This window comes from Cherax quadricarinatus, chromosome 20 (assembly GCF_038502225.1).
Source record: "Cherax quadricarinatus isolate ZL_2023a chromosome 20, ASM3850222v1, whole genome shotgun sequence".
Lineage (NCBI taxonomy): Eukaryota > Metazoa > Arthropoda > Malacostraca > Decapoda > Parastacidae > Cherax > Cherax quadricarinatus.
In genome coordinates this window covers 14,831,009-14,970,071 of record NC_091311.1, presented here as the reverse complement: position 1 = coordinate 14,970,071, position 139,063 = coordinate 14,831,009, and the positions used below count along the sequence as shown (strand labels likewise).

The 139,063-nt window shown below is 42.2% G+C and overlaps 1 protein-coding gene, 1 non-coding gene and 1 pseudogene across 2 annotated transcripts; 1 reads left to right on the top strand and 2 right to left on the bottom strand.

Moving 5' to 3' along the window:
* Nucleotides 1–16,587: 16,587 nt before the first annotated feature.
* On the bottom strand, nt 16,588–16,706 carry LOC128704304 (5S ribosomal RNA). The gene has a single exon (XR_008409435.2). It is a non-coding gene; the product is annotated as a 5S ribosomal RNA (ribosomal RNA).
* A 23,312-nt stretch (nt 16,707–40,018) lies between these two features.
* On the top strand, nt 40,019–137,365 carry LOC128703621 (cytochrome P450 3A21; the record flags this gene model as incomplete). The annotated part of the gene is given in 5 exon segments (XM_070086891.1): nt 40,019–40,212; nt 72,705–72,885; nt 78,633–79,380; nt 132,010–132,228; nt 137,305–137,365. Coding segments are annotated over 5 exon segments (1,217 nt in total), but the record flags the coding sequence as incomplete, so codon positions are not given.
* On the bottom strand, nt 123,082–124,306 carry LOC128703628 (uncharacterized; annotated as a pseudogene).
* Nucleotides 137,366–139,063: the final 1,698 nt, after the last annotated feature.

The following is a 139,063-nucleotide window of genomic DNA, read 5'->3' as shown; positions in this document are numbered from 1 at the left end:
TACTCAAGGTGAATACTAGGTCCAGTTTTGCTGGTTCATCCTCTCCTCTCTCTCTTGTAGTGTCCCTTACGTGTTGGTGCATGAAGTTTTCCAGTACCACCTCCATCCTCTTAGCCCTCCATGTGTCTTGGCCCCCATGTGGCTCCAAGCTCTCCCAATCGATCTCCTTGTGGTTAAAGTCGTCCATGATCAGGAGCTTTGCCCTGCATGCATGAGCTCTTCTGGCCACTGCAGCGAGTGTGTCAACCATCGCACTATTGCTCTAGTTATACTCTTGCCTTGGCCTCCTGCTGTTCTTTGGTGGGTTATACATCACTGCAATTACCACCTTGGGACCTCCAGAGTGAAGTGTTCCCGCTATGTAATCACTTGCTTCTCTGCTGTCTCATCTCTCCTGCTCATCAAAATTCCATTGGTTTTTGATCAACAGTGCCACACCTCCCCTCCCCTTACCTTTGTCTTTCCTCAGGATCTGGTATCCCATTGGAAATATGGGATCTGTTATCATACCTGTTAGCTTGGTTTCTGTGAGAGCTATGATATCCGGTGATGCCTCTTTGACTCTTTCATGCCACTCCTCCCACTTATTTGTTATTCCATCAGCGTTTGTGTACCATACCTTCAGTTTCCTTTCCAACACTGTGGTTTGGGGGGCCTGTGAGGGTGGGAGACCTGGTAGCATACTGTGGGATTCTATAGCTGGGTGTTTGGTGGAAGCTGTGAGTGTGGATTGTAGTTTGTGTTGGGATGGTGTTCTGAGGATTGTTCTGTGTGCTTGCACTTGCTGCTCTGTTCTGCTCTGATTGACCTCTGCTGGTTCCATCCTTGTCTCCTTCCATAGCTCCTTTCGCTCTTTTGTCTTCTTCCTCAGCTGCTGTCATTCTGTTTGTGTTCTGTCTCTGTCTAGGAACACCCTCATGTACTTTTCCGAGTATTTCAACCGCGGTTTCTCTTGGAGGATCCTGTTCCGTACTGTTTCTGTCCTGAGAATCAGCTTGATCGGTCGTTTTCTCCCCTTGGAGTACCCCCCTATTCTCTGAAAATTTACAATCTCGTCCATGTCACCTATTTCCTTGATGATGTTCTCAATCTCCTTTCTTTCTGCCTGCCATCTTTCAGTGTGTGTCCTTTCCTCTCTCTCCTGAAACCCGTGGATAAACACTGATTTAGCCCTTTCCTCCTCCTATTGCCTCTCCCTCTGTGACTCTGGTTCCTGTCTGTACATGGTCATTTTCTCCCTTGTTTTTTCCAGTGGCTCTTGGTAGCATTGTTGTGCCCCTGCATTTGACCTAACCCCCTCTCTGCCTGAACCCAGCTGCTCTCCTCGTTCACTCCTTGGCCCTTATTGGCAGGTTGATATGGCCTTAGCATAATTCATATCTCCCTCCTTCCTGTTCGGCCTCTCAGCTTCATATGCTCTGTTTTCTCTGGTCAATGCCCATGTAACTTGCTTCAGCCTGTTTACCTCATCTTCTAGGATCCTTATCCTGGTTATTGGAGTTTCGGCTTGTGCCTCCCAATTCTTCTTCTCCTTCTCCAACCTCTCTTTTAATTTCACAGAAAGCTGTGTCTCCATTTTTTCAGAAAGCTCTCCTAATTTTCTCTCCCACTCTTGTTCTATCCTTTTCCACTGCTCCTCCATCCACTCCTCCCTATCAGAACAATTCTCATCTGATCCCTGCCTGGTTCCTGCGAGTCCCCACCATAATTTTTTTTTTAAGAGAAAAGAGTGAGAGAGAGAGAAAGAGAGAGAAGGGAAAGGTAGGAGAGAGGGAGAGAGTGAGAAGGGAAAAGGGAGGAGAGAGGGGGAGAGAGAGAGAGAGAGAGAGAGAGAGAGAGAGAGAGAGAGAGAGAGAGAGAGAGAGAGAGAGAGAGAGAGAGAGAGAGAGAGAGAGAGAGGAGAGAGGGGAGAGAAAGGGGGAGAGACAGGGGAGAAGGAGGGAGAGAGGGGGAGATGGAAGAGAGAGGGGAGAGAGAGGATAGGGGGAGATAGAGGGGAGAGAGATGGGAAACAGGAGAGGGGAGAGATAGTGAGAGGGGGAGAGATGTTAGAGGGGGTGAGACATTAGAGGGGGGAGGTGTTAGAGGGAAGATATGTTATGGGGGAGAGATGGGAGAACGGAGAGTTGGGAGAGGGAAGCGAGAGATATAGGCAAAGGGAGAGATAGGTAGTGAGAGAGATAGGTAATGAGAGATATAGGAAGAGATAGGTAGAGAGAGGTATAGGTAGATAGGTATAGGTAGATAGGTATAGGTAGATAGGTATAGGTAGAGAGAGGTATAGGTAGAGAGAGGTATAGATAGAGGTAGTGAGAGAGATAGGTAGAGAGGGAGAGAGATAGGTAGAGGTAGAGAGAGAAACAGGTACTGAGAGATAGGTAGAGAGAGATGGGTAAAGAGAGGTAGAGAGATAGGTATTGAGAGAGAAAGAGAGAAAGAGAGGGAGGGATTTCAGGTCAGTTAACAGGAAGGTATGAAATCCTGTGTGTGTGTGTACTCACCTATTTGTACTCACCTATTTGTGGTTGCATCGAGTGTGGCCCCGCCTGTGCTACTAGTGTCCATGAGCTTTATCAAACCTCGTGTGTATGGTTCCTGCCTCCACTACGTGTATTCCACTGTGACTGCCTCCTCTCTGACTTCTAAGTATCCTCACCTTGTCTATTCTGTCGTTATCATGTCTCCCCTGACCCTCCTGTCCTCCAGTGTCGTCAGGCCGATTTCCCTTAATCTTTCTTCATAGGACATTCCCCTTAGCTCTGGAACTAACCGTGTGTGCGTGTGTGTGTGCGTGTGTATGTGTGCCTCCACTTCTAAGTATTCATACTGCTAATAAATATCAGTAGTAATACCAGTATTTCTAAAACTACCAATAGTGATTCTAGCACTTATCACATCTACTTATAAAACACAGAAAGTAACTAGGTTGTAAAATTTAGCTTGTCTCAGCTTCTAGGAGTGTCTGACGTCACCCTCGCTAGGCTGCTCCTCGCAAGTCAACACTATCTTCACCTTATCTATGCTATTTCTGCTCTAATTCTGGTAATAGCTTGCAGGAGTGAGTGACCAGTATCTAACAGTGATGCAAGACCAGGATTCAGAACCCCACAACAACCCCAACAGGTGAGTGATACTTGCTCTGGCAGTGGTGCGATGACAAGTTGCCAGATGCTGATGACGTAGTCGTCGTACATAGGCCTTCTATCACTATTTTGAAAATTCTTCACCCGTGATGTTTATAACCATATATGCTCATACATCCCACATCCCTCAAGTGATTTCACTTATGATAGAATACACTTCACTTATAATAGAATACACTTCACATTCGGTGTTACACTTTATATGTATAATGTGACACAACTGTTGTGACGTCACTGCTTCAGCAGGCCTACTGCCACCTTCCCTTGTTATATATTTTATTTTTCCTTTCTACTTTTGCTTATTAACTTTTTCACTCTCACTGTATGGTGCCCCACATTTCACTTGTTATCCAATCTCTCGAAATTCTTGAACACCCGCTTCCACACTCACTTGAATCTTTGTGTATTTGAATCTGTGTAGCAACAGAAGCTTACTAGCATTTAACGGTTTGACACTTTGAAATATTAAAGATTTCCGGCTTCCTCTCGACTTTTTTTTAACTAATAACTCGGGTTATCACTCGTAGTATTGTTCACTGACATTGTCACTACTACTGATTACTGCTAGCAGATTCTGCTCACCTATTTGTACTCACCTATTTGTGGTTGCAGGTTTCGAGTCATAGCTCCTGGCCCTGCCTCTTCACTGATTGCTACTAGGTCCTCTCTCTCCCTGCTCCATGAGCTTTATCATACCTCGCCTTAAAACTATGTATGGTTCCCGCCTCCACTACTTCACTTTCTAGGCTATTCCACGGCTTGACTACTCTATGACTGAAGAAATGCTTCCTAACATCCATTTGATTCATCTGAGTCTTCAACTTCCAATTGTGACCTCTTGTGTCTGTGTCCCATCTCTGGAACATCCCATCTTTGTCCACCTCGTCTATTCCGCGCAGTATTTTATATGTCGTTATCATGTCTCCCCTGACCCTCCTGGCCTCCAGTGTCGTCAGGCCGATTTCCCTCAACCTTTGCACTTTCTCTAATTTCTTGACGTGCTTGACTAGGTGTGGATTCCAAACTGGTGCTGCACACTCCAGTATGGGCCTGACGTAAATGGTATACAGAGTCTTGAACGAATCCTTACTGAGGTATCGGAACGCTATCCATAGGTTTGCCAGGTGCCCGTATGCTGCAGCAGTTATCTGATTGATCTGCGCCTCAGGAGATATGCTCGGTGTTATACTCACCCCCAGATCTTTTTCCTTGAGAGATGGTTTGCAGACTTTGGCCATCTAAACTATATTGTGTCTGCGGTCTTCTTTGCCCTTCCCCAATCTTCATGACTTTGCATTTGGCAGGGTTAAACTCAAGGAGCCAATTGCTGGACCAGGCTTGTAGCCTGTCCAGGTCTCTTTGTAGTCCTGCCTGATCCTCATCCGATTTGATTCTTCTCATTAACTTCACATCATCCGCAAACAAGGACACTTCTGAGTCTATCCCTTCCGTTATGTCATTCACATATACCAAGAACAGCACAGGTCCTAGGACTGACCCCTGTGGAACCCCGCTTGTCACAGGCGCCCACTCTGACACCTCGTCACGTACCATGACTCGTTGTTGCCTCCCTGTCAGGCATTCTCTGATCCATTGCAGTGCCTTTCCTGTTATGTGTGCCTGATCCTCTAGCTTTTGCAGTAACCTCTTGTGAGGAACTGTGTCGAAGGCCTTCTTACAGTCCAAAAAAAATGCAGTCAATCCACCCCTCTCTCTCTTGTCTTACTTCTGTCACCTTGTCATAAAACTCTAGTAGGTTTGTGACACAGGATTTTCCCTCCCTGAAACCATGCTGGTTGTCAATTATACACTTGTTTCTTTCCAGGTGCTCCACCACTCTTCTGATGATCTTCTCCATGACCTTGCATACTATACACGTTAGTGATACAGGTCTGTAGTTTAGTGCCTCATGTCTGTCTCCCTTTTTAAAAATTGGGACTACATTTGCCATCTTCCATACCTAGGGGAGTTGCCCAGTTTCAAATGATGTGTTGAAGATCTTTGTTAATGGTACACATAATATCTCTGCTCCCTCTTTAAGGACCCACGGAGAGATGTTGTCTGGTCCCACCGCCTTTGAGGTGTCAAGTTCACATAGCAGCTTCTTCACCTCCTCCTTGGTTATATGTACCTCATCCAGCACTTGCTGGTGCACCCCCCTGCTCTGATTTCCTGGAGTCCTACTGGTTTCCACTATAAATACTTCTTTAAATCTCGTGTTGAGCTCCTCACATACCTCCCGGTCGTTTCTTGTGAATTCCCCATCACCCTTCTTCAGTTTGATTACCTGGTCCTTGACTGTTGTTTTCCTCCTGATGTGGCTGTACAACAGCTTCGGGTCAGTCTTGACTTTCGAAGCTATGTCATTTTCGTATTGCTGCTAAGCCTCCCTTCTTATCTGTGCATATTCGTTTCTTCTTCGGCTAATCTGTTTAGTTTCCTGAGTTCTCTGTCTTCTGTACCTTTTCCATTCTCTAGTACACCTAGTTTTTGCCTCCCTACACCTTTGGGTGAACCAAGGACTCGTTCTGTTCTTCCCATTATTTCTGTTTCCCTTGGGAACAAATCTCTCCTCTGCCTCCTTGCATTTTGTTGCGACATAGTCCATCATTTCTTGTACTGGTTTTCCTGTCAGTTCCCTCTCCCACTGAATGTCTTGAAAGAAGTTCCTCAAGTCTGAGTAGTTCCCCCTTTTGTAGTTTGGTTTTTCCCACCCTATTCCTGCTGCTCTCTCCACTTGGAGCTCAACTATGTAGTCGAAGCACAGAAACACATGATCACTAGCTCCCAGGGGCCTTTCATACATGATATCCTTGATGTCAGAACTACTCAATGTGAATACAAGGTCCAGTCTTGCTGGTTCATCCTCTCCTCTCTCTCTGGTAGTGTCTCTAACATGTTGATGCATGAGGTTTTCCAGTACCACATCCATCATCTTGGCTCTCCATGTTTCAGGACTCCCATGGGGCTCCAGGTTTTCCCAGTCAATCTCCTTGTGATTGAAATCACCCATAACTAGTAACTTTGCTACTCCCGTGTGCGCTCTCCTGGCCACCTCGGCTAGTGTGTCGACCATTGCTCTGTTGCTCTCATCGTATTCTTCTCTTGGCCTCCTGCAGTTCTGTGGTGGGTTGTACATTACTGCAATTATCACTTTATGCCCCTCAGACTGGATTGCTCCTACTAAGTTGTCACTTTCGCCCGTGCCGTCCATTCCTTCTATTTTCTCAAACCCCCACTGGTTTTTAATGAGCAGTGCAACTCCTCCTCCCCCTCTCCTCCCTCTGTCTTTCCTGAGGATTTGATATCTGGATGGAAAGATTGAATCTGTTATTATTCTGGTGAGTTTTGTTTCTGTGAGTGCTATTATGTCTGGGGATGTCTCCTTGATTCTTTCGTGCCACTCCTCATACTTATTTGTTATTTCATCTGCATTTGTATACCACACTTTCAACTTCTTTTCTAAGATTGTGGTCTGGGAGGTGTATTTTGGTTGGGGAAGTGGGTGACCTGATAAGGAACTATGGGTGGTTGCTGTGGGGGTGGAGTTTGTAATGCAGTGGGTGGGGGCATTGGATGTGGCATGGGTGTTTTGGTTTAGAGTGTTTGGTTGCACTAGGGTTGACCTGATTGGGAGGCTTCTATAGGAAGTTGTGAGGGAGGCTGTATTTGATCTTCCTGTGTCTGGGATCTCCTGTCTGTCTTCTCCATCCCCTCTCTTTCCTCCTTTCGCCTTTGTACCATCTCTCTCAGTTTCTGCCTTTCTGCTTGTGTTCTGTCGCGGTCAAGATACATCTTCCTGTATGCCGGCATGTCCCGTAATCGTGCTTTCTCCTGCAGGATCCTGTTCCAAGTCCATTCTGCCTTGAAGGTCACTTTCACTGGCAGGGTTCTTTTTTTTTACAAACCCCCCTATTCTCCGAAAATTTTCCAGCTGGGTCGTGTCGTCTTCTCCTGTTGCTTTCATGATGCTTTTAATTGCTTTTTTTTCCCTTGTTTTCTTGCTTCATATGTTTCCCCTTCAACTTCGTGGAGCCCATACACAAAGACTGACCTCACCCTTTCATTCTCCCACTGCATATCCCTGTGTATCCCCTCATTCAATTTGATTTCCTCCATTTCAGCTTTCCTTTCTTCAGTTTCACTAGCTAATGTACTTGGGATCAGTGGCCTGTCATTTTCCCTTCTCGGCTTTCCCTAGGCTCTGCTGTGGTCTGTCAGGGCCTCCACATATAGCTTAGCTCTTTCATTTACTACAGTCTCCACTGATTGAGCTTCTACATGCAGTTTTCCTCCTTTCCCTACAGTCCCCTTATTTGTGACTGAGGTAGCAGTCTCTGTTGTCAATCCCAAAATGTTCTTTATTTCTTTAGGCTGTTTCAGATTTATCAGTTCCTCTTCTAAACTCTGTATCCTGGCCTCTGCTGCTTTGACTTGCACCTCCCACTTCCTGCTTTCCATGTCTATCATCTCTTCCATTCTCATGCTAAGTTCTTCTAGTTTCTTTTCCCATTCATGTTCCCTTTTTGTGAGCTCTGCTACCCAATCTTCCTTTGCAGCTTCCTCCTCCTGTCCCTTGGTTTTTCTTGTTGCTCTCTGGCAACCCATTTTTGTTTTATCCTGATTGCCTCAGAGTGGGAAACCTATGTAATTCTGTATGTTAGGTTAGTATTGTGTATATCAGAGTGTGGGGGGGGGAGGTAGAGGAGGAACTGTGGCTATGTGGGAGAGTAGTAGGGAGGGGGGGTGGGAAGGAGGGAGAAGCAAGTGAGTGAGTGGGAGAGGGAGAGGGGGAAGGAGGGAGAGGTGGGGAGAGGGAGGGAGAAAGATGGAGGGGAGGGATCAGGTGGAGGAGTGAGATGTCGGTGGGGGAGGGGGGAGTGTATGTGTGAGTCTGGCAATGTTGATTGCATTGGGGTTGAGTTCCTTCTGTGGGTGGTACTGGAGGAGGTTGCATTTGTTGTTCTACATGGGTCTGGTTTCTCCTGCTCCCCTCCTTCCTTGCCTCCCATTCTGCCTTGTGATGTTGCACCCTCTCTTTCAGTATCATCTTTTCTTCTTGTGTTCTGTTTCGGTCGAAGTACACGCTCTGGTACTCCGGTTTCTCCCTTAGGCCCGCTTCCTCTGCAGGATCCGGTTTAGGGCTTACTCTACCTTGAAAATCACTTTGACTGGATGCTTTTTTTCTCTGGCAAACCACTCAATTCTCTGAAAATTTGTCAGCTGGGTCATGTCGTCCTCTCTTATTGCTTTCATGATGCTTTCAATCCTTTTTTTTCTCCTGTTTTCTTGCTTCGTAAGTTTTCCCTTGTACTTCTTGGAGCCCATAGACAAAAACTGCCCTCTCCCTTTCAGTATGTGTGTGTTTGTGTGTGTGTGTGTATGTGTGTGTGTGGGTGTATGTGTGTATGTGTGTGTGTACTCACCTAATTGTGGTTGCAGGGGTCGAATCACTGCTTCTGGCCCCGCCTTTCACTGGACGCTACTGGGTTCCTCTCCCTGCACCATGAGCATTATCGGTATGCTGAGGTCAGTGGTCACCTGCGGTCATACCTGTCCTAAGCTGTGGGAGTTAGCGTGGGGTGTTACCAAGTACCATGGCTTGTTGTAGTGTTTTAGAATCTCAGGTTAAAATATAGAAGAAGGAGGTTCTACTTCTTCAGGAGGAAAATAGGAGGCTGAAACTTCGCCTAGATGAGTTTGGGAGTGAGTCTGAGAAGGATTTAGCTGGTAAGGAGGAAATGGTCACTAGCAGTGATAGTGGCAGCCACTTTAAGTGTCAAGTGGTTCACAGTTCAGGAGGAGGGTTAACAAAGGAGATGTGAAGGTAGGAAATCGATTCTCTGTTCTCCAGGACTAGTGTACTTCAGTGGTTAGTGAGGTGTGAGATGTGCCTTGTATTATATTCACCCCAAGATCTTTATCCTTGAGTGAGGTTTGTAGTCTCTGGCTCCCTAGACTGTACTCCATCTGCGGTCTTCTTTGTCCTTCCCCAATCTTCACGACTTTGCACTTGATGGGGTTGAACTCCAGGAGTCAATTGCTGGACCAGGCCTGCAGCCTGTCCAGATCTGCAAACAGGGAGACTTCAGAGTCTATTCCTTCCGATATGTCGTTCACAAGTACCAGAAACAGCACTGGTCTTAGGACTGACTGCTGTGGAACCCCACTTGTCACAGGAACCCACTCTGACACCTCGCCACGTACCATGACTCGCTGCTGTCTTCCTGTTAAGTATTCCCTGATCCATTGTAGTGCCTTCCTTGTTATCCCTGCCTGGTCCTCCAGATTTTGCACTTATCCCTTGTGTGGAACTTGTCAAATGCCTTCTTACAGTCCAAGAAAATGCAATCTACCCACCCCTCTCTCTCTTGTCTTACTGCTGTCACCCTGTCATAGAGCTCTAGTAGTTTTATGACACAGGATTTCCTATCCCTGAAACCGTGTTGGCTGTTGTTGAGCTCATTCCAGGTAGGTGTTCCACCACTTTTCTCCTGATAATCTTCTCCATGACTCTGCATACTGTACATGTCAGTGACACTGGTCTGTAGTTTAGTGCTTCATGTCTGTCTCCATTTTTAAAAATTCTGACTACATTTGCTAACTTCCATTCCTCAGGTAATCTCCCTGTTTCGATAGATGTGTTGAATATTGTTGTTAAGGGTGCACATAACGCCTCTACTTCCTCTCTCAGGACCCATGGAGAGATGTTATCCAGCCCCATCGCGTTTGAGGTATTTAGCTCACTCAGCAGCCTCTTCACTTCTTCCTTGGTTGTATGTATTGTGTCCAACACTTGGTGGTGTACCCCACCTCTCCATATTTCTGGAGGCCCTTCTGGGTCCTCTGTGAACACTTCTTTGAATCTCATGTTGAGTTCCTGACATAACTCTGTCATTTCTTGTCTCTCCTCCTTCCTTCCTTCCTTAGTCTGATTACCTGGTCCTTGACTGTTGTTTTCCTCCTGATGTGGCTGTATAACAGCTTCGGGTCAGACTTTGCTTTCATTGCTATGTCGTTTTCATATTGTCGTTGGGCCTCCCTTCTTACCTGTGCATATTCATTTCTGGCTCTATAACTGCACTCCTTGTTCTCCTGAGTCCTTTGCCTTCTATACTTCTTCAATTCCTTAGCACACTTAGTTTTTGCCTCCTTGCACCTTTGCATGAACCACGGGCTCATCCTGGCTTTTTCATTATTCCTATTACCCTTGGGTACAAACCTTTCCTCAGCTTCCTTGCATATTGTTGTTACATATTCCTTCATCTTGTTTACTGACTTCCCTGCCAGTTCTTTGTCCCACTGAACCCTATTCAGGAAGTTCCTCATTCCCACGTAGTCCCCTTTCTTGTAGTTTGGATTCATTCACCTGGCCCTTCCTACTTCTTCCTCCACTTGTAACTCTACTGTGTATTCGAAGCTTAAAACCACATGATCACTGGCCCCAAGGGGTCTTTCATATGTGATGGCCTCAATATTTGCACTATTCAAGGTGAATACTAAGTCGAGTCTCGCTGGTTCATCCTCTTCTCTCTCTCTGATAGTGTCCCTTACGTGTTGGTACATGAAGTTTTCAAGTACCACCTCCATCATCTTATCCCTTCACGTTTCTTGGCCCCCATGCGGCTCCAAGTTCTCCCACTCGATTTCTTTGTGGATGAAGTCACCCATGATCAGTAGCTTTGCACTGCTCGCTTGAGCCCTTCTGGCCACTGCAGCCAGCATGTCAACCATTGCTCTATTACTCTCATCATACTCCTGTTGTTTTGTGGTGGGTTATACATCACTGCAATTACCGCCTTGGCACCTCCAAACTGAAGCGTTCCTACTATGTAATCTCTTGCTTCTCCTTTGTCCCCTCTCTCCAATTCATCAAAATTCCATCGGCTTTTGATCATCAGTGACACTCCTCCACCCCCCCTGTTCCCTCTGTCTTTCCTCAGGATCTAATATCCCATTGGAAAGATGGCATCTGTTATCATACCTGTAAGCTTGGTTTCTGTGAGAGCTATGGTGTCTGGTGATGCCTCTTTGACTCTTTCGTGCCACTCCTCCCATTTATTTGTTATTCCATCAGCGTTTGTGTACCATACCATCAGTTTCCTCATCAACACTGTTTTTTGGTTGGGTCTGTGAGGGTGGGGGACCTGGCAGTGTGCTGTGGGATTCTACAGCTGAGTGTTGGGTGGGAGCTGTGCGTGTGGATTGTAGTTTGTGTTAGGATAGCGTGTTTGATTGTGGGGTTCTGGGGATGGTTCTGTGTGTGCTTGCTCTTGTTGCTGTGTGTGTATTTGTGTGTGTGTGTGTGTGTGTGTGTGTGTGTGTGTGTGTATTTGTGTGTGTGTGTTTGTGTGTGTACTCACCTATTTGTGGTTGCAGGGGTCGAGTCCTAGCTCCTGGCTCCAACTCTTCACTGGTTGCTACTGGGTCCTCTCTCTTCCTGCTCCATGAGCTTTATCAAACCTTGTCTTAAAACTATGTATGGTTTCCGCCTCCACTACGTCACTTTCTAGGCTATTCCACTGCCTGACAGCTCTATGACTGAAGAAATACTTCCTAACATCCCTTTGACTCTTCAACTTCCAATTGTGACCTCTTGCTTCTGTGTCCCCTCCCTGGGACATCCTGTCTTTGTCCACCTTGTCTATTATGTGCAGCATTTTATATGCCGTTATCATGTCTCCCTTGACCCTCCTGTCATCCAGTGTCGTCAGCCCGATTTCCCTTAACCTTTCTTCATAGGATATTCCCCTTAACTCTGGAACTAACCTTGTCGCAAACCTTTGCACTTTCTCTAATTTCTTGACGTGTTTGACCAGGTGTGGGTTCCAAACTGGTGCTGCATACTCCAGTATGAGCCTGACGTACACAGTGTATAAAGTCTTGAACGATTCCTTACAGAGGTACCAGAATGCTATTCTCAGGTTTGCCAAGCGCCCATATGCCACAGCAGTTATCTGGTTAATGTGTGCTTCTGGCAATGTACTCGGAATTATACTCACTCCTAGGTCTTTCTCCTTGAGTGAGGTTTGCAGCCTTTGGCCTCCTAGCCTATACTTTGTCTGCGGTCTTGTTTGCCCTCCTCCGATCTTCATGACTTTGCATTTGGCGGGGTTAAATTCTAGGAGCCATTTTCTGGACCACACATCCAGCCTGTCCAGGTCTCTTTGTAGACCTGTCTGGTCCGCATCTGATTTAATTCTCTTCATTAACTTCACATCATATGTAAACAGGGACACTTTCATTCCATCATGTCGTTCACATATACCAAGAATAGCACTGGTCCCAGGACTGACCCCTGTGGGACTCCTCTCGTCACTGGAGCCCACTGTGATACCTCATCATGGACCATGACTCGCTGTTGCCTCCCTGTTAGGTATTCTCTGATCCATTGCAGTGCCCTTCTTGTTATACATGCCTGTTCCTCTAGCTTCTGTACTAATGTCTTGTGAGGAACTGTGTCGAAGGCCTTCTTGCAGTCCAAGAAAATGCAATCAACCCACCCCTCCCTCGCATTTCTTACTTAAATTACCATGTCATAAAACTCTAGTAGGTTTGTGACACAGGATTTGCCTTCCATGAATCCGTGCTGGCTGTCGTTTATAATCTTGTTCTGCTGCAGGTGCTCCACCACTCTCCTCTTGATAATCTCCAAGACCTTGCATACTATATACGTCAGTGTATAGTATGCTCAATCTCTAAGGACCCATGGAGAGATGTTGTCTGGTCCCCACCACCTTTGAGGCATCAAGGTCTCTTAGGAGCTTCTCCACATCCTCCTCAGTTGTGTGCAGTTCATCCAACACTTGTTTGTGTATCCTTTTTGATGTACCCCACTGTTTTGTCTTCCCAGTGTCCCTTCATCCTCCACTGTGAATACTTCCTGGAATCTTATGTGGAGCTCCTCACATACTTCCTGGTCATTTCTTGTGATCTCCCCACCTTCTTTCCTCAGCCTGTTTACCTGGTCCTTGACTGTTGTGTTCCTCCTGATGTGGCTGTAGAGTAGTTTCGGGTCAGACTTGACTTTCGATGCTATGTCATTTTCATACTGCGACTGCATCTCCTTCCTTATCTGTGCATACTCGTTTCTGGCTCATCGACTAATCTCTTTATTTTCCTGAGTCCTTTCCTTCTGTACTTTTTCCATTCTCTAGAGTACTTAGTTTTTGCCTCCCTACACCTTCAGGTAAACCAAGGGCTCGTTCTGTCCTTCCCATTATTTTTGTTACCCTTGGGAACAAACCTTTCCTCTGCCTCCTTGCATTTTGTTGTTACAAAGTCCATCAATTCATTTACTGATTTTCCTACCAACTCCTGTTCCCACTGAACCTCTTGCAAGAAGGTCCTCATTCCTGTGTAGTCCCCCTTTTTATAGTTTAGCTTTTTCCTTTCTACTCTTGTTACCCTCTCATCTTCTAGCTCCACGATGTATTCAAAGCTCATAACCAAGTGGTCACTAGCTCCAAGTGGCCTTTCATATGTGATGTGCCCAATGTCTGAGCTACTCAGAGTGAACACAAGGTCCAGTCTTGCTGGTTTATCCTCCCCTATCTCTCTGGTAGTGTCCCTAACATGTTGGTGCATGAGATTTGCCAGCACCACATCCATCATCTTGGCTCTCTATGTTTTGGGACCCCCATGTGGCTCCAGGTTTTCCTAATCAATCTCCCTGTGATTGAAGTCGCCCATGACCATTAACTTTGCTCTACTCGAGTGAGCCCTTCTTGCCTCCTCAGCTAGTGTGTCCACCATTGTTCTGTTGCACTCATTATATTCATCTCTTGGCCTCCTGCAGTTCTGTGGTGGGTTATACATCACTGCAATGACTACCTTGTGTTTCCCTGACTGAACTGTACCTACTATGTAATCTCTTTGTCCACTCTTGTCCATTCCTTCCATTTCTTGATAACCCCACCGGTTTTTAATTAGTAGTGCAACCCCTCCTCCCCCTCTGCTCCTCCTATCCTTCCTCAGGATCTGATATCCGGGTGGGAAGATTGCATTTGTTATTATCCCACTGAGTTTTGTTTCTGTAACCGCTTTGATGTCTGGGGACATCTTGATTCTTTCATGCCACTGCTCACATTCATTCATTATTCCGTTCATTATTCATGTACCAAACCTTCAATTTCTTTTCAATAACTGTGGTTTGGGGAGAGAGGTGGGCTAGGGGGAGCAGGTGCCCTGGCAGGGACCTATAGGTGGTTGCTGTGGGGATGGGGTCTGTGGTGTTGGGAGTGGGGGCAGCGGGTTTATGGGGGTTTCAGTGGGGGTGAGGGATGTGGTGAGGGGGATTGGGGAGAGGGTCTATGGAGGTTACAGGGAGGGAGGTGGGGGTTGTGGTGGGGGGGATGGGGATAGAGGGTACAGTGTGTGGGTTGCTGTGGGTTACTGTGAGGGTGGGGTTTGTGGTGAGGGGGATTGGGGAGAGGGTACATTGTGTGGGTTACTGTGGGATTCAGTGGGGGTGGGGCTTGAGCTGAGGGGGTTGTGTGGGTTACTGTGGGGGTGGGATTTGTGCAGATTGGGATGTGTGGGTTACTGTGGGTTACTGTGAGGGTGGGGTTTGCACTGAGGGAGGATGGAGGCAGAGGGTACAGTGAGTGGGTTTTGGGTTAGGTCGTTTGATTGCTTCAGGATTGCCATGGTTGTGTTCCTTCTGTGAGTGGTACTGGAGGGGGTTGTGTTTGTTCTTCCACCTGGGCCTGATTTCTCCTGCTCTCCACCTTCCATGTCTTCCATTCCTCCTTGCGATGCTGCACCCTCTCTTTCAGCATCATCCTTTCTTCTTGTGTTCTGTCTCGGTCAAAGTACACCCTCTGGAGCTCCTGATTGTCCCTTAGGCACACTTTCTCCTGCAGGATCCGGTTTTGAGCTGACTCTGCCTTGAAAATCACTTTGACTAGATGCTTTTTTCCTCTCACAAACCACCCAATTCCCCGAAAATTTGTCAGCTGGGTCATGTCGTCCTCTCCTACTGCTTTCATGATCCTTTCAATCGTTTTTTCTCCTCCTGTTTCCTTGCCTCGTAAGTTTCCCCATCTACTTCTCAGAGCCCATAGACAAAAACGGCCCTCTCCCTTTCGTCCTCCCACTGTGCTTCCCTGAGCATCCCCTGATATGAATTAGTTCCTGCCATTGACGCGTTGTTTTTTACTGTCTCTTCCCTGTCCGGTGCCCCTGTGCTTATCTGTTCCTGGGCATGGCAGTTATCTGTTAGAGCCTCTGTGTATAGTCTAGCTCCTTCATTGTCTTTAGTCCCCTCATTAGTTCCTGCTGTTCTCTCTGCCTTTTCCCAGGCCCCCCATGGGTCCAATAGTCATCATTTACAGTATATCTCCTTTGTTCCCTACTGTCCCCTCATCAGTGACTGATGTAGTAGTTCTTGGTATCATGGCTCTACTGTCCTTTGGTTCTTTAGGCTGTTTGAGACTCTTTAGTTCTTCTACTAAGCTCTGTATCATAGCTTCAGCTGCTGTGATTTGTAATTCCCATTTCCTGCTATCCTCAGCTATTTTCTCTTCCATTTTCTTGCTGAGCTCTTCCAGCCTCCTCCCCCACTCCTCCTCTCTCCATGTGAGCTCTGCCTCTCAGTCCTTTCTCCCAGGTCCACCACTCACTTCATCCACCATTCCTCTGGTTCTCCATCCGGGCTTTTGGTGTCCCATGTTTCTTTTCCACAAAAGGAAGAGCTTATGCCAAGAGTGCTATGGAGGGGAGGTGTTTGTTGTGGGGAGGGAGGGGGGTGTTTGTTGTTGGGAGAAGCAAGGAGGAGGCAGGGAGGGGAAAAGGATAGTGAACTGGAGGGGGGACACCAGCAGAGGGAAGAGAGATGGGGGAAGACTAAGGGGGACAGGGGGAAGAGCAATAGGGGGGAGTAGAAGGAGTAGGGGGGATTAGAAGAAAGATGAAGAGGGAGAGAAGGTGGGATAAAGAGAGATAGAGAGTGTGATTGAGTGTGAGTTAAAGAGAGAGAGAGAGAAAGGGAGTGTTAGAGTGTGTGGAGCATGTGAGATGGGTAGGCTCAGCCTATAGTGTGCTTGCAGGCCTAGGAGGCGAGGACAGTTGAGGGGGAAGATGGAGGAGGTATAGGAGGAGGAGCAGGAGGAGGAAGGGATAGTGGAATAGTAGAGAGGGAGAGAGAGAAAGGGGAGGTAGGGTGGTATAAGGAGAGTGTAAACTGTGGGTGTTGGAGTGGGTATGTGAGATGTATCCATTATTGTAGGAGGTGTGTGTGTGTGTGTGTGTGCGTTACTGTCCTGCCGCACCGAGCCAAGCGAGGGGAGAGGGAGGAGGAGAGTAAGTAAGTAAGTTTATTCAGGTATACACAAATACAGTTACATAGAATTATCATACATAGCAGCACATGTGTAGAGAACCTAGGATAACCCAAAAAAGTCAGACAGAGTGACTTATTTCCATAGGGTCCTTTTAAGATTTATGCCAACAGCATTTGGTGTTCCCAGGCGGTCACCCATCCAAGTACTAACCAAACCCAACGTTGCTTAACTTCGCTGATCGGATGAGAAGCGGTGCGTTCAACGTGGTATCGCCGTTGATGAGAGGGAGGGATAATCTCGCTGCCAGGCTTTCGGGCCTATCCTAGACTCTCCACATGCATGCTGCCATGTATTGAGAGAGCCTGTACCTAGAGTACCGTGCCTATGCCTTTGCACCTACTCATGTATACCTGGATCTATACTTACTTATTGAGTAAACACCTGTGCACCTTCTCTTGTACACCTGGATCTATACTTACTTACTGAGTAAACACCTGTGCACCTACTCGTGTACACCTGGATCTATACTTACTTGCTGAATAAATCCGTGTACCTGCACATGTATACCTGGAGTTATACTTACTGAATAAACAATGTTAGTGTTAGTTGTCCAACCTTACTGCCTGCGCGCGCATTACAGCACCTCTGGTCCCCACCTTTATTCCCCTTCCTCACTTCTACTCCTCTGTTTAGTGATTAGTGCCCTAAGTATGATAATCAGCTCTCCAGAGCAGGGTTTATGACCCTCAACTATCAGTGATATGAGTACCAATACCGCCTTGCAACCACAAAAAAGGCTATACGTTACGTCTGGCAGGCCTGCACTGCTCCGCTCATGTGCTGTACGATGCTTCCCGTTCTGGCTCCTCTTCTATTTCTTCTTAACTGTATTCACTAAACACTGTGTGTGTGTGTGTGTGTGTGTGTGTGTGTGTGTGTGTGTGTGTGTGTGTGTACTCGCCTATTTGTGGCTGTAGGGGTCGAGTCATAGCTCTTGGCCCTGCCTCTTAACTGATTGCCTTAAGGCCCTTTCTTTCCCTGCTCCATGAGCTTCATCATACCTCATCTTAAAACTATGTATGGTTCCTGCCTCCACTACGTTATATAAGCTACGGTATATAAGCTACTTCTCCGCACATATGCTGTATTCTATTCTAGATTGATGGACTGACCACATCGACTCAAGGTTGAGGGACTGATTACCTTATTCTCCTCCTGTTCTTCACGTTTCTCCTTTGTATTGACTGATGAAGCTATTGTGTGGCGAAACGTTTCCTCAATAAAAATACCCAAGAGTTGCACATGTGTCTAATTTATCAACTTACTAGACTATTTCACTTCATGACAACTCTATAACTAAAGAAATACTTCCTAACATCTCTATGATTCATCTGAACCTTCAACTTCCAATTGTGACTCCTTATTTCTGTGTCCCATCTCTGGAACATCCTGTCTCTGTCCACCTTGTCAATTCCTCGCAGTATTTTGTATGTTTTTATCACTTCTCCCCTAACCCTCGTGTACTCCAGTGTCGTCAGGCTGATTTCCCTTAACCTTTCTTCGTAGGGCATTTCCCTTAGCTCTGGAACCAGTCTTGTTGCATACCTTTACATTTTCTCTAATTTCTTGACGTACTTGACCAAGTGTGGGTTCCAAACTGGTGCTGAAGAGTCTAGTGTGGGCCTGACGTACACGATGTACAGAGTCTTGAACAATTCCTTACTGAAGTATTGGAACGCTATTCTCAGATTTGCCAGACACCCATATGCTGCAGAGGTCATTTGGTTCATGTGCGCCTCAGGAGATAGGTCGTTATTATACTCACCCAAAGATCCTTTTCCTTGAGTGAGGTTTGCAGTCTTCGGCTAGCTAGCCTATACTCTGTTTGCGGCCTTCTTTGCCCTTCCCCGAACTTGATGACTTTGCATTTGGTGGGGTTGAACTTCAGGAGCCAGTTACTGGACTAGGCCTGCAGCCTGTGCAGATCCCATTTTAGTCCTGCCTGATCCACCTCTGACTGAATTCTCTTCATTAACTTCAAATCGTCTGCAAACAAGGACACTTCTGTGTCTATCCCCTCCGTCATGTCATTCACATAAACTAGAACCAGCACCGATCCTAGGACTGACTCCTCTGGAACCCCGTCTCGTCACAGGCGCTCTGACACCTCCTCGCATACCACGATTCACTGATGCCTTCCCGTCATGTATTATCTGATGCATTGAAGTGCCATCCCTGTTATATCTGCCTAGTCCTCCAGCTTTTTCACTAATCTCTTACGTCTAACTGTGTCAAAAGCTTTCTTACATTCAAAGAAAGCGCAGTCAACCCACCCCTCTGTTTTTCTTAGTGCTGTCACCATGTTATAGAACTTCAGTAGGTCTCTGACACAGGATTTCCCGTCCCTGAATTCGTGCTGGTTGTCGTTGATAAGCTCATTCCTTTCTAGGTGCTCCACCACTCTTCTCCTGATAATCTTCTCCATCATTCTGCATATTATACAAATTATTGACACTGGTGTGTCTAGAAGTTTAAGGCTATGTGTCTGTCTCCTATTTTTAGAAATTGTGACTACATTTGCTGTCTTCCTTCCCTCACGATGCCGTCGTGTTTTGAAAGATGTGTTGAAAATTTTTTGTTAGTGTGTGTGTGTATTCACCTAATTGTGGTTGCAGGGGTCGAGTCACAGCTATATTTGGATCCTGCCTCCATTATATCACTTCCTAGACTTTTCCACTTCCTGACCACTCAGTGACTGAAGAAATACTTCCTATTATCGCTGTGATTCATCTGAGTCTTCAGTTTCCAATTGTGACCCCTTGTTGCTGTGTCCCATCTCTGGAACATCCTGTCTCTGTCCACCTTGTCAATTCCTCTCAGTATTTTATGTCGTCATATCTCTCCTCTCTCTCCTGTCCTCCAGTGTCGTCAGGTCGATTTCCTTTAACCTCTCCTCGTAGGACATACCTCTTAGCTCCAGGTCTAGTCTTGTTGCAAACCTTTGCACTTAATCTAATTTCCTTACATGGAAATATAAACACATAAGCAGTATAAGGTGATCCTTTATTGACAACGCTTCGCCCACACAGTGGGCTTTATCAAGTCACAAACAAATCTGTTTGTGACTTGATAAAGCCCACAGTGTCAGTATTTTATACCATTTATTTCCAATTTCCTTACATGTTTTACTAGGTGTGAGCTCTAAACTGGTGCTGCGTATATAAGATATATATAATATGTAATATATAATATATATAATATATAAAATATAATATATATAATATGTAATATATAATATATAATATATAATATAGGCCTGACATACACGATGTGCATGGTCCTGAACGATTCCTTATTGAGATGTGGGAATGCTATTCTTATGTTTGCTAGGCGCCCTTATGCTGCAGCAGTTATATGGTCGAAGTGTGCCTCATCAGATGTGCCCGGTGTTATACTCACCCCAAGATCCTTTGTCTTGAGTGAGGCTTGTAGTCTCTGGATCCCTAGAATGTACTCCATCTGTGGTCTTCTTTGCCCTTCCCCAATCTTCATGACTTTGCACTTGGTGGTGTTGAACTCCAGATCCCTTTGTAGTTCCACCTGGACCTCTTCCGATTGAATCCTTCTTATCAACTTCACATCATTTAAAAACAGAGACAATTCTGAGTCTATTCCTTCCGTCATGTTGTTCACATATACCAGAAACGGCACCGTTCCTAGGACTGACCATTGTGGAACCCTGCTCATCACAGGCGTCCACTATGACACCTCGTCAATTACCATGACTCACTGATGTCTTCCCCAGGTATTCCCTGATCCATTGCAGTGCCTTCCCTGTTACACCTGGAGTTTACCTGGAGAGGGTTTCGGGAGTCAACACCCCCGCGGCCCCGTCTGAGACCAGGCCTCATGGTGGATCAGGGTCTGATGAACCAGGCTATTACTGCTGGCCGCACGCAAGCTGACGTACGAACCACAGCCCGGTTGGTCAGGTACTGACTTTAGGTGCCTGTCCAGTGCTTTCTTGAAGACAACCAGGGGTCTATTTGTAATCCCACTTATGTATGCTGGAAGGCAACTGAACAGTCTTGGGCCCCGGACACTTATTGTGTTGTCTCTCAGTGCACTCGTGGCGCCCCTACTTTTCATTGGGGGAATGTTGCATCTCCTGCCGAGTCTTTTGCTTTCATATGGAGTGATTTTCGTGTGCAGGTTTGGTACCAATCCCTCCAGGACCTTCCAAGTGTATATTATCATGTATCTCTCTCGCCTGCGTTCAAGGGAATACAGATCAAGGACCTTCAACCGTTCCCAGTAGTTTAGGTGCCTTATCGCACCTATGTGTGCCGTGAAAGTTCTTTGTACACTCTCCAGGTCTGCAGTGTCGCCAGCCTTGAAGGGGGCCGTTAGTGTATAGCAGTATTCCAGCCTAGAGAGCACAAGCGATTTGAAGAGAATCATCATGGGCTTGGCGTCCCTAGTTTTGAAGGTTCTCAATATCCATCCTATTATTTTCTTAGCGGATGAGGTAGATACATTGTTGTGGTTTTGAACGTGAGATCCTCTGACATTATCACTCCGAGGTCCTTCACATTACTTTTCCGCTCCATTGTATGGCTAGAATTTATGGTATACCCTGACACATTTTTAATTTCTTCAAGTTTTCCATGTCTGAGTAGCTGAAATTTCTCCTCGTTGAACTTCATGTTGTTTGAGTGGCCCATTCGAAGATTTGGTTGATGTCCGCTTGGAGTCTCGCAGTGTCTTCGATAAAGGTCACTGCCACGGTGATCCGTGTGTCATCAGCAAAGGAAGACACGGAGCTATGGTTTACATCTCTGTCTATGTCAGAAATGAGGATGAGGAATAGAATGGGAACGAGTACTGTTCCTTGTGGAACAGAGCTTTTCACCATTGGTGCCTGGGACTTTACTCTGTTTACTACTACTCTTTGTGTTCTATTTGTCAGGAAGTTGTAGATACATCTACCAACTTTTCCCGCATTTTGTGTGCTATTACACCATGGTCACACTTGTTGAAAGCTTTTGCAAAGTCTGTGTATACTAAATCTGTATTTTGTTTATCCTCTACAGCATCCAGGACCTTGTCATAGTGGTCCAGTAGCTGGGACAGGCATGAGCGACCTGCTCTAAGCCCGTGTTGCCCTGGGTTGTGTAACTGATGGGTATCTAGGTGGTTGGCTATCTTGTTTCTTAGAACCTTCTCTAAAATTTTTATGATATGGGATGTTAGTGCTATCGGTCTGTACTTCTTTGCAATTGCTTTACTGCCACCTTTGTGGAATGGGTCTATGTCTCTTGTTTTTAGTGTGTGTGGGATGACCCCTGTGTCCATGCTCCCTCTCCATAAAATGCTGAAGGCACGTGATAGGGGCTTCTTACCATTCTTGATGAACACGGAGTTCCACGAGTCTGAACCTGGGGCAGAGTGCTGGGGCATGTCATTAACTGCCTCTTCAAAGTGTTGTGGAGTTAGAATAATATCCGAGATTTTTGGGATGACCAAATTTTGGGTTTCGTTCATAAAGAATTCATTTGGATTGTCTGCCCTTAGAGTGGACAGTGGATCGCTAAACACTGAGTCATATTGGGACTTCAGTGTCTCACTCATTTCTTGGCTATCATCTGTGTATGTCCCATCCCACCTAAGCAGGGGCCCAATACTGGATGTTGTTTTTCCCTTAGATTTAGCATAAGATAAGGAGTATTTAGGTTTTTTCCAATTTCCTTTATGGCTTTTAGTTCTTCCTGTGATTCTTGTCTTCTATAAGATTCCTTCAGCATAAGTTCGATATTTGCAATTTCATTGACTAGTGCCTCCCTTCATATTTCAGATATATTGACCACACTAAGCAGCTCTGTGACTCGTCGCCTTCGTCTGTGTAGGGAACATCTCTCTCTTTCTAGTTTACATCTTCTCTTTCTTTTTCTTAATGGAATGTGTCTTGAGCAGATCTAAAGAACCACAAAATTCATTTTTTCAAGGCAAATGTTCGGATCCATGTTGTTTGGGATATCTTCCCAGCTTGTTTCATTTAGGATATAGTTTACTTGATCCCATTGTATGTTTTTGTTATTGAAATTGAATTTCGTGAATAGACCTTCATGACTGCTCACATTTTGCTGGTCTGGAGCTCTGTGCATACATGTCTGTACCTCTATTATGTTGTGATCTGAGTGAATTATCTTTGATACAGTTATATTACATATCAGATCGTCATTGTTAGTGAAGACGAGGTCCATCATATTTTCTAGTCTTGTAGGCTCTACTATTTGCTGGTTTAAGGTGAATTTGTTGCAGAGATTTAATTAGTTCGTGTGTGTGTGAATTTTCATCTGAGTTGCCTCCCGGGGTGATCTCTGCTAAAACATTGTTTGCTATACTCCTCCATTTTAGGTGTCTCAAGCTGAAATCTCTTTGTTGTAAGATGTTTGGGGCAGGAGTTGGGAGATTTCCCAAACAGTGGTCAATTTTCTCAAGCTGCTTCTGGAATTATTGGGAAGTTGCATCTGGAGGCTTGTATACTACCAAAATGACAAGGTTTTGGTTTTCGATCTTTACCACCGAAACTTCAACTACATCATTTGAGGTGTTTAGTAGTTCTGAGCAAATGAGCGACTCTGACATACAGGCCAACCCCCCCTTGTTGCCTGTTTAGTCTGTTGCAACGGAATAGGTTATAACCTGGGATCCATATTTCGTTGTCATAATGATCATTTATGTGGGTCTCTGTGAATGCTGCAAACATTGCATTTGACTCAGTGAGCAGTCCATTGATGTAAGGAATTTTGTTGTTTTTTGACGGCTTTAGACCCTGTATATTTGCAAAGACAAATGTCGTATTGGTGGAATTTAGGGGGGTTTTATTTGCTGGCTCTAATATCTGTTGTTCTGGGGTAGAGGCCAATGTCCGTGCCTCTGCTCCAGAAGTGTTTTCAGTTGGTGTAGGATTATTGTCATTTCTTGCCAGTCTTTTTTTCTTCCTGGCCCTAAAAAAACCTCTGTCCCTGGAGAGGTTGTTGCTCCTCTCTTTTGTTTCCCATAGTCTGGCTGGTCTGTATCTTCTAGTCCCCTGTAGATGATGTGCCTGGCAGTATGCATTGTATCATTTTCTTTCATGGATTGATGAGTGACACATTTCTGGGTGAAATAAGTTGCAAGTAGGGAAGCTGCACTCTCATGTTGACATGTGGGTGTGGCATTTTTTTGGGGATGGTCAAAGGTTCATGTTTTACCTGTTTTACCAGATATACCGTTCTTGCAGATTCCCAAGGCACAGTATTTACATAGATTGTACTTCTGTTTGCTAGGATTTATTGTAGCTGTGTTCACTGCTGGTGCATTTATTTTTCCTGTTTCCTCAATATCTTTTACCCCTGTATGGGCATCAGGGCTTCCATCTCCAGCAGTATCTCTGTTTTGAACCTCTGTGGACTGAATAACGTTGTCTTCAGTGTCCTCCAGGACAACACTATTACCCTCACGAGCGCTATCTTCTAAGATATCACTAGGACCCTCTGGAGTTCTTTCCTTCAGGACAACACTAGCACTCTCAGCACTGTCCTCCAGGACAACACTAGCACCCCCAGCACTGTCCAAGACAACCCTGTCCCTACCACTCATCTTTTTTTCCCAGCTGTCATACCATGCTGACATGTCTTTCAAGAAGGATGTTTTATTGGTGTTCTTGTCATTTCCTCATATAGGTGTATCTCGTTAGGGCAGATCCAGAAACATCTCTCTGAGTTTATATTGAGTGTGGTCATTGGTTTAAAATCCCTACATATACTATGGGACCACTGACCACAAAGATGGCAAGCAATCCAGGCCTGTCTTCGTCCCTTACCCTTTCTGCAGACTACACAGATCTTCATGGTGGTGGTCATTTTACAATACCTGCCTGGTTCTCCAGCTTATGCACGAATCTCTTGTGTGCATCTGTGTCAAAAGCCTTCTTACAGTCCAAGAAAACGCAATCTACCCACCCCTTTCTCTCTCGTCTTACTGCTGTTACCCTGTCATAGAACTTCAGTAGGTTTGTGACACAGGATTTCCTGTCCCTGAAACCGTGCTGGTTGTTGTTGATAAGCTCATTCCTCTCTATGTGCTCCACCACTCTTCTCCTGATAACCTTCTCTATGACTTTGCATACTATACGTGTCAGTGACACTGGTCTGTAATTTAGTGCTTCGTGTCTGTCTCTGTTTTTTTTTTTAAAAATTGGGACAACATTTAATGTCTTCTGTACTTCAGGTAGTCGCTCTGCTTTGACAGACGTGTTGAACATTGGTAGGTAAGACGCATAGGCAACATGTAGGCAACTTTATTCCGAAACGTTTCGCCTACACAGTAGGCTTCTTCAGTCGAGTACAGAAAGTAGGCAGGAGCAGTAGAGATGTGAAGACGATGTAATCAGTCCATCACCCTTGAAGTCGTAGATTTGAGGTTGTCAGTCCCTCAGCCTGGAGAAGTTCTGTTCCAAAGTCTGGAACTAACTGAAGATCAAGCGACAGTGTTGAGGCTTAAATACTGTCGGAAGGAGAAGTGCAGAGTAGTCGTAGTGAGAATGTAGCCATTGAGAGGTCACGTCCTTCTCAGATCAAACAATTCTCACTTGAAAAAGTTGTCAAAGGTGTTTTCTCTTCTGTACCAAGATGCCATTGTTTTGCAGTGTCTGACAGAGTGAATATCAAAATGGTATACAATACCGACAGGTTGGTAGGTAAGACACATAGGCAACATTTAGGTAACTTTATTCCGAAACGTCTCGCCTACACAGTAGGCTTCTTCAGTCGAGTACAGAAAGTAGGCAGGAGCAGTAGACATGTGAAGACGATGCCTACTCCTGCCTACTTTCTGTACTCGACTGAAGAAGCCTACTGTGTAGGCGAAACGTTTCGGAATGAAGTTGCCTAAATGTTGCCTATGTGTCTTACCTACCAACCTGTCGGTATTGTATACCATTTTGATATTCTCTGTGTTGAACATTAATTTTAGTGGCACACATAGCACCTCTGCTCCATCTCTCAGGACCCATGAAGAGATGTTATCCAGCCCCATTGCGTTTGAGGTATCTAGCTCGCTTAGCAACCTCTTCACATCCACATCGGTTGTATGTATTGTGTCCAACGCTTGATGGTATACCCCACCTTTCCATGTTTCCTGAGTCCATTCTGTCTCCTCTATGAATACTTCTTTGAATCTCATGTTGAGCTCTTCACATACTTCTCCGTCTTTTCTTGTGAGCTCTCCTCCTTCCTTCCTCAGCCTGATTACCTGGTCCTTGACTGTTGCTTTTTTTCCTGATGTGGCTTCACATTAGCTTTGGGTCAGATTTGGCTATCCCTGCTATGTCATTTTCGTACTGTCGTTGGGCCTCCCTTCTCATTTTTTTTTCTAATTATTAACACATCGACCGCTTCCTGCCAAAGCAGGATGGCCTGAAAAAGTAAAACTTTCATCATTCACTCCATCATTGTCTTGCCAGAGGCGTGTTTACACTACAGTTATATAACTGCAACAACCTGAATTTCAGCACCCATATCCAGCATATAACCAAAAAAAAGTATCCAAAACGGTTGGGATCCTCTCCAAGATACGATACTACGTGCCGCAAAATTCCCTTCTCACACTATACCACTCACTTATTTATCCATACCTCACCTATGCTATTTGTGCTTGGGGATCAACTGCAGCAACTCACCTAAAGCCAATAATAACCCAACAAAAAGCTGCAGTAAGAATAATCACTAAATCCCATCCCTGGCAACACACCCCCCCACTCTTCATAGACCTAAACTTACTCCCAGTTCAGTACATCCACACTTACTACTGTGCAATCTACATCTACAGGGCCTTAAACTCTAATATCAACCTTGACCTAAAACGCTTTCTTGATAGTTGTGACAGAACCCACAGGCATAACACCAGACACAAACATCTCTACGACATTCCCCGTGTCCGACTAAACCTTTACAAAAATTCAATGTATGTCAAAGGCCCTAAAATCTGGAATACCCTACCTGAGAACTCTAGAACTGCAGACACATTCATCACCTTCAAAACTACCATTAGAAAACATCTTATCTCCCTGATACACCCCGTCAACTAACTACACGAATACCACCTGGTGGTTCACACTTACACTCACTCACTCATTTGACCATAAACAGAAATATTAATCTCAATCTTAAAATAATGAATCCTGTGATACTCCAATACTGAAACTATGTACTGTGCCAAAACAAAAGCATTCACATTGCTAAACTCACAAACTAGTATTTAGTCACTTAGCCATAATACCAACTTACCTCATAATTTGTAATATTTTACAATTAAGAATAAAACTAAGTCTGCCCGAAATGCCTAGCCATGCTAAGCGTTCTAGTGGTACACTCTGTAATCACAATTTTACTACATGTAAACCACACAATAACCAAATTTCTGTAAACTCAGCATTGTAATCCTTATAGAGAATAAACTTTGAATTGAATTGAATTGAATTGAATTAACACCCCTCCTTCAAGACTCAAGTCCGGCCTGCCAGTTTCACTGGATCCCTTCATAAATGTTATCATGCTCACACTACAACAGCATGTCAAGTCCTATAAACTATTTGTCTCCATTCACTCCTATCAAATATACTCATGCATGCTTGCTGGAAGTCCAAGCCCCTCGCATACAAAACCTCCTTTACCCTCTCCAACTTTTCCTAGGCTGACCCTTACCACGCCTTCCTTCCAATACAGATTTATAAACTCTCAAAGTTATTCTATGTTGTCCCTTCATTTCTTCATGCCTCGGTAGTCACTTCTCTTGTGTGTGTGTGTGTGTGTGTGTGTGTGTGTGTGTGTGTGTGTGTGTGTGTGTGTGTGTGTGTGTGTGTGTGTGTGTGTGTGTGTGTGTGTGTGTGTGTGTGTGTGTACTCACCTATTTGTACTCACTCACCTATTTGTGGTTGCAGGGGTCGAGTCTTAGCTCCTGGTTCCGCCTCTTCACCGGTTGCTACTGGGCCCTCTCTCTCCCCGCTCCATGAGCTTTATCAAACCTCGTCTTAAAACTGTGTATGGTTCCTGCCTCCACTACGTCATTTTCTAGGCTATTCCACTGCCTTACAACTCTATGACTGAAGAAATACTTCCTAATATCTCTCTGACTCATTTGTGTCTTCAACTTCCAATTGTGGCCTCTTGTTTCTGTGTCCCCTCCCTGGAACATCCTGTCTTTGTCAACCTTGTCTATTTCATGCAGTATTTTATATGTCGTTATCATGTCTCCCCTGACCCTCCTGTCCTCCAGTGTCGTCAGGCCGATTTCCCTTAATCTTTCTTCATAGGACATTCCCCTTAGCTCTGGAACTAACCTTGTGGCAAACCTTTGTACTTTCTCTAGTTTCTTGACGTGCTTTATCAAGTGCGGGTTCCAAACAGGTGCTGCATACTCCAGTATGGGCCTGACATACACGGTGTACAGTGTCTTGAACGATTCCTTACTAAGGTATCGGAATGCTGTTCTCAGGTTTGCCAGGCGCCCATATGCTGCAGCAGTTATCTGATTGATGTGTGCTTCCGGAGACATGCTCGGTGTTATACTCATCCCAAGATCTTTCTCCTTGAGTGAGGTTTGCAGTCTTTGGCCACCTAGCCTATACTCTGTCTGTGGTCTTCTGTGCCCTTCCCCTATCTTCATGACTTTGCATTTGGCAGGATTAAATTCGAGAAGCCATTTGCTGGACCAGGTGTCCAGTCTGTCCAGGTCTCTTTGAAGTCCTGCCTGGTCCTCATCAGATTTAATTCTCCTCATTAACTTCACATCATCTGCAAACAGGGACACTTCTGAGTCTAACCCTTCCATCATGTCGTTCACATATACCAAAAATAGCACTGGTCCTAGGACCGACCCCTGTGGGACCCCGCTCGTCACAGGTGCCCACTGTGATACATCATTACGTACCATGACTCGTTGTTGCCTCCCTGTCAGGTATTCTCTGATCCATTGCAGTGCCCTTCCTGTTATATGCGCCTGATGCTCTAGCTTCTGCACTAATCTCTTGTGAGGAACTGTGTCAAAGGCCTTCTTGCAGTCCAAGAAGATGCAATCAACCCACCCCTCTCTCTCGTGTCTTACTTCTGCTATTTTATCATAAAACTCCAGAAGGTTTGTGACACAGAATTTGCCTTCTGTGAATCCGTGCTGGTTCGCATTTATACTCTCCTCCTGATAATCTTCTCCATAATTTTGCATACTATACACGTCAATGACACAGGTCTATAGTTTAGTGCCTCTTTTCTGTCTCCTTTTTTAAAAATGGGAACTACATTTGCCGTCTTCCATACCTCAGGTAGTTGCCCAGTTTCCAGGGACGTGTTGAAGATTGTGGTAAGTGGCATGCACAACATATCTGCTCCCTCTCTAAGGACCCACGGGGAGATGTTGTCCGGTCCCATTGCCTTTGAGGTATCGATGTCCCTTAGCAGTTTCTTCACCTTCTCCTCATCTGTATGTATGTCGTCCAACACTTGTTTGTGTATTCCTTGCTGGTGTCCCCATCTGGTCTGTCCCCCCAGAGTCCTTCCTGTCTCTACTGTAAATACTTCCTTAAATCTCGTGTTGAGCTCCTCACATACCTCTTGATCGTTTCTTGTGAGTTCTCCACCTTCTTTCCTCAGCCTTATCACCTGGTCCTTGACTGTTGTCTTCCTCCTAATGTGGCTATACAGCAGTTTCGGGTCAGATTTGACTTTCGATGCTATGTCGTTTTCATACTGTCGCTGGGCCTCCCTCCTTATCTGTGCATACTCGTTTCTGGCTCTTCTACTAATCTCCTTGTTTTCCTGGGTCCTATGCCTCCTGTACCTTTTCCATTCTCTGTTGCACTTAGTTTTTGCCTCCCTACACCTTCGGGTAAACCAAGGACTCGTTTTGGTCTTCCTATTATTTCTGTTTCCCTTGGGAACAAAACTTTCCTCTGCCTCCTTGCACTTTGTTGCCACATATTCCATCATCTCGTTTACTGATTTTCCTACCATTTCTCTGTCCCACTGAACCTCCTGCAGGAAGTTTCTCATACCTGTGTAGTCCCCCCTTTTATAGTTTGGCCTGTCCCCTTCAGTTCCTGTTACCTTCTCCACTTGTAACTCTACTATATAATCAAAACTCAGAACCACGTGATCACTAGCTCCAAGGGGCCTCTCGTAAGTGATGTCTTCAATGTCTGAACTGCTCAGGGTGAACACAAGATCCAGTCTTGCTGGCTCATCCTCCCCTCTCTCTCTGGTTGTGTCCCTGACATGTTGATGCATGAGGTTTTCAAGTACCACATCCATCATCTTGGCTCTCCATGTTTCGGGACCCCCATGTGGCTCCAGGTTTTCCCAGTCGATCTCCCTGTGGTTGAAATCGCCCATTACCAGTAACTTTGCTCTGCTCGAGTGAGCTCTTCTTGCCACCTCAGCCAGTGTGTCCACCATCACCCTGTTGTTTTCTTCGTACTCCTCTCTTGGCCTCCTGCAGTTCTGTGGTGGGTTATACATCACTCCAATGACTACTTTATGTTCTCCGGACTGAACTGTACCTACAATGTAGTCTCTTTCTCCAATCATGTCCATGCCTTCCATTTCCTCAAATCCCCATCAGTGTTTTATGAGCAGTGCAACCCCTCCTCCCCCTCTACTCCTTCTATCTTTCCTCAGGATCTGATATCCCGTTGGAAAGATTGTGTCTGTTATTGCCTCAGCGAGTTTTGTTTCTGTGACTGCTATGATGTCTGGGGATTTTTCACTGATTCTTTCGTACCACTCCTCATGTTTATTCATTATTCCATCCGCGTTTGTGTACCAAACTTTCAGTTTCTTTTCTATCATTGTGGTCATGCAAGAATATTGGGGTTGGGGGAGCGAGAGCCTTGGTGGGGGCCTATATGGGGCTGTGGTGTTGGTGGGGTTTGTGATGATGGGGTGGGGTCAGAATGCCCATAAGGGACAGCTGTTGGGGTGAGGTTTTTGATATAGGGGTTGGTGGCAGAGGGAACAGTGGGTGGGTTGTAGTATAGGTTGCTCAGTTGCGTTGGGAATGTCGTGGTTGGAGTCTTTTGGTGGGAGATTCTGTGGGGTGTGTTTGCCCTTCCTCCTGTGTCTGGGTCCTACTCATTTTCCTCATTGCCTCTCGTTCCTCCTTGCGTCTCTGTACCCTCTCTTTCAGTGTAGTCCTTTCTTCTTGTGTTCTGTCGCGGTCGAGGTATACTCTCTGGTACCCCTGTTTGTCCCTCAGTCTTGCTTTCTCTTGCAGAATTCTGGTTCGAACTGATTCTTCCTTGAAAGTTACTCTGACAGGCCATATCCTTCCACTCGCAAACCACCCAATTTTCTGAAAATTTGTCACCTGGGTCATATCGCCCTCACCTGTTGTTTTCATGATGCCTTCAATCATTTTTTTCTCCTCCTGTTTTATTTCTTCAAAGTTGTCCCCCTTGGCTTCTTGGAGCCCATACACAAAAACTGACCTCGCCCTTTCCTCCTCCCACTGAGTCTCCATCTGCTTCCTCTGAGGCATTTTATTTCCTTCCATTGACATGTTCTTGCCTTCAGTCCCTGTCATATCTGAAACTTCTATTCTCAGTGAACTGTCTTTCATGACCAGCTGTCCCTTGCTACTGCAGTTGGCTGTTAGAATCTCTGCATATAGCATACCTTCATTGTCTTCGGACCTGTCATTTGATCTTAGTGTGCTCCTCGTCTTTTCCCTGGCCCCACGTGGGTCTGATAGGGCCTTCGTGTACGTCATGTCTCCGTTGTTGCTTACCGTCCCCTTGTCTGAGCCTGACATTGAATTTCTTGATGTCACATCTGAATTGTCATTTGTCTCTCTAATCTGTTTCAGGCTTTGCAGTTTCTCTTCTAAGCACTGTATCCTAGCTTCTGCTGCTAAGACCTGTACTTCCCACTTCCTGCACTCTTCAGCTATCAGCTCCTCCATTTTCTTACCAAGCTCTACTATCTTCCTTCCCCACTCTTCCTCCCTTTTTTGGAGCTCTAACTCCCAGTCTTTCCTCCCTGGTTCGTCTACCAGATCTCTGATTTTCCATCCTCTAGGGCCACCCATTTTTTTTTTTTTTTTTTTTTTTTTTTTTTTTTTTTTACCACAGACTGAAGGCTAGAGGAGGGAGTGGGTGTGAGGGGGAGAGAGAATGGGTAGATAGAGGGAGAGAGAGGAGAGAGAAAGGGTAGAAAGAGGGAGAAAGAGAGGGAGAGGGAGAGGGAGAGAGAGAGAGAGGGGGAGAAAGGAGGGTGAGGGAAAAGGCTATGAGAGAGAGAAATGGAGAGATGGAGAGAGAAGCCTATAGAGAGAGAGGAGGGTGAGATAGGGTTATGGGAGTGAGGGAGAGAGAGAGAGAGAGAGAGAGAGAGAGAGAGAGAGAGAGAGAGAGAGAGAGAGAGAGAGAGAGAGAGAGAGAGAGAGAGAAAGAGTAGGGGGAAGGGGAGGGAAAAAGGCTATGAGAGAGAGAAACGCGAGGGAGGGGGAGAGGGAAATATAGGAGGGAGTAGGGAGTGAAGGCAAGAGCGGGGGAGGGGAAAGGTCTGTGGGGGAGGGAAAGGTGTGTGGGGGGGTGAGGGGATGCGGACAAATTCCAAGGATCAGCTGTGTGTACCCATCTAGTTGTGGTTTCAGGGGTCGAGACTCAGCTCCTGTCCCCGAGTGTATATGTGTGCGCGCGTGTGTGTGTGAGCACGTCAGTTGTTTATATGTCCCAGAAATACAATTCACCTCTGTGTATCCGTAATACTAATAAGATACCATTAACACTGAGAGTAATTCTAATAATTATAATACTAGCGTGTGTTAACAAGTCATTCTTTCACCCAGTTATGTACTACCTTTTACTACATGTGTGTGTGTGTGTGTGTGTGTGTGTGTGTGTGTGTGTGTGTGTGTGTGTGTGTACTCACCTATTTGTGGTTGCAGGGGTCGAGTCCTAGCTCCTGGCCCCGCCTCTTCACTGGTTGCGACTAGGCCCTCTCTCTCCCCGCTCCATGAGCTTTATCAAACCTCGTCTTAAAACTGTGTATGGTTCCTGCCTCCACTACGTCATTTTCTAGGCTATTCCACTGCCTTACAACTCTATGACTGAAGAAATACTTCCTACTATCTCTCTGACTCATTTGTGTCTTCAACTTCCAATTGTGGCCTCTTGTTTCTGTATCGCCTCCCTGGAACATCCTGTCTTTGTCCACCTTGTCTATTCCACGCAGTATTTTATATGTCGTTATCATGTCTCCCCTGACCCTCCTGTCCTCCAGTGTGGTCAGGCCGATTTCCCTTAATCTTTCTTCATAGGACATTCCCCTTAGCTCTGGAACTAACCTTGTGGCAAACCTTTGTACTTTCTCTAGTTTCTTGACGTGTTTTATCAAGTGCGGGATCCAAACAGGTGCTGCATACTCCAGTATGGGCCTGACATACACGGTGTACAGTGTCTTGAATGATTCCTTACTAAGGTATCGGAATGCTGTTCTCAGGTTTGCCAGGCGCCCATATGCTGCAGCAGTTATCTGATTGATGTGTGCTTCCGGAGACATGCTCGGTGTTATACTCACCCCAAGATCTTTCTCCTTGAGTGAGGTTTGCAGTCTTTGGCCACCTAGCCTATACTCTGTCTGTGGTCTTCTGTGCCCTTCCCCTATCTTCATGACTTTGCATTTGGCAGGATTAAATTCGAGAAGCCATTTGCTGGACCAGGTGTCCAGTCTGTCCAGGTCTCTTTGAAGTCCTGCCTGGTCCTCATCAGATTTAATTCTCCTCATTAACTTCACATCATCTGCAAACAGGGACACTTCTGAGTCTAACCCTTCCGTCATGTCGTTCACATATACCAAAAATAGCACTGGTCCTAGGACCGAACCCTGTGGGACCCCGCTCGTCACAGGTGCCCACTGTGATACATCATTACGTACCATGACTCGTTGTTGCCTCCCTGTCAGGTATTCTCTGATCCATTGCAGTGCCCTTCCTGTTATATGCGCCTGATGCTCTAGCTTCTGCACTAATCTCTTGTGAGGAAATGTGTCAAAGGCCTTCTTGCAGTCCAAGAAGATGCAATCAACCCACCCCTCTCTCTCTTGTCTTACTTCTGTTATTTTATCATAAAACTCCAGAAGGTTTGTGACACAGGATTTGCCGTGCTGGTTGGCATTTATACTCCTGTTCCGTTCCAGGTGCTCCACCACTCTCCTCCTGATAATCTTCTCCATAATTTTGCATACTATACACGTCAATGACACAGGTCTATAGTTTAGTGCCTATTTTCTGTCTTCTTTTTTGAAAATGGGAACTACATTTGCCGTCTTCCATACCTCAAGTAGTTGCCCAGTTTCCAGGGATGTGTTGAAGATTGTGGTAAGTGGCATGCACAACATATCTGCTCCCTCTCTAAGGACCCACGGAGAGATGTTGTCCGGTCCCATTGCCTTTGAGGTATCGATGTCCCTTAGCAGTTTCTTCACCTCCTCCTCATCTGTATGTATGGCATCCAACACTTGTTGGTGTATTCCTTGCTGGTGTCCCCATCTGGTCTGTCCCCCCAGAGTCCTTCCTGTCTCTACTGTAAATACTTCCTTAAATCTCGTGTTGAGCTCCTCACATACCTCTTGATCGTTTCTTGTGAGTTCTCCACCTTCTTTCCTCAGCCTTATCACCTGGTCCTTGACTGTTGTCTTCCTCCTAATGTGGCTATACAGCAGTTTCGGGTCAGATTTGACTTTCGATGCTATGTCGTTTTCATACTGTCGCTGGGCCTCCCTCCTTATCTGTACATACTCGTTTCTGGCTCTTCTACTAATCTCCTTGTTTTCCTGGGTCCTATTCCTCCTGTACCTTTTCCATTCTCTGTTGCACTTAGTTTTTGCCTCCCTACACCTTCGGGTAAACCAAGGACTCGTTTTGGTCTTCCTATTATTTCTGTTTCCCTTGGGAACAAAACTTTCCTCTGCCTCCTCGCACTTTGTTGCCACATATTCCATCATCTCGTTTACTGATTTTCCTACCATTTCTCTGTCCCACTGAACCTCCTGCAGGAAGTTTCTCATACCTGTGTAGTCCCCCCTTTTATAGTTTGGCCTGTCCCCTTCAGTTCCTGTTACCTTCTCCACTTGTAACTCTACTATATAGTCAAAACTCAGAACCACATGATCGCTAGCTCCAAGGGGCCTCTCGTAAGTGATGTCCTCAATGTCTGAACTGCTCAGGGTGAACACAAGATCCAGTCTTGCTGGCTCATCCTCTCCTCTCTCTCTCTGGTTGTGTCCCTGACATGTTGATGCATGAGGTTTTCAAGTACCACATCCATCATCTTGGGTCTCCATGTTTCGGGACCCCCATGTGGCTCCAGGTTTTCCCAGTCGATCTCCCTGTGGTTGAAATCGCCCATTACCAGTAACTTTGCTCTGCTCGAGTGAGCTCTTCTTCCCACCTCAACCAGTGTGTCCACCATCACCCTGTTGTTTTCTTCGTACTCCTCTCTTGGCCTTCTGCAGTTCTGTGGTGGGTTATACATCACTCCAATGACTACTTTATGTTCTCTGAACTGAATTGTACCTACAATGTAGTCTCTTTCTCCAATCATGTCCATGCCTTCCATTTCCTCAAATCCCCATTGGTGTTTTATGAGCAGTGCAACCCCTCCTCCCCCTCTACTCCTTCTATCTTTCCTCAGGATCTGATATCCTGTTGGGAAGATTGTGTCTGTTATTGTCTCAGCGAGTTTTGTTTCTGTGACTGCTATGATGTCTGGGGATTTTTCAGTGATTCTTTCATTCCACTCCTCATGTTTATTCGTTATTCCATCCGCGTTTGTGTACCAAACCTTTAGTTTCTTTTCTATCATTGTGGTCATGCAAGAATATTGGGGTTGGGGGAGCGAGAGCCTTGGTGGGGGCCTATATGGGGCTGTGGTGTAGGTGGGGTTTGTGTTGATGGGGGTGGGGTCAGAATGCCCATAAGGGACAGCTGTTGGGGTGAGGTTTGTGATATGGGGGTTGGTGGCAGAGGGAACAGTGAGTGGGTTGTAGTATAGGTTGCTCAGTTGCGTTGGGAATGTCGCGGGTGGAGTCTTTTGGTGGGAGATTCTGTGGGGTGTGTTTGCCCTTCCTCCTGTGTCTGGGTCCTGCTCATTTTCATTGCTTCTCGTTCCTCCTTGCGTCTCTGTACCCTCTCTTTCAGTGTAGTCCTTTCTTCTTGTGTTCTGTCGCGGTCGAGGTATACTCTCTGGTACCCCTCTTTGTCCCTCAGTCTTGCTTTCTCTTGCAGAATCCTGGTTCGAACTGATTCTTCCTTGAAAGTTACTCTGACAGGCCGTATCCTTCCACTTGCAAACCACCCAATTCTCTGAAAATTTGTCACCTGGGTCATATTGCCCTCCCCTATTGTTTTCATGATGCCTTCAATCATTTTTTTCTCCTCCTGTTTTATTTCTTCAAAGTTGGCCCCCTTGGCTTCTTGGAGCCCGTACACAAAAACTGACCTCGCCCTTTCCTCCTCCCACTGATTCTCCATCTGCTTCCCCTGAGGCATTTTATTTCCTTCCATTGACATGTTCTTGCCTTCAGTCCCTGTCATATCTGAAACTTCTATTCTCAGTGAACTGTCTTTCCTGACCAGCTGTCCCTTGCTACTGCAGTTGGCTGTTAGAATCTCTGCATATAGCAAACCTTCATTGTCTTCGGACCTGTCGTTTGATCTTAGTGTGCTCATCGTCTTTTCCCTGGCCCCACGTGGGTCTGATAGGGCCTTCGTGTACGGCATGTCTCCGTTGTTGCTTACCATCCCCTTGTCTGCGCCTGGCATTGAATTTCCTGATGTCACATCTGAATTGTCATTTGTCTCTCTAATCTGTTTCAGGCTTTGCAGTTTCTCTTCTAAGCACTGTATCCTAGCTTCTGCTGCTAAGACCTGTACTTCCCACTTCTTGCACTCTTCAGCTATCCGCTCCTCCATTTTCTTACCAAGCTCTACTACCTTCCTTCCCCACTCTTCCTCCCTTTTTTGGAGCTCTAACTCCCAGTCTTTCCTCCCTGGTTCGTCTACCAGATCTCTGGTTTTCCGTCCTCTAAGGCCACCCATTTTTTTTTTTTTTTTTATTACCACAGACAGAAGGCTAGAGAAGGGAGAGGGTGTGGGGGGGGGAGAGAAAGGGTAGAAAGAGGGAGAGAGAGGAGAGAGAAAGGGTAGAAAGAGGGAGAGAGACGAGAGAGAAAGGGTAGAAAGAGGGAGAGAGAGGAGAGAGTATCGGGGTGAGGGATAAGACCAAGGGGGAGAGAGAGAAATGTGAGGGGGGAGAGAAAGGGTAGAGACAGTGAGAAAGAGAGGGAGAGGGAGAGGGAGAGAAAGAGAGAGAGAGGGAGAAAGGAGGGCGAGGGAAAAGGCTATGGGAGAGAGAAATGGAGAGATGGAGAGAGAAGCCTATAGAGAGAGAGGAGGGTGAGAGATTGGGTTATGGGAGTGAGGGAGAGAGAGAGAGAGGGAGAGAGAGAGGGAGAGAGAGAGGGAGAGAGAGGGAGAGAGAGAGGGGGAGAGAGAGGGAGAGAGACAGGGAGAGAGAGAGGGAGAGAGAGAGGGAGAAAGAGAGAGAGAGGAGGGAGAAAGAGGGAGAGAGGAGGGAGAGAGGAGGGAGAGAGAGAGAGAGAAGAGAGAGAGAAGGGAGATAGAGAGGAGGGACAGAGAGGGAGAGAGGGAGAGAGAGGAGGGACAGAGAGAGGAGAGAGAGGGAGAGAGAGGGAGAGAGAGGGAGAGAGGAGAGAGAGAGAGAGAGAGAGAGGGAGAGAGAGAGAGGGAGAGAGAGGAGAGAGAGAGGGGAGAGAGAGAGAGAGAGAGAGAGAGAGAGAGGAGCTTTATCAAGTGCGGGTTCCAAACAGGTGCTGCATACTCCAGTATGGGCCTGACATACACGGTGTACAGTGTCTTGAACGATTCCTTATTAAGGTATCGGAATGCTGTTCTCAGGTTTGCCAGGCGCACATATGCTGCAGCAGTTACCTGGTTGATGTGTGCTTCCGGAGACATGCTCGGTGTTATACTCACTCCAAGATCTTTCTCCTTGAGCGAGGTTTGCAGTCTTTGGCCACCTAGCCTATACTTTGTCTGCGGTCTTCTGTGCCCTTCCCCTATCTTCATGACTTTGCATTTGGCTGGGTTAAATTCGAGAAGCTAGTTGCTGGACCAGGTGTCCAGTCTGTCCAGGTCTCTTTGAAGTCTTGCCCGGTCCTCATCTGATTTAATTCTCCTCATTAACTTCACATCGTCTGCGAACAGGGACACTTCTGAGTCTAACCCTTCCATCATGTCGTTCACATATACCAAAAATAGCGCTGGTGCTAGGACCGACCCCTATGGGACCCCGCTCGTCACAGGTGCCCACTGTGAAACATCATTACGTACCATGGCTCGTTGTTGCCTCCCTGTCAGGTATTCTCTGATCCATTGCAGTGCCCTTCCTGTTATATGAGCCTGATCCTCTAGCTTCTGCACCAATCTCTTGTGAGGAACTGTGTCAAAGGTCTTCTTGCAGTCCAAGAAGATGCAATCAACCCACCCCTCTCTCTCGTGTCTTACTTCTGTTACTTTATCATAAAACTCCAGAAGGTTTGTGACACAGGATTTTCCTTCCATGAATCCATGCTGGTTGGCGTTTATACTCTTGTTCCGTTGCAGGTGCTCCACCACTCTCCTTCTGATAATCTTCTCCATAACTTTGCATACTATACACGTCAGTGACACAGGCCTATAGTTTAGTGCCTCTTTTCTGTCTCCTTTTTTAAAAATGGGAACTACATTTGCCGTCTTCCATACCTCAGGTAGTTGCCCAGTTTTCAGGGACATGTTGAAGATTGTGGTAAGTGGCACACACAACATATCCACTCCCTCTATAAGGACCCACGGGGAGATGTTGTCCGGTCCCATTGCCTTTGAGGCATCGATGTCCCTTAGCAGTTTCTTCACCTCCTCCTCATCTGTAAGTATGTCATCCAACAATTGTTGATATATTCTTTGTTGGTATCCCCATCTGGTCTGTCTCCCGAGAGGCCTTCCTGTCTCCACTGTTAATACTTCCTTAAATCTCGTGTTGAGCTCCTCACATACCTCTTGATCGTTTCTTGTGAGTTCTCCACCTTCTTTCCTCAGCCTTATCACCTGGTCCTTGACTGTTGTCTTCCTCCTAATGTGGCTATACAGCAGTTTCGGGTCAGACTTGACTTTCGATGCTATGCCGTTTTCGTACTGTCGCTGGACCTCCCTCCTTATCTGTGCATACTCGTTTCTTGCTCTTCTACTAATCTCCTTATTTTCCTGGGTCCTTTGCCTCCTGTACCTTTTCCATTCTCTGGTGCACTTAGTTTTTGCCTCCCTACACCTTCGAGTAAACCAAGGACTCGCTTTGGTCTTCCTATTATTTCTGTTTCCCTTGGGAACAAACCTTTCCTCTGCCTCCTTTCACTTTGTTGCTACATATTCCATCATCTCGTTTACTGATTTTCCTACCAGGTCTCTGTCCCACTGAACCTGCAGGAAGTTCCCCGCTTTTGTAGTTTGGCTTTACCCATTCAATTCCTGTTACTTTTTCCGCTTGTAACTCTACTATATAATCAAAACTCAGAACCACGTGATCGCTAGCTCCAAGGGACCTCTCGTAAGTGATGTCCTCAATGTCTGAAGTGCTCAGGGTGAACACAAGATCCAGTCTTGCTGGCTCATCCTCCCCTCTCTCTCTGGCAGTGTCCCTGGCATGTTGATGCATGAGGTTTTCAAGCACCACATCCATCATCTTGGCTCTCCTTGTTTCAGGACCCCCATGTGGCTCGAGGTTTTCCCAGTTGATCTCCCTGTGGTTGAAATCGCCAATTACCAGTAACTTTGCTCTGCTCGAGTGAGCTCTTCTTGCCACCTCAGCTAGTGTGTCCACCATCGCCCTGTTGTTTTCTTTGTACTCCTCTCTTGGCCTCCTGCAGTTCTGTGGTGGGTTATACATCACTCCAGTAACTACTTTATGTTCTCCAGACTGAATTGTACATACTATGTAGTCTCTTTCTCCAATCACGTCCATACTTTCCATTTCCTCAAATCCCCATCGGTTTTTTATGAGCAGTGCAACTCCTCCTCTCCCTCTACTCCTTCTATCTTTTCTCAGGATCTGATATCCCGGTGGGAAGATTGCGTCTATTATTGTCTCAGCGAGTTTTGTTTCTGTGACTACTATGAAGTCTGGGGATTTCTCACTGATTTTTTCGTGCCACTCCTCATGTTTATTCGTTATTCCGTCCGCGTTTGTGTACCAAACTTTCAGCTTCTTTTCTATCACTGTGGTCCTGCAAGAATATTGGGTTTGGGGGAGCGGGAGCCTTAGTAGGGGCCTATAGGGGGCTGTGGTGTAGGTGGGGTTTGTGATGATGGGGGTGGGGTCAGAATGCCCATAAGGGACAGCTGTTGGGGTGAGGTTTGTGATATGGGTGTTGCTGGAAGAGGGAACAGTGAGTGGGTTGTGGTTTGGGTTGCTCAGTTGCGTTGGGATTGTCGCGGTTGGAGTGTGTGTGTGTGTGTGTGCGTGTGTGTACTCACCTAGTGTGTGTGTGTGTGTGTGTGTGTGTGTGTGTGTGTGTGTGTGGGGCAACACGCGCGAGTGTAAGATACTAAATATAAGGATCTGCTTCAGTAACTGGTGAGCACTTGACGACAGAGGAGCCATTTTAGCTGAGTACATATTCAGTCGCAGCAATGTTCATGTAAGTTAAACTGAACTTATTTATAAACATTGAGTGTATGAATGACTAAGGTCAAATAGGAATGGTTTACTGCTATTATTCAATGGGTAAGAATCACTGTAGAGATTATGAGAATAATTGTTTCGTAGGTGAGAATCGATGTGCAGATGATGAGAAGCATTTTATTGTGGGTAAGAATCAAGGAAGCTCACTGTTTCAGAAGTAGTGGTTCCCGGTGTATATGATGCTTATTCGTTGTATCTCACTAGAGAGCTCAGAGTTCGCTCCCTAACAGGGGATAGTATACCTGGAGAATACCTGGAGAGAGTTCCGGGGGTCAACTCCCCCGCGGTCCGGTCTGTGACCAGGCCTCATGGTGGATCAGGGCCTGATCGAACAGGCTGCTACTGCTGGCCGCACGCAGTCCAATGTATGAACCACAGCCCAGCTGGTCAGTTACTAACTTTAGGTGCCTGTCCCAGTGCTTGCTTGAAGACAGCCAGAAGTCCATTGGTAATCCCCCTTATGTATGTTGGGAGGCAGTTGAATAGTCTTGTGCCCCTGACACTTATTATGTTGTCTCTTATCGTGCTAGTAGCGCCCCTGCTTTTCATTAGGGGGATGTTGCATTGTCTGCTAAGTCTTTCGCTTTTGTAGGGAGTAATTTTTCTGTGCAAGTTTGGTACTAATCTCTCTAGGATTTTCCAAGTGTATATAATCACGTATCTCTCCCACCTGTCTTCTAGGGAGTACAGGTTGAGGAACTTCAAGCGTTCCCAGTAGTTGAGTTGGTTTATCGCAGTTATGCGCGCCATGAAGGTTCTCTGTACATTTTCTAGGTCAGCAATTTCACCTGCCTTGTAAGGTGCTGTTAGTGTGCAGCAATATTCCAGCCTAGATAGAACAAACGACCTGAAGAGTGCCATCATAGGTTTGGTATCCCTGGTTTTGAAGGTTCTCATTATCTATCCTGTCATTTTTCTAGCAGATCTCACCTTGAAGGTGAGATCCTCCGACATGATCATTCCCAGGTCATTGGCATTAGTTTCTCGCTTTATTGTGTGGTTGGAATTTGTTATATACTCCGATAAAGTTTTAATTTCCTCACGTTTTCCATATCGGAGTAATTGAAATTTCTCATCATTGAACTTCATACTGTTTTCTGCAGCCCATTTAAAAATTTGGCTGATGTCCACCTGGAGTCTTGCAATGTCTTCAATGGAGGACACTGTCATCCAAATTCGGGTGTCATCTGCAAAGGAAGAGACGGCGCCGTGGCTTATATCTCTGTCTATGTCAGATATGAGGATGAGGAACAAGATGGGACCGAGTATTGTGCCTTGTGGAACAGAGCTTTTCACCGTAGTCTCCTCTGACTATACTCTGTTGACTCCTACTCTTTGTGTTCTATTTGTTAGGAAATTATAGCTCCATCTACCAACTTTTCCTGTTATTCCTTTATCACGCATTTTGTGCGCTATTACACCATGGTCTCACTTGTCAAAGGCTTTTGCAAAGACTGTGTATATTACATCTGCATTCTGTTTGTCTTCTAGAGCATCCAGGACCTTGTCATAGTGGTCCAGTAGTTGGGACAGACAGGAGAGACCTGCTCTAGATGCATGCTGCCCTGGGTTGTGGAAGTGATGGGTATCTAAATGGGTGGTGATCTTGCTTCTTAGAACCCTTTCAAAAATTTTTATGATATGGGACGTTAACACTTTCGGTCTGTAGTTCTTTGCTATTGCTTTACTGCCCCCTTTGTGGAGTGGAGCTATGTCTGTTGTTTTTAGTAACTGTGGAATGACCCCAGTGTTCATGCTCCCTCTCCATAGGATGTTAAAAGCACGTGATAGGGGCTTCTTGCAGTTCTGGATGAACACGGAGTTCCATGAGTCTGGGCCTGGGGCAGAGTGCACGAACATGTCATTTATCGCCTTTTCGAAGTCATTTACCATCAGGATAATATCAGATAGGTGTGTATCTTCCAGATTCTGTGTCTCTCTCATAAAAAATCATTAAGGTCTTCGACTCTCAGTCTGGTTAACGGCTTGCTAAAAACTGAGTCATGTTGGGACTTGAGTAGCTCACTCATTTCCTTGCTGTCATCTGTGTAGAACCCATCCCGTTTGAGTAGGGGCTCAATACTGGATGTTGTTCTCGACTTTGATTTGGCATAAGAAAAGACATACTTTGGGTTTCTTTCAATTCCATTTATGGCTCTTAGTTCTTCCTGCATTTCTTGACTCCTGTAAGATTCCTTTAGCTTTAGTTCGTTGTTTGCTATTTCTCTGACCGGTGTCTCCCTACGTATTGCAGATACATTGGCCTCTTATAGCCGCTCTGTTATACTTAGCCTTCGCCTGTATAAGGAACGCCTTTCCATTTCAAGTTTACATCTCCTTTTCCTTAAGGGAATATGCCTTGAGCGTACCTCAAGTGCCACAGAGTTAATTTGTTCTATACATAAGGTAGGATCCGTGTTACTTAGTCTGTCTTCCCAGTTTATATCATTTAGGGCTTAGTTTACTTGGTCCCACCTAATGTTTTTGTTATTGAAGTTGAATTTGGTGAAGGTTCCTTCGTAATTGATCATATTTTGTCGGTGTGGGGCTCCCCGCATACATGTCTGAACCTCTATCATGTTGTGATCTAAGTATATTGTTTTTGATATGATGACATTTCATATCAGATCAACATCGTTAGTAAAGATGGGGTCCAGCATATTCTCCAATCTTGTAGGCTCTATTTTTTGCTGGTTTAAGGTGAATTTGGCGTAGAGATTTGAAGGCTCGTGTGTGTGCGAGTTTTCATCTGAGCTGCCTCCTGGTGTTATCTCTGCTACAACATTATTTGCTAACCATACCCCCGGCCGGGATTGAACCCGCGGTCATATAGTCTCAAAACTCCAGCCCGTGACTCTATGACCGCGGGTTCAATCCCGGCCGGGGGTATGGCTTGTTTGCAATCGTGTCATTACGATTTCTTGAGTCATTATTTGCTATATTCCTCCATTTTAGGTGCCTTAGGTTGAAATCCCCCACGAGCAAGATGTTGGGGACAGGAGCTAAAAGATTTTCAAGACAGTGGTCAATTTTCAAAAGCTGTTCCTGGAATTATTGGGACGTTGCTTATATACAACCATAATGACCAGGTTTTGGTTCTCGATCTTTACTGCTAAAATTTCAATGACATCATTTGAGGTATTTAGCACTTCTGAACATATAAGTGACTCTGTGATATACAGGTCAACCCCCCATTTTTGCCTATTCACTCCGTCACATCTATATAGGTTGTAATCCGGGATCCATATTTCTTTGTCCAAGTGATCCTTTATGTGGGTCTCTGAAAACCGCGAACATTGCATTTGCATTTGAAAGGTATTTTGTTGTTCGATGCTGGCTTTAGACTCTGTATATTTGCAAAGATGAATGTCGTCGGATTATTTACCTAGAGTTTACCTGGAAAGAGTTCCGGGGGTCAACGCCCCCGCGGCCCGGTCTGTGACCAGGCCTCCTGGTGGATCAGAGCCTGATCAACCAGGCGTATTGGTGGTATGGAGGGGAGGGGTCTTTTTTTCCTGGCACTAATATCTGTTGTTTTGGAGTGGAGGCCATCGACTGTGATTCCACTCCAGAAATGATTGGAATTGGTGTACGATTTCTGTCATTTCCTGCCAGCTTTTTCTCCTTCCTGACGCTAAAAAACCTCTCTCTCTCTCTCTCGCTCTCTCTCTCTCTCTGGAGTGGCTGTGGCTACCCAGGTTGTCCCATGGTCTGGATGTTCTGTATCTTCTTGTACCCTTTAGATGGTGTGCCTGAGAATATAAGTTAAAGCACTGTCTTTACTGAACTGAAGAGTGACACATTTCAGGGTGGAAAGGTTCACAGGAAGGAAGGTTGTATTCTACTGTTGTCAAATGGGCACGGCATTTTCTGGGGTGGTCAAAATTGCACGTCCCATCTGTTTTTCCAGATATTCCATGACCTTGATTTTTTTGAGACTGTATTCCCTACTTGTGCGTGTTTTCCTGTCTCATTTCCATCTTCAGCACTAGTGCTAACAATGTTGCCTTCATCGACAGGGACTAAAGTACGTTGGTGTATTTATATTACTTTTTGTAAATGCAAAAAATCGATATTTTTATTTTTATTGTGTTTGGAATTAACTTTATTGTGGGTGTTTGCATTTGATTTTTTTGAACATTTCCTTGAAATATAATTCCATAATAAATTTTCATATACAAAATATGGTGATCTATAAATTGATTTAATTTTAATTTGGCGACTTATTATTATGCCCGATTTCCTAAATTGGTAACACTGTCTTAAAAAGTGAACTTGTACTGAACCTACAATAAACCAGGTTGTCTGTTGTTCAAGTATGGGCCAGCGATCTTGATTACAAGGTATCAGACTTTCTCGAAGGTGGAATGTCTAGCCCTGTGTATTAACATTTTGAACCTAAAGAACCTGGAAATGATCGTAGTCAACACATGGATGAATGTTTCTACTGTCCCTTGAAAGTTGCTACTTCAGTACGTGTATATGTGTCAGAACGAGACTTTCAGTACAAGACATTCTGCTATATTTAAAAAAATTTACAACTGTAGCTACACTTCTAGGAAACATTTATCTGAGCTGCCATGAAGTGAATAAATTTATATTTTGTTCCTCCAAACTGTTCTGGAACTTCACTAGTCCAAGTCTTGGCATTAAATACTGGTAATTGGTACCTATTTTTTTGTATTTGTTTACAAGCCAAAAGATACAATTTCCAACAGTTCAAACACCAGCTGCTGAAACTTCATAGTGTCTTAAAAATCTTCTCGTCCCATCCCATAATATCCTATTGTTTAGTAACGTCAGTTTAAGACATTTAAAACGTAGGAATGCAACAAATATTGTACCGTAATAGCAGGTGAAATCCCGCAGCCAACATCAAACCAAAATTCTCACTAAAACGAACAATGAAGACTGTAATGAATTCACACTTTTGCAGCAAATAACAAAAACGAACATAATAAAAATTACCTATGAAATATTTTCACGAATGAAGAGAATCTGGTGCAAAACATAATAGCAAAAATTAAGTTTTTCCTTAGGCTCTTAAAGGAGATGGATCCTTTACTAAGATAACAAAGAAAAAAGTCATTGTACGAACCATACCCCCGGCCGGGATTGAACCCGCGGTCATAGAGTCTCAAAACTCCAGCCCGTCGGGTATGGTTTGTTTGCAATCGTGTCATTACGATTTCTTGAGTCATTGTACGATACTGTGATCAATGAAGAATTAATAGCGCAAAATTTTGACAATCGAAATGAGGTTTTCATCTATGAGATTCAATTCTCTGTACTAATTTCTGAAGTAACAGTAATTTTACTCGATTTCAACGAAGTCATCTAATGCTGTGTGAACCTTGTGGGTTTAGCGCTTAGTTTTGATTCTATTAATAATAATAATAATAATAATAATAATGAAAGAAGTCATTTATAGCATCCCCATGAACTCACCTCCCGGCCCTGATTCAGGGAAATTTAATCCACCGAGAATTTAAGAAAAACAGTCACCTGCATCAAAAATTATATAAATGATTCCGGACTCCGGAGTCATCCACAGACTTTAAAAACAATAGCTATAACCCAACTTTACAATGGTTGTATTAAAACCATTCCAAAAACTATTAACTAATATCACTGATGTTCAATATTTTCAAAGTTTTGTAAAGAATTTTACAGAGCAAGATTGTTAAACTTATTGGATCACAAAAACTGCACAACCCAGGACCACGTAGGTTGCCTCTCACAATTACCAGACCATTATAACACTCATGGATATACAGCAAGACTGACAACATGCAAATGTAATAGACTCAAATTTTGTAAATGCCTTGGTTAAGTGGGACCATAATGTAGTAGCGCACAAAATGTGTGCAAAAGAAACAACTGGAAAAGTGAGGAGACGAATAATTATCTTTCTAAAAACACAACTCAAAGAGTAATTGTGAACAGAGTGAACATTTTAATGGCTTCATTACATTTCATACATTAATTACATCAACATTTCAATCGTGAAAAAAATACACCACATGAGCGTAATCTTGAAGTAAGAAACAAGTTCGTATATTCAAGTGTGTTTACCTTCTGGATGGTCATTCTGGGGGTCGAACTAATGTGATTTTTTTTTTTTTGGGGGGGGGTTAACTCAATACAAGGAAGCGCTGTGTCAGGAATCAAATACACTTTTTCAAAAAATTATTTAAAGAGCATCTAATCTTTTTAAGCAAGACCATTAATGATCACAAATCACTTAGTTTCGATATATTATGAAATTACCCGGTAAACTGCAATCAAGTCTCTGTCCCAGACTTCCGATTGGCTGATTTCATGGGACTGAAAAATTACCTGGGTGGGCTAAATTGAGATGATCTGACTATGGGTCAGGTAGCTGGTGTTGGTTGCCAGTATGACGTTTTTCAGAGCATAGTTCTAGCTGCTCAGACAATTTTTATTCCTGGTAGGAAATTAGATCTAACAAAAATGATCCCAAATGGATGAACAATAGATTAAAACATCTCATTGGTCAAAAGAGAGGCATTTTTAGGCGTATCAAAAGACGCGATGGGCAGTTAAGAAATCAATATATTCAATTAAAAAGAGAAATAAAAAATGAATAAGAAAAGCAAAAAGGGATTATGAGGCTAAGGTCGCAAGGGATTTGAAGACTAACCCAAAAGGGTTCTTTCAGGTATACAGAAGTAAGATTAGGGACAAGATAGGCCCACTCAAGAGTAACTCAGGTCAGATCAATGACAGTGATAGGGATATGTGTGAAATTTTCAATTCTTACTTCCTCTCAGTTTTTACTCAGGAAGATACTAGCGAAATTCCAGAAATAAAAAATTATGTAGAACAGGACGATAATAAACTATGCACGATTGCAGTAACTAGTGACACGGTCCTCAGACAAACAGAGAAATTAAAACCTAACAAATCCCCAGGTCCTGATGAATTGTTTGCAAGGGTGTTACAGGAATGTAAAGAGGAACTTTGCAAACCTTTGGCTAATCTTTTCAACATATCACTACAAACTGGCATAGTGCCTGATAAGTGGAAAATGGCAAATGTAATACCTATTTACAAGGCAGGTGACAGGTGCTTAGCTTCGAACTATAGACCAATAAGCCTTACCTCCATAGTGGGAAAATTTATGGAATCAATAATTGCCGAGGCAGTTCGTAGCCATCTTGATAGGCATAAATTGATAAATGAATCTCAACATGATTTTACTAAGGGGCATTCCTGTATTACGAACTTACTTACTTTTTTCACCAAGGTGATTGAGGAGGTAGATCACGGTAATGAATATGATATTGTGTATATGGGCTTCAGTAAGGCTTTCGATAGAGTTCCACATCAGAGACTTTTGAGGAAACTTAAGGCACACGGAATAGAAGGAGAAATTTTTTCCTGGGTAGAGGCGTGGTTGACAAATAGGCAGCAAAGAGTTTGCATAAATGGGGAGAAATCAGAATGGGGGCATATCACAAGTGGTGTTCCACAGGGGTCAGTGTTGGGCCCCTTGTTGTTCACAATTTACATAAACGATATAGATGAGGAAATAAATAGCGACATAAGCAAATTTGCTGATGACACCAAAATAGGCCGTCCAATGCATTCTATTGAGGACATTAGTGCATTCCAGGATGATTTGAATAGACTGATGCAGTGGTAGGAGAAGTGGCAGATGCAGTTTAATATAGGCAAATGCAAAGTTCTAAATGTTTGACAGGACAATAACCATACCACTTATAAACTAAATAGTCTAGATCTTTAAACTACGGATTGAGAAAAGGATTCAGGAGTTCTGGTTAACAATAATCTGAAACCAAGACAACAGTGCTTAAGTGCTTGCAATAGAGCTAACAGAATCCTTGGCCTCATATCAAGAAGTATAAACAATAGAAGTCCTCAGGTTGTTCTTCAACTCTATATATCCTTGGTTAGGCCTCATTTAGATTCTGCTGCACAGTTCTGGTCATCATATTACAGAATGGATATAATTGCACTGGAAAACGTACAGAGGAGGATGACAAAGATGATCCCATGTATCAGAAATCTTCCCTATGAGGATAGACTGAGGGCCCTGAATCTGCACTCTCTAGAAAGGCATATAATTAGGGGGGTATGATTGAGGTGTATAAATGGAAAACAGAAATAAATGAAGGGGATGTAAATAGCGTGCTGAAAATATCCAGCCAAGACAGGACTCACAGCAATGGTTTCAAGTTGGAAAAGTTCAGATTCAGGAAGGACATAGGAGAGCACTGGTTTGGTAATAGTGTTGTGGATGAGTGGAACAATCTCCCGAGTACCGTCATAGAAGCTAAGACGTTGTGTAGTTTTAAAAATAGGTTGGATAAATACATGAGTGGGTATGGGTGGGTGTGAGTTGGACCTGACTAACTTGGGCTACCAGGTCTGGTACCGTACTCCTTCCTTAAGTGGAAGTGACCTGATTAGGTGGTCATTGTTCTAGACCGGGGGGTGGCACGGACTTCCTTCGCATGGGTCAGTAGGCCTGTTGCAGTGTTCCTACTTAGTTATGTTCTTATTTACGATCTTAGACCATTTCCTCACCTCCCTTCCCCTACCACCTCTAACACATTCTCCACATCTCCCTTACCCTCTCATCCCAATGTCCATCACGTCTGTTCATCTCCCCTACCCTCTATCACCTCCCTCTCCTCTGCTGCCCTCTCTCACCTGCCTCTCCACCCCTACCCTCTCTCACCTCCCCCTAAACCACCAGGACCTTCATAACTCCATGTCCTGCAATAAAAAGTCTACCTAATACCAACACTCACCTCCCCCTCGACCTCCATCGCCCCTACCTTCCATCACCTCCCCTTCAACCTCCAGTACCATCCATACTCCAACAAATTAGATCAAGATCAAACTTAAGTCTTTTTCTTTTAATATTTTTAGGACAACCCGTCTCCAACACCTCGAATCAAGATTCCAATCACCCCCTCTCCTACCTCATCATACTCTCCTTACTGCAAGCTCCAACAAGCTGAATGCTCACGCTATTGTGTAATGCAGCACTACCCATTGAGATAACAGGAATATATAGAGAGATACCAGTCCATGGCATTTTTTCAATTCATACTAGTTTGCACCTTATTTCATTTGATCTCAAGGTGCATATTACTACCTATGCTCTTCAATCTCGCCTTCTCACACTCCCAAACATTCTTCTGTTTTCTATAAAATTACCAAGATGAATTCATCTTTTTGTTTAATATATTATAAGGACAAGTACATGTGTTTTTCCTACTCATGAATACACAAGCTTTATAAAACATACCAAACCTGTGAACTGTAGGAAGTTTGGCCTATTCGGTAACGTCAGTTTATTAGGCAACATATATATGTATGTATACATATATACAGTGGAACCCCCGAGTTTCGGCCGCAATCTGTTCCAGGAGCTAGGCCTCAACTCGAAACGGCTGAAAGGCGAAGCAACATTTCCCATAAGAAATAATGTAAATACAATTAATCCGTTCCATCCCCCAAAAATATTCACAAAAAGTACATTTTTTTAAAGAATATCTATAATTTTACATACACACAACACAGATAAATACATATATATTATACAACAGATAAATTAAAATTTAAATGAAAATTTAAAATAACATTTACTTACCTTTATTGAAGAGACTTGCTGGCATCTGGAAAATAGGGAAGAGGAGAGAGGGAGGACTTATTTTTTGGAAGGGGAATCCCCTTTCATAAAGACTTTAGGTGATAAGTCTTTATCTGGGGTTACTTCTCTTCTTTGCCTTTTAATGTCACTAGGACCAGCTTAAGAGTCACTGGACTCCTTTCGAACAAAATAACTGTCAAGAGTTTCTGGCATCCCTTTAAGATTTCCCTGAAGTGGAACAAAGTTTTGTCACTGAACATGTTGCAGATATGACTTGTTTCAGCTATCTCTTTCTTCACTGCTATGGTGGTCCTGCTATGACTGCCTAGCTGGCTGGCTGGCTGGCTGGCTGGCTGGATGACTGGCTGGCTGGCTGGCTGGCTGGCTGGCTGCCTGCCTGCCTGCCTGCCTGCCTGCCTGCCTGCCTGCCTGCCTGCCTGCCTGCCTGCCTGCCTGCCTGCCTGCCTGCCTGCCTACCTGCCTACCTGCCTGCCTGCCTGGCTGGATGACTGCCTAGCTGGCTAGCTGGCTGGCTAGCTGGCTGGCTGGCTGGCTGGCTGGCTGGATGACTGCCTAGCTGGCTGGCTGGCTGGCTGGCTGGCTGGCTGGCTGGCTGGCTGGCTGGCTGCCTGCCTGCCTGCCTACCTGCTGGCTGGCTGGTTGGCTGGATGGCTGGATGGCTGGCTGGGTTTATTGATGACTGGCTGGCTGGATGGATGGATGGATGGCTGCCTGGCTGGCTGGGTGGCTGTCTGGAAGGATGAGCATGCAGGGTAATATTCACTTTAGGCTAAACAATGCTAGACTGGCTCACAACGCCTGCACATGGAGGGACGCAAGCGTGGGCAGGCAGACAGGTATGGTATGCTGTCTAAAACCCAGGGCAATGGCCGAAACATAGGACAAAATTTGGCCAAAAAAAGTGGTCGAAAACTGAAGTGGCCGATTCTTAGAGCGGCTATGTATATATATATATATATATATATATATATATATATATATATATATATATATATACACAAACACTGATCTCTGGCTGAAGAATACTCGAACCTACGAACCTTAGGACAAGGTATGCAGGGCTTTACTAATTTACCCACACTGGACAATACCTTGGCGTGTAGCTTGCGCTACACGTTTGATCTAAGGCAGCCAGCTTTCAGGGAGAAGGCTTACAGCTTTTCATCTCATCCCCTGCATGCATCAGCCTTACTAGAGATTTGAACAATGCAAGGAATTCGCGAGAGCAGGCGAAATATACACAAACACTGATCTCTGGCTGAAGGAGACTCGAACCTACGAACCTTAGGACAAGGTACGCAGTGCTTTACCAATCTACCCACACTGGACAATACCTTGGCGTGTAGCTTGCGCTACACGTTTGATCCAAGGCAGCCAGCTTTCAGGGAGAAGGCTTACAGCTTTTCATCTCACCCCCTGCATGCATCAGCCTTACTAGAGATTTGAACAATGCAAGGAATTCGCGAGAGCAGGCGAAATATACGCAAACACTGATCTCTCGCGAATTCCTTGCATTGTTCAAATCTCTAGTAAGGCTGATGCATGCAGGGGATGAGATGAAAAGCTGTAAGCCTTCTCCCGTTCAATCACTTTATTAAGGTGTTTGAATTTACGTCTGAGTTGCTCAGGTTCGAAATAAGTAGGATCCTCTATGATTTCTTTATCATTCATGGGAGGAACAGGTTCGAGCCTTCTGCCATGGAGTAAACGAGATGGACTTTTAACTTCTAAATTGTCCAGATCATCGGTAACATAAGTTAGAGGTCTGTTGTTGACTCTATTTTCTATTTCAGTCACAACTGTACGGAATTCTTCTAAGTCTGACGATGAAGAGTCTTCCTTAAACAACGTTTTACAATGCCGATCATTCTTTCATTAAATCCGCCGTACCATGGAGATTTAGGAGGAATGTATCTCCAACGACAACTGCGTTGATTCAGCATCTGTTGTACTTCTGGTTGATCAAAGATCTTGCTTATATAAGCAGCACCAGCAACAAAGTTCGTTGCATTATCTGAAATCATCAGTCTGGGACACGCCCTTCTGGCTGCAAACCTTCTGAATAATTTGATAAAAGTTTCAGCAGACATGTCAGTGGCTACTTCTAGATGTACTGCTCTAGTTGTAGCACAAGTGAACAAACAGATGTACACCTTGATGGGAACTTTGTCAACTGTTTTGGTTAAAATTATTGGTCCAGTGTAATCTACACCTGTCACCTCAAATGGAGTGATATGACGAACTCTTTCAGAGGGATATGGAGGTGGACCTGGATACTGACATACTCGCATATCGTAGTGACGACAAGTAATACAGTCCTTTATTTGTTTTTTCACACTTTGTCTACCTTGAGGTATCCAGTAGGATTGTCGTATATGACAAAGTGTGTCAGCTACCCCACCATGTAACACGTTACCGTGGGCGTTTTGAGCAATCAGTTTTGTTAACCAATGATTCTTGGGGATCAATATTGGATGTATGGCTTCATTAGGTAGTGAAGAATTATGAATTCTTCCTCGACATCTTATAATATTTTCTGAGTCGAGATAAAGTCCTAAAGAATTAATCATGACAGATTTCTTTGGGGATTTATCTTGTGTTTCCAGAAATTTGTATTCTGTAGAGAAAACATCTTTCTGTATTAGTTTCACCCAGTATTTAATGGGTTCAAGACATTCATAATCATGTTTTACGGCTTTAATGAATTTAAAGACAAGAGCTGTAACTCTTAAGAGTTTACCCAAAGATGAGTATTTAGATCCATCAGTGACTATTTCTGTTGTGTCTGCAGTATTTACACAACTTATTTCTGCTGTATTCAAGCAAACTGTTTCTTCTGGCATAAATAATAAATAATAAAGTATTCACATTGCTAAACTCACAACTAGTATTCAGTCACTTAGCCATAATACCAACTTGCCTCATAATTTTGTAATATTTTAAGCTTAAGATTTAATATAAGTCTGCCCGAAATGCCTAGCCATGCTAGGTGTTCTAGTGGTACACTCTGTAATTATTATTTTACTACATGTAAACCACACAATAACCAAATTCTGTAAACTCAGCATTGTAATCCTTATAGAGAATAAACTTTGAATTGAATTGAATTGAATTGAATTGAATTGAATTGAATTGAATGTGAGCTTTTTGCTGAGGCCAGTTATTTTTATTAGAGAGCCAGTTCCGTCCGTGGAGCCATAATTTATTATCCACAAATTTCTTGAGTGGGACCCCACGTGACAACATGTCAGCTGGATTCTCTTGGGTAAAGACGTGGAGAAAGAGATAATCTCCCTGCATCTCTTTTATTTCTGCTACTCTGTTCTGTACATAGACCAAATTACTCTTATTATTTCTTAACCACTGGAGAACTGCTTCGTTATCACTCCAGATCACGTTTTTTTTTTCAATAGTGAGATGATCAAGTACTTTGTTGAGATAGACAGCTAATTTTGTACGTACATAGAGTGCTGTCAGTTCCAATTGTGGTACTGTTCTGACCTTCAAGGGTGCTACCCTGGCCTTTGAAGTAATTAGTGTACTTCCTTTAGCATTACTCGTGTAAGCTACAGCGCCATAACCTCTGGTTGACGCATCACAGAACACATGTAATGTGTACTTGTTTCCCTCTTGACCTATTTGTCTGGGAAATTTAATTTGATGAAGTTGTTTAAACTCCTTGGATATTTCATCCCATGCTTGACTCATTTCTAGAGGCAAGTTCTCATCCCATCCAATTTTGAGTTTCCATGCATCTTGCATAAGCAAGATTGGTAATTGGTGAGACGAGTCCTAGAGGATCAAAACATTGTGATACCTCTGACAGTAAATTACGTTTAGTGAGTGTACTGCTTGATTTATTGTTTAACCTTTTGAGACTCAAAGTATCTTCCTGTGTATTCCAATTAAGTCCCAGCATATTGTTGCAATCAGGAATTTCAGTTTCAGGGAAATCTTTTGATAAGTTCCCTTAATTGCTTTGTATTAGTATTCCACATCCTTAGAGGCATATTTGCTTTTTTCGTCTCCTTCTTAGCTTCTCTGTATAAGGATTTCAAATCCCCCTCTTTATTCACAGTACCTTGAAGATTGTCCACATAGAAACTTTTCTTTAAGACTTCTTTGAAGGGACTTTCAGATTTCTTCAAATGTGTATTTAGAGTAGCTTCTAGTAAGAATGGAGAGGATGTTGCACCAAATAATACTGATTTGAAACGCTAAGTTTTCACAGGACTTTGAGGATCATGTGGATTTTCAGGCCACAAGAATCGAGTATAATCTCTATCTATTTCTTGTAGTCCTACTCTTAAGAAAGCTTTGAAAATATCAGACGTGTAGGCATATGGGTTTGTGCGAAATTTCATAAGCACGTCTCCAAGCTTCTCAGTTAGTGAGGGTCCGGTCATCAGACAGTCATTAAGACTTGCTACATCTTTATTTGCACGTGCGCTGCAATTATATACTACACGTAGTGGAGTGGTTTCAGAATCTTTTCTGACTCCATGGTGCGGGAGATAATGAGCTTCTGTCTTCAACTTATCTTCGACTATTTCCTCAATGAATTTATTGTCCAACTGTTCTTGTATGATATTATCATAGACAGTCAGTAGCTCTGGATTCTTCCTGAGCTCATGTATTTGTGCTTTCATTTGTCCGAAAGCCATGCGATAACTGCTAGGCAGATGTGGTGGATTTAATTTCCATGGTAATCTAACCCAATACTGTCCATCTTTATATTTGACAATGTCCAAATATTGATTATAAGTCTGAGACTCTTGTGGGCTTGGTTTATTTACATCAATACCTATCGCATCTAAATCCCACAACTTATCAACTGGTTCATTCATTTCTTCCAGTAATGATAATTTTTGCTGTGGTACATGATCAGCGGTTATTTTTTTATTTATTATCACACTGGCCGATTCCCACCAAGGCAGGGTGGCCCGAAAAAGAAAAACTTTCACCATCATTCACTCCATCACTGTCTTGCCAGAAGAGTGCTTTACACTACAGTTTTTAAACTGCAACATTAACACCCCTCCTTCAGAGTGCAGGCACTGTACTTCCCATCTCCAGGACTCAAGTCCGGCCTGAACCCCTTCATAAATGTTACTTTGCTCACACTCCAACAGCACGTCAAATATTAAAAAACATTTGTCTCCATTCACTCCTATCAAACACGCTCATGTATGCCTGCTGGAAGTCCAAGCCCCTCGCACACAAAACATCCTTTACCCCCTCCCTCCAACCCTTCCTAGGCCGACCCTTACCCCGCCTTCCTTCCACTACAGACTGATACACTCTTGAAGTCATTCTGTTTCGCTCCATTCTCTCTACATGTCCGAACCACCTCAACAACCCTTCCTCAGCCCTCTGGACAACAGTTTTGGTAATCCCGCACCTCCTCCTAACTTCCAAACTACGAATTCTCTGCATTATATTCACACCACACATTGCCCTCAGACATGACATCTCCATTGCCTCCAGCCTTCTCCTCGCTGCAACATTCATCACCCATGCTTCACACCCATATAAGAGCGTTGGTAAAACTATACTCTCATACATTCCCATCTTTGCCTCCAAGGACAAAGTTCTTTGTCTCCACAGACTCCTAAGTGCACCACTCGCCCTTTTCCCCTCATCAATTCTATGATTCACCTCATCTTTCATAGACCCATCCGCTGTCACGTCCACTCCCAAATATCGAAATACATTCACCTCCTCCATACTCTCTCCCTCCAATCTGATATCCAATCTTTCATCACCTAATCTTTTTGTTATTCTCATAACCTTACTCTTTCCTCTATTCACTTTCAATTTTCTTCTTTTGCATACCCTACCAAATTCTTCCACCAATCTCTGCAACTTCTCTTCAGAATCTCCCAAGAGCACGGTGTCATCAGCAAAGAGCAACTGTGACAACTCCCACTTTATGTGTGATTTTTTATCTTTTAACTCCACGCCTCTTGCCACGCATTTACTTTTCTTACAACCCCATCTATAAATATATTAAACAACCATGGTGACATCACACATCCTTGTCTAAGGCCTACTTTTACTGGGAAATAATTTCCCTCTTTCCTACATACTCTAACTTGAGCCTCACTATCCTCGTTAAAACTCTTCACTGCTTTCAGTAACCTACCTCCTACAACATACACCTGCAACATCTGCCACATTGCCCCCCTGTCCACCCTCTCATACGCCTTTTCCTAATCCATAAATGCCACAAAGACCTCTTTAGCCTTATCTAAATACTGTTCACTTATATGTTTCACTATAAACACCTGGTCCACACACCCCCTACCTTTCCTAAAGCCTCCTTGTTCATCTGCTATCCTATTCTCCGTCTTACTCTTAATTCTTTCAATTATAACTCTACCATACACTTTACCAGGTATACTCAACAGACTTATCCCCCTATAATTTTTTGCACTCTCTTTTATCCCCTCTGCCTTTATACAAAGGAACTATGCATGCTCTCTGCCAATCCCTAGGTACCTTACCCTCTTCCATACATTTATTAAATAATTGCACCAACCACTCCAAAACTATATCCCCACCTGCTTATAACATTTCTATCTTTATCCCATCAATCCCGGCTGCCTTACCCCCTTTCATTTTACCTACTGCCTCACGAACTTCCCTCACACTCACAACTGGCTCTTCCTCACTCCTACAAGATGTTGTTCCTCCTTTCCCTATACACAAAATCACAGCTTCCCTATCTTCATCAACATTTAAAAATTCCTCAAAATATTCCCTCCATCTTCCCAATACCTCTAACTCTCCATTTAATAACTCTCCTCTCCTATTTTTAACTGACAAATCCATTTGTTCTCTAGGCTTTCTTAACTTGTTAATCTCACTCCAAAACTTTTTCTTATTTTCAACAAAATTTGTTGATTACATCTCACACACTCTCTCATTTGCTCTCATTTTACATTGCTTCATCACTTTCTTAACCTCTCTCTTTTTCTCCATATACTCTTCCCTCCTTGCATCACTTCTACTTCGTAAAAGCTTTTCATATGCTAACTTTTTCTCCCTTACTACTCTCTTTACATCATCATTCCACCAATCGCTCCTTTTCCCTGCCGCACCCACTTTCCTGTAACCACAAACCAGCGGTTATTCTCGTAACAAGTACATTTTCCACTGAATCAATATCAGTTTCTTTCCCACTTTGAGAGGGAATGGGACCACATATCATGTGGCCTCCTGCTGTTTTCAGCAAGTGAACATCATGTTTACTTGCTATATTTTGCACAAAACAGTGGTAATAATCACTTCCAATGATTAAATCAATTGGACTGATAGTGTCCGTCTGTATGTCAGGACAGGCTAACTTGACCTTAGCTGCTTTCAGTGCTGCAACTGTTTCTTTTAATCCCTGGATCTGCGCAGTCTTAGGCAAATCATCTACTACCACAGCTTATACTCTCTTTTTCCTGTTTCCTAGACCAACAGTGATTCTGGCTAGGTCATATGTCTGTTTACCAGAATTTTGGAAAAACCACCTATATCTAACTGTACTTTGGCATAGGGTTGTTTATTCAGTTTCTGCAGCACTGTTCTTCTTATGAAGGACCTTTGTGAGCCTTGATCAAATAGTGTTAGCACATTGGTTTTGTGTAATTTATTAGATAACTCAACTCGAGCTATCAGGAGAGCAGTTGCTTTAAATTTATCTCTCACATTTAATGTTATTGCTTGTTGACTTCCTGATTCTGTGGAATTCTTCTGCTGTTCAGCAAAAGTATTTGGGCATAATGCTGTATGATGCATACCCTTGCATTTAAAGCACTTCTTCAGTGAGGATTTTCCTCCCTTGTGTTCACCTAAACACTTGATGCACCTTTTCAGCTGATGAACACGTTGTTTACGTGCCTCCACTGATGTGTATTGAATACAATGCTGTGCCCAATGTGTTCCATCACAAAGTACACATTTTGGAGTACGTTTATGTGTGACAGTCTGTTTACTGTCTGTTGTATTCACAGCTTGATAAATGCCTATATGGGATTTCCCATTCTGTGGTTTAGTGGGAGTAGATATACTTTTGATATACTGAGTTGAAGGTATATTATCCACGAGATTTGTGGATTTTTCATCTTGTCTCGTTGCTTGCATGCATGAAACTATTGTTTGTAAACCATTGCTAATTTCTTCACAAGTGAAATAGCGTTTATTGAACATAATATTTAATCGTTCAATAGTTTGTGGTGACAACTTATCCTGTACAATACCACTGATAAACCAATTACACTGTCTTAGGTCATATTAGGCACCCAGAGATCTGAGATTATTGTCTAATGTGATTCTAAATGCCTGTAAGTCTGAAAAGCAAAGTAATTGTCTGCCAAGAGTCGTAAGGCTATTTGATAATTGCCTCTAATCACCGGAAATGACTTAATCAGTTCATAGGGTTCTCCCTTCACAAGACATTTAAGATAATTGAACATAGCACTCTCATCTATGTCAGTTCGTGAATTTACTATGGATTGAAAACCACTAATGAATTCTTCATAATTATGACCTTGGAAAATAGGTAATGACAAGGTAGGTAAACTTGGAAATGGGACACTTATTGTTGTTACAGGTGTAACAGGTGTTTGACCACTAGTTACAGTAGGTCTCTGTGACAGAGTTTTGCAGCAGATTGCCTGTACTCCTGCCCACCTTAATTGTTCATTTCTAAAAGTATCAAAAACATTTTTAATTTCATCCTCAGATGGATCTGATTCAAGAAATTCCTTTTCATAATCTGTATAGTCTGAATTAATTATTTTCAGACGTTGTGTAAGTAATTCAAATTTTACCTCAAGATCATCAAAATCAATGTTTGTATCTTGAGTTAATCCTATACAGACTGAAATTAGATTTTCTAACTGTGTAATCTTAGTCTGTAAAGATTGAAACTGAATTTTCAAACAAGCCATTTTAATGGTATACTGAAAATTCTAGCACCACACTTAGAGTGTTTAAAAAACACTGTACTGCTATAAACAGCTGAGTTTTTGTTATGATTAAGTCAGCAATAATCGAGTCAGACACTACTGACCTACTAAGCTTAACCTCAGGGTCAATGACCATGAAGGGTACAGAGTACATATGGCTGGTGTTTATGGCTTAAGTTTGCTGTGTCAGCCTGACAACGCTGATTAATCGTAAATAACGATGTTATACACTTTATTCACTATACACTATAAATGTCACTGTATAACTGTAAATCACATGTGTATATTTCTTACACATATATAAATGTCACTGTTAATATATATGAAAGCTTAAATTTTATATATATAGTTTCCTCTAATATAACAGTTATATCTATAAGAAATTTGAACACAATCTCGTCTCTTAATTTCTGTCTATAAGCATCATAAACACTATGTGTATATACACCCAGACAAACTGAACATCAGTTGGGTTGCTGCTGTAGTCAGCGTTTCTCGAGCTTGGGAGCAGTGGATGACGGGTGCCAGCTTCTGTTTTCTTTGGGTGAACGCTGGGTGAGGGCCCGTTTTTTTTTGGCTGCCCATTCTCTGTAATTGAGTTTGGATTGACTCATTTATACTGATTGTATTGTAAAACACTAGTTTTACAGCTTTTTTCGAAGGACCTTGGCTCGTAGGTTATTTGTACACTGTAGTACAACATATTTGGATCACAGTGTGGCCTTTATCCGGTTCGAGCACGACCAAAATGTTGAGAAATGGATTACCAGCTAAGTTTATAGTTTAAATATAGAGAACACTTAGCTTAGAAAGACAGCTCATCGCCTGCACAGCTGCCCCTGCAGACGAGGTCTTGAGAAGCTGTCGAAGATCATTTCTCAACAGGCTGAAATTAATTATATTTTGTAAGATTATAAATTACCCCTAGGGGGTGTTATGTCAGCATATTTCATTCACTGATGGCTGACTTATGTACTTGTGTGGACTCAAAAGTCCGCACTTCACTGCCGACTATAGGTTGATTACAAACTCCTTGCGACTCAAGAACTGCACAGTCCCCCATACTACAAGAAATAAGTAACCCACCTTGCTCTTGTAGCGTGAGCTATGGTGTTCTTCACACCTTCGACAGGTATCGGTGACTTGATAGAAGCTGAAGTGTCCTTGGATGTCCACATCTTCCATAGTCTAGGAGTATGCACACTGGTACACTATGTTCCACAAGATTTGTCTTTATTGTTCACAATCTTATCACTAAAGAAGCTGATCACACTTCTCTGTAAGTGTTCATTGTGTTTTGTGCGACACTTTGTTCACACTAACGCACAGATCAGTGTTCTTTGTTGGTTATCCTGGTGTCATTGTGACTCTCAGTAGAGTCAAAAGTAATCTGAAGATGCCACAGCTTCATACAACGTCGCTACCCCTAGCACATAAAGGAAAAGCTGACCTAGCACCTTTGCCACTTCCTCCATGAAGCAAAGCAGAATGCTTGATTCTTGCTGTCTTAAGCATAGACAGCAATGTACACTTTCTTTACCATGGTAATGAAGTGGGAACAGGATTTTCCTAAATTGTCCTGCTAAGGTAAGAGATGGACTGTCTTTTATTAAAATACACGTTGAAACACTGGAGTCTTGCACGGAGCCTTGGTCGCTTGACCACGTCGCATACTGGTACTGCATCTGGGATCAATTACTTGCTGTAGCAGTAAACAAGATGCTTGCCCCTTCTGAGAGGGCTGGGCCCTTCAGTGCTGAAAGGGGCTGAAGGGGATTGATACCCCCCTCCTGGAGAAAATTTCTCCACATCACACACCCAGCAGAGCTAGGTGTTGTACCGTGATCCGAGTACATATGATGGTGAGGGTGCCTCAGAGCTAATTTCATTCTACTCCATGTTTGGTGTACTAGCCTCCACAAGCAGTATATGTATATAGTATTGTAACCATGAACGAGTGGTAGTTAATCAATAACAACACTGCGACTAGTCGGGAGATCCATTAAGCCTAGTGGATCAAAGCATTTGGAAACTTCAGCCAGCAAGATTCTTAATCCATTTATTAGACACAACACAATTATTAGATTACAACAATAACAAATGCTCCCTATTAGAATACTTATACTTCCCTATTAGAAGACTTATTGGCCCCACCCAGTCACCATGTACACAAGAAGGTGCCAGTTCTAGACCATTTTGTGAAAGCCTCTCAGTAGCTACTCTAGGCCCTATTGTAGAGATTTTTCTGTTTAAGCATGTTAACTATGGCTGCATAGATACGTTTTCTCTCATTACCCAAACTGATTTTACATACACAATGTGCTACAACTGGGCCCTTTTATCTGACAGAAAACCAAATAATTTAAGATTTGTAGGATCCCCGTTTTGCATTTTCATACCAATAAGGCAGCTAAGTGTTATGAAGTGAGTTGAGATCCCTGATCCAATAATACAGTTACATTTTTTGATTTATGCCTTAATCCCGAATTTTTACATTCACCACAGGTTAGGCTACTTCAGTTTTGCCATCATTATTAATATTATCTGCAATTTTTACATTAATAACTGTTGATTCAGTGTTAACATTATTATTCTCATGATAGTTATTATCATCATAATTATTATCATTATACAAACCCTTATACATTACTACATGATGCATTCCATTGTGGCATTTGATAATTGTTCAGTTTGGCATAACAATCCTTTATATTAAGACTGCCTAAACATCTGTCAAGTTCTTTTAATCTTTCTATGGAAAATTACATTTACCTGGATGAATCTCATTACATACATACAAGTAAATGGTAACAAAGATAATTATTATTTATCAAAGCTACAGAGACAAGTAGGAATTTTTAGGACACCTAGGTCACAAAAATGTCCCCCTTCGATATCTACCATCTATCTCTCCACAAGCTGCTCTAGACCTATATTAATTGCAAATGAAATGTACATACACACCAGGAATTCTGGTAAAATTATTACAATTTTTGTAGACTGTATATTAAATTTAATAAATGATTACATATACACATTTATATAACAGAAGGAGAATTTATAATCATAACACTCACCAATTTGTCATACTCAAAAACCCCCGTCTACATTTATGATGATAATACTGGCCAGAACTATAAACATAAATATATAGACATGACTTAGCTGGGGGTAATATCCTGTTTTCATCTAATTACGGAGTCCTGTCCAGTCGCCTGATTCTCTCGTTATGCAGGACTGCATTTCCAACAATTCTGGCTCCTATTTGAGAGGTGTAAGCCCAATATAATCTCTAGAGTGACAAAAGTTCTTCTTATTTTCATTAACGTTTTCTTGGCTCATTCAAAAAACATGGCGACTCTCCCTGATCATCCGCGCAGGTGCCGAGCTTTCCATTTTTTATAATATAGTTTTTATTAAATACAATATAGTCCATCAATTTACATATAAAATACTGTATTTCCGGAAAATACATACAGTATTTTCCACACTGTGGCCGGGCGGAGTTCATTGCTAAACGACTCAAATTGCTCATTTGGCAATGGTGGAGGACCTGGGTACATACAGGATCTGGCTTCCACACGGCAACATATTATACAAGATTTAATCACCCTTTTTACACTTTGCCATCCTTGTGGAATCCAGAAAGTTTCCCTAATACAATTTAAGGTATCTTGTACCCCACCATGCATTACATTTTTATGGGCATTTAAAACAATTAAATTTGTTAGATGATGAGTTTTGGGCAGTAAGATAGGGTGTTTAGCATAATCACCCAATTCAGCATTTTGTAACCTACCTCTGCACCTAATTACATTGTTCTCTAAATACAGCCCCAATTTCTCTATTATGGAACCTTTCACAATTTTACTTTCCATCATCAATTTAATCTCATTTCCATAGATTTCTTCTTGTACCCTCTTTATCCAATATTCAAGAGGATGTGAAAACTTATATGAGATATTCATCTTGTTTAGAAATTTAAACACCATCTTAGTAACATTGATTAGTTTGGGTAAAGAAGAATACCTATTTATATCAATGGCTAAGGAAGGACACACTATTGGAGTGGTGGTCACAGTAATTTCAACAGAAGCAATATACGCCTTTTGTATAGGCCAATTAGCTTTATTTACCAACCAGCTCGGTCCTTTAAACCATGATACAGCATTTACAAATTTAGCATGAGGTAAACCTCGAGACAAGAAATCTGCTGGATTCTCCTCACCAGGTATATGATTAAATGTTAACATATGCTGACCCAAACTATTATACTTGTCTTGCATCTGATTAATTTCAACAATTTTACTGTTTCCATTACGAATCCATTGTAAGGATACCTCATTATCAGGCCAAATTACAGTGTCGCTAATATTTATCTCATGCAACTTATTTCTTATATAATTAGCTAATTTGACACCTACATAAATGGCTGTTAATTCCAACTGAGGTAAGGTATGTGATTTAATTGGATACACTTTAGCCTTAGACATAACAAGAGAAATAACACTATTACATTGAAGGTAAGCAACTGCTCCATATGCCAATTTTAAAGCATCACAAAAAATGTGGAGTATATTTTTCCCATCTGGATTGGCCACCTGGCGTGGGAACTCCAACATTGGAATTTTTTCATAATCACCAATTAATTCATCGCGCCTGTTAATGAATTCCTCAGGTAGAATTTCATCCCAAGCACATTTAAGTTTCCATGCTTCCTGTATTAATAATTTCCCTCTTATAGTAAGGGGTGACACTAAACCTAGTGGATCAAAACATTTGGAAACTTCAACAAGCAAGACTCTCTTAGTTAATTTATTGGGCATACTGTAATTATTAGGTTTTAACATTAACAAATCTCTCTCAGTATCCCAAGTTAATCCCAATACATTACTACATTTTGGCACTTCATCTTCAGGGTAATCTTTACTTATTTTGTTCTTTAATTTGGACGAATTACTATTCCATTCCCTCAGAGGCATATTTGCACTTTGCATTATTTTATTAGCCTCTCCATAAGTCATTAACAGTCCCTCTTCAGTTGACGTCACACCTAGGAAATTGTCCACATAAAATTGTTTGCTCATTACTTTACTCAATGGACTTCCTATACATTTAAGGTGTGCATTTATCGTCGCTTGAAGTAGGAACGGACTGGATGTAGCACCAAATAATACGTTCCTAAAGCAAAAGGTTTTCAGAGGGCTAAGTGGGTCACTAGGATTCTCAGGCCATAAGAAGCGGATACAATCCCGGTCAGCCTCTTGTAAACCCACTCTTAGGAAAGCTTTACTTATGTCAGTCATAAAGGCATAATTCTTCATCCTAAAATTTAATAAGATATCTCCTAATTTTTACGTCAACGACGGACCTGTCATCAAACAGTCATTTAAACTAGGTACATTTTTGTTACTCCTGGCACTACAATTAAACACAATCCTCAGAGGAGTGGTCTTAGAATCATTCTTCACTCCGTGATGTGGCAAATAGTGACCATAAATTTTTGCTTGCTCAAGAGGTACCTCTTCTATAAATTTATTAATTAATTGTTCAGTAATTATATCATTATAGGCAGTCAACAATTCTGGTGTCTTAGTTCGTGGAGCTGAGCCTTTAATTGTCCATATGCCATTCTGTGATTAGTGGGCAATTCTGGATGGTTCAGTCTCCACGGAAGTCGTACCCAGTATTGTCCAGATTCAAATTTTACATCTCTCACGTATTGTTCCTGAGTAAAAGAATCGTCTGGACTTTCTTCATTTACATTTATTCCAATGCTGTCTAATTCTCACAATTTATGCACTGGCTCAACACCATCCTCTATGGAAGAATTATACTGGGGTACGATTTCATGAGTAAGACACACAGTTACGGTATTTGTAGTTTCCTCTAGTCATGCATTACTATTACGAGGAATCCTACCATACATTACATGGCCTCCTGCAGTCTTTAAAAGGATGGCACCACATTTCTTTACCATACCCTTTACAAAGGAGGCATAATAGTCACTACCTATCAAAATATTTATTGGGCCTACAGAATCATCACTTACCCCAGAAGGTGCTAAATTTACATTATGTGAAAGTCTTTCTGTAGCTTTACTAAGCCCTATTGTAGATATTTTCTCTGGAAGTCTATCTACAATTACTGCATTAACACGTTTTTTCTCATTGCCCAACCTGACAGTTACATAAACAGTGTCATACAATTGAGCCCTTTTATCTGAGAGAAAACCAGATAATTTTAGAGTTGTAGGATCTCCCATCTGTACTTTCATACCATCAAGACATTTACATTTTATGAAAGTACGCTTGGATCCCTGGTCTAATAATGCAGTTACATTTTTTTATTTATGCCTTTTATCATCAATTTTTACCTGTAACATAGGTAAGGCTACTTAAGCAAAACCATCATTATTAACATTAGCAGCAATTTTTACATTAGCCACTGCTGTGTCTGGATTGTCAACATTCTCATTATTATCAACACTATCATATAGACCCTTACACATGACTATATGGTGTCTTCCTTTGTGACATCGATAACAGTTGTTTAATTTGGCATGACAATCCTTTACATTGTGATTACCTAGACATCTGATACATCTGCCAAGTTCCTCCAATCTTTCAACTTTATCATTCCATGAATTGTATGCATTGCAATTCTTAGAAAAATGAGTACCCTTGCAGAAGAGACAATCTCTCTTTTCTTTGACTGGTTTCTTATTAACTGGGCTACTCTTAGGAGGGTACTTATTCTTCTTACCTTGTGGAGAATCATTATTTCTGATTCCTGCTACTTGATATGCACCTATGCAACTCTTTTTAGGAAATGAATTTTGATTATTAACACTGGGATTATTTTTCCCTTTGTGAAACTTGACAGATACCTCAGAGTTATTATGTGTTGCATCTTTAAAATGAGTTGGTTGGCTGGTCTGAAACTGAAGAATTAATTCTTGTAGACCTAGTCTTATTTCCTCCAGACCAAAATAACCTTTGTGATACTTGTTTGAGATCCATTCAAGTGTTTTAAAGCTTAATTTATTCTGTACCATGGCACTCAATAACCAGTCTGATTCCTTCAGATTATATTTATTACTTAAAGTTTTGAGAGTGCTCTCCAGTTTAACTCTAAACTGCTGTAAACCTTTGTAAGTGTGATCTGAAGTTTTTAAATTACAATGCTATTCACTAGATCCAACCTATTTTGTTCTATATTACCATAAGTGACCTCCAACAAGTCAACTGCTTCTTTGTAAGAATCATCTACATTGGGAAAGGCTTGTATGAGTATGTGAGCATCTCCTCTAATCTGTCCTTTCATAAGAACATAAGAACATAAGAACATAAGAAAGGAGGAACACTGCAGCAGGCCTGTTGGCCCATACTAGGCAGGTCCTTTACAATTCATCCCACTAACAAACATTTGACCAACCCAATTTTCAATGCCACCCAAGAAACAAGCTCCGATGTGCAAGTCCCTCTCAAATCCAACCCCTCCCACTCATGTACTTATCCAACCTAAATTTGAAACTACCCAAAGTCCTGGTAAAATAATTTAGTTACACAGGCTAGGTCATTCCTATCATGCACAGCTGCTTTAAAAATTGACCAAAACTCCTCCCAATTTTCTCCAGGGCTAAATACTGGTAAACATAATTCTGGGAGTTTTGGCACAGACATCTTATTTGTTGGACCAGATTGATTAACTGCCTGGTTTACACATTATAATTTATTCAAGGACTGGCTTTTACAAGAAAGAATCTTTTCCTCTAATTCATAATACTGATTAATCATAAGATCTATTTCAGTCTCATCTACACAGTTTACTAACAAATCTCCTTCATATTTGTTATAATATAATTTGTATGAATCATATCTATTCCCCAAAGCATCTAAATACAATTTTAAATCATCAGTATTCACAGTTTCTTGATTCATTAATTCCAAACATTTATTATATGCCTTTGTTATATGACCTTTTCTAGCCTGTAGTGATGCCTTTTTTGCTCTATATTCCATATGTTTGTCTTCTACATTAATTTCCTCATTTTCACCCATGATGCAATGTATTAAATTCAACTTTATTAATAACACTGATTATGTACTAATTTATGCACTTCAAAAAGGTAAATATTACAACTTACCTTTGAATAAATCCTAGCTACACTTGAGCTTAGCAATTACATGTAAGAAAATTATAATATAAATTTTAAATACACATTAATAATGTTAGCTACACTTGAGCTTAGTAATTACACATGTAAGAAAATTATAATATTAATTTTAAATACACATTAATAATGTTAGCTACACTTGAGCTTATCCTTGCCAGACTTGGCTTAGCAAAATTAATGTTGTACAAATACACTAATATAAATCTTTGCCAGACTTGGCTGAGCAAAATTAATATTATAATAATTATAATCCACTACACATTAAGTAAATTTGTGGACCTAACATCCACCTCCTTCTGTCATTTCATATATAATTATTAAGTAATTAATTCACTAATTAATGACTTCACTAATTACCTCTGGTTCGAACAAGGACCAAAGGGCTACTAAATTTGTGGAAAATTACATTTACCTGGATGAATCTCATTACATACATACAAGTAAATGGTAACAAAGATAATTATTATTTATCAAAGTTACAGAGACAAGTAGGAATTTTTAGGACACCTAGGTCGCAAAAATGTCCCCCTTCGATACCTACCATCTATCTCTCCACAAGTTGCTCTAGACCTATATTAATTGCAAATGAAATGTACATACACACCAGGAATTCTGGTAAAATTATTATAATTTTTGTGGACTGTATATTAAAATTAATAAATGATTACATATACACATTTATATAACAGAAGGAGAATTTATAATCATAACACTCACCAATTTGTCTGGAGATTACTGTGTATCATACTCAAAAAACCCCCTGTCTACATTTATGATAATATTGGCCAGAACTATGAACATAAATATATAGACATGACTTAGCTGGGGGTAATATCCTGTTTTCATCTAATTGCGGAGTCCTGTCCAGTCGCCTGATTCTCTCGTTATGCAGGACTGCAATTCCAACAATTTCGGCTCCTATTTGAGAGATTTAAGCCCAATATAACCTCTAGAGCGACGAAAATTCTTCTTATTTGGCTCATTCAAAAAAACATGGCGACTCCCCCTGCTCGTCCGCGCAGGCGCCGAGCTTCCCATTTTTTATAATATAATTTTTATTAAATACAATATAGGCCATCAATTTACATATAAAATACTGTATTTCCGGAAAATACATACAGTATTTTCCACACTTACCATCTTAACAGCCCATGACTCATTAGTATTACAATTCTTGCAGAAAAGACAATCCCTCTTTCGCCCATTATTAACTAGGCTACTCGCATTGAGGTACTTATTCCTCTTAATTTGATGTAGAGAACCTTTATTTTTGGATCCTGCCACCCGATGTGTGCCTATGCAACCGTTTTCATGGGATGAATTGTAAGGATTATTAACATTAGGATATTTTTTCCATTTGTGAGACCTGACAGATACATCATAGTCATCATGTGTTACATTCTTAGGATTATTTTGTTGGCTTTGTCTCTAGTTGAACAATTTATTCTTGTAGACCTAATCTTATTTCCTTCAGTGTAAAATAACCTTGTGGTATTTATTATATAAACACTCTATAGTCATGCAGTTTAATTTATTCTGTAACACAGCACTTAATGTACAGTCTGATTCATCCAAATCAAACCTATTATTCAAGGACTTAAGCGTGCTTTCTAATTTGACCCTAAATTGTTGCAAATTATGATAATTATGTTCCCTAGTTCTTAAATTAATCGCTAAGTCATTCCTCACATGTACAGCAGCCTTAAATACTGACCAGAATTCCTCCCAGTTTTCTCCTGGATTAAATGTTAGCAGACTTAACTATGAGAGTTTAGGAAAAGATCTGGTATTTACATTACTAGATTGCTCAACCACAGTATTTACACATTTTAATTTATTTAATGCTTCACTTTTACTTGACAGTATTTTCTCTTCCAGTTCATAATATTAATAAATAATTCCCTCTCTTTATCATCTGCACAGTTCACCAGCAGATCACCTTCATATTCTGTGTAATACAATTTATATGACATATACCTAATTTGTAACGATTCAAAATATAATTCTAAATAAACCTTATTCACAGTTTCTTCTGCCACCAACTTATTATAAGCTCTGTTTACATGGCCTTTTTTTTGCAATTAATCAGGCCTTTATTGCCTTAATTCCCATGGACCTTCCATTCACATTAATTACATTACTCTCATCCATGGCTCCTTTATGTATTAGACTCAATTAATGAACACTTTATATACAAATTATAAAATGAGACACCGGTATAATTATTATATATGCACCAAATATCCTAGCCAAATATTTCCTGGCTTAGCAAAATAGTTATAGTAATTATTATTATTATTATTATTATTATTATTATTATTATTATTATTATTATTATTATTATTATTATTATTATTATTATTATCAGAATGAAGACAATTATCATTACTATCCCTAAATGAGCTTAGCAAATTAGCAATAATAGCAATTACAGCTCTAGCCTCACTGGGCTCGGCAATTAATTAATAAAATTACACAAATCCATTAATATTGCAAATGTATAAGAAATACAATTCCAGCCCCACTGGCCATGTAAATTCAATTAATTGTGTCAACTATAATCCACCACACAAACACCATTAAATAATTAAGTAATGTCAATTATATGTGATCCCAGCAATGCATTACTTTCAATCAAATCATTAAATTATTTTTTTCCTGATTACATATACGAGTTAGTTAGCACCAAAAGGGTTTTTGTGAATTATTATTATTATTCTTACGTGAGCATATTACCTGCAGGAGGTTTACAAGGAATTATCTGAATTATTACCTGCAAGTAATCTGGGTGAGGTAAGGGGGACTAGTCACAGCAGGTCGCCAAACTGTTACTCCCATGAAGCCCTCTCCCTCCCACCCTCCCAAAAAGCTAGACCTGACATTAAATTAATAATTACAATATTAAAACCAGCTACTCTGGTAAATTAAAATTGTGGATTGTATATGATTAGGCTTGCTGGGTACACAAATGAAATTCATATTATAACTTACTTGGTGTTGCAGCATATATCCTGATCTTCACTTCCCTAAGCTTAGCCTTAGCCCCTTTGGACTTCCCCTCAGAAACCACGTGCAACCGGGAGCCTTAATTCCTGCAATATTCAATCGTAATTAGTGTCCTGCCTGCACCTCAGAAATTCCTATATCCAAGAGGGTATGTATCCCCTAGTATAACTATGCAGACTCAGACACTAGCTTCCAGACTGCTCTGAGATACTGGTACTTACTGGGCATGCTCTGCCTGTTGCACATCGGGCCCACCGAACAACTCACTCACAATCTCCCCAGATACTGGCCAGAAATCTACGAGATAAAGGAGGTCTTGTCTTACTGTATGAGCCTGACGGAGGTCATCTACGGTACATCGAGGTGCCTCTACCAGATTTCCCCAGGTCTCAGATGTGAAGACACGTGGGGGCGCCGTCTGCTGATCACGGCATGTCTTGTCCAGTTGGTGTCTGTCTTAAGAAGAACGAGCTGGTCCCTCTTCCAGACCCTCGTCTCTTCGTTCAAACTAGGGCTGCCAGTTCTCCCTAGCTAACTTATCCTAGTGTTTGCCTACATTATCGGCCTATTACTACCTATGTTAAGGTCTTAGGTCTACATTATTATTATCTACAGTTGCCTTAGTAAACCTAATATTAATATACTAACAGTAAAACTACCTACTCCTTCCCTGAAGAGTAAATCTATAAATTAAATACATGGCTACCAACAATCCATCACCAACAAGAGAGAATGCTTTCATGTTTGGGTGGGGTATAAGGGCCATCCAGCTCAGCCGTCCCTTACGACCATGCTGGATCTGTCCTGTGGAACTTTAGGGACCAAATAAATTTCCACATTAGTTGAATTTTTCACGACATCCAGTGCCCACAAATTACAAATGGCATCTCCTTTCTGGCGTCACTACTGGCTATTCTACATCCTTCCTTACTCGAAATTTCTCGAAAGGGTCAAATCAGCATCACATTTTAATATGCAATTATTTTACTATTCATTTAGGAAATTTTGTACAAAATTTTCACACTTTATATATATATACTGTCAGTGGTTGTTGGGTCTCATAGTATGGTCTGGGATTAACTTTAAACTGTTATAAAGTATAATTAGATACATATTTATTTTTTTAATATTGTGTACAAAATTTTTGGAAAGTAAATATTTTATAAGTTTCTTTTTTTATTTTAAATTATATTTATATTTATTTAATGTGCTAAGAATACCCCTGTTTTTTGTCAAAAGTTAGAAAGTTAGTAATTTACTGTATAGTGCTATGATATTTTTTGTAGGTTAGGATGTAGGGATGTGTAGCAAATGACATTTACCTCAGTGCATGTACAGTCATGATTGAGAGTGGACGTGTCACAAGTCACTGTAGATAACCATCATTGTCACAGCCTGGGAATGAGATGTAAGGACAGGCTGGAGCCCTGGAGGATTATAAAAGGGCCAGCAAACAACTGGAAAGAGGTTGGAGCATTCCTGAAGTGTAAAGTTGTGAAATAAGTATATTATCATGATTTTAAGTATCTTGATTCTTGACTTGGGTGGCCATTAATAGTAATATTGGATACAGTGTTTGCATGTGTAATTATTAGATAGGATGTTTTTATGTACAGAATAGTTTGGTATTTATATTTAGGGATGTCTGTTTTTTGGATTATGTAATGGAGGTAACAGTTTTTGTGGTAACTTACAGTGTGTGTCTGTTAACTGCGGCAAACTATAAAATTTACTGAGATTATAACCGAGCAACTGTGAATGTGGTTTTTAATTTCCCCCAAATTAATCATAATAGTATTTATGCTGACAGTCATACATTAAATTTTACTATTTATTTATTAATATTTTATATGGTCCTCAGTGTTATTAAAACATAATCTATTCCTCATTCTTCCCGCCCCCTCACCTTTTATCAGCCAAGTCATGACATTTGTGCCAGTCATGGACAAATTGGTGCTGGCATGACAGACACTAAACTTCGCCAGTTACATGAGATGTCATTGCTTGTTAAAACCATTACTGATCGAGACTATGATACTGGAAGTAACATAAAAAAAAAGAAAATGGGTATACTAATAAGAATATTAGACATTAATCTAGCGACACTGCTTTTTCCTTTCAGTGTACATTCTTTGAATATTTTTTTTGATACACATGAAAGTTGCTTGTAGTCAACAACATGCGTAAACCAGGTATAATACAAGTGTCACGATGGAAAATCTATATTACCGCTTCAAAATCTATTTTACTACCATCTAGGTAATGTAGTTGATGCCATAATCGCTGATATTCCCCTTATAGTATCGTGGCTCTATACATATATAGTATGTCTTTATTTTCATATTTTAAATTCTAAATTTAATGCCCCAGTGCTTTATGTCTTTATAAACAATATTGGTTTTTGCATGAACAAAGTAAGAAAGCCACAGGAGGAAAATAAGTGTATTTTCTGTGGTGTTTTGGGACGTACCAGATAAATATGCTCATTCGATTAAAAACACTTGCATGAGGGCGCTCTTCTAAGAGCTTACCCGAGGTACATAAGTAATTCCCTTGCACGGCCTTGAACGGGATTAACTTGACTGATTACAAAGGAATCGAAAATATCTACTAATGAGTATATTTGATTTCAGGGCGAGTGTGGAGGTGTGGTTGCTTGTAGCAGGACTGGTGCTGGCGGCTTATGTATACTCTCGCTGGCGCCACAGCTACTGGTCGTCCCGTGGTATTCCCACCCCACCTTTTCTACCATTCCTGGGACACATGCATAAGAAGTTAGCATTCTTTCAGTCTCGATGGGAATATTTCGACGAGGTTAGTTCTCGCCATTCTATGGTTGTCATCAAAAGCTTCTGCAAATGATTTTAAGGGAAGTATGAAACTATATTTTTTTTTTGTAAATGAAATATGTCTTAATCACCATTATTATTATTATTATTATTATTATTATTATTATTATTATTATTATTATTATTATTATTATTATTATCATAATCAAAACCAAGCGCTAAACCCACTAGCGTCATACGGTGCTGCAGACAAGGGGTTGTTGCTAGATCAGAGAGTAGCGAAGGTGGAGAGGATAACAGAGGAAGAGATAGAAAGGGTTGAGAGGAGTGTTAAATGAAGTATTATCGAAGTTTGTGTAATAAATCGGTTGCTGTCAGAAAAGACAAAGAGGGAGTCTGAGTCAAAGGTGGGGCTGTCAGCAAGGAGGGAAGATAAAGTATGAATTCAAGAGTGGTGATGATGTCGGAGGTAAATTCTGTGTGCTCGACGATTAGACAAGACAGTCCAATGGAATATGGCAAAATATAATTGGAGCCTGACAATTTTCACAGGGTGGAACAGGGTACCTCTCTATGAGATACCCATGAGTAAGACGGGTTTGCCCGATGTGAAGACGGGAGAGCGTAGTCTCCCAACTTCGGCATCGATGAAAAGAAGGCCAGAAACCTAAATTTGGCTTGATAGAACATATTTGTTATGAGTTTTATCATACCAACATTGTTGCCAGTGGTTACGTAGGTGGTTAGAGAATACAGCAAAATGGTATGAGAATGAAATACCTCTATATGAAACTGGGGGGTTATGTACCATTGACCTTAGCAGAGTCCGTCTACTCACTGCCTTGAGCATCAACATGACCAGGGATCCAGCAGAAAATGACTTCTTTGTTTTTGCTAGAAATGCTGCACAACCAAAGTTGCATACGAAGAACTATGGGATGAGGTAAATCAAATTTTTTAATAGCTTGCAAAGCACCAAAGGTGTCTGAGACTACCACAAACGTTGAGGTAGGCACAGGTGCAATATGGATAACTGCAATGAGAACTACGTACAGTTCAGCTGTAAAAATGCAAGCCAAGTCTAATAAATGACCTTGCACAATGCTTTCTGGGAACATTGCTGTAAACCCGATACTGTCAGAAGATTTAGAACCATCAGTGTACACTGCAATGGCATGATAAATAATGAGACTGGAAGTGGTTGAGGAAAACGGAGCGAGAACCAATTATAGATATTTGAGGTTTCGTGTACGGCAGTGGGGAAAAATAGATATGAACCATTGAAACCTCTGAGGGGGGAGGGGAAGAGAAAAGTTAGATGCTAGATGAACATATAAAGGTGGCGTTACTATCCTGTATGTAGATGGATCGTGAAAGTTATCACAGCGGAGACAGTGGACATCACGGCGATCGTTCAAGGATGGAACATTTGCCTCTGCAAAGGCTCACGACAGGTGAGGAGCGAGAAGCACCTAAACATAGGAGCGAGAAGCACCTAAACATAAAAACAATCCCTGATGATGGATGTGATTAAGTTTAGAAAGAGTTGCGGGAGAGGCAGCGAAATATATTTGGTCGTCATAGCCTAGTTCCGATAAAATTAGGGCTGAATGCAGTCAAAGGAGAGTTCGACGATCCGTTTCCCCCCCTACGAAAAATAAACGAAGGTTTTAAGGAGGTTCAGGGGGCTATGGCAAGTTTCTTTCAGGGAGGTAATGTGAGGTTTCCAGGACAGATGGCGATCAAACAGAAGGCCGAGAAATCTGACCATATCACATTCAGGGATACAGGAGCCATACAGGTGCAGTGGAGTATCAGGGACAATAGAACATCTGGCAAAAGTAATTTGGTGCTTTTTAGCACCAGAAAAAATAAACCCATGAGTAGTGGCCCAATGGGAAACACGGTTGACAGCATTCTAGAGTGAGGCTGCTACTAGACAGAAGTCAGCACCTGTACAAGCTATAACAAAGTCATCAACGTAAAGTGATGACCAAATACTAGATTGGAGAACAGAGGCCAGATTATTTATAGCTAGCAGTAAAGAGTAGTTCTAAATACACATGCCTGAGGGACACCTTCAGCTTGGACAAAGTCCGGGGAAAGCAAATTAGTAACCCTAACATACAAATGTCTCTCAGATAAGAAGTTTTTAAGGAAAAGTGGCAGATTGCCTCGGAGGCCTAAGGAATGAGCTAGGACCAGGATGTTGTATCTCCAAGTTGTGTCATATCTCTTTTCAAGATCAAAAGAGATTATGATAACTGAGTAGTTACTAGCAAAGGCATTACGAACATAGGTATCTAAGCGGAGTAAGGGGTCAATAGTTGAGCAGCCATTATGAAAACCAAATTGACTAGTGGAGAGACTATGTGTCTCACCAAACGTCTATAAACTAGACGTTCCATCAGTTCAAATTGCCAACATAGGCATCGAGGAGGGCGATAATACGAATGGAAAGTAAGGAGGGTAGGAAAATGATCGCTTTCATGTAAATCTGGGAGCACAGACCAGGTAGAGTTGAGTGCAGTTGATGAGGAGCAAACTGAGAGAGAGAGAGAGAGAGAGAGAGAGAGAGAGAGAGAGAGAGAGAGAGAGAGAGAGAGAGAGAGAGAGAGAGAGAGATTTAGTGCGAAGGTCAAAATGGGGAAGAGAAGTGAGAAAAGCCTTTGACTGATCGACACGAGAGTCACAATGAGACCCCCAGTGAAAATGATGAGCATAAAAATCACCTAATAACAAAAGAGGTGGTGTAAGGAAGAAACCAGAAATGCAACTTCTAGAATAGCTAATGCTAGAGAAGGAGAAAGTTACAAAGAGCAGACTGTATACTATTTGTTCAAGAAGATGCAGGCTGCAGTGTAATGCAGCGAAGTATGAACAAAGATCTGATGGTGTGGTATACCAGTGCATATGAGACGTGTACTTTAAAAGTTCCATCGGAAAAATGATCCGATGAGTGCAATTAAATATAGCCCAAGGCAGGATGGCTAGCAACGGAATATAATTTAGGTTCTTGTAAACAGACACAAACAGAGAAAAACTGGGAGAGCAACACTCGAAGTTCACCCCGATTACCCCTGAGGCATCGAATATTCCATTTTAAATAAGTCATGATTTGCGAAGAGAAGTATACTGGTAACATGAAGCAGCAGGTGTCTCCGGACTAGGAGGGCTAGCAAAGTCTACATCTGGAGGTAGTGGAAGACGAGTCAGCAGCTAAGGATTAAACGCTGCAAAAAAAGAAGTTTAGAAAAGTGAGGAGGAGAAGGAGTGATGGGAGGTGGATCGGTGTCCATCATTAGTTTTGTCTCTTCAGTATATTCGGAGATAGCCTCAAGCGTTTCAGAGGACAAGGAAGTTGCAGATAGTATGGCATAGAGATAGAAGGGGGGGGGTGAGTAAAGATCGGACAGATGATGGAAGTTACCAAAGAAGGGGGGGGGATGAGAGGTTAGAATTAACTTTGGAAGAAACTTGGGAGGGGACAGGAGAGGAGGGAACTGTACGAGGGGGTGGATGAACCTCCACACCTGTAACAGAGACTGGAAAGGTACAGAGACCAGAAAGGAAAAATGTTTGCTAAGGATAAGTGAAGGAGGGGTTAAATGAGATTTGAACTTTGGAGATGTTTTAGGCTTTAGAGAAGCAGAGAGGCGAAGGGAAGGTGTAGTTGTGGGAAGTCTTGTAGATACAGAATCATGTGAGCGAGATGAAGACAGTATGAGGCGATGGAGTCCAGGGCAAGGTAACTGTGAAAGTTGTGACCAAAAAGGAGATTGTGGAAATAGGTACCACCGAGGAAGCCTTGTAGTAACTCTAGAATAAGAAAGTTTTGGAATTCTCCCTTGGACGCAGAGATTAGAGACTGCCATGGCGTAAGTAAAACCTTCTTTCTCTTTGAGAAGCAGATTTATCGTTCTGTTAAGTAAAAGTGGCAATGACGAGAATAAGCCGGGTGAGACTCATTACAATTAAGGCCAGAAGGAGGTAGGCTGCAGGATATACTGGTGTGGTCGGCAGACCCACAGACTGAGCATTCTACCATGGACCTTCAGTATTTCGCTTGGTGGCCGAAGCCAAAGTGCCAGCAATTTCCACACTGTTGTAGTGTAGGGATCAACTCTCGGACTTGCAAACGGTGTCCTGCACAATGAACTGAAGATGGAAGTTCTCGGCAGCCAAAAGCTAAGCTAGTTATATTGCAGGGGTAAAGTCTCCGCTCGTGAGCAGGTAGTACGTAAGTGTCCACTTTGAGAATTGGGAAGTCTTGGAGCTCAAGCTTCTTCAGAATGTTGGCATCACATGTTCGGAAATCACATTGAACAATTGTATGAGACAGAACTATAGTACCACTGAAAAACTGAGAGAAGTGTGTTTTCGAATTGTGACAGGAATATCATCTATGGAGGAAAGAAGGGAAAGATTGTGAGCCTAGCAAGCATTTCGTACCATGACGATGCGTGCACCACTCGAAGAGCATGAAATGAAATATTTTGACCAACATTGTGCAGGAGTGCCTTGCTGATACTATGATCGGGAAGATAGTCAGTGGGAGATGTCGGTTGCAGAGTGAAAAACGTAGTCCATTGTGTACTTTGAAATGTAATGTGTAAAGGGAATAAGTGTCGTGCTGATCTCTTCTGGAAAGAGTGAGAAGTAATCGAAGCAGTGTCATCTGATAATGATCGTTTAGGTGTTGGACAGGAGGTGGTCCACCATATGATGGGCGGGCAATCTGAAAATCGTTGCACCATAGAGGGAGAAGCCGGAAGCATAGCCAATGACTTGCGGAGGTCAGATGTATCAAAGGAGTCAGGCGGAACCTCAGTACCAGGAGCAGGCAACGAAATGTTACCCACAAAAGGTACTGGGGTGTTAGAAAGGTCTGAAGAATGGTCCGATAACGAGGTAGGGTAGTGAAAGGGCGCCGCAGCAGACAGGGGTCCTGGAGGTGTAGTTTCATAAATCTGGGATTCCATGCTTAGGTTACTTTTTTTTTTTTTGTTTTTTTCCCCAAAAAAAGGAAAAAGAAAAAAATGGGGGAACATGGAGGTGTAGCTCCTAGGAGGAATGAAAGAGTTGTAGATCCCCTTTGCACTCAAGAGGATCTCAATGCGGCCAGTAGTGCAGATGCTGGTAAACCGGCAATATAGGAAAGCAACCTCACATCCACCGAATCACCTCAGTAGACAAAAGAGAAGGCGGTCGTAAACCCACCACTAGGCATACCTCCTTGGTGTAGGCATACCTCCTTCGGCCACCACCCCCTGGAATCCGACTGGCAGCCTCCAGATACACACCCATCACCGAAAAGACATCGTAAGCTGCCCCTCGGGAGACCCGAGAGGGATCGGGTCATCTCTAGATGATCCAGATTTTATGACAAACTACACCACCACCAAGGACCTCAACGGAATGGGATGGACAACGATACTCTTTCCCCAACTTAGGAACGGGAGTACCCCAAAGGCCAAAAACAGGAAAGGGAGAGGGGAGGGATGAGGAAAGGAGGAGGGAAGGGGAGGATGGGGCTGGGAAGGGAGGAGTGGGGGTATTTAGGTTTAGTCGGAGGAAGAAGACTGAAAGGTTCGATTCCTCATACCAGTAGCTTCTTCGTGCCTTGTTTAAGAACCTCCCTTGAAGAGGTATTTACCACCAAATACCAAATATATAATAATTTTAATACATGAAAAGTATAAAATTTATCTGAATAAAGTCAGAGTATTGGGATTAATTTGTTCACATTGTAATTACTGACTATACTTACAGGTATATCACAAGTACGGTGGAGCATCGCTATGTGGCCTCTATGATCTGTTTCTTCCTGTCCTAATGATTGGTGATCCAGTCCTTCTCAAAGGCATTCTTGTTAAAGACTTCGATCACTTTGTTGACCGACAGATATTTCGGGCAGAAGAAGGAAGCATTACTAATAAAATGCTAATCAGAAAGTCCGGAGATGAGTGGAAGGCACTTCGAGCCATCATGACTCCGACATTCACCTCTGGCAAGATACGTGGGATGTTCCCTCTCGTCTGTAACAAGGCTGACACTCTTGTCTCTTTTACTCTCAAAGAAGCCGCTCAGAAACCTTATATTGATATGAAGGATATCTTTGGACGGTTTACTATGGACACTATTGCTTCCTGTGCTTTTGGTATTGAATGTAATTCTTTTAAAAATGAAGAACCAGAGTTTGCCAAAAGGGCAGCAGCTTTTTTTGGGTCATCACTTACAAGGGTTATCAAATTTACTCTTTTTTCCATGTACCCAAGGATTTGTAATGCTCTGGGCGTGAAAATAGACACACCTTCTATAAAATTCTTCACAAGAGTAGTGAAGGGGATTATAGCAGCACGGAAGGCTGGTCAAAAAAGGGAAGATTACCTGGACATTCTCCTGGATACACAAAGTGGTCATAATTCTCCAACTACTGCCCATGAAAACCACACGAGCATCACTCACGACTCTTCAGTCACCGAAATAGACAAAAAAATCGCCCCTCTATCTAAGCAAGGTCAGTCTTAATATATTAGCCGTTATTTTATAATCCTAACAATACCACAGTATTAAAATATTATATAATAGAAACATCGTTGAGGCAGGCTTTGGCTGTTTCATCATTAAACTAATCATAGGAATAAGACACATATGCACTATCAAAACATTTCTAGAAGAGTATCAACACTAGTGTTCTTTTCAATCCTAATGAAGAGACATCTAAAACTATAACATGTATAATTAAGAAAGATCCAGTGTTACCCAGAGAAAAAAGGTAGAGTGGTGATATCACGGATTGAACCAAGATGCCTTCCATTGAGCAACTTTACCAACAGCTTAAGGAAGAATTGAGGATGGTGAAGATGAAGATTCGGCGACTGACCGAGGAAAACAAGAAGATTCGTAGTAGTCCTCCTGTTTTGAGTCCTCAGGTCAAGAAGGGAAACTGGTCAGTGGCTGGACAGCAGGGAACGAAGTTGACGATCAAGAAGACGAATGGAAAGGTAGAAACGATGAAGAAGAAAGAGACTGCTGTGGAAACTGTTGTGGAAACATCTAATACATTCTCAGTGCTACCCGACGAACGTGAGTCGACTACTGGGAATGTCACGACGAACGACACCAAGGAAGGTAAGAATATTGTTGTTGTTGGGGATAGCCAAGTTAGGTATATGGATAGGGCGCTCTGCTTGAAGGACAGGAGTAGGAGACAGAGGGTTTGCTTTCCTGGGGCTGGGATGGAGGATATTGTTAGCCATCTGGATGACATCATGAGAGGTAATGGGAGCAATCCTATTATCTGTCTCAGTGCTGGAGGCAACGATGTTGGCAGACGTAAGATTGAAGACCTGATTAGCAGGTATAGGTCAGCAATAGAAATAATTAGGAGGAAGGGTGGGAACCCTGTCATATGTGGTATTTTGCCAAGGAGAGGAGTTGGAATGAATGGTTGTCCAGGGCAATTGGTGTCAATTGCTGGTTGGACAAATACTGTAAGGAAAATGCGGTAACATTCATTGACAACTGGGACCTCTTCTATGGCAGAAATGACATGTATGCCAGGGATGGGGTTCACTTATCTAGGTCTGGGGTGGGGGCACTGGCAACTGCAGTGGAGGGAGCTGTTAGGACTTTAAACTAGGAATAGTTAGTGGTATGGGTTTTGGCAGGAAAACAGTGAAGTCCCAGTGTAGTAATATTATGAGTTCTAGGGGAACTAGTAATAAGCAGAACGAGGTAGATATTGAAAAGCCAGTGACACTGGGTGATAAGGACAGTAATAGGTTTAGTAGAAAAACAGAAATGAGCAGGAAGGGTAAAGAGAAAGGAGAGTCTTTCAGTGTTTATTATGCTAACAGCCGTAGTGCTAGGAATAAGATGGACGATAGTTAGGTAAGACACATATGCAACAGTTAGGTATCTTTATTTCGAAACGTTTCGCCTGCACAGTAGGCTTCTTCAGTCGAGTACAGAAAAGTTGATAGAAGCAGAAGAGACTTGAAGACGATGTAATCAGTCCATCACCCTTAAAGTTTTGAGGTGGTCAGTCCCTCAGTCTGGAGAAGAGCATTGTTCCATAGTCTGAAACAATATGGAGTTGAAGTGACAAGATGGAGCCTTATATAGCGCCAGGAGGTGAGACGTAGGTCACTAGTAGAACGCAGATGTTGGGAGGTCAGGTCCCTCTCAAATCCAGCCGTTCTCACTAGTAGAGGTTGTCGAAGTTGACTTCAGGTCTGTACCAAGATACCCTTGTGTTGCAATGTCTGACAGATTGAACATTAAAATGGTATAAAATACCGACAGGTTGTTAGGTAAGACACATATGCAACAGTTGGGTATCTTTATTTCGAAACTATGGAACAATGCTCTTCAGACTGAGGAGTCAAACAGGAGTCAAGGTCAAGAACCTCCTGCACCCCTACCTCAACGAAGAAACAGAAACAAGAGGAACAGGAGACGTCAGCAGGGTACATCTGGTCAATGCGATCAGCAGGCGGCACTAAACGAGCCTCCACCGGCCATAGCACGACGATGCAGGCACTCCTTACCTGGCACAGGCACTTTGCAGGCTCAACTGGCACCTCACCAGCAGATCCCGGCTACCCAACCTGGTATACAGCAACAGACCACGGTGCATACAATAAAGAAATCCAACCCTCAGCAGTCCCTACAGACCACAACAGCCCAGATAATATCCACTGTTTTGAATCCAACCCCAAAGCAGTCCCTCACCAGGGAGGATCTCGTAGCACTCATAAAGGTGTTCACGGATTTTATTTGCAACACAATCAACTCCACGGAACAACAGAGCGTATTCCGTCAGATGGTCAGTACGCTCCTGAGAGTGTGCTTACTGACCGAGGAGGAGACAGTGGATGCCATGAATTTGCAGGTTCTCAGAGTGGGCAGGACTCAGTCTCCAGCTCAGGAAATAACAGCGATGGAATAACCTCGGTACCAAATCACACCCTCAAGGTCCTACAATGGAACATTCAGGGCCTAAGGAGCAAACAGCACCTCTTGCTGGAGGCAGTAATTCGGGATCGGGTTGACATCGTCTTGCTGCAAGAAACTCTGACTGTCCCGACTATGTGCCCAAGACTACCCGGTTTTGCTGGGTATTTTCGGCACATGAACCCGGGCGTTCACTGCAGAGGCACAGCTGTATTTGTATCCAATACAATACCTCACGAGGTTATAGCCAACCCTGTGGACTGTGGGGAGGATGTCGAGGTACAGGCCATCCTTGTGCACATACCTGGGGCGCCCATTACCATCTATAACATCTACAAGAACCCAAGACACACCCTCGACATTGCAGAGCTCCTCGCACTAGCACGCACTGAGTGTATTATTGTGGGTGGAGATTTCAACGCACATCACCCAGTGCTGCACTCTCGCTCAGCAACCAATGCTGCTGGCAGACACATAGCAATGCTCCTACACGATATTCCAGAGGTAAAGTTGCTAAACAATGGAGATCCCACACACCTGTTGGGTGGCTGCCTCGACCTTACCTTCGGGTCAAGACAACTCGCAGCAGGAGCCACATGGGAAACTCATCCTCACCTTGTCAGTGACCACTTTGCAGTGATCACCGCCTTCAACATCAACAGGCCTCCCACAGTTGTGCTGCCTCCTAGATGGGACGTAAAGAGGACCAACTGGAAGGTGTTCCAGGATTATCTTCATGACTGGTGGTCCACATACTCTCTATCTGAAGACTGTGATACGGCTGAACAGGAGCTAATCACTGTTCTCACCCAGGCAGCAGAGTGCGCAATTCCAAAGAAGTACGCAGGACGCACTCACAAAAGAGACTGGTGGTTCTACAACGACGAGGTGTGGGAGCAGAACCACCGCATCAACTCTTTTAGGAAGCTATACAGGAGTAACCCTACGGCAGAGAACAGGAATACTCTGAGAGCCATTGTGCAGCATGCCCGCAGAGTCTCTCTCAGAGTAAAAACTGAGAAATGGCTGGAGTGGTGCTCAACATTCGGGCATCACACCACCTTATCTGAGATATGGGGCAAGCTCAACATAGCAACTGGCAAGAGCAAGCCGAGGCCACCAGCACACCCGAACCCATCCCAGGAAGCTGAGAAACTAGTGGAGCTTTTAACTTCCAGGGGAGCCTCCACTCAGCTCCCACAGGACATCCGGAATATACAGATGGATCTTCTGCCACAGCGCCAGCTAACGATACAAGCTGCATGTGAGTTGGAAGATGTGACTGATGAAGACCTCACGGACATGGAACTCCGACGTGCCATTAAGAACACAGGTGACACTGCCCCGAGCATCGATGGTGTTACGTACTCCATGATTGCACGGGCTGGGCAGAGTGGATGGAAGGCCATGCTAGACGTCATTAACAAGTCGTGGAGGGCCAGGACACTCCCAGCAGCTTGGAAGAAAGCTACCATCGTACCAATTCCAAAGCCCAAGGACCCAGGCAGTATGAGACCAATATCGCTGACCAGCTGCTTAGCCAAGACTGCTGAGAGGATGGTGTTAAACTGCCTCCTATGGAAACTTGGACCCTCTCATCATCACATATTTGGCTTCACCAAAGGAGTGGGTACAGCAGAGTGCATAACCACTCTACTAAGCCAGATTGCTGATAGTAACAAAAAACCTAGTATCGTCGTCTACCTCGACCTTGAAAAGGCATTTGAACTAGCCAGCCCCACAGCAATTCTGGCAATACTAGCTCGGAAGGGAATCAAAGGACGCCTCCTGGCTTGGATAGAGTCCTACCTTATGGGCAGGCAGGCCTATGTCAGCTTTCAGGGACACTACTCCTCCTTTAAAATCCTGGAAAACGGTACGCCACAAGGAGGTGTGCTCAGTCCTACCCTGTTTAACATCCTTATGCAGGAACTTGTGAGCCTTCCCTTTCATAGTGGTACACAGCTCCTCAGCTATGCTGATGATCTTGCACTCATAGTGAATGGGAAAGGCAATTTAGAGCGACAGGCTCAGAGAGCTTTGGACCTAATTACACAGTCTTGCAAGGAACTAGGCCTCAAGATCTCGGCCGAGAAATCTCTTGCAATGATGTTCAAGGGACCAGATCCTGTGAATAGATTACGTATTCAGGATATAGCACTTGAGTGGACAGGCTCCTACCTGTACTTGGGAATCTACATTGATAAAAAGCTGACCTTTCAGAAACAGGCCGAGTATGTCAGGTCACGTGCTCTACCCAGACTCAACGCCATGAGAGCCATGACGAGGCACCGTGCAGGGGCAAGCAAAGATGTACTTCGCTTGTACTATATACAAGCTATACGCTCGCTCATTGACTACGGTGCACCGGTGTTAGCTCATCTCTTCCCGCAGAGCAGGCAAAGGGTGGAGGTCATACAAAATCAGGCGATAAGAACTATGCTTGGGGCCCCCATCTGGACCAACACAGTATGTCTCAGATCTGAGGCCCGGCTTCCTTCCTTGGCTGACAGAGTAAGATACATAAACGCCTGCAAAGTGGCCACGATTCTGCACCGGCAGCAAGGAACCCCACAAAGGAGACGGACATTGGCAACCATGACACAAGATCCCATACTCTTCACGGACTACTGGATTCGTTCGTTTTTTGCTGCTGGGCGGAAGCTGCTGCCTATACAACTTCTCCTTGAGAAGAGTTGCGACCTTCCTGTTGCTGGGTACCATCCACCACCTCTCTGGCGTCCAGATCCAGCCGATGTTTGCATCATGAAGCTACCCATCTCTAAGCGTCTGTGCAGTCAGAACACCCTCACCAATCATGCTGAGACAAGCATGGCACTGGCAGAGGGAGGCACATGTGCAGTGTATTTCACAGATGGTTCTGTCGACCCTGACGGGAAGAGAGCAGCAGCTGGACTGTACCACAATGGTCACACACAAGGCTGGCGACTCCCTGACCACTGCACGATTCTTCAAGCTGAGCTGGTGGCGATTCAGCAGGCATTGTCACATGCCCTACGACATCGACTCCGACCTGTCATACATGTTGATTCCACCTCTGCAATCAATGCCCTCTCCCATCCTCAACCACAGGACAATGTTCACCTAATCACATCGATCCTGAGCATAATGACAGCCTTAGAAGTTCAGGGTAACAGATCGACATTGAACTGGATCCCCAGCCATGCTGGCATCCGGGGAAATGAGGCGGCAGATGATGCAGCCAAGGCAGCAACAGACTATCTACATGTTGGGATTACTGTCCCAATCAGCCTACGACAGACGAAACTGGTGGCTGCCAGAGCCATGAAACTTATGGGGGAGGTCTTAGGTGATACCCCATCTCAACAGTGGTACCAAGCAGCGACTCAGGGAGAACCCCCTCCATATGATAGAAGCTGGTCCAGAGCGCAGTGTACCGCCATCCATCGGCTTCGTTTGGGCTTTCCCACAGCCAAGATGATGGTAGACAAGGCTGAGGAGATGTGCCAGTACTGTCAGCACGTTGTTCAGCGGCCCCTAACACACTATCTTCTGGAGTGCAAAGTTACTGAGACACTCCGCAGGCAACTAGGAGTGATATTCCCTCCCGAAGAGGACTCAGAGATGACTGCGGCCACACTAGTGTACCATGGAGTCAACGGACCAGACAAGCTGTTACCTGTGATAACGACATATCCTCCTCCTCGCTATTGTCCATAGTTAGGAGTACATACGGTGTTGTCGCTTATGAGATGCACCAGTTGAACTGACCAGGAGAGTGCTTGAGCAGCATATGTCGCATCATTGTAGAAACCTTTCTCCCTCGGGAGCCAGAGACGGGTCATCGCAAGATTGAGACCCGTGCCAGGACTACGGTCTTGGCGAACATTATACATACATACATACATACATACATACTTCAACTCCATATTGTTTCAGACTATGGAACAATGCTCTTCTCCAGACTGAGGGACTGACCACCTCAAAACTTTAAGGGTGATGGACTGATTACATTGTCTTCAAGTCTCTTCTGCTTCTATCAACTTTTCTGTACTCGACTGAAGAAGCCTACTGTGTAGGCGAAACGTTTCGAAATAAAGATACCTAACTGTTGCATATGTGTCTTACCGAACAACCTGTCGGTATTTTATACCATTTTAATGTTCAAGATGGACGAGTTGAGATTAGTTGCTAGTGCAGGTAACATTGATGTATTTGCCTTAACTGAGACGTGGTTTAATTCAAAAAGTCGGGACATGCCTGCGGAATGTCACATTCAGGATTTCAAATTGTTCCAAGTAGATAGAAGTATCGGGAAGAGGGGTGGGGTGGCATTGTATGTCCGAGATCGCTTGAACTGTTGCATAAAAACGGGTATTAAGTCTGAAGTAACACATACAGAGTCTATTTGGATAGAATTTTCAGAGGGGCATGAAAAACTGATTTTAGGTGTGATATACCGTCCCCCAAACTTAGATAGGGACCAAGGGAGACTACTATGGGAGGAAATTGTTAAAGCCACAAGGCACGATAATGTAGTAATTCTAGGAGACTTTAACTTCAGTCATATTGATTGGAATTTCTTGACTGGAAATTTAGAATCATACGACTTCTTAGAGGTAGTTCAGGATTGTTTTTCGAAGCAGTTTGTGACAGAACCTACAAGGGGAAATAACCTGCTTGACTTAGTTCTGGCAAACAATGAATCCCTTGTTAATAATTTAGAAATTTCAGAGGAACTGGGTGCTAGCGACCACAAATCAATTACATTTAGCATTGAATGGAAGTACGATAGTAGCGATAACTCAGTAACAGTCCCAGATTTTCGCTTAGCAGATTACGATGGGCTTAGAGAACACTTATCATCTGTTGACTGGGGTAACGAAGAGAGGTATCAATATGAGAGTTTTCTAAACACTATACATGCTGCTCAAAGAACGTTTATTCCGTATAAAGAAATTAGATCAAATAGAAATGACCCAAAATGGATGAATAATAGGCTCAAATATCTACTAGGGCATAAGAAAGGAATTTATAGGCGTATCCAAAGAGGTGAGGGTCATCTTATGAATCAGTATATTGACATTAAGAGGGACGTTAAAAAAGGGATAAGAAAAGCTAAAAGGGGCTATGAAATTAAAGTTGCTAGGGATTCTAAAACTAACCCAAAAAGTTTTTTCCAGGTCTATAGAACAAAAGTTGGAAACATAAACACATATGCAGTTTAATGTGATCCTTTATTGACAACGTTTCACCCACACAGTGGGCTTCTTCAAGTCACACACAGATCTGTGTGTGACTTGAAAAAGCCCACTGTGTGGGTGAAACGTTGTCAATAAAGGATCACATTAAACTGCATATGTGTTTATGTTTCCATTGTGTCGGTATTTTATACCATTTATTTTCAGAACAAAAGTTAGAGATAGGATAGGTCCCCTTAAAAATAGCCATGGGCATCTTACTGGGAAAGAGAATGAAATGTGCTCGATTTTAAATAATTATTTTCTCTCGGTTTTTACACAGGAAGACACTAACAATATTCCAGTAATTAATTTTTATAGTGGGCCAGAAGAAGATAAATTATGTAACATCACAGTCACTAGTGAAATGGTTGTGAAGCAGATAGACAGACTGAAGCAAAATAAGTCGCCGGGAAGATGGCTAATGTAATTCCTATTTTTAAAACAGGGGACAAGTCGTTACCGTCAAATTACCGCCCAATAAGCCTGACCTCAATTGTAGGCAAATTACTAGAGTCAATTATAGCTGAGATTATAAGAAGCCATCTCGATAAGCATAGCTTGATTAATGATACTCAGCATGGATTCACAAGAGGCCGGTCTTGTCTAACTAATTTATTAACTTTCTTCAGTAAAGCTTTTGAGGCTGTTGACCGCGATAAAGAATTTGATATTATTTACTTAGATTTTAGTAAGGCTTTTGATAGAGTTCCGCACCATAGACTGTTAAAGAAAGTGGCAGCTCATGGCATTGGGGGAAAAGTGCTCTCGTGGATCGAGTCATGGCTCACAGACAGGAAGCAGAGAGTGTCCATAAATGGGGTTAAATCCGAGTGGGGATCTGTAACAAGTGGCGTTCCACAGGGATCAGTCTTGGGGCCGTTGTTGTTTATAATATACATCAATGATCTTGATGAGGGAATTACTAGTGATATGAGCAAATTCGACGATGACACAAAGATAGGTAGGATAATTGATTCAAACGTAGATGTTATGGAACTTCAGGAGGATTTAAACAAACTCTATTCTTGGTCAGAAAAGTGGCAGATGCAGTTCAATGTAGATAAATGCAAGGTTCTGAAGCTCGGGAGTGTCCATAACCCTAGCACTTATAAGTTAAATGATGTAGAACTTAGCCATACAGATTGCGAAAAGGACTTGGGGGTTATGGTGAGCAGCAACCTTGTTAGGTAAGACACATATGCAACAGTTAGGTATCTTTATTTTGAAACGTTTCGCCTACACAGTAGGCTTCTTAAGTCGAGTACAGAAAAATTGATAGAAGCAGAAGAGATTTGAAGACGATGTAATCAGTCCATCACCCTTAAAATTTTGAGGTGGCCAGTCCCTCAGTCTGGAGAAGAGCATTGTTCCATAGTCTGAAACAGACTATGATGTTGAGTGTCTGACAAGTTGTGTAAGAATGGTATATAATACCGATAAGATAAAAATTAAGGCACATGTGCAACATCTGGGTATCTAATAAAGATACCCAGATGTTGCACATGTGTCTTAATTTTTATCTTGTCGGTATTATATACCATTCTTGCACAACTTGTCAGACACTGCAACATCATGGAATCTTGATTCTGAGGACATGTACATAACCTTCACGACTACGACAACTACTACTACAACTAACCCATCTCTTTGGGAAGGACCTACTTCCACTGGGGAATCCCGCCTACCAGTGAATATGCCCTCGTCTGCTACACCTGACGTTACTATATAAGCGCCAGGCTCCTTTCTTCTGCTTCAGAATCTCCACGATTATGGTGCTCTTCGCATCTACTCCTAGGTTGAGGGACTGATTACCTCATCTTCTGTATATAGTCCTACTGTTTTCAAGCTATGTCCTAGAATTTGTATTGATAAAGCCACTGGATGGCGAAACGTCTACAATAAAGATACCCAGATGTTGCACATGTGTCTTAATTTCATCTTGTCGGTATTATATACCATTCTTGCACATGATTTAAAGAGTCGGGATATGATTGCTGAGTGTAATATTCAAGGGTTTAAGCTCTTCCATATGGATAGATGTGATGGAAAGGGGGGAGGAGTTGCATTATATGTTCGAGAAAATATTAACTGTTGCATAAAAAAAGGTATAAAAATAGATGGAACACTAACAGAATCTCTTTGGGTAGAGTTTGTAGAGGTCAAGAAAAACTGATTCTATGTGTAATATACCGACCTCCAGGCTTGAATCACGATAGAGGGAGACTTCTTTGGGACGAAATTGTTAGGGCTTCTAGACACAATAACTTAGTGATAGTAGGGGATTTTAACTTTAGTCAAATTGACTGGAATTCTTTGACCGGTAATCTAGAATCCAGTGACTTTATGGAAACAGTTCAGGACTGTTTTCTGAAGCAGTGTGTAAAAACGGACAAAAAATAATCATTAAATAATGAACACATTTCCAGTTCGTTATCTGTCAGCTGTCCATTCCCAATTTTCAGAGGTCCTACTTTTTCCTTCACCTTCGTCCTATACACTTGAAAGAACCCCTTTGGATTAGTCTTTGATTTATTAGCAACTCTAATTTCATAGTCACGTTTAGTCTTTCTAATCCCCATTTTTACTTCTCTTTTAAACTGGACGTATTGGTCAGTAAGGTTAACTTCTCCTCTTCTGATGCGCCTATAAATTCCCCTTTTCTCCCCTAATAGATGCTTTAGCCTCCTGTTAATCCATTTGGGATCGTTATTATTAGACCTAATTTCTCTCTGGGGAATGTATATACTTTGAGCTCGGTGTACATTATTAAGAAAAAAAATCATAAATGCAAATCCCTTCATAATCATAAGTATGATCATCGTCAATAAAATCATTAGCTAGATAACCCCAATCGAGATTTGACAGGTGTTCCCTAAGTCCATTGTAATCGGCAGAACGAAACTCTGGAATTTTTACCGTATTATCATTATTCTTGTATTCCCAGTTAATGCTGAAAGCGATGGATTTGTGAACACTTGCGCCAAGCTCTTCAGTGTTCTCCAGATTATTTACGAGTGTTTCTTTATTTGAAACACTCGTAAATAATTTAGAAATGTGCATTTAGAAGCTACTCTAAATGCACATTTGAAGAAATCTGAAAATACCTTCAAAGAAATCTTAAAGAAAAATTTCTATGAGGACAATCTTCAAGGTACTGTGAATAAAGAGGAGGATTTGAAATCCTTATACAGAGAAGCTAACAAGGAGATGAAAGTAGCAAATATGCCTCTAAGGATGTGGAATACTAATTCAAAGCAATTAAGGGAAATTATCAAATAAGATTTCCCTGAAACTGAAATTTCTGATTGCAACAATATGCTGGGACTTAATTGGAACATAGAGGAAGATACTTTGAACACAGCAGAAACAAGTAGTGTAAATACTGCAGACACAACAGAAATAGTTATTGATGGATCTAAATACTCATCTTTGGGTAAACTCTTAAGAGTTACAGCTCTTGCCTTTAAATTCAATAAAGGAATAAAACCTAATTATGAATATTTTGAACCCATTAAATACTGGGTGAAATTAATACAGAAAGATGTTTTCTCCGCAGAATATAAATTTCTGGAAACACAAAATAAATCCTCAAAGAAACCTGTTATGATTAAGTCTTTAAGACTTTATCTCGGCTCAGAAAAGATTATAAGACGTCGAGGAAGAATTCATAATTCTTCACTACCTAAAGAAGCCATACATCCAATATTGATCCCCAAGAATCATTTGCTAACAAAACTGATTGTTCAAAACGCCCACAGTAACGTGTTACATGGTGGGGTAACTGACACACTTTGTCATATACGACAATCCTACTGGATACCTCAAGGTAGACAAAGTGTGAAAAAACAAATAAGGGACTGTATTACTTGTCATCACTACGATATGCGAGTATGTCAGTATCCAGGTCCACCTCCATATCCCTCTGAAAGACTTTGTCATATCATTCCATTGGAGGTGACAGGTGTAGATTACACTGGACCAATAATTTTAACCAAAACAGTTGACAAAGTTCCCATCAAGGTGTACATCTGTTTGTTCACTTGTGCTACAACTAGAGCAGTACAAAGTAGCCACTGACATGTCTTCTGAAACCTTTATCAAATTATTCAGAAGGTTTGCAGCCAGAAGGGCATGTCCCAGACTAATGATTTCAGACAATGCAACGAACTTTGTTGCTAGTGCTGCTTATATAAGCAAGATCTTTGATCAACCAGAAGTAGGACAGATGTTGAATCAACGCAGTTGTCGTTGGAGATACATTCCTCCTAAATCTCCCTGGCACGGCGGATTTTATGAAAGAATGATCGGCATTGTGAAATGTTGTTTAGAGAAGACTCTTCATCGTCAGAGAATCGACTTAGAAGAATTCCGTACAGTTATAACGGAAATAGAAAATGGAGTCAACAACGAACCTCTAACTTATGTTACCGATGATCTGGACAATTTAGAAGTGTTAAGTCCATATCATTTACTCTATGGCAGAAGGCTCGAACCTGTTCCTCCCATGAATGATAAAGAAATCATAGAGGATCCTACTTATTTCGAACCTGAGCAACTCAGACGTAAATTCAAAAATCTCATAAAGACGTAAATTCAAACACCTTAATAATCTGATTGAAAGTTGGGAGAAAATTTGGCGAGAAGACTATCTCACCTCATTAAGAGAACACTTCTATGGAGATGGTGTTCCTGAAAATCATAAGCCCTTAAGACCTGATGACATAGTGATTATTGACAATGATGGTCCAAGGTCTCACTGGCCACTTGGAAAAAAAAATTGTGACCATGTATCCTGATGCAAATGGAATCATCAGTCGATGTTTTAAGCAAAGGTGTAGTGAATAAGCGGACAATAAATAAACTAGTGCTGTTAGAAGTACAGTGTTGAAAATAAAATCAGTGACTCTCCAGAAACCACACAGACTAAAGCTGTTCAGAAAAGACAAGCAGCAGTGGTGGCGAGTGAGAAAATCAAATTAATGTTAAGTGATGAATAGTTCACCTGCAGCGATCCTCCGCCGCCCCACAGTGTGAAGAAATTTTCTCTAGGAGGGGGTATCAGCCCCCTTCAGTCCCTTTCAGCCCCTTTCAACCCTGAAGATTTCAGCCCTCTCAGAAGGGGCAAATATCTTGCTACTGCTACAGCAAGTAATTGATCCCAGATGTAATACGAGTATGTGACGTGGTCAAGCGACCGCCGCTCCTTGCAAGAGTCCAGTGTTGCAAAGTGTAGTTGTGAGAGACAGTCCATCTCTTACTTTAGCAGGACAATTAAGGAAAATCCTGCTCCCATTTTATTACCATAGTAAAGACAGTGTACATTGTTGTCTATGCTTAAGACAGCAAGAATCAAGCATTCTGCTTTGCTTCATCGAGGAAGTTTGGCAAGGAAGCAAAAAGTACTAAGTCAGCTTTACCTTTATGTTCGAGGGGCATTGGAGCGGCGTAGGACGCTGTGAGGTCAGATTACTTTTGACTCTACTGAGAGAGACATTGACATGCCGGGATAACCAACAAAGAACACTGTTCTGTGCGTTTTTTGCATAAAAGAATCTCAATAAACACTTGCAGATAAGTGTGATCAGCTTCTTTAGTGATATTATGGTGTGAACAATTATTGATGAACAGTGTAACAACGAGTGTTGCGATCCAACAGAGTGTAGTGTGACATTCTTCAAAGAACACTATTCTTCAGTCAAGACATCGGATATCCGGGCATAACTATGGGTCAGATACATATACCCAGGTAAGTGTACTAACTCGTGATGTACTACTATTGACTGCGCAGTTGAGTATAAAGTTGTGAGTTAGTCACTTATCATAAATCCCGGTGATAAGTGGACCTTTGAGTCCACACAAGTAAGTGTTGTCAGCAATCAGTGTCTGATATATGCTGACATAATACCCCCTAAGGGTAATTTATTATTAATGTATTTACTTTTCAGCCCGTTGTGAAGTGGATATGACAGCTTCTCAAGACCTCGCCTGCAGGGGCGGCTGTGCAGGTGATAAGCTGTCTTACCAAGCTAAGTTCCCCTATATTTAATCTTTAACCTTAGCTGGTAAACCATTTCTCAACAACTCAACCTAACAGGTGGTCCCAGAAGAAAACTTAAATGCATAATTTTAAAGCTATGTTCTAGTTTCCAGGAGCTTCAACAATCAAATACAAACAATACATAGACCATACTATGGATGGGAATAGAACCCGCGGTCAAAGAGTCATGAAACTCCAGACCGACTCTCTGACTGCGGGTTCTATCCCCACCCGTGGTATGGTGTGTTTGTAATCATGCCATTACGATTTCGTGAGTCAGAGAGTATATAAATGGATCATGGTGATGTACCAGAAGTAAGATCCTAAACCTTGCAGTAGGCTGATTGAACCATGCTTTAAGTAGAAGTTGTGGAAAAACTAGTGTCTTTTTTCTGTTTGGACGAAGATAAAAGAAGGTAACTAGTAATATGAGACTCGAGAGAAGGAAGGCGCATTCAACCACTTCCCTCGTAACAAAGAAACTCTGTTAACAGTGTAACTATGTAGCTGCACCTCCAACTCAAACTTTGATTATAAGGCTAAGTAGTTGTAAGCTGTTAGTAAGATAGAGCCTAGTCTAACATTGTAGTTTAGACAGCTAAGTTAGGCTAGGAATATAGGTACAAATAGCTTTAAGTACAGACATAACTGTATCTATAAGACTATTACTTAGCAATATAGATGCCAGCAGGTAGAGGACTCACGGGCACCGGCTAGTCACCATAATATCTCCTGAGGGGCAGTAGCATATAGCAGCGTGGAAATAATGGCGCGTAATAATTCCAACATTAATTACAGGACCCTAAGTCCTAGCGTAGATCAAATGGCGCATTGATTCCAATCAGACACAGTAGCAATCCTTCATCCACTCCTTCCCCTTAATTAAGTCAAAGGAGTTTCCAAATTGTAAGTCACAATGTGGAGTTCAGTTCAGCAGCCCACAGCTTAGCTCAGCCGTTTTTACACAAGAGTACTCCAAGTAAATCAGCATTATCTGTACAGTGTGAAAAATGCCCAGTTATCAGAAATACTCGGGTCTTACTGGTCTTATCTGAGCGATGACTGTGGGTTTCATTATAGTGTGAAGGTCGTGTTATGATATTCACCCAGATACACCGGTCTACACTTCTAGTAAATGTACTGAATAATTTCTACAGCCCTGTCATAAAAAGGTTGCGTCCACTGTTAAACTAGGTATGGGATGGCAGGTACTTAGCTAGGATTTTAACTGACCAAGTGATTAATTAATCTGTATCAGTCGGATAAAAGCATTATAATTATTAATAAAACATTTAGTTCTTCAGAACCTAGCAATCTTTATTACAGTAACAAGTAAGTATTGGTCCAATACTAGTAAACAGAACGTCTATGTGCAATAAAGAAAACATATTCTACACACTTGACTTGTTAGTATTAGAACACATGAGGTAGTTTGGGCGCCAGCCATGAAGGCAGTCATTTGAGGCCAAGGTAAGTAAGTAAGTTAGTAAGTTTATTCAGGTATACACAAATACAGTTACATAGAATTATCATACATAGCAGCATATGTGTAGAGAACCTAGGATAACCCAAAAAAGTCAGGGATGTTAGCGCTATCTAGCTGTGACGGCAAGAGCAGGGATGTTAGCGCTATCTAGCTATGTAGCTCCATCTGACCAGCTGTGCACCTTGGTTAAGTTCGTAAACATACCCTGCGTTCAACACGCTTGCTCTGGGCTTTGTTCATGCGCTGGTTATGACAAACATATGTTGTAAACAGCTTACGACTCATATGTTGTTACAGGTGTATGTTGTGTTTAGTGTTAAAGTGCCTGGGTTAAGTTAGAAGTACAGTCGAGTGTTAAGCTGGCATTTGCCTGCCTGTCTGCCTGTCTGTCGTAGCCCCCATCCGTTCAACTTCACTGACCGATACTTACATGAAAGTCATCTTATAAAAGTTGTCAGCAACACCTAGATGTGGAAACATCGTATTTCAAAGTGGTAAGTCGGTCCTGACTTAATAAGCAGTGAAACGGTTTCCTTGGAGAACTCTAGAGGAATACTCTCTAGGAAGCAAAGTCAGGTTACTAGGTCGATTAATGCCCGTGATGTTTTTTTTTTCCAAGATAATCCACTGGGTTATTTAAAATTAGAGGCTACTATAGAATTTCTTAATATCAAACAACGACCTTACACAGTAACTCATGAACATTTGAAAAGACTGTTGAAAGAGCTAGAGGATGATACACAGTTTCAGGAAGTCCCAGATCGATTTGGTGAAAAACCAGATCTTGTACTTGTACTCAAGATTTGTTGAATTTTTATGTTTTTAGCGGGAGATCAAGGACTCTGGGCAGGCCAGTAGTTAACGTTCCGCTGAGATCATTAGTCAGTAACCTACCGCCTCCGTTGTTGTTGTGCCTAACCCTATTAATGATGCCTTCATGTGTTGTTAAGAATTTTGAGAAGTTCCTCGGTAGCCTGACATTCCTCATTTACAGTCGAATGGATACTGGTGACCTAAGTTCAATTATATCTGAGCACCCAGCTTAAAAGGGACGCTTTTTGAACTTATCAAGTGACTCGATATAAATTGTGTTAAAAGCACGCTGCACAGTTCCTCGAGTCAAATTATTGTAGGATCTCTAGCGCACTCAGCTCACACACTGTGGCCCAGGGGTAGATCCCCGACTCACGAAATCGTAGTGACACGATTGCAAACAAACCATACAACGGGTGGGGCTTGAATCCGCGGTCAGAGAGTCGTAAAACTCCAAACCAACGCGTAGATCCCCGGTACGTCCGGAAACCTTAGGATGTGTTACCATAAGATACCTGCTGTCCAATGTTCGCCCATCAGTAAAATGGGCACCTGGGTGTTAGTCGACTGCTGTGGGTCGCATCCTGGGACAAAATTGATTTAATTTGCCCGAAATGCTCTGCATAACAAGGGGCTTTCTGTATAGTAGTATGTCACTGATGCCAGATAGGCCTGTATACTTTGTACATGTACTTGTAGATATAAAGATTTATTATTATTAAGTTATAGCCAAACATGTCCAGAGGAAAGTGGCTCTGCCGTTACCCTCCCATTGCTTGCAAGACTTGCAAACGTTCAGAATACAGCTGGACAACAGCCGCAGTTCGCTGCCCAATTATTAAAACGTTGCAGGTCTTGGAAAATCAAACAATTTTCCCGCCCCACTCAAACGGATACTAAGGGATACTAATCTTACAGAGAATAACTAAACAATGTCCAACCTAAAAGCCTACGTGTAGTGTATGTTTTGCTCCATTATTGTACAAATTTCACAGTACAATCTCTTAGTAATCAAAAATCAACTACCTCAGTAATGTGATTTTACTAGTAAGCATAAGTCACCTTATGTTATATAATTTTCTTAATTACTATTGTTTGCTTAAATATTTGCTTAATTAATACTTTCTCTGTCCATATTACAACCTCATATTTCTTTAAATACTATTAATTGCTATTACTTACCAAATTTATTATCAAATACCATTTTTACTATCAGTACAATTTAATCTTAATATTTTTGACATTAATTACCATTACTTGTTTAATTACCATAACCTGTTTTAATACCATATTTACTATCTTAAATACCTTGTACTGCCAATTAAGCTCTAGTATAACTACCAGTGCAATATTGAATCCAAATAACTGTTCTTAAAACTTAGTACTTGAAATAAACATTTCTTTCTTCATTTTATTTTTATTAATTAATATTTTTTGTAATCATTATTGCTGTATAATCCTCCAGGTTTAGCGCTTCCCCCTTGATTATAATAATAATAATAATGTAATCATTATTACTTACTAAAATTTTATTAAACACCATATTTACTACCAGTCTTAACCTTTTGTTGCCAAAATTTCAAGTTGTATATTAACCTCCAACCTTTATATTATCCTTTGTACCTGTGTACCTGTGTACCTGTGTACCTGTGTACCTGTGTACCTGTGTACCTGTGCACCTGTGTACCTGTGTACCTGTCTACCATCTTACTATCATATTATAACCAAGTCATTGCCATTTTTATTTTTTTTATTTTATTCTTTTGGAACATTAATTTGTGTATTTTATCTTGTCAACTTCAATCTTGTTAACAACTTATATAAGACCTTAGTGCAATTGTTCTTGTTAACAACTTATATAAGACCTTAGTGCAATTGTTCTTGTTAACAACTTATATAAGACCTTAGTGCAATTGTTCTTGTTAACAACTTATATAAGACCTTAGTGCAATTGCAAGTGAGAGTCTTGTGCCATTTTAATTTGTATTTTTATATTATTAGTTTATACCTAGTTGTACTTTAGCTCATTCTAGCTCAATACTTAGACAACACCAAATTCATTTATTAGACCTTAGTGCAATTATAAGAGTGAGTCTGGTGCTATTTGTAATTTGTATTTTTATAGTATTAATTTATACCGAGTTGCACTTTAGCTCATTCTAGCACAACACATAGACAATATCAACTTCATTATGTATATTAGTGACTATACTCTATATGACCAAAGTGCTTTAGCTATATACTTGTCCAAACTCCCCACTACTACAGATATCAGTATTAGAACTCACCACATAATACAGGATATAAATAACCACTATTTAAACCTAAAAGATGAATGATCACGTTGACCCTGATCTAAACCTCCATAATCTAACACTACAATCAAAACTTATTGGAAAGTTATTTTTTTTATTAGCACACTGGCCGATTCCCACCAAGGCAGGGTGGCCCGAAAAAGAAAAACTTTCACCATCATTCACTCCATCACTGTCTTGCCAGAAGGGTGCTTTACACTACAGTTTTTAAACTGCAACATTAACACCCCTCCTTCAGAGTGCAGGCACTGTACTTCCCATCTCCAGGACTCAAGTCCGGCCTGCCGGTTTCCCTGAACCCCTTCATAAATGTTACTTAGCTCACACTCCAACAGCACGTCAAGTATTAAAAACCATTTGTCTCCATTCACTCCTATCAAACACGCTCACGCATGCCTGCTGGAAGTCCAAGCCCCTCGCACACAAAACCTCCTTTACCCCCTCCCTCCAACCTTTCCTAGGCCGACCCCTACCCCGCCTTCCTTCCACTACAGACTGATACACTCTTGAAGTTATTCTGTTTCGCTCCATTCTCTCTACATGTCCAAACCACCTCAACAACCCTTCCTCAGCCCTCTGGACAACAGTTTTGGCAATCCTGCACCTCCTCCTAACTTCCAAACTACGAATTCTCTGCATTATATTCACACCACACATTGCCCTCAAACATGACATCTCCACTGCCTCCAGCCTTCTCCTCGCTGCAACATTCATCACCCATGCTTCACACCCATATAAGAGCGTTGGTAAAACTATACTCTCATACATTCTCCTCTTTGCCTCCAAGGACAAAGTTCTTTGTCTCCACAGACTCCTAAGTGCACCACTCACCCTTTTCCCCTCATCAGTTCTATGATTCACCTCATCTTTCATAGACCCATCTGCTGACACGTCCACTCCCAAATATCTGAATACATTCACCTCCTCCATACTCTCTCCCTCCAATCTGATATCCAATCTTTCATCACCTAATCTTTTTGTTATGCTCATAACCTTACTCTTTCCTGTATTCACTTTTAATTTTTTTCTTTTACATACCCTACCAAATTCATCCACCAATCTCTGCAACTTCTCTTCAGAATCTCCCAAGAGCACAGCAACTGCTTTATTACACAGCATCAAAAGCCAGCACTATCCTAAACACTGCTCAAAGTCTATCAGTTCTTAACTACAACATCAGGTCCTTAAGCAAACACTCTGATGACTTCCTGGCACTCCTTGAGTCGCTAAAGACACCCTTCTCTTGCATTATTCTTACTGAGATCTGGCTTAAGCAGGACACATTAGATATCTACCCACTACCAGGATACACAGCAAAATCACAACTGCCGACCATACCAAGTTGGGGGTGGTATTGCAATCTATTACTCTAACCAACTATCTTGTATTAGCACCATTGCTTTAGTGATGAATATGGGGGAATACATTTTTGCTAATTTTACTGTAAAAAACCTTAAGACGCCTATAACAATCGGTGCCATTTACTGGATACCCAACACAAACATCCCAAAATTCAGTGAGAATCTAAAGGCACTAATAACAAACAGACAAATGAACAAGCACCACCTTCTCTTAGCTGGAGACTTCAATATCAACCTTGGCATACCAGACGATCAACCTGTAACTGATTTCATCAACAATATGAACAACACACTTCTCATACCGACAATAACTAAACCAACCAGGCTGACTGAGACAAGTGCAACCATAATAGACCACATATGGACCAATACACTAGCCTCCCTTAAATCAGAAATAATCACAGACAGCACTACTGACCACTACCCAACCTTCCTCTTAACAAACGTTAGTAAGCCACCACTCGAATACAACAAAGTTTCATTTAGACTCCATGACGAGGCCTCAATAAGGAATTTCACAGCAGATCTAGAGACTGTTGACTGGCCTACAGAATTCTCCAATGCCATTGGTATTGACGATTGGACAGACATTTTTCTTAACAAAATACTTAGACTATACAACAAACATTGTCCTATAAAAACGAAACAGATCACGAATAAACGGCTCGGTTGCCCATGGCTAACTAGCAGCATTCTGAAATCCATTGATAAGAAACACCAATATGGAAAGCAATATAGACAGGGCTTAATACACAAAGATATTCTTAAACAATATTCATCAGTTCTCACCAAATTAATAAAGAAAGCCAAACAACTGTACTACTCCAACAGATTCACTGACACAAGAGGAGATATCAAAAAGACCTGGAAAACACTTTCCCACATTCTGGGGGCCCACAAACTGAATAAAAAACAAGAATATTGTCCTAACTAAACCTAATGAAACACCACTGCATCCCACTGACACAGCTAACAAGATAAACGACTTCTCAAACATAGGATGTGATCTCGCCAGTAAAACCCCATGTACCAACGCCCATGCCGGGGACTACTTGGATGGGAATTTTCCAAATTCCTTCTATCTTGTACCAACTGAGCCCACGGAAGTCACCGCGATTATAAAGTCGCTCAAAAATAACTCGGGGAATCTGTCTCACGTCCCACCATTATTGTACAAGCGAGCGGCCTATGTCCTTTCGTATGCTATTACATTACTTTTTAACAAGTCACTACAAAACTAGCACTTTCCCGACACTACTCAAGACAGCAAGGGTTACACCAATACATAAAGGTGGTGACCCTAGAAATGTAAACAACTATAGGCCAATATCAAACTTACCATTGCTATCCAAAATCTTCGAGAAACTCATGCACAGGAGACTATATTCATATATAATGGCACAAAACATACTCAACCCCTGCCAATTTGGATTCAGGAGAAATAAAAGCACTAATGATGCAATTGTAAAAATGCTAGATCTGCTTTACACAGCATTGGAAAATAAGTAATATCTGCTAGGAATTTTTATTGACCTAATAAAAAAAGCGTTTGACACAGCAGACCATGGCATCCTACTCCACAAACTTGACCATTATGGTATAAGAGGCCATGTGCTTGCATATTTCAAATCCTACCTTACTAATAGGTATCAGTATGCCACCATTAAAGACACAGCCTCATCAACACGGCCACTTGATACTGGAGTTTTGCAGGGAAGTGTCCTTGGTCCCCTGCTCTTCCTCATTTACATTGATGATCTTCCAAACGTATCCCAACACCTGAAACCCATTCTCTTTGCTGACGACATGACTTACGTTATCTCCCACCCTTATCTTGCCACCCTCAACACCATTGTCAACGAGGAGCTGCTCAAACTATTGACTTGGATGACAGCCAATAAACTTAAACTTAACACTGGCAAAACCTACTACATTATGTTTGGTAGCAGAGCAGGTGTTGCACAACTTAACATTAAGATAGACAACACTCTAATTGCCAGACATAATGAGGGCAAATCCTAGGTCTTTATCTCGACAACAACCTAAATTTCAGCACCCATATCCAACGCATAACAAAAAAAGTATCCAAAACGGTGGGGATCCTCTCCAAGATACGATATTATGTGCCACAAACTGCCCTTCTCACACTATACCATTCACTCATTTATCCATACCTCACCTATGCTATTTGTGCTTGAGAAACAATTGCAGCAACACACCTAAAGCCAATAATAACCCAACAAAAAGCTGCAGTAAGAATAATCACTAAATCCCATCCCTGGCAACACACTCCCCCCACTCTTCATAGATCTAAACTTACTCCCTGTTCAGTACATCCACACTTACTACTGTGCAATCTATATCTACAGGTCCTTAAATTCCAATATTAACCTTTACCTAAAATGCTTTTTTGATAGTTGTGACAGGATCCACAGGCATAACACCAGACACAAACATCTCTATGACATTCCCCGTGTCCGACTAAACCTTTACAAAAATTCAAAGTGTGTCAAAGGGCCTAAAATCTGGAACACCGGACCTGAAAACTCTAGAACTGCAGACACATTCATCACTTTCAAAACTACAGTTAGAAAACCTCCCATCTCCCTGATACACTGTTGAGAAATGGTTTACCAGCTAAGTTTATAGTTTAAATATAGGGAAAGACAGCTCGTTGCCTGCACAGCTTAGAAAGCTTAGAAAGCTTAGAAAGACAGCTCATCACCTGCACAGCCGCCCCTGCAGATGAGATCTTGAGAAGCTGTCGAAGTCACTTCACAACTGGCTGTAATGTCATGTCAGCATATTTCATTCACTGATTGCTGACAAACTTACGTGTGTGGACTAAAAAGTCCGATTATCACCGGGGTTTATGATAAGTGACTAACTCGTAACGTCGACTCAACTGTGCAGTCAATAGTAGTACATCACGAGTTAGAACACTTACCTGGGTATATGTATCTGACCCGTAGTTACACCCGGATATCCACTGAGTTGATTGAAGAATAGTGTTCTTTGAAGAATGTCGCACTACACTCTGTTGGATTGCAACACTCGTTGTTACACTGTTCATCAACATTTGTTCATTTATTCACCATCTGTTTACTAGAGAAGTTGAACACTCTTCTCTGTAAGTGTTTATTGTGTATTTTAGACACTTTGTAAACACTAACACAGGGATCAGTGTTCTTTGTTGGTTATTCCGGCGTCAGTGTGACTCCCAGTAGGGTCAAAAGTAATCTGAAGATGCCACAGCCTCCTACACCGTCACTACCCCTAGCACATAAAGGAAAAGCTGACCTAGTACCTTTTGCTTCCTTGCTAAACTTCCACTATAAAGCAAAGCAGAATGTTTGAATCTTGCTGTCTTAAGCATAGATAACAATGTACACTGTCTTTACCATGGTAATGAAGTGGGATCAGGATTTTCCTTAATTGTCCTGCTAAGGTAAGAGAAGGACTGTCTTTTATTAAGCTACACTTTGCAACACTGGACTTTGCAAGGAGCGTCGGTCGCTTGATCATGTTGCATACTCGTACTGCATCTGGGATCAATTACTTGCTGTAGCAGTAAACAAGATGTTTGCCCCTTCTGAGAGGGCTGGGCCCCTCAGGGCTGAAAGGGGCTGAAGGGGGCTGAAGGGGGCTAATACCCCCTCCTGGAGAAAATTTCTCCACACTGTGGGGCGGCGGAGGCTCGATGCAGGTGAACTATTCATCACTTAACATTAATTTGATTTTCTCACTCCCCACCACTGCTGCTTGTCTTTTCGGAACAGCTTTAGTCTGTGTGGTTTCTGGAGAATCACTAATTTTATTTTTAACACTGTGTAATTCTAACGGCACTAGTTTATTGTCCGCTTATTCACTACACCTTTGCTTAAAAAATCAACTGTCCTGATGATTCCATTTGCATCAGGGTATATGATCACAATTTTTCCAAGTGGCCATTGGGACCTCGGACCATCATTGTCAATAATCACTATGTCACCAGGTCTTAAGGACTTATGATTTTCAGGAACACCAGCTCCATAGAAGTGTTCTCTCAATGAGGTGAGATAGTCTTCTCGCCAAATTTTCTCCCAACGTTCAATCACTTTATTAAGGTGTTTGAATTTACGTCTGAGTTGCTCAGGTTCGAAATAAGTAGGATCCTCTATGATTTCTTTATCATTCTTGGGAGGAACAGGTTCGAGCCTTCTGCCATGGAGTAAATGAGATGGACTTAACACTTCTAAATTGTCCAGATCATCGGTAACATAAGTTAGAGGTCTGTTGTTGACTCTATTTTCTATTTCACTTACAACTGTACGGAATTCTTCTAAGTCTATTCTCTGACGATGAAGAGTCTTCCTTAAACAACGTTTTACAATGCCGATCATTCTTTCATAAAATCCGCCGTACCATAGAGATTTAGGAGGAATGTATCTCCAACGACAACTGCGTTGATTCAACATCTGTTGTACTTCTCGTTGATCAAAGATCTTGCTTATATAAGCAGCACCAGCAACAAAGTTCGTTGCGTTGTCTGAAATCATCAGTCTGGGACATGCCCTTGTGGCTGCAAACCTTCTGAATAATTTGATAAAGGTTTCAGCAGACATGTCAGTGGCTACTTCTAGATGTACTGCTCTAGTTGTAGCACAAGTGAACAAACAGATGTACACCTTGATGGGAACTTTGTCAACTGTTTTGGTTAAAATTATTGGTCCTGTGTAATTTACACCTGTCACCTCAAATGGAGTGACATGACAAACTCTTTCAGAGGGATATGGAGGTGGACCTGGATACTGACATACTCGCATATCATAGTGGCGACAAGTAATACAGTCCTTTATTTGTTTTTTCACACTTTGGGTAGAGACGTGGAGAAAAAGATAATCTCTGCATCTCTTTTATTTCTGCTACTCTGTTCTGTACATAGACCAACTTACTCTTATTATTTCTTAACCACTGGAGAACTGCTTCATTATCACTCCAGATCACGTTTTTTTCAATAGTGAGATGATCAAGTACTTTGTTGAGATAGACAGCTAATTTTGTACCTACATAGAGTGCTGTCAGTTCCAATTGTCTTACTGTTCTGACCTTCAAGGGTACTACCCTGGCCTTTGAAGTAATTAGTGTACTTCCTTTAGCATTACTCATGTAAGCTACAGCGCCATAACCTCTGGTTGACGCATCACAGAACACATGTAATGTGTACTTGTTTCCCTCTTGACCCATTTGTCTGGGAAATTTAATTTGATGAAGTTGTTTAAACTCCTTGGATATTTCATCCCATGCTTGACTCATTTCTAGAGGCAAGTTCTCATCCCATCCAATTTTGAGTTTCCATGCATCTTGCATAAACATTTTACCTATTATGGTAATTGGTGAGACGAGTCCTAGAGGATCAAAACATTGTGATACCTCTGACAGTAAACTACGTTTAGTGAGTGTACTGCTTGATTTATTGTTTAACCTTTTGAGACTCAAAGTATCTTCCTGTGTGTTCCAATTAAGTCCCAGCATATTGTTGCAATCAGGAATTTCAGTTTCAGGGAAATCTTCTTTGATAAGTTCCCTTAATTGCATTGAATTTGTATTCCACATCCTTAGAGGCATATTTGCTTCTTTCATCTCCTTGTTAGCTTCTCTGTATAAGGATTTCAAATCCTCCTCTTTATTCACAGTACCTTGAAGATTGTCCACATAGAAACTTTTCTTTAAGACTTCTTTGAAGGGACTTTCAGATTTCTTCAAATGTGTATTTAGAGTAGCTTCTAGTAAGAATGGAGAGGATGTTGCACCAAACAATACTGATTTGAAATGATAAGTTTTCACAGGACTTTGAGGATCATGTGGATTTTCAGGCCACAAGAACCGAGTATAATCTCTGTATATTTCTTGCAGTAATACTCTTAAGAAAGCCTTGGAAATATCAGCCGTGTAGGCATATGGGTTTGTGGGAAATTTCATAAGCACGTCTCCAAGCTTCTCAGTTAGTGAGGGTCCGGTCATCAGACAGTCATTAAGACTTGCTACATCTTCATTTGCACGTGCGCTGCAATTATATACAACACGTAGTGGAGTGGTTTCAGAATCTTTTCTGACTCCATGCTGCGGGAGATAATGAGCTTCTGTCTTCAACTTATCTTCGACTACTTCCTCAATGAATTTATTGTCCAACTGTTCTTGTATGATATTATCATAGACAGTCAGTAACTCTGGATTCTTCCTGAGCTCATGTATTTGTGCTTTCATTTGTCCGAAAGCCATGCGATAATTGCTAGGCAGATGTGGTGGATTTAATTTCCATGGTAACCTAAACCAATACTGTCCATCTTTATATCTGACAATGTCCAAATATTGGTTATAAGTCTGAGACTCTTGTGGGCTTGGTTTATTTACATCAATACCTATCGCATCTAAATCCCACAACTTATCAACTGGTTCATTCATTTCTTCCAGTAATGATAATTTTTGCTGTGATACATGATCAACGGTTATTCTCGTAACTAGTACATTTTCCACTGAATCAATGCCAGCTTCTTTCCCACTTTGAGAGGGAATGGGACCACATATCATGTGGCATCCTGCTGTTTTCAGCAAGTGAACATCATGTTTACTTACTATATTTTGCACAAAACAGTGATAATAATCACTTCCAATGATTAAATCAATTGGACTAATAGTGTCCGTCTGTATGTCAGGACAGGCTAACTTGACCTTAGCTGCTTTCAGTGCTGCAACTGTTTCTTTTAATCCCTCGATCTGCACAGTCTTAGGCAAATCATCTACTACCACAACTTCTACCGTCTTTTTCCTGTTTCCTTGACCAACAGTGATTCTGGCTAGGTCATATGTCTGTTTACCAGAATTGTGGAAAAAACCAGCTATATCTAACTGTACTTTGGCATAGGGTTGTTTATTCAGTTTCTGCAACTCTGTTCTTCTTATGAAGGACCTTTGTGAGCCTTGATCAAATAATGTTAGCACACTGGTTTTGTGTAATTTATTAGATAACTCAACTCGAGCTATCGGGAGAGCAGTTGCTTTAAACTTATCTCTCACATTTAATGCTGTTGCTTGTTGACTTCCTGATTCTGTGGAAGTCTGCTGCTGTTCAGCAAAGTATATGGGAATAATTCTGTATGATTCATACCCTTGCATTTAAAACACTTCTTCAGTGAGCATTTTCCTCCCTTGTGTTCACCTAAACACTTGATGCATCTTTTCAGCTGATGAACACGTTGTTTACGTGCCTCCATTGATGTGTATTGAATACAATACTGTGCCCAATGTGTTCCATCACAAAGTACACATTTTGGAGTACGTTTATGTATGACAGGTTGTTTACTGTCTGTTGTATTCACAGCTTGATAAATGCCTATATGGGATTTCCCATTCTGTGGTTTAGTGGGAGTAGGTATGCTCTTTTTATACTGAGTTGATGGTTTGTTATCCACGAGATTTGTGGATTTTTCATCTTGTCTCGTTGCTTGCATGCATGAAACTATTGTTTGTAAACCATTGCTAATTTCTTCACAAGTGAAATAGCGTTTATTGAACATAATATTTAATCGTTCAATAGTTTGTGGTGACAACTTATCTTGTACAATACCACTGATAAACCAGTCACATTGTCTTAGGTCATATTTAGCATCTAGAGATCTGAGACTATTGTCTAATATGATCCTAAATGCCTGTCTTAGTCATAAGTCTAGTTGTAGATCCAATATAACTCTTATATCATTTTACTTAGAAAATTTTGTTTGTAAAATTACTCTCATCCTATGATAACAGACATAGATCCTGATGTAAACTTTTTACTAAATGAGTTAATTTAGACACATGTGCAACTCCTGGGTATCTTTATTGAGGAAACGTTTCGCCACACAGTGGCTTCATCAGTCCATACCAAGGAGAATCTTGAAGAACATGTCGGTTCTCTGAACCATTCATCTACAAAATGAATTACATGAATCAACCAGTAACTGTAATTACTACACAGCAGACCAAGCAAAGACATTACTCAGTGCTAACAATAACATAACCATCTTTAACTACAATGTCAGATCCTTGAGCAAACATTATGATGACCTCACAGCATTACTCAGTTCCCTTCATTCCAATATATCAATCATCACACTCACAGAAACCTGGCTTAAGCCTGATATTACAGATTTCTATGTCATTCCTGGCTACATGGCCATACACAACTGTAGAACAGACCAGCAAATCAACTCGAATGTATCAGTAAATCTTGCATAAGGGATGAACATGGAGAATATATCATAGCCAAATTTAAATCAAAAGACCTGCAAAAACCCCTCACAGTTATAAACATCTACAGAGTACCACAGTCAAACATTTATCACTTCAGTGAAAAACTAGGAAACATGATTACTGATGCACACATGAATAAAGACCACCTACTACTAACAGGTGATTTCAACATAAACATACTACACGACCAGGACCCACAAGTAACCGAATTCACAAATACAATGAGTAACTGCCTGTTGCTACCAGCAATATCTAAACCTACAAGAATCTCCGAGACAAGCATCTCCTTAATAGACCACATCTGGACAAACACCATATCACCTTTAAAATCACTGACAACACTACAGACCACTACCAAACCTTTCTCATAACTAATCTGGGCAAACTACCACAAGACATTACTAAAGTAACCTTCAGACTACATAACGAGTCAGCAGTTAACAACTTTATGGCAGCTATGAATAACATCGATTGACAAAATGAGCTTGAAACATATACAGATATGAATGAATGTATAAATAATTTTCTAAAAAAAGCCCAAAGCCTCTATAACAAACATTGTCCCAGAAAAACTAAACAAATCACAGCAAAGAGACTGAATAATCCCTGGCTAACACCAAGCATCCTCAAATTCATTAACACAAAGCACAAATATGAAAAACAGTATAGAATGGGTCAAATAACTAGAGAACAGTCGAGAAATTACTCGTCAGCACTTACCAGCCTGATAAGAAGGTCAAAAAAATTGTATTATGAAAATAGATTACATAACATCAAGGTGATATGAAAAAAAAAAACTGGAAAACTCTATCTGAAATTCTTGGAACTAAAAAGTTATCCAAAAACAAAGCAATCAAACTAACAAAATCAGATGCACCCCTACTCACTCCAACCGAAACAGCAAACAGACTTAATGTTTTCTTCTCCACCATAGGAAAAAATCTAGCAAACAAAATACCAAGTACAAACGCCCGTCCATCAGACTACCTCATAGGTACCTACCCAAATACGCTATTCCTAGCTCCAACCAACCGCACTGAAGTTATGCTCATCATAAACACCCTTAAAAACAAGGCAGGAGACATAAACCACTTTCCTGTTTTTATGTACAAAAAAGCTTCTCAAGTATTGTCACCAATTATTGCAACGCTCTTTAACAAATCCACTGAACCATCTACCTTCCCAACAATCCTCAAAATAGCGAGGGTCACTCCGATCCATAAAGGAGGTGACCAAGCTGACTTGAATAACTATAGACCAATATCTAACTTACCACTGCTCTCTAAAATCTTTGAAAAGTTAATTCATAGACGAATCTATTCCTACCTCGTTTCACACAACATATTAAACCCTTGTCAGTTTGGATTCAGAAATAATAAAAGCACAAATGATGCTATCATACACATGCTAGAACTAATATATACCGCACTTGAAAAGAAAGAATTCCCGCTGGGCATTTTCAATGATCTATGTAAAGCTTTCGATACAGTCGACCATGAACTGATGTACTCCAAATTAATGCACTATGGTATCAGAGGCCACTCCCTCAACTACCTAAAATCATACCTTAGTAACAGAACTCAGTATGTGTATGCAAATGACGCAAACTCTTCCACCCAACCAATCACAGTAGGAGTGCCACAAGGAAGCGTCCTTGGACCACTCCTCTTTCTTATCTACATCAATGATCTACCGAATGCATCACAGCTACTCAAACCCATATTATTTGCAGATGACACTACATATGTATTTTCCCACCCAAACGCAGTCACACTAGCAAACACAGTCAATGCTGAATTACAGAAAATATCTGCCTGGATGATGACTAACAAACTTACCCTGAACACTGATAAAACCTATTTCATTCAGTTTGGAAACAAAGCTGCAAATGATCCAATTAACATTACGCTAAATGGATCATCAGTCACAAGACTCACAGAGGGAAAATTCCTAGGTATCCACCTTGACAGTAGCCTTAAGTTCCGGACACACATACAACAAATCACCAAGAAAATCTCCAAGACTGTAGGCATACTATCAAAGATAAGGTACTACGTTCCACAATCAGCTCTCCTGGCACTGTACCATTCACTCATATACCCTTATCTTACAGATGGAATTTGTGCATGGGGATCAACAACATCAAATCACCTAAAACCCTTAATAACCCAGCAAAAGGCAGCAGTAAGAATGATAACAAATTCCCACTCCCGCCAGCATACTCCACCAATTTTCAAAAGTCTGAATCTGCTCACCATTAATAACATCCATACTTATTCATGTGCCTACTACATACACAGAACAATACAAGCAAATATAAACCCTCCACTCAAACTTCTCCTCACCAACCTAAACAGGACACATGACCACAACACAAGACTCAGATCTCTTTTTGATATAACTCGTGTCCATATCACACTGTGTAAAAACTCTATGCACATAAAGGGCCCCAAAATATGGAATTCATTAGCAGAAGATATTAAAGTAACCAAGTCTGAAAATCAATTTAAGACTCTTCTCAAAAGCCACTTCATCACCCTAGACTAAATGTTAAATACTCAAAACACATTTACTCACCTATGTACTCCCACACCATAACTGAAACAATTACATTGAACCTTTTATCCATTGTTGACAGGAATATAATTGAATCATTGTTTTTCACAAAAGCATTTTAGAATATAAATATATCTTTCTATTATACAAATTTTGATTCATTTATAATTAATATTCTACTGCACGACTATGAAATAATTACTATCCTACTGTACAACTATGATATACTCCTTAGTATTAAGTAGACTGTAAGACAATAATGTTAAGTTGGCCCATAATGCCAAGGCATAATAGAGGCTCTCTTTGCATTGCAACCCATTATTGTATATACACAATCTCAATGTACTGTTTGCAAAGACATTAAATAAATAAATAAATAAATAAGTCTGAAAAACAATGTTTGGGTGGCTTCAAGCTTGATATTAAGACTGCATGTCTAACTCTAGCCTTGTCAGCATCAAAGTAATTATCTGCTAAGACACGTAAGGCTATTTGATAATTGCCTTTAACCACCGGAAATGACTTAATCAGTTCATAGGGTTCTCCCTTCACAAGACATTTAAGATAATTGAACTTAGCATTCTCATCTATGTCAGTTCGTGAATTTACTATGGATTGAAAACCAGTAATGAATTCTTCATAATTATTACCTTGGAAAATAGATAACGACAAGGTAGGTAAACTTGGTAATGGGACACTTGTTGTTACAGGTGTAACAGGTGTTTAGTGAGACTCCTTCTTTGTCCACCATTGATGAGCTTTTATACCTCCTCTCGACCTCAGTTTTAGTAGCAGCTTCACATTCTATACCCCAAACCTTGGGCAGGCATTCTCAGAAGTACGTGCCTTGGTGGTCTCCTGCTTGTGGTGACCTGTACTTAACTCTGTGAAGAAGTGTCTTGTGTGCTCCCCGTGGACTGAACCAAGATGCCCTCAATCGAGCAACTTTACCAGCAGCTTAAGGAAGAATTTAGAGTAGCGAAGATGGAGATACGGCGATTGACCGAGGAAAACAAGAGGATTCGTAGTAGTCCTCCTGTTTCGAGTCCTCAGGTCAAGAAGGGAACGTGGACAGTGGCTGGACAGCATGAGACGAAGTTGACGATCAAGAAGACGAATGGAAAGGTAGAGACAACGATGAAGAAAGAGACTGCTGTGAGAACTGTTGTGGAAACATCCAATGCATTCTCGGTGCTACCCGACGAATGTGAATCGACTACTGGGAACGCCACTACAAACGACACCAAGGAAGGTAAGAATATTGTTGTTGTTGGGGATAGCCAGGTTAGATATATGGATAGGGCTTTCTGCTTGAAGGACAGGAGTAGGAGACAGAGAGCTTGTTTTCCTGGGGCTGGGATGGAGGACATTGTTAGCTGGCTTGACAACATCATGAACGGTAATGGGATCAATCCCATCATCTGCCTCAGTGCTGGAGGCAATGATGTAGGCAAGCGCAGAAGTGAGGACTTAGCTAGAAGGTTCAGGACAGCAATAGACATAATTAGGAAGAAGAGGGGGGGGGGTGCCCTGTTTTATGTGACATTTTCCCAAGAAGGGGTGTTGGTAATGAATGGTTGTCCAGAGCAATTGGTATTAATTGCTGGCTGGATAAACACTGTAAGGATAATGCAGTACCATTCATTGACAACTGGGACAACTTCTATGGCCGAAATGACATGTATGCCAGGGATGGGATTCACTTATCCAGGGCAGGTGTGGGTTTTCTTGCTAGCTCAGTTGAGGGGGTTGTTAGGACTTTAAACTAAGATTAGTTAGAGGTATGGGTTTAGAAATGATAAAAAATGAGTATAGATATATTGACTTATGCTCTGATATTAAGAATCTTAATAGTAACTGTCATGGAGTAACCCTAGGTAATGATAATTTTAGAAATTGTGTAAAAACAAAGATGAATAGGAAAAATGTGCAAAAGAAAAAACATATGATGGTGTTTTATGCTGACAGTCGAAGTGCAAGAAATAAGATTAATGAACTACGTTTGATAGCATGTGCTGGGAACTTCGATGTCATTGCATTAACTGAAACGTGGTATGATTTAAAGAGTCGGGATATGATTGCTGAGTGTAATATTCAAGGGTTTAAGTTGTTCCATGTGGATAGATGTTGTGGGAAGGGGGGAGGAATTGCATTATATGTTCGAGAAAATATTAACTGTTGCACAAAAACAGGTATAAAAATAGATGGAACAGCAACAGAATCTGTTTGGGTAGAGTTTGCCGATTATAATGGACTTAGGGAACACCTGTCAAATCTTGATTGGAGTTATCTACTTAATGATTCTATTGACGATGATCATACTTATGATTACGAAGGGATCTGCGTTTATGATTCTTTTCTTAATAATGTACACCGTCCTCAGCGTATATACATTCCCCAGAGATAAATTAGATCTGATAATAACGATCCCAAATGGGTTACCAGGAGGCTAAAGCATTTATTAGGGAAGAAAAGGGGAATATATAGGCGCATCAGAAGAGGAGAGGTTAACCATTCTGACCAATACGTTCAGCTTAAAAGAGAAGTAAAAAAGGGGATTAGAAAGGCTAAACGTGACTATGAAATTAGAGTTGCTAATGAATCAAAGACCAATCCAAAGGGGTTCTTTCAAGTGTATAGGACGAAGGTTAAGGAAAAAGTAGGACCTCTGAAAATTGGGAATGGACAGCTGACGGATAACGAACTGGAAATGTGTTCCATATTTAATGACTATTTTTTGTCAGTTTTTACACAGGAAGACATAAATGAGATTCCAGAAATTAACAATTATTCAGTTCCTGACGAATTCAAATTGACTAATATTACTGTCACGAGGGACATGGTTATCAAACAGATAGACAAACTGAAGCAGTGGTGACGTGTACTTAGCTCTGTGAAGACCTGTTTGTGTGCTCTTGAGTGGTGACCTGTACTTTGAGTGCTGACCTGTACTTAACTCTTTGAATAAGTGTCTTGTTTGCTCCCGTGGACTGAACCAAGATGCCCTCCATCGAGCAACTTTACCAGCAACTTAAGGAAGAATTGAGGGCAGCGAAGATGGAGATACGGCGACTGACCGAAGAAAACAAGAGGATTCGTAGTAGTCCTCCTGTTTCGAGTCCTCAGGTCAAGAAGGGATCGTGGTCAGTGGTTGGACAGCAGGGGACGACGAAGTTGACGATCAAGAAGACGAATGGAAAGCCAGAAACGATGAAGAAGAAAGAGACTGCTGTGGAAACTCCCGTGGAAACCTCCAACGCATTCTCGGTGCTACCCGACGAATGTGAGTCTACTACTGGGATCGTCACGACGAACGACAACAAGGAAGGTAAGAATATTGTTGTTGTTGGGGATAGCCAGGTTAGATACATGGATAGGGCTTTCTGCTTGAAGGATAGGAGTAGGAGACAAAGGGTATGCTTTCCTGGGGCTGGGATGGAGGACATTGTTAGCAGGCTTGACAACATCATGAACGGTAATGGGATCAATCCTATTATTTGCCTCAGTGCTGGAGGCAATGATGTTGGCAAGCGTAGAAGTGAGGATTTAGTTAGAAAGTTCAGGACAGCTATAGACATGATTAGGAAGAAGGGGGGGCGCCCTGTTATATGTGGCATTTTGCCAAGAAGAGGTGTTGGTAATGAATGGTTGTCCAGAGCAATTGGTATTAATTGTTGGCTGGATAAACACTGTAAGGATAATGCAGTACCATTCATTGACAACTGGGACAACTTCTATGGCCGAAATGACATGTATGCCAGGGATGGGGTTCACTTATCCAGGGTAGGTGTGGGTTTTCTTGCTAACTCAGTTGAGGGGGTTGTTAGGACTTTAAACTAGGATTAGTTAGAGGTATGGGTTTTTGCAGGAAAACTGTGAAGTCGCAGGGTAGTAATATGAGTACTAGGAGAACTAGTAATAGGCAAAATGAGGTGGATATTGGAAAGCCAGTTCCACTAATTGACAAGGACAGTAATAGGTTTAGTGGAATAATAGAAAAAAGCAGGAAGGGTAAAGAGAGAGGAGGGTCATTAAAAGTTTATTACACAAATAGTCGCAGTGCTAGGAATAAGATGGGCGAGTTGAGACTAGTTGCTAGTGCAGGTAACATAGATGTATTTGCCATTACTGAGACGTGGTTTAATTCAAAAAGTCGGGACATGCCTGCAGAATCTCACATTCAGGGTTTTAAATTGTTCCAAGTAGATAGAAGTATCGGGAAGGGGGGTGGGGTGGCATTGTATGTCCGAGATCGCTTGAACTGTTGCATAAAAACGGGTATTAAGTCTGAAGTAACACATACAGAGTCTGTTTGGATAGAATTTTCAGAGGGGCATGAAAAATTAATTTTAGGTGTGATATACCGTCCCCCAAATTTAGATAGGGACCAAGGGAGACTACTATGGGAGGAAATTGTTAGGGCCACAAGGCACGATAATGTAGTAATTCTAGGAGACTTTAACTTTAGTCATATTGATTGGAATTTCTTGACTGGGAATTTAGAATCATACGATTTCTTAGAAGTAGTTCAGGATTGTTTTTTGAAGCAGTTTGTGACAGAACCTACAAGGGGAAATAACCTGCTTGACTTAGTTCTGGCAAACAATGAATCCCTTGTTAATAATTTAGAAGTTTCAGAGGAACTGGGTGCTAGCGACCACAAATCAATTACATTTAGAATTGAATGGAAGTATGATAGTAGGGATAACTCAGTAACAGTCCCAGATTTTCGCTTAGCAGATTACGATGGGCTTAGAGAACACTTATCATCTGTTGACTGGGGTAACGAAGAGAGCTATCAATATGACAGTTTTCTGAACACAATACATGCTGCTCAAAGAACGTTTATCCCTTATAAGGTAATTAGATCAAATAGAAATGACCCTAAATGGATGAATAATAGGCTGAAATATCTACTAGGGCATAAGAAAGGAATTTATAGGCGTATCAAAAGAGGCGAGGGTCATCTTATGAATCAGTATATTGACATTAAGAGGGACATTAAAAAGGGGATAAGAAAAGCTAAAAGGGACTATGAAATTAAAGTCGCTAGGGATTCTAAAACTAATCCAAAAAGTTTTTTCCAGGTATATAGAACAAAAGTCAGAGATAAGATAGGTCCCCTTAAAAATAACTATGGGCATCTTACTGACAAAGAGAATGAAATGTGCTCGATTTTAAATAATTATTTTCTCTACAAACCTGTCAGACACTGCAACTTCTTGGGATCTTAATACTTAGGAATTCTTCGCTTGCCTAATTCTTGGGCACAACCTACTTCCACATTGAACAAATGTGACACTACCTATGACTGCTACACCTCTCCTGCCATACGGTTTATAAGCTGCTTCTCCGCTCATCTGCCGTATTCTACTCAAGATTGATGGACTGAACACATCGACTCAAGGTTGAGGGACTGATTACCTCATTCTCCTCCTGTTCTTCAAGTTTCTCCTATGTATGGACTGATGAAGCCACTGTGTGGCGAAACGTTTCCTCAATAAAGATACCCAAGAGTTGCACATGTGTCTAATTTATCAACATGTCGGTTCTCTGAACCATTTATCTACAAACCTGTCAGACACTGCAACTTCTTGGGATCTTAATACTTAGGAATTCTTCGCTTGCCTAATTCTTGGGCACAACCTACTTCCACATTGAACAAATGTGACACTACCTATGACTGCTACACCTCTCCTGCCATACGGTTTATAAACCATACCCCCGGCCGGGATTGAACCCGCGGTCATAGAGTCTCAAAACTCCAGCCCGTCGCGCTAGCCACTAGACCAGCTAGCCACAATAAGATTCATCCAACTAGGTATATTTCTACACCATAGGAAAGTTAGCACAGGCACCTCTGTGACCACAAATGCAAGTTTTTACAGACGAATCTCCAGCTAGCGTGGCCGTGACGGCCGTCACGGCCACGCTAGCTGGAGATTCGTCTGTAAAAACTTGCATTTGTGGTCACAGAGGTGCCTGTGCTAACTTTCCTATGGTGTAGAAATATACCTAGTTGGATGAATCTTATTGTGGCTAGCTGGTCTAGTGGCTAGCGCGACGGGCTGGAGTTTTGAGACTCTATGACCGCGGGTTCAATCCCGGCCGGGGGTATGGTTTATTTGCAATCGTGTCATTACGATTTCTTAAGTCATACGGTTTATAAGCTGCTTCTCCGCTCATCTGCCGTATTCTACTCAAGATTGATGGACTGAACACATCGACTCAAGGTTGAGGGACTGATTACCTCATTCTCCTCCTGTTCTTCAAGTTTTTCCTATGTATGGACTGATGAAGCCACTGTGTGGCGAAACGTTTCCTCAATAAAGATACCCAAGAGTTGCACATGTGTCTAATTTATCAACATGTCGGTTCTCTGAACCATTCATCTACAAACCTGTCAGACACTGCAACTTCTTGGGATCTTAATACTTAGGAATTCTTGGCTTGCCTAATTCTTGGGCACAACCTACTTCCACATTGAACAAATGTGACACTACCTATGACTGCTACACCTCTCCTGCCATACGGTTTATAAGCTGCTTCTCCGCTCATCTGCCGTATTCTACTCAAGATTGATGGACTGAACACATCGACTCAAGGTTGAGGGACTGATTACCTCATTCTCCTCCTGTTCTTCAAGTTTCTCCTATGTATGGACTGATGAAGCCACTGTGTGGCGAAACGTTTCCTCAATAAAGATACCCAAGAGTTGCACATGTGTCTAATTTATCAACATGTCGGTTCTCTGAACCATTCATCTACAAACCTGTCAGACACTGCAACTTCTTGGGATCTTAATACTTAGGAATTCTTCGCTTGCCTAATTCTTGGGCACAACCTACTTCCACACTGAACAAATGTGACACTACCTATGACTGCTACACCTCTCCTGCCATACGGTTTATAAGCTGCTTCTCCGCTCATCTGCCGTATTCTACTCAAGATTGATGGACTGAACACATCGACTCAAGGTTGAGGGACTGATTACCTCATTCTCCTCCTGTTCTTCAAGTTTCTCCTATGTATGGACTGATGAAGCCACTGTGTGGCGAAACGTTTCCTCAATAAAGATACCCAAGAGTTGCACATGTGTCTAATTTATCAACATGTCGGTTCTCTGAACCATTCATCTGCGTCCATCCTTACTGGTGTTGTGCCAGAGTTGTGGAAGATGGCCAATGTGGTTCCTATTTTCAAATCAGGGGATAAGTTGACTCCTTCAAATTACCGTCCAATAAGCCTGACATCTATAGTTGGCAAATTACTAGAATCAATTATAGCTGACATTATCAGAAGTCACCTTGAAGAGCATAACTTGATAAATGAATCTCAGCATGGGTTTACGAGAGGTCGTTCCTGCCTGACAAACTTACTGACGTTCTTCAATAGAACATTTGAGGCAGTAGACAGTGATAAAGAATATGATATTGTTTATTTGGATTTTAGTAAAGCCTTCGATAGAGTACCTCACAAGAGACTCTTAAGAAAAGTGGCAGCTCATGGTATAGGAGGTAAAGTTATAGCATGGATAGAGGCATGGCTTACCAATAGAAAGCAGAGATGTAGATGAATGGTTCAGAGAACCGACATGTTGATAAATTAGACACATGTGCAACTCTTGGGTATCTTTATTGAGGAAACGTTTCTATTCAAGATTGATGGACTGACCACATCGACTCAAGGTTGAGGGACTGATTACCTCATTCTCCTCCTGTTCTTCAAGATTCTCCTTTGTATGGACTGATGAAGCCACTGTGTGGCGAAACGTTTCCTCAATAAAGATACCCAAGAGTTGCACATGTGTCTAATTTATCAGAAAGCAGAGAGTTTCCATTAATGGGTTCAAATCAGAATGGGGCTTAGTTACTAGTGGCATTCCACAAGGATCAGTTTTAGACCCTCTCTTGTTCATAATTTACATTAATGACCTTGATGAAGGCATTACGAGTGACATGAGAAAGTTTGCTGATGATACAAAGATAGGCCGTATGATTCATTCTGAGGAGGATAGCAATGAACTGCAGGAGGATTTAGACAAATTAATGTCTTGGTCTGAAAAATGGCAGATGAAGTTCATTGTGGATAAGTGTAAGGTACTGGTCCTTGGTAATGAAAATAACCCTCGAAGCTATAATCTAGGTGAAGTAGAGCTTCATCATACATAGTGTGAAAAGGACTCGGGAGTCATGGGAAGCAGAAACCTAAAGCCAAGACAGCAGTGCCTTAGTGTGGGCAACAAAGCAAACAGATTACTTGGATTTATCTCAAGAAGTATAAGTAACAAAAGCCGAAAAGTTATTTTACAGCTCTATACATCACTAGTGAGGCCTCATTTAGATTATGCTGCTCAGTTTTGGTCTCCTTACTACAGGATGGATATAGACTCATTGGAGAACATGTTGATAAATTAGACACATGTGCAACTCTTGGGTATCTTTATTGAGGAAACGTTTCGCCACACAATGGCTTCATCAGTCCATACAAAGGAGAATCTTGAAGAATAGGAGGAGAATGAGGTAATCAGTCCCTCAACCTTGAGTCGATGTGGTCAGTCCATCAATCTTGAATAGAATACGGCATACGTGCTGAGAAGGAGCTTATATACCGTTGGCAGGAGAGGTGAAGCAGTCAGAGGCAGTGTAACACTTATTCAATGTTGAAGTAGGTCGTGCCCAATTCATCTACAAAACTGTCAGACACTACATCTTCTTGGGACCTTAATACTTGGGAATTCTTCGCTTGCCTAATTCTTGGGCACGACCTACTTCAACATTGAATAAGTGTTACACTGCCTCTGACTGCTTCACCTCTCCTGCCAACGGTATATAAGCTCCTTCTCAGCACGTATGCCGTATTCTATTCAAGATTGATGGACTGACCACATCGACTCAAGGTTGAGGGACTGATTACCTCATTCTCCTCCTATTCTTCAAGATTCTCCTTTGTATGGACTGATGAAGCCACTGTGTGGCGAAACGTTTCCTCAATAAAGATACCCAAGAGTTGCACATGTGTCTAATTTATCAACATGTCGGTTCTCTGAACCATTCATCTACAAAGCTGTCAGACACTGCATCTTCTTGGGATCTTAATACTTGGGAATTCTTCGCTTGCCTAATTCTTGGGCACGACCTACTTCAACATTGAATAAGTGTTACACTGCCTCTGACTGCTTCACCTCTCCTGCCAACGGTATATAAGCTCCTTCTCAGCACGTATGCCGTATTCTATTCAAGATTGATGGACTGACCACATCGACTCAAGGTTGAGGGACTGATTACCTCATTCTCCTCCTATTCTTCAAGATTCTCCTTTGTATGGACTGATGAAGCCACTGTGTGGCGAAACGTTTCCTCAATAAAGATACCCAAGAGTTGTAATAAAGTTGGTAGAATTACCGACAATATGTAAAGTAAAAGGACACAAGTGCAACTAATGTGACATTTATTGTGGCAACATTTCGCTCTCCAGGAGCTTTATCAAGCCATTACAAACAATACATGGACACAGAGGGTATATAAAGGCTCAGAGTGAGGTGAATACTAGTGAGGTACCATTTCGATGTTCACTAGTGGTAGTAGTAGTAGTAGTAGTGGTAGTGACAAAAGCAATTAATTCGTACATGAGTAAAAGGATATAAAAGCTATTACTAGGGTAACATAAAAATAGGTTGGACAAATATAAACTGGAATGAGGCAGGTGGTTTCAGTGTTCACTCTCTGTGCTTTGTGTAGTATAACAGGAGAGACTATGTGATGGCAGGGTTTACTGTTTTCAGGAGGATTCTTGCTAAGACTTCGGAGATGGTGAAGCTGCCGTTGTTTTGTTTAATTGTATTCGAAACAGCGATCAGTGCTGATTCAAGGCACTTGCGTGTGCGGAAATTAGTTTCTTTTATAACTAATTGGGCGTCTCTGAATTTCATAAGATGATTGGTGGAATTTCGGTGTTGTACACAGGCGTTGTTTAAGTTCAGACCAATCACGTCAGGAATAGGCAGTGCTCCACACAAACTAGCCGGAGTTCTTGCCAAACATCTTTCCTGCCTTCTGGGGACCATCAGCCCCGCTCATCTTAAACACTCAGGCGACCTTCTCAACCGCATCCGTAACCTCTCCATCCGTAACAAGAAACTAAGCAGTTTGGATGTGACTTCCCTCTTCACAAAAGTACCTACCAAAAAAGCCATCGAGGTTCTACGACGTAAAGTCAACCAGGACCTTAATCTTCCTTTACCTCCCGGAGATTTTGTTGACTTGATTGAACTCTGTGTTAACTTCAACTGTTTTTCCTTCAATAACAAGCTCTACAAACAAACCTACGGCATGGGAATGGGGTCCCCAATAAGTGCCGTCCTAGCCAACTTATACATGGAACACCTAGAGTCCGAACACTTCGCCAACATCATCCCTTCAAGCGTCACTTGGTTACGTTACGTGGACGATGTCCTCGTAATAACTCCAAAACGTTTTGATGTACGGGATCTTCAGGCAAGGCTCAACGCAGTTGAACCAGCGATTCAGTTTACACTAGAAGAAGAGTCCAATGACAAGCTACCTTTCCTCGACGTCCTCATTCACAAAGTAGACAACAACCTAAGATTTCAAGTTTATCGGAAACCCACCAATAAAAATGATCTCACACACTTCTATTCCAGTCAAGATACCAAGACCAAAAGAGGCATCATCATCGGGTTTTTCCTAAGAGCATACCGAATTTGTAGTCCTGAGTTTCTTGACGAGGAATGTACTTACATTCACCAAACATTTACTGAGTTACAATTTCCTTCTTTTTTCATCAAAGACTGCAAGAAAAGAGCTCTTCAGATCATCAATTCTCCACGCATCAACACCGCTCCCAACAAAGTTATAATTCTTCCCAACAGCCAGGTTGCACTAAACGTCTCAAAAGTACTTTCACAAGCTAACACCAGAGTCGCCATCGCTTCTACCACTTCAATAAAGGATCTAACCAGGACAAAACCCAAGCACCACGAACCAGTCAACGCAGGAGTTTACACTATACCCTGTGGAGGCTGTGACAAGATCTACGTAGGTGAAACAGCAAGAAACCTCGACACCCGCCTCAATGAACACATATACGCATGTAGGAACGACAACTTAAACAACGCCTGTGTACAACACCGAAATTCCACCAATCATCTTATGAAATTCAGAGACGCCCAATTAGTTATAAAAGAAACTAATTTCCGCACACGCAAGTGCCTTGAATCAGCACTGATCGCTGTTTCGAATACAATTAAACAAAACAACGGCAGCTTCACCATCTCCGAAGTCTTAGCAAGAATCCTCCTGAAAACAGTAAACCCTGCCACCACATAGTCTCTCCTGTTATACTACACAAAGCACAGAGAGTGAACACTGAAACCACCTGCCTCATTCCAGTTTATATTTGTCCAACCTATTTTTATGTTACCCTAGTAATAGCTTTTATATCCTTTTACTCATGTACGAATTAATTGCTTTTGTCACTACCACTACTACTACTACTACTACCACTAGTGAACATCGAAATGGTACCTCACTAGTATTCACCTCACTCTGAGCCTTTATATACCCTCTGTGTCCATGTATTGTTTGTAATGGCTTGATAAAGCTCCTGGAGAGCGAAACGTTGCCACAATAAATGTCACATTAGTTGCACTTGTGTCCTTTTACTTTACATACCCAAGAGTTGCACATGTGTCTAATTTATCAACATGTCGGTTCTCTGAACCATTCATCTACATTGGAGAACATACTGAGAAGAATGACTAAAATGATTTACCGTGTAAGGAATCTCCTGTATGAAGATAGACTTAAAGCCTTAAATCTTCACTCTCTGGAGAGACGTAGAATGAGAGGAGATATCATTGAGGTGTATAAGTGGATGACGGGCATAAACAAAGGAGATATTAATAAGGTATTGAGGGTGTCGAACCAGGTAAGAACCAGAAATAATGGATTTAAGTTGGATAAATTTAGATTTAGAAAGGACATAGGTAAGTACTGGTTTTCTAACAGAGTTTTGGATGCGTGGAACAATCTTCCCAGTGGGGTGATAGAGGCTAGGACCTTGGGTAACTTTAAGAAGAGATTGGACAAATATATGAGTGGGAGGGGCTGGGTTTGATTAGTGTCATTTGGTATGGGATTTAATTCTTGGGTAGCTTTGGGTAGAGGTCGTTTTAGTAAGGACATGCCTTGTATGGGCCAGTAGGCCTTCTGCAGTGTTCCTCCATTCTTATGTTCTGATGTTCTTATGTTGTGTGCGGCAGTGGTGGGCACAGCTAACTGAAAAGTTAGCTTTGCTAACCACTAATCCGCTAACTAAAAAATTTGCTCCACTAACGCTAAACCGCTAAACGGCCAAAAAAATTAGTGGAAACTAATGCTAACAGCTAATTTTTTCACATGAACTCAGATTCGGTTATGTTTTTTGGTCTTTCACTTTTACTTTTAAGACATTTAGAACAGACCTGAAGAACTTCCTTATAAGACATAGAATGCCAGGGTCATTGTTTAATTTTGTGATGTAACGTGAGTTACCGACAAAGATACACTTGTGATGAATGGTTTGAAAAACCGACAAGTTGAAGATTGAGACACTTATGCAGCATATGGGAATCTTTATTCAGGAAACGTTTCGCCACACAGTGGCTTCATCAGTCCATACGTAGGAGACGTATGGACTGATGAAGCCACTGTGTGGCGAAACGTTTCCTCAATAAAGATACCCAAGAGTTGCACATGTGTCTAATTTATCAACATGTCGGTTCTCTGAACCATCCATCTACAAACTTGTCAGACACTGCAACTTCTTGGGATCTTAATACTTAGGAATTCTTCGCTTGCCTAATTCTTGGGCACAACCTACTTCCACATTGAACAAATGTGATACTACCTATGACTGCTACACCTCTCCTGCCATACGGTTTATAAGCTGCTTCTCCGCTCATATGCCGTATTCTACTCAAGACTGATGGACTGAACACATCGACTCAAGGTTGAGGGACTGATTACCTCATTCTCCTCCTGTTCTTCAAGTTTCTCCTACGTATGGACTGATGAAGCCACTGTGTGGCGAAACGTTTCGTCAATAAAGATACCCAAGAGTTGCACATGTGTCTAATTTATCAACTTTTTTTTAGTATTTACATTTTAAAAAGTAGTTTAATAAGTGCTTATAACTCATAAATACCTTATAAGATATTCCTCCAGCTGTTTATGCTGGCCAAATCCTCCTGCCTAGGGTGCGGTGGGACATGAGATATGTTGTGTACGAATGGTATATAATACCAATAAAGATACCCAGATGTTGCACATGTGTCTTACTCTCATGAGATATGTTGCTGGGGTTCAGCGTCTTGATCAGGCTGACAAAGGTCGGGGATTCCACTACATGTAGCGGTAGTATGTTGCAGATGAATAGGTCCGCAATTTTTGTTTCCACCACAGACTGACGGACGCTAGTGCCAGCAGCAACAAATGCTTTGCAGGCGGCTTTGATGACTGGCTGCTGCTCCTGCTAGCGGCGCTGCCACAAGATTGTCTGTTTTTTCCACGAGAAGATCCGGCCTTGACTCTCTCCTTAAACTTGATGGCATGCGCTGGGAGTTTCCTCTTAACATGTAACTTCAAGTTGTAGAGGCTCACCACCTGTCCCTTGATGATGGTCTCCTTGGGCTGGCACATGGCGCACAGGAGGTACAAAAGGTTGGCGTTCTTCGTATCCCTTGACTTGAGGACAAAATAGTCATCCAGGTGGGGCCACGGGTTCTGTGACTCCTGGCTCTCAGCTTGAGTGGCCTCTGCTTCAACTATACTGCTGCAGACTCCTAAACAACACCCTTAGGTGGAACAGAAACGTCTCCCCTGTTCAAAACGATAAGTGTCAGTGCACCCCAGTGATTGCTGACACTGTAGGACTATAACAATGTTGCTCAGATGTTGCTGCTGCTGCGTTGACAAGTCACGTTTACACATAGTCAGCCAATAGCATGCCTGACTGACTGTTGGAGAAACGCCCACAACAGATAGGAACAAAGACATGCGCCATTGAAAAGGCAGTTTGCGGATTAGCGGAACTGTGCCCATCACTGGTGCTCGGGCAGTACATTTGAAACGTGCTGTGTGGGGCAGGTACTGGTACAATAAAACCACATAGAGACTCCTTGATTTTAAGCAGAAAAGAGCAGTCACTCGTTGTGTCATCCGTGTCGCTAAACATACTTGCCGGTGGGATTATGTTTCTACCATCACTTCTGCTTCCTCTATGAGTGCAATCTGGAAAAAAATATGGAAACAGAGTGGTAAATACTCTCACGTCCTGGCTCCTGGTGTTGACATCACAAACCCTCTTGATGTTGCCATCGAAATTGGTAACCATCTTGTCTGTATCTCTCAGAGCCTTCATCTATGCCCCTCGTTTCATTCCTCAAAGTCTGCCAGATAATCAGAGTCCTTAAACGTTTCTTTTACACTTCTGGAACTGGAGGCAACACTCTCAGCTTTCCGGTCATTGGCAGCTGGGCCTGACGGCATTCATATTCGTATGCTACAGCATTTATATCGGTCAGTCCTTGCTGTCCTCTTACGACTCTTTAATCTTATTTGGTCACAAGGAGTTCTTCCCCAACTGTGGAAATCTGCGATTGTTCTCCCTTTCCACAAACTGGGTACTACGGGACATGATGCCTCCCACTATCGTCCCAATGCTCTTATCAGTGCAGTTTGCAAGGTGATGGAACGTCTGGTAAATAGTCGTTTGATGTGCTATCTAGAGACACAGAACAGTCTCTCCACTAGTCAATATGGCTTTCGCAAGGGCCGTTCTACCATTGACCCCTTACTACACTTAGATACTTATATCCGTAATGCCTTTGCAAATAACCATTCGGTTATCGCCATTTTTTTTCACCTTTAGAAGGCATATGACACAACTTGGAGGTATAATATCTTGGCCTAGGCCCACTCCTTAGACCTCCAAGGCGATCTATCATTTTTCCTTAAGAATTTCTTAACTGAAAGACATCTCCATGTCTGGGTTAATAACATGCTTTCCCCGGACTTTTGTCCAAGCTGAAGGTGTCCCCTAGGGGGACATTAACTATTAATGATCTTGCTTCTATTCTTTCATCCAATATTTGGTCATCGCCCTATGTTGATGACTTCGCTATAGCTTGTGGAGGCGCTGACTGTCACCTCATTGCAGTTTCTCTCCAGCATGTGGTCAACCGTGTTTCCAATTAGGCCTCCACTCATGGGTTTAAATTTTCTAGTACTAAAGCTCACCAAATTACTTTCACTAGACGTTCTGTCGTCTCTGATCACCCATTGTATCTATATGGCTCGAGTATCCCAGAACGTGATACAGTCAGGTTTCTCAGCCTTCTGTTTGACCATAGGTTATTCTGGAAACCGCTCATTACCTCTCTGAAGGCAACTTGTCATAGCCAGCTGAACCTCCTTAAAACACTCGCTCATCTTTCATTACATTTAGACCTAATTTTATCGAAACTCGATTAAGGCAACCAGATATATTCAGCAGCCTCTCCTGCAAGTCTCTCTAGCCTGAATCCCATCCATCATCAGGGATTACGTTTATGCCTCAGTGCTTTTCGCTCTTCACCGGTTGAGAGCCTCTATGCAGAGGCGAATATTCCATCCTTGTCCGATCGCCGTGATGCTCATTGCCTTCACTATTATGTTCGCTCTCACAACCCCCGCAATCCTTCCATATATAGGGTAGTCACTGATGTTTAGTAGACGTTCTTTATTTGTTCATCGCCCCTGTTTACTCTGCCAATTTCCTCTTTGTCTACATTCGCTTTTGTCTTCTCTTCAGTTACCACCTTTTTATGTTCATGTATCATCTCACTTTTTCCTTCCCCCTTAGGAAGTTCATCGGTTCATGCCTGCTCTTTCCCACTGCCATGAGAGAAAGCCCAACTACCTATGGTGGCTTCTCGCTCTCTTTTTCTTAACCACTTCTGATCTCATTCTCATGCCATTGCAGTGTACACCGATGGTTCCAAGTCTTCTGACGGTGTCGGATTCGCAGCAGTGTTTCCGGACAGAGTCGTGCAAGGGCATTTATTATCCCCAGCTAGCATTTTTCTGGCTGAATTGTATGCCAGTCTCGTAGCACTTATCCATACTGAATCTATGCCTGTGTCACCATTTGTGGTCGTTTCAGACTCCCTTAGTGCTTTACAGGCTATACAAAAATTTGATACACCTCATCCCCTGGTTCTTTGTATCCAACTTTGGTTATGCTGTATCTCTAGCAAGCACAAAAATATTGTTTTTTGTTGGTTTCCCGGTCATGTTGACATACAGGGCAATGAACAGGCAGACACTGCTGCACGGCCAGCAGTACATGATCTCCCAGTTTCATATAGAGGTGTTCCATTCACTGACTATTTTGCTGTAATTGCTACCCACCTTCGCACCTGTTGGCAACAACGTTGGTCTGATATCCTCCATAATAAACTACTTTCTATTAAAAAGAGTATAGGTTTCTGGCCATCTCTATATCATCAGTGTCTAGGTTGGGAGACTACTCTCTCCTGTCTTCGCATCATCCACACTCGTCTTACTCATGGGTATCTCATGGAGGGGCGCCCTGTTCCACTCTGTGAGAATTGTCAAGTTAGTTCCTGTTAGCCACATTCTGTTGGATTGTCCACTTTATCAACGAACATGCAGAATTTACCTCCAACACCGTCACCGCTCTATTGCCCTAACTTTACCTTCCCTTCCTTTAACCCAGACTCTTTCATTCATCGCAGAGTCACTTATTTGCACAAAACTGCTTAATGCCTCAAATTATGTAGTGGAAGTTGTAGCAGTAAAGATCGAGAACCAAAACCTAGTCATTGTGGTAGTCTACAAGCCTCCGGATGCAACATCCCAGCAATTCCAGGAACAGCTGTTAAAAATTGACCACTGTCTGGAAAAATCTGCCATCTCCTGCCCCCAACATCTTGCTCCTGGGGGATTTCAACTTAAGGCACCTAAAATGGAGGAATATAGCAAATAATGTTGTTGCTGACTTTTTTGGGTTATCCTAGGTTCTCTACACATATGCTGCTATGTATGATAATTCTATGTAACTGTATTTGTGTATACCTGAATAAACTTACTTACTTACTTACTTACTTACTTAGAACTCACACACACACGAGCTTTTAAATCTCTGCACAAAATTCAATTTAAACCAGCAAATAATAGAGCCTAGTAGACTGGAGAATACACTAGACCTCATCTTCACTAACAATGATGATCTGATACGAAATGTCACCATATCAAAAACAATATACTCAGATCACAACATAATTGAGGTTCAGACATGTATGCGCGGAGCCCCAGACCGACATAATGAGATTAGTCACAAGGGAGCATTCACCAAATTCAACTTCAATAGCAAAAACATAAAGTGGGACCAAGTAAACCAAGTCCTAACCGATATAAGCTAGGAAGATAGACTAAGCAACACAGACCCCAACTTATGCCTAGAACAGATTAACTCGGTGGCACTCGATGTATGCACAAGGCTTATTACTCTAAGAAAAAGGAGTAGATGTAAAATAGAAAGAGACAGGCGCTCCCTTTACAGGCGACGGAAAAGAATAACAGAGCGGCTAAAAGAGGTCAATATATCTGAAATGCGTAGGGAGTCACTGGTCAGAGAAATAGCAAGCATCGAACTTAAGCTAAAGGAATCTGATAGGAGTCAGGAATCGCGGGAAGAACTAAAAGCCATAAATGAAATCGAAAGAAACCCAAAGTATTTCTTCTCCTATGCCAAATCAAAGTCGAGAACAACGTCCAGTATTGGGCCCCTACTTAAACAAGATGGGTCCTACACAGATGACAGCAAGGAAATGAGTGAGCTACTCAAGTCCCAATATGACTCAGTTTTTAGCAAGCCGCTAACCAGACTGAGAGTCGAAGATCAAAATGAATTTTTTTATGAGAGAGCCACAGAATTTGGTTAACACAAGCCTATCTGATGTTATCCTGACGCCAAATGACTTCGAACAGGCGATAAATGACATGCCCATGCACTCTGCCCCAGGGCCAGACTCATGGAACTCCGTGTTCATCAAGAAGTGCAAGAAGCCCCTATCACGAGCTTTTACCATCCTCTGGAGAGGGAGCATGGACACTGGGGTCGTCCCACAGTTTCTAAAAACAACAGACATAGCCCCACTCCACAAAGGGGACAGTAAATCAATAGCAAAGAACTAAAGACCGATAGCACTAACATCCCATATCATAAAAATCTTTGAAAGGGTCCTAAGAAGCAAGATCACCACCCATCTAGAAACCCACCAATTACACAACCCAGGGCAACATGGGTTTAGAACAGGTTGCTCCTGTCTGTTTCAACTATTGGATCACTACGACAAGGCCCTAGATGCACTAGAAGACAAAAAGAATGCAGATGTAATATATACAGACTTTGCAAAAGCCTTCGACAAGTGTGACAATGGTGTAATAGCGCACAAAATGCATGCTAAAGGAATAACAGGAAAAGTTGGTCGATGGATCTATAATTTCCTCACAAACAGAACACAAAGAGTAGTAGTCAACAGAGTAAAGTCCGAGGAAGCTACGGTGAAAAGCTCTGTTCCACAAGGCACAGTACTCGCTCCCATCTTGCTCCTCATCCTCATATCTGACATAGACAAGGATGTCAGCCACAGCACCATGTCTTCCTTTGCAGATGTACCCGAATCTGCATGATAGTGTCTTCCATTGCAGACACTGCAAGGCTCCAGGCGGACATCAACCAAATCTTTCATTGGGCTACAGAAAACAATATGAAGTTCAACGATGAGAAATTTCAATTACTCAGATATGGTAAACACGAGGAAATTAAATCTTCATCAGAGTACAAAACAAATTCTGGCCACAAAATAGAGCGAAACACCAACGTCAAAGACCTGGGAGTGATCATGTCGGAGGATCTCACCTTCAAGGACCATAACATTGTATCAATCGCATCTGCTAGAAAAATGACAGGATGGATAATGAGAACCTTCAAAACTAGGGATGCCAAGCCCATGATGACACTCTTCAGGTCACATGTTCTATCTAGGCTGGAATATTGCTGCACACTAACAGCACCTTTCAAGGCAGGTGAAATTGCCGACCTAGGGAATGTACAGAGAACTTTCACGGCGCGCATAACGGAGATAAAACACCTCAATTACTGGGAGCGCTTGAGGTTCCTAAACCTGTATTCCCTGGAACGCAGGCGGGAGAGATACATGATTATATACACCTGGAAAATCCTATAGGGACTAGTACCGAACTTGCACACGAAAATCACTCACTACGAAAGCAAAAGACTTGGCAGACAATGCAACATCCCCCCAATGGAAAGCAGGGGTGTCACTAGCACGTTAAGAGACCATACAATAAGTGTCAGGGGCCCGAGACTGTTCAACTGCCTCCCAGCATACATAAGGGGGATTACCAACAGACCCCTGGCAGTCTTCAAGCTGGCACTGGACAAGCACCTAAAGTCGGTTCCTGACCAGCCGGGCTGTGGCTCGTACGTTGGTTTGCGTGCAGCCAGCAGTAACAGCCTGGTTGATCAGGCTCTGATCCACCAGGAGGCCTGGTCACAGACCGGGCCGCGAGGGCGTTGACCCCCGGAACTCTTTCCAGGTAAACTCCAGGTAAACTGATTTACTGCACAAACTCTGATGATGATGCCTCACAGCGATTTCTACCTCAATCTCTTGCTACCCTCTACCCATGCACTATCCACTGCCCCGCTGCACTCCATCACCTAATAATCATCCCTCTTCCTCTTGCTACCCAATACCCCTGCATGCTTCCCTGCCTGTATGACCCTTGTGGGTTTAGCGCTTCTTTTTTATAATAATAATAATAATAATAATAATAATAATAATAATAATAATAATAATAATAATAATAATAACAATTTTGGGCAAATTAAGTTAATTTTGTCCTGGGATGCGACTAACTCTCAGGTACACCTTTTTTTTTTTAGTGATGGATGAACATAGACAACTGGTGTAAGGAAAGACGCCCAATGTTTCAACCCTCGCCGGGAATCGAACTCGGAGTCTCACTGTGTGAAGTGAGAGCTTTTGCCACCAGGCCACGGGCCACAGTCAGTGACTCATATATGTATTTCACGGTGTTTATAGTTATACCTAGAGACACCTCACCTCACGACGATAAGTGCTAGTTAACAATACTATTGAATGCGTATTTATATGTATGTTACTGGTCTGGCCACATGTGACGGGTCTACCACTGACCTTCAGTTCATAAGAGATACACCGGCACCAGCCTACCCTGCCCTGTATGGAATCAGAGGTAAACAACCCAGTTATCTGGAAATGGGATGGTAATTGTCGAGAAATGGATTACCAGCTAAGGTTAAAGATTAAATGTAGGGTGAACTTAGCTTTTGCCCACACAACTGCCCCTGCAGGTGAGGTCTTGAGAAGCTGTCTTAGCCACTTCTCAACGGGCTGGCAAGGAAATATATTGAAAATAAATTACCCCTAGGGGCATTACGTCAGCATATTTCCAAAACTGATTGTTGACTGGAAAACTTGCTTATGTAGGCTCGATGGCCTATAATTTACCGAGTATTGGTAGTTTAATCAAAATAACATGATATCTGCTACGCAGCTGACCAGTCAATGTTACGATCATTAAACGTACCTGGGTATTTGTAGCTGACCCGTAGTTGCACCCGGATATCCGTTGACTTGATTGAAGAGTAGTGTTCCTTGAAGAATGTCTCACTACACTCTGTTGGAACGCAACACTCGTTACATTGTTCATCAAGATTTGCTCATTTATTTACAATCTGTTTACTAAAGAAGATGATCACACTTCTCTGTAAGTGTTTATTGTATTTTTTGAGACACATTGTTCACACTAACGCACAGATCAATGTTCTTTGCTGGTTATTCCAGCGTCAATGTGATTCCCAGTAGGATTAAAAGTAATCTGACCTCACAGCGTCTCCCCGCCCTCACTTGTCCCCAGCATAAAGGAAAAGCTGACCTAGTATTTTTTCCCTCCTTGCCAAACTTCCGCTATGAAACAAAGCAGAATGCTTGATTCTTGCTGTCTTAAGCATAGACAACAATGTACACTATCTTTACTATGGTAATAAAGTGGGAGCAGGATTTTCCTTAATTGTCTTGCTAAGGTAAGAGATGGACTGTCTCTTATTAAACTACACTTTGCAACACTGGACTCTTGCAAGGAGCGGCGGCGGCTTGACCATGTCACATACTTGTACTGCATCTGGGATCAATTACTTGATAGAGCAGTAAACAAGATGCTTGCCCCTTCCGAGAGTGCTGGGTCCCTCAGGGCTGTAAGGGCTGAAAGGGGCTGATACCCTCCTCCTGGAGAAAATTTCTCCACAGTAAGTTTCCTGAACTGGATTCAACTAATAATTTGACTGGATAACTAAGTTATCAATCAGTCTTACACCCACAGACACAATCTATATATTCTTTAGAATTTACCATTACTGATATTTTATCAGAGTGTTACATAATATCTCAAAATATAATAATTTAAAAATCAAATTGTTATATTAAAAAGTAAGAAAATGCAAAGTATAATTTTCTAGTTGATTAAATAATTTTTCAGTAGCTATAAATTAATTTTAAGTCAAACCGAAATACACAACATAACAAGATTTATATAGACTAGTTATACATGTCGTTTAATTTAATATCAACTGCATACTGTTTTCTATTATAAATAAAGTTGTCATTTTCATTGTTATTGTCGGTATCATTGTTATTTTAATGTTATGACTCATCAGTCAAATTATGTTCATTAAAGTGCCTTCAAAATATATGTTATTAAAGATTCTAACAATATGCTTACATTAGTTGTGTTACGCACCTCTCACTTCAGATGTTATCAAACTCAACTTACCCTGAATTTCAAGCCAGTCAAATTAAAATCTGACGTCCCGAGATTCTATTGCCACATTGGTTTATTCTCTTAATTAACACTGATTCTCGGAGATGAAATTTTGTTTGTGACAAAATATGTAGGAAATCAATCAGACAATTAGGTGTCATTATGTTACAGTTCTGACGGATGAAACCATTGTGGCTCAGTGTGTGTTGTTTCTTATCGCTGGTTATGACACTACAGCCTCCACTCTAGCCGTCTTGTCTTTCCTCCTGGCCAAGCATCCCATTCACCAGCAACGTCTCCGTCAGGAGTTGCAGCAAATAATTCAAGAGGAAGGTGATATTACATACCAGGGCATCATGGACGCAAAGTTTCTCAACGCTTGTGTAATGGGTGAGTAGATATCTCTAAGTTATTGCTCGTGATTACTCCTATATGTTAAGTGAAGAATACAGAACGGGTGAGGTTTGATCCCATGGCAAGAGAGTCGAAAACTTGCAGGCCAGTGTGTTATACACTAGACCGAACTGGTCTAATAAGATTTATCCAACTATGTATACTTCTTTACACCATAGTTAGCATGGGTCCCACTGTGACCACAGTGCAAGTATTTAATGAAGACGAATCTCCCACCAGTATTACTGTGGCTGTTCTAGTTCAAGTCTCCTCACAGCCACTATCATGAGTCACAAAACCATAATAACACAATTGCAAGTAAATCACGATTTTACGATTTCGTGAATCACATTTTAATGTTTAATACATTAAAATTTTTGTCACAGAAAATAATGTATATATTTGTCAAACTGGAGATGGTACTATGTTTCATCTTGTTCAAAATTAATGACAAATGTCTCATAATATTTTTTCATTTATGCTTCTTATCAAATTAATTTTACAATGAAAGAATTGTAATGAAAACATTGTCTTGTGAACATTATGATTCGTCTACACAGTACCTCTGGTATTTTGTTCTTTTAGGAAAATTAATCTAATATGACAATAATATTTTTTATATCATCCAGGAACTTGTATGTTATAGGAGATGGAATGCTTATTATCTGTTTATCTACGTCATACTGATACTGAGTGTCCACCCCTCAATACTGAGTGTCCACCCCTCAATACTGAGTGTCCACCCCTCAATACTGAGTGTCCACCCCTCAATACTGAGTGTCCACCCCTCAATACTGAGTGTCCACCCCTCAATACTGAGTGTCCACCCCTCAATACTGAGTGTCCACCCCTCAATACTGAGTGTCCACCCCTCAATACTGAGTGTCCACCCCTCAATACTGAGTGTCCACCCCTCAATACTGAGTGTCCACCCCTCAATACTGAGTGTTCACCCCTCAATACTGAGTGTCCACCCCTCAATACTGAGTGTTCACCCCTCAATACTGAGTGTTCACCCCTCAATACTGAGTGTCCACCCCTCAATACTGAGTGTTCACCCCTCAATACTGAGTGTCCACCCCTCAATACTGAGTGTCCACCCCTCAATACTGAGTGTCTACCCCTCAATACTGAGTGTTCACCCCTCAATACTGAGTGTCCACCCCTCAATACTGAGTGTCCACCCCTCAATACTGAGTGTCTACCCCTCAATACTGAGTGTCTACCCCTCAATACTGAGTGTCTACCCCTCAATACTGAGTGTCTACCCCTCAATACTGAGTGTCCACCCCTAAATACTGAGTGTCCACCCCTCAATACTGAGTGTCCACCCCTCAATACTGAGTGTCCACCCCTCAATACTGAGTGTCCACCCCTCAATATTGAGTGTCCACCCCTCAATACTGAGTGTCCACCCCTCAATACTGAGTGTCTACCCCTCAATACTGAGTGTCTACCCCTCAATACTGAGTGTCTACCCCTCAATACTGAGTGTCTACCCCTCAATACTGAGTGTCTACCCCTCAATACTGAGTGTCTACCCCTCAATACTGAGTGTCCACCCCTCAATACTGAGTGTCCACCCCTCAATACTGAGTGTCTACCCCTCAATACTGAGTGTCCACCCCTCAATACTGAGTGTCCACCCCTCAATACTGAGTGTCTACCCCTCAATACTGAGTGTCCACCCCTCAATACTGAGTGTCCACCCCTCAATACTGAGTGTCTACCCCTCAATACTGAGTGTCCACCCCTCAATACTGATTGTCCACCCCTCAATACTGAGTGTCTACCCCTCAATACTGAGTGTCTACCCCTCAATACTGAGTGTCCACCCCTCAATACTGAGTGTCTACCCCTCAATACTGAGTGTCCACCCCTCAATACTGAGTGTCCACCCCTCAATACTGAGTGTCTACCCATCAATACTGAGTGTCCACCCCTCAATACTGAGTGTTCACCCCTCAATACTGAGTGTTCACCCCTCAATACTGAGTGTCTACCCCTCAATACTGAGTGTCCACCCCTCAATACTGAGTGTCCACCCCTCAATACTGAGTGTCTACCCCTCAATACTGAGTGTCCACCCCTCAATACTGAGTGTCTACCCCTCAATACTGAGTGTCTACCCCTCAATACTGAGTGTCCACCCCTCAAAACTGAGTGTTCACTCCTCAATACTGAGTGTTCACCCCTCAATACTGAGTGTCCACCCCTCAATACTGAGTGTCCACCCCTCAATACTGAGTGTCCACCCCTCAATACTGAGTGTCCACCCCTCAATACTGAGTGTCCACCCCTCAATACTAAGTGTTCACCCCTCAATACTGAGTGTCCACCCCTCAATACTGAGTGTTCACCCCTCAATACTGAGTGTCCACTCCTCAATACTGAGTGTTCACCCCTCAATACTGAGTGTTCACCCCTCAATACTGAGTGTTCACCCCTCAATACTGAGTGTCCACCCCTCAATACTGAGTGTTCACCCCTCAATACTGAGTGTCCACTCCTCAATACTGAGTGTTCACCCCTCAATACTGAGTGTTCACCCCTCAATACTGAGTGTTCACCCCTCAATACTGAGTGTCCACTCCTCAATACTGAGTGTCCACCCCTCAATACTGAGTGTCCACCCCTCAATACTGAGTGTTCACCCCTCAATACTGAGTGTTCACCCCTCAATACTGAGTGTTCACCCCTCAATACTGAGTGTCCACCCCTCAATACTGAGTGTTCACCCCTCAATACTGAGTGTTCACCCCTCAATACTGAGTGTCCACCCCTCAATACTGAGTGTTCACCCCTCAATACTGAGTGTTCACCCCTCAATACTGAGTGTCCACCCCTCAATACTGAGTGTCCACCCCTCAATACTGAGTGTTCACCCCTCAATACTGAGTGTTCACCCCTCAATACTGAGTGTCCACCCCTCAATACTGAGTGTTCGCCCCTCAATACTGAGTGTCCACCCCTCAATACTGAGTGTTCACCCCTCAATACTGAGTGTTCACCCCTCAATACTGAGTGTCCACCCCTCAATACTGAGTGTCCACCCCTCAATACTGAGTGTTCACCCCTCAATACTGAGTGTCTTCCCCTCAATACTGAGTGTCCACCCCTCAATACTGAGTGTTCACCCCTCAATACTGAGTGTCTACCCCTCAATACTGAGTGTCCACCCCTCAATACTGAGTGTCCACCCCTCAATACTGAGTGTCTACCCCTCAATACTGAGTGTCCACCCCTCAATACTGAGTGTCCACCCCTCAATACTGAGTGTCCACCCCTCAATACTGAGTGTCTACCCCTCAATACTGAGTGTCCACCCCTCAATCCTGAGTGTCCACCCCTCAATACTGAGTGTTCACCCCTCAATACTGAGTGTCCACCCCTCAATACTGAGTGCCCACCCCTCAATACTGAGTGTTCACCCCTCAATACTGAGTGTCCACCCCTCAATAGTGAGTGTCCACCCCTCAATACTGAGTGTCCACCCCTCAATACTGAGTGTCCACCCCTCAATACTGAGTGCCCACCCCTCAATACTGAGTGTTCACCCCTCAATACTGAGTGTCCACCCCTCAATACTGAGTGCCCACCCCTCAATACTGAGTGTTCACCCCTCAATACTGAGTGTCCACCCCTCAATACTGAGTGTCCAACCCTCAATACTGAGCGTCCACCCCTCAATACTAAGTGTCCACCCCTCAATACTGAGTGTCCACCCCTCAATACTGAGTGTCCACTCCTCAATACTGAGTGTCCACCCCTCAATACTGAGTGTTCACCCCTCAATACTGAGTGTTCACCCCTCAATACTGAGTGTCTACCCCTCAATACTGAGTGTCCACCCCTCAATACTGAGTGTTCACCCCTCAATACTGAGTGTCTACCCCTCAATACTGAGTGTCCACCCCTCAATACTGAGTGTTCACCCCTCAATACTGAGTGTCTACCCCTCAATACTGAGTGTCCACCCCTCAATACTGAGTGTCCACCCCTCAATACTGAGTGTCCACCCCTCAATACTGAGTGTCTACCCCTCAATACTGAGTGTCCACCCCTCAATCCTGAGTGTCCACCCCTCAATACTGAGTGTTCACCCCTCAATACTGAGTGTCCACCCCTCAATACTGAGTGCCCACCCCTCAATACTGAGTGTTCACCCCTCAATACTGAGTGTCCACCCCTCAATATTGAGTGTCCACCCCTCAATACTGAGTGTCCACCCCTCAATACTGAGTGTCCACCCCTCAATACTGAGTGCCCACCCCTCAATACTGAGTGTTCACCCCTCAATACTGAGTGTCCACCCCTCAATACTGAGTGTCCACCCCTCAATACTGAGTGTTCACCCCTCAATACTGAGTGTCCACCCCTCAATACTGAGTGTCCACCCCTCAATACTGAGTGTCCACCCCTCAATACTGAGCGTCCACCCCTCAATACTAAGTGTCCACCCCTCAATATTGAGTGTCCACCCCTCAATACTGAGTGTCCACTCCTCAATACTGAGTGTCCACCCCTCAATACTGAGTGTTCACCCCTCAATACTGAGTGTTCACCCCTCAATACTGAGTGTCCACCCCTCAATACTGAGTGTCCACTCCTCAATACTGAGTGTCCACCCCTCAATACTGAGTGTCCACCCCTCAATACTGAGTGTCCACCCCTCAATACTGAGTGTCCACCCCTCAATACTGAGTGTCCACTCCTCAATACTGAGTGTCCACCCCTCAATACTGAGTGTTCACCCCTCAATACTGAGTGTTCACCCCTCAATACTGAGTGTTCACCCCTCAATACTGAGTGTCCACCCCTCAATACTGAGTGTCCACCCCTCAATGCTGAGTGTTCACCCCTCAATACTGAGTGTTCACCCCTCAATACTGAGTGTCCACCCCTCAATACTAAGTGTCCACCCCTCAGTACTAGTCCTGTTCAACGAAATTTAACTATAATATACACTATCATTAACATAATGTCTTATATAATCGCATTAGTGGATATCACAGTGGAAGAGTTCATTACTTCAACTTATAATTTTAAGTTAATTATATATTAATTTTCCAGAATCATTGAGACTTTACCCAGTAGTTACTTCAGTGCAACGAATGTGCACTAAAACCTACAAGTAAGTTATATATTTATCATTTATTATTATTAATATTATTATTATTATTATTATTATTATTATTATTATTATTATTATTATTATTATTATTATTATTATTATTATTATTATTATTGCGAAAAAATTATTTGGGGGAATGTTTTCACAAGCACAACCATGAATTAACTTTCCAGCCACATAACTGGGGAGAATCTTGATGCTAAAACAAGACTTATGTTACTGATGTTGTATCTCAGAGACATGTGGAAGTTAAGGAACACTGGGTCGCAACACTGTCCCTCCTTCAGTGCCCACACTCTCACATTCCTAACTCACTTCTGGATCTTAGATTAAGAATACATGGTTCCTGAATATTTATTATGAAAATTTAAGCCAGTAAACCTGGCTAGTTTAATGGACAGTGTGATTAGGAAAAAAGTTATGTGACTTGGCTCAAGTAACCTATTTCGTCTGTTATTTTGCACACAATTATAAATTAATATTAATACAATATCTGGAATCATAAGTTGCATTTACCTATATATTCCATAGGTGATATATCGTAACGCCTCCTAACAAGAAGTCAAACTAATATTGGCCAGTAACTAGCTACCTTACCTGTTGTGTGGTTATATGCCATATATATAAAGAGGGGAAATTAAACTATTACAATGCCTGTGGTGATCCATTACTTCATACAGCTACTCCAACGTATTTTCTTCCTTATCAGGCTTATTAAGCTTATGTTTTATATATCTCTCTCTCCCTCTATATATATATATGTATATATATATATATATATATATATATATATATATATATATATATATATATATATATATGTATATATATATATATATATATTTATATATATATATATATATATATATGTATATATATATATGTATATATATATGTATATATATATATATGTATGTATATATATGTATGTATATATATGTATATATATATATGTATATATATATATATGTATAAATATATGTATATATACATATATGTATATATATATATGTATATATATATATGTATATATATATATATATATGTATATATATATATATATATATATATATATATATATAAGTAGTCAAAAAAGCGGCTGGGGGAGGAACTTCCGGTAAAGGCTTGCGGCTGGGCGAGGAACTTCCGGTTTAGGCTCTTTCCTGGGCGAGGAACTTCCGGTTTGGGCCTTCCACTGAGCGAGGTATCCGGTCTAGGACCAGCAGCTGGAGGGTCACCTTTTCACACCTAGGTGTTACTTCCGGTTTTTGACCATGACCTCGCCCTCGAGACTACCTCACCCTTGACCCCCCAACCAATACCCCCACCCCCCACGACCCCCCCGCCTCGCGACCCCACCATCGCGCCGCGCGCCCGCCCGCGCGCCCGCCCGCGCCCTTCGCGACCCCCGCCGCGCGCCCCGCCCGCGCGCCCGCCCGCGCGCCCGCCCGCGCCCTTCGCGACCCCCGCCCGCGCCTTCTGCTGCGCCTTCTGCAGCGTCGTCCGGATCGCCCCCGCGCCTCGAATTTTTTTCCGATTTTTTTTCGAATTTTTTTTGAATTTCATTTTCTTGTGCTCTCCATCTCCTCGGATCAAGGTTTTTGGATTCCCCCCCTATGGGGTTTTTCGAAATTCTCCATCTCCTCAGATCAAATTTTTTGGGTACCCCTCCTTTCACCCCCATCCCCAAACAATTTC